The sequence below is a fragment of the Lissotriton helveticus genome, chromosome 11 (assembly GCF_964261635.1).
Source record: "Lissotriton helveticus chromosome 11, aLisHel1.1, whole genome shotgun sequence".
NCBI classification, from domain to species: Eukaryota; Metazoa; Chordata; class Amphibia; order Caudata; family Salamandridae; genus Lissotriton; species Lissotriton helveticus.
In genome coordinates this window covers 418,458,310-418,602,488 of record NC_136072.1, presented here as the reverse complement: position 1 = coordinate 418,602,488, position 144,179 = coordinate 418,458,310, and positions in this window count along the sequence as shown.

Below are 144,179 nucleotides of genomic sequence, written 5' to 3'. Positions count from 1 at the left end.
CTTCCTCCAGTCCAACAAACGTCAAAGAAAGAGCATATATTTAGTGGTTCAGATTTACTATTCTTCCTCAAGTCCAACAAACACTGAGTAAAGTGAATACATTTAGGAGGGAGGAAGTCAGATTTTTTATTCTAACTGAAGTCCAACAAAACACTTGGAACAGTGCAGATATTTCGGGAGTCTGATTTACTAATATTACTCCAGTCCAACAAACACTGGGGAAAGTGCATATATTTTGGGGATGGGGGTCAGATTTACTTTTTTACTCCAGACTAACAAATATCAGAGAAATTACATATGTCTTGGAGATTTACATTTACTTTTCGTACCCTAGACCAACTGGAAAAAGTGCATATATGTTGGGGGTATCATATCCACTATTCTTACTCCAGTCTCACAAACACTGGAGAAAGTGCGTATGTTTAGGGTGGGGTCATATTTACTATTATAAGTCCAATCAAAATAAATATTATGGGAAGCTGGAAACTTTTGAAGGATTTAAATGCAATATTCCTTCCTATCAATCAATGCTTCATTGTATAAGTTAGATTAAAAAGCACACATGAAATCAATAGAGCAGTAATACATTTGAATATGAAATCAATGGGCCTGATTCAGAAAAAATAAACTTACACTTGAAGTCTATGTTTAGATCTGAAGTCTAACTTCACAAAGGTAAACACAGAGATAGGACATGCCTTTCTTTTTATTTACGGAGTTCTGCGCTCCGACTGCGGAGTCTACGCACTCTTAAACTTAGTATTAAAATGCAGTTTTGTGAATTCCAGAACAAACATAAGCTTGCACAAAAGTGTGAGTTTACCTTTGTTAATGAGGCCCTAAGTTCAGACCTGAAGTCTAAGTTTAGACCTGAAGTTCATACTTAGACTTCAAATCTAAACTTAGATTTTAGGTCTAAACGTAGAAAGCAATAACATGTTTAAAATCACAAAGTCTGCATTTTCTATCTACCCATGCATATTTCCATGTGGGTACTAAGGTGCCCATTACGATGTCGGTGGGAACGGCATCGATGTGCAGTCAGTGTCAGTCCCACTGACATCTCTATTCGCGGTCAGACCGCCGCTTTAGGATTCGGTCGGTTGGACTGCATTAACCAAGGGACCGATTGAATGCTTCCGACAGGCTCAAGGAGCCCGTCGGACGGTTGGTCCGATCTTATTCCCCACAATGGAGGCAGTGCCTTTTGAGGCACCGCCATGGGGATTACGATCCACCTTGCTGCCAGTCATTTCACGTCGGTTCTTCCGACGTAAAAAGGCAGTCGGAAAGGCTATTTTGGGGCTCTCTGCTATGAGTCCTGGGGGGCACCTGTGGTGCCCCCTAAATATTCCTGCATCATGTGGGGTGCCTGCCACAGTGTGCAGGGAAAAGAATTGCCTTTTGGCATTGGGGCTTCTGCTGCGGCCCTTTTCTGGGCCACAACATAAGACTCAATGCAAAGAGGCATGTTTCCGTCCACCTCCACAGTGGTCGGATCGTAATTTGACTTGTTGTCCCGCCATCGTAATCGGCCCCAAAGTCTTTTGTTGGAAAATTATCCATTCTAAGAAAAAAATATTGTTGCTTTAAATTAACAGAAAAATAAGCTATTAGATATAATGTTAAACAGGTAAAATGTAAGAGTTTAAGCCAATGTAACTTTTTTTTGGCTAAAACAGCTTTATCACAGAGTTGCCAGGCTAGCTTTATATTCTTATTAACCATGTGTTTAAAAATGGCAAGCAAGACTGGTGCAGACCACAGATCGATCAGACTCAACTTAATTAATGAGGAATCTAAATATTTGAGCCAAGGATTATCCAGTCTGGGATGCACAACTTCCTGCTATATGTGGTTATTCAGTGTACTTTTTGATGCCTCCTTCATCCTTTTACAAAATGTAATGTAAGCACCTCGCCAAGCTAGTTGTGACACTAAGCCAAACTCTGAACGTACTGGGCTGATTAAGTATTCCTTGGTAATCTGAAGAGATGTTTAAACAAAGTCGTTTGTATAGAGTCCAGTAATTTTGCATCTTTCCCTCTACAAATTTCAGATCCATACGTCAGTGATGGAAGGAGCTTACCAATAATAGGTATGAGTGTAGGCTCTAAATAAAGGAAGCTTGAAATATTTGGGGGAATAACAAAAGCAAAAAGGTTTAGACTTCAGCTTTATTCCTTGCAGATGAGACTTAACAGAACCCCGGCTGTCAAACATGACTCCCAAACAGGAATAGTTATCAACTGTTTGTGTTATTTATTTATTTTAATGTACTCAGCGAAGGAGGTTATCATCCTTTCGAGCCCCAATGAAGTCTTGCTTAAAAGAACAATATAGTCGGCATATTGGAGACTTGATATCGGTTGCCAATTTAGGGCCTCATTACAAAGTCGGTCGGAAAGCATTCCGACCCACTTCTTGTCGGAATAGTTTCCGAGCGACTCGAGTTTGGGGAGTCAGATAGACCAATTATGATGGTTCCGTACACCGTTCGGTCAGACTCCCATTGACTTCAATGGGAACCTGTCTTCCGACCGACAATACAGGCTCCCATTGCAAAGAAGGGGTGGTTGCAGAAACCCCTGCACCCTGTGGTGGGCACCCAAAGGTGCCTGTCACACTGTGCATGGTTTGAAAGAGGAGTCCCATGGGTACCTCCGCAGGTCCCAACTGGAGGCATCAGGGTAAAGGGGGGCCTGCTACAGGCCCCCAAAGTTGGTTTTCCGACAGCGATTTTTGTGTCAGACAGACTGAGTCAGAAAGGCTGTCAGAATTGGACATTGTAATCGGTCAGTTGGAAATGCTGTCCGTTGAGCTGTACGAATTGGCTCCGACTGACTTGGAGTCTCTGAATACTGGTCGGCACTGAGTTAGAATGACAAAAAGGTTTCCTTCTATCATAATCGGTCAGTCCGAAACATGGGTTCCGACAGGGGTTAGGAAAATCTAAAATGCCATTCGAAGCCTTTCCGACCAACATCATAATGAGGCCCTTACTTGTGGTGGATTAAAAGAGGATTTGGTGAGCCAATCATTTAAATCAGCTATGTACAAATTAAATAATAAGTGCGCCAAGACACAGCCCTGGTTTAGCTTAATATCAGTCTTCTATGTGACTGTAGAACCATCCCCCAATATCACAACAATCCATGTATCCATGTATAACATCTCAATTGCCCTCAGCAATGAAGTCGGAATGTTCTATTTTTTAAGCTTAGCCCTCAACCTTTGTCTTTGGACTTTATCAAAGGCTGTGTTTAGACCTATAAAACAGGTGTGAAGGGTACATTTATCAGTGTGGAACTTTTGGCCAAAGCAGTTAAGTCACACCCTTTTTGAAAGTCCAACTGTTCCATTGCGAGGAGGTTAAGAGGCTCTACCCATGTCGGTAAGTCCTTCAATAAAAGAGATGTAAACATTTTTGTCTCTTTCTCTATCTGGGTGATTACACTATAAATTGCAGGGTTTACTGAATGCCCAGACTATAAGATTGAATGCAATACTGTTCCTCTTCAGGTGTTTGAGATATCATTAAAGAGTAGGCAATGACTGTATTAAAAGGTCAAAACTGCTGCCCAGAATTTCTCATTTTCCTTGAAGGTAGCTACAGGCAAGTCATTAGGACCAAGGGCAACATCTTTTTTTGACTTCTTGCTCATACAGGCCTGGTTGTCATTAAAGGTTATAAAAGAGTCTTCATTCATCCTGTCACTCTGCACCTGCTCATGCCCTGCTAATCTGTTGTTACCATAGAGTTGTTTAATGTGATTGATCCAGATGTCCTGTTTACATTATTTCTACTATTTCTATTGTAATTCTTTGTATCCCCTGTTCATTTGCATTCCCTGTTCATTTTACCTATCAGATTCTCTTACATCATGATATGTCATCATAGAACCCTTGTATGCTATTCATATGATGTCATGGAATGTTGGGGCATTCTTATGTGTACTCCGGTCTTACTCAGACCTCTTTTCCTTCTACAGCCTGTGAGCCTTTATATGTATTTAATATTCATCATTTCTGTAATGATCCCAGGAGCTCCTCAGAGTCCAGACGATGCACAAATAGGTCCACCTCTTGACATCCTCAACTCTGAAGAATAAACATAGAGTATTGAGGCGATCAAGCAAGGGAAAGGGAATAGGGTAGGAATAGCGTGGGAATGGGATACCTGTAGAGAGAGAGTACACAATTAATATAGTTCCATAAACTAGACTACCCTTGAAGAGTCACACTAACGTGCTTTGTACCTTGAGCCAGGTTAACCCAATTTCAATGTTCCTTTTCAACCAAGAAGAGATACTTCTCTGTCTCTGGAAAACATAACTCCTACAACAACAAAACACGACCATGTTATACCACCATTCATATCAATTGGCTATAAATGCATTCACCAAACATAGATTCTACATACACATTTCTATCATTCCCCCACCTGATAATAGACGGAGAGGTCAGAAAGAACACAACTTGTAATCCCTTTGGCATTTGGTCATAATCCTGTGATACTGGACCGATCCAAGTTAAACAAATATTGCTTCCCCCAAAGCAATTGAGCATTCCTAAAGTCAGAGGGATTGTTCCAGTGTTAATGAGAACAAAGAAAACCAATGTGAAAAGCACTGCTGTTGAAATACATTTTCACTGGGTGCTTAGACAAAGTAAAAGTTAACGTTATATAACCTCCCAGGTTATATATGAACAAAAAAACAAGAATACCAAATACTTATTTGGAAAGTATTTAACAAAAGAGAACCCAAAGTACTGTAGCAGAAAGACAACTTCCTTCCTTGCTCCTTAATAAACTGTTGTCTCAAACCTGGAATATTCCATAATGCCACTCGAGCCCGAGTAGCGTGGTGAAAGGAGAGGCTGCCTTCCGCTCTCCTTGATGAGCCAACAATGACCCGCAGGACTCCCGAAATCCATGTACCTCATGAGCACAGACAGCCGTCTGCCGCAAGGGAAGTCCTTGCAGGATACAGAAGCCCACACCACAGAAAAGAATCCCAGCTGATCACTGAATTCAAAATCCAGCCGGAACCACTAATGATGCCAGAAATCCCATGAAGACAAGACTAGTGCAGCCGCACAGCCTAACGTCGATCTTCAGAAGCACAATTTACTTTCCCTGCTCGGCGTGCGTTGTCAGCCTAAATACACTCCGTCTCTCCTCTTCATCGTGGGCATTCTGGGGCTTGTAGTCCCTCCTCATCCTTCTGATAAGGATGGGTGAAGTAGGTGCCTCCAGTTCTAGCTCCTGACACTTTCCTACTACTTCGGCTACTGTCATAACAATTTGGTGACGATTCAAGTTGGATGGATGGAGGACCCACAGCTAACTCTTCTGGATGAAATTATCTGATTTCTAATCTACGTTGGATTTCTCGAAATTTACTTCAAGCGAGAAAATTCAAGGAATCTTCTACATTCACAAGAAAAACACAAGTACTTTTTGGCACAGCTTCGTACTAATTGCCTAACGCAAGCGCAAAAATTAACTAATTTATACGTTAAATCTTTACCGTTTTGGCAGTTGAGAAGTGCGAGTCAGTTCAACTGTCATTTGCCTCGTGCGCAAGCAGCACTGTGACGTAAACGTGCAAGGCATTGAATATTGAGCCTCAGCCACCACCGTACACGTCACACGCATGCAAGATGCACGCATGCATGTGGCCATTTTGGAAACAGGTAAACCTGAGGAAACAAACGCACACACTTGTATTTCAGTCTACAATACAGCTGTGAATATAAACATTAACAGAAGAAGAAAAGAAGACGGCAGTAAGTCATTTCACTAACAAGCTACCATTCTTTAATAATATTTCAATTCAACATCACTTTTATTACAAATAATATATGTGACTGAGTTCTTCATCCAAAAAAATGGCACAAAGCAATAACATGTGTGTACTGGCACACTTTTTAAGTGAACCAGGAAAGCCTCCCATGCAATCGAAAAGTTGGTTGGGAGCATTTGAAAATTACCTACTTGCTATAGATGGCAAAACTTACAATGCTGAAAGGAAAAAGGCCATCATGTTTGGATTACTAGGAAATGCTGGACAGTAAATATTTGATAGCTTGCCAGAACACCCGGACAATTTATACCACTAGACGAATACCAGGAGGCAGTAAAACGTATGGAAAAACAATTCTCTGAGGAACCCAATATAATGGTTGAGAGACATAAGTTTGCTATGCGTAAACAATCTGAGGGAGAAAACATAGAAGAATATATTGCTGCACTGTGCGTACTTGTGATTAATTGTGGATTCAACAACATGGTTGACACTTATATAAGAGACCAGTTTGTCTTTAACTGTTTTTCAAAAAATAAAACATGAAAGGTTATTAGCGTGCAGGAATCCTTCATTGCAAGAAGTCATAGATATAGCAAAAGGAAAAGAGCGATCATTAGTGTCAACTAAAGAATTGTTAAATGAAAATATGAATACTAATGTTTTTGCTTTACAGGAGAGGAAGACATTTGAATAAAAAACTACAGATAGAATTAAAGGTGGTAGAAGTTTTGAAGGTAACACATGTACATGCAAAAGATGTGTTAAATGTAAAAAAATGGAACATTTTGCTACATCTTGTAGAAACTCAAAAAGTAATGTAAGTAGTAAAGTGAAAGTAAATGCTATTGAGGATTTCAACAAAGAAATGTGCTCAAATATCATTTTGACAGTAGAAGTTCCAGACGGGAAAATAAGGCGACCACTGGGAAATGGGCACATTGGTGAAGTTGAATTACAAGTCATGGCAGATTCAGGATCACCAATAACCTTTATCTCAGACATTACTTACAATGAGTCTTAGAATGATGTAACTAAAGAAAACAGATGTAAATCCAAAGGCATTTGGAGAATTTGAAATCGATATGGTTGGTTATTTTGAAGACACACTCACATTTAAGGGTAGAGAAATTAACACCAAAATATATGTAGCAGAAAGGGGACGCCACTAAGGGGCCTATTACGATTGCGGTTTTTCCGCATCCTCCGGGCCGGCGGAAGCCACCGCCGGCCCAGAGGATGCGGAAAAACCGCAGCGGATCCACCAAAGACCCACCGCCACATTAGGGTGGCTGGTGGGTCCTGGTTTCCGTCCGCAGCTTTTCCGCTGTGGTTGGCTTACAACCGCGTCGGAAAAGCTCTAATATGGTGGTGGTGTCTCTCAGACACCGCCAGCCATATTAGGATGGGCTTTAAAAAATGCTTTCCCGCGGCGGATTTTCCACCGTGGAAAAGTATGTGGAACTTCACTGCGGGGGCCTGTTGCGGGCCCCCTGGGTGAAGGGAGGGTGGGGGGTGCACATGGGGGGTACCTATGGTACCCCCGGCATTTGTATGCAGAAATCGTCAGGCACCGCACGGTGCCTGCCGCTTTCTGCATACAAATGCAATGTATGCATTTTTACCATTGCGGCGGGTGCAGCTTGAACCCGCACCCGCCGCAATCGAAAAAATAGAGGATGTGACCGCCAGGGTGGCGGTCACATCCTAATTGGACAGGAGGGAACTCCGCAGGCCACGCGGAGGTTCCCTCCTCCACTATGGTCGCGGACGGACTCAAGTCCGTCCGCGATCATAATGGGCCCCTTAGTTGGGTGGAAGGATTTAGCCATACTTGGTGTGATTTTAAAACTAGGTGCAGCTGATCCTATTGTTCTGGATGAGAACAATTTAAACTGTGTTAGCATTCCTAAATAACAAATCAATCTGGAAAATGTTTTTTAAAAAAACAAAGATGTTTTGAAAGAAGAAATATGTTGCGTGAAAGGATTTGAGCACAGAATTAAACTTAAAGAAGATGCAATACCTGTAGCACATAAAGTAAGAACAGTACCTCTTTTGGTAAGAAAAGATTTGAAAATACTGTTAGAGAAATTATGTAAGGAAGGAGTATTAGAGCCAACAGACTCATCTAAATGGGTTTCCGCTGTTTTAGTCGTGAAAAAAAAAGGAGATATCAGGCTCTGTGACGATTTGAGATCTCTCAATAAAAACATTATTATTGATTGTGACCCTTACCTAAGGTCCATGAAATTTTGGCATCAACAGCAGGATCTAAATATTTTTCATTGATCGATCTCGGCATACCACCAAATCTGTCTATCAAAAGACTCAAAATACCTTAATACATTTGTGACTCCATTTGGAGCATACAGGTATATCAGGTTACCATTTGGATTAACCTCTGCAGCTTGCATATTCCAAAACTTTATGACATACTATTTAATGACATGTGTGGTGTCGAAACATTTCAGGACAACATTTTGGTACATACAGGCCCTATTCATGGACACAGTGTGATATTAAATTCTGGTTTGAATATTGTAAATGAAAGGGGAATTACAGTCTCTAGAAATAAATGTAAATTTTTACAGGACAGCATTGAGTATTTGGTACATGTATTAACAGCTGATGGTATTAAGCCTAAAAATGATTTAGGTAAAGCAATTAGAGAAGCACCTAAACCTAACGATAAGGAAACACTTAAATCTTTCATGGGATTGAGTGAATACTATGCTCGTTTTATTTCAGGATATGCAAACAAAGTAGAGCCTTTAAGGAAGTTATTGCATAAGGGAGTAAAATTTGGGTGGCGAAAAAACAAGATTTAGCTTTTGAAGAAAAAATCTATTGTTGAAGCACCCGCACTCTACCCATTTAATGCAAATCTAAAGAACATTGTAACAGTAGATGCTAATGCTGTAGGTATTGGAGCTGTGTTTTGTCAAAAGAAAGGCGAGGAAGAATACACCATTGCATTTATATCAAGAAGGCTAAGAAATGCAGAGAAAGATTTTACAGTACCATAGAGCGTGAAACTCTTGCATGTGTGTGGGCTGTAGAAAAATTAAAAACATATCTGTGGGGTAAAGAATTCGAAATAATAACTGATCATAAGACCTTAATATACATTATGGATGGCTGTGGAAGAGGTAATGGGAAAGCTTCATCCAGACTGGTTAGGTTATTATTAATATTGCAGGAGATTAACTTCAAAATAAGACACATACCAGGTGGATTAAATTGCCGAGCAGACTGTTTATCCCGCTTACCTGAATCTGAAAATGAGGAAGAGTGTTTAGAAGACACTGAATGTGTAGTGGCCCATATTGATGCAACCATTATGTGTGAAGGTACAGTTACTGAAAGTGAATGGTTGGACACTCAAGAAAAAGACAATACTTTGAAGCAAGTAATAGAATATCTTACTACTAAGTGGCCCCCAATAAGAAATTTGTGTCAGGATTTGAAAAGTTATCAACAGGTTTAAGATGAGTTAACTGTGGTAAATGGATTTCTTAAAAGACATGATTTATTTGTACCACCATTTCAATTACGAAAGAAATTGATAAGCCTAGCACACAAAGGGCATCTTGGTACTATCGCTACAATTTTGTTTTGTGTAATTACTACTAGTGGGCAGGTATACATGCCGATGTTAATGTACATATCGCCCAGTGTGTTCAGTGTTTAAAAGCAGATAAGCGTTGGAAAATAAAAGAAAATGAAATGCAACTTATAGAAATAACTGATGGACCTTGAGTTACATTTACGATTGATTTTTTCAAGGCCATTCAACTTACTTGATAGTAACTGCAGGTATCTTGTTGTTTTATCTGACTACTACACTAAATGGATACACTATGAATTCATTTGAAATATCACAACAGAAGTTATAAATGAATTCTTTAAAAAAATATCTTTTCTATAGAGGGACAACCAAAACTTATAGTATTAGACAATGGAACACAACTTGTGTCCACCACTATGACAGAATTTGTAAAACATCTTGGTATAAAGCAAGAAGAAACACCTCTTTACAGTCCATCTTCTAATGGACAAGTAGAACGCGTTAACAGGTTCTTAAAGGAAGGTGTTCAATTAGCAATAGCTTCTCACTTACCTGTTAAAGGATCTATCCATGAAAAAGTGAACAGTTACTATAATACTACAAATGACATAACTAAGCATAATCCTTTTTACTTAATGAGAGGAAGATTATATAACACTGTACTTACACCTAAGTTTGATCATTGGTTTAAAAAAAACACAGAATGTAAAGAAATTGAAGACAATGTAACTAAAGTACAAGAGAAAATTGTTGAGAGACAGAAAATAAAAAAAATATTATGATATGAGCAATAAAGCTAAAAACAAAACATTTCAGAAAGGGGATTGGGTCATCATTAAGAAACCCAATAAGGTACTTAAAGGTGAATCTACTTCCACATCACCATTTGTTGTTAGAGAAGCCTCTAAAGGGGCTGTTTTTCTAGGAGAGAAAGGGTGGTGGAAAAAAAAGTGACATTGTCAAGTTAAAACCAGGTCAGGAGAAAATTCTAACAAAAGAAAATGCACTGAGAGAAGACAATTTGGATGAACGTATTTTGGGCTGTGAAGAATATATTTCAAATGATTGTAGTTTCAATACCAATGATGAAACCTTCAATGGATGTGCAGAAGAAAAGACATAACTTAAAACTATCAATTTAAATAATAGCACATGTTCTGATGAAAATGAGCAAGCTTTTGGTAGTTTTTCTTTGCAGGACAACTCCAGGTCAGAGCTTAATACTGAGTCTGAAGACTGTCATTTACATAGCAACAAAAGTGATGTAAATATACTTCAAAATGTTAGTCAGAATTCGTTTGGAAGGATAGTTAGGAAACCAAAGCATTTTGAAAATGTTGTACTGTCCTGATGTGTTGGGAAAAAGGAGATATTGTACATTGATCAGCCTTATTTCTACTATTTCTATTGCAGTTCTTTTTATCCCCTGTTCATTTGCATTTTCTGTACATTTTACCTATCAGATTCTCTTACATCATTATATGTCATCATAGAACCTTTGTATGCTATTTATATGATGTCATGGAATGTTGGGGCATTCTTCTGGGCACTCCAGTCTTACTCAGACCTCCTTTCCTTCTACAGCCTGTGGGCCTTTATATTTATATAATATTTATCTTAATAAATATTCATCATCGGCTACTGTCATAACACATCCTCTGGTATATTTTCATTCTAATTACAAGATTTTGTAAGGTTAATGCTTACAGTACAGACCCTGGAGATTAAGGAGAGATAGATTAGCGGTCTAGTGATTACTACATTGGCATGATTTCAAGTCACTTTGAGTCTTATTTCTGGGTTAGCACTGGTTGACCTGTACAAGAAGGCATGTACCTAATTCACTTAATGCCTAATAATTGTGAGCTTTGGTAAGGATGTCCACTGTCCCTTTTATTTGCCACTCGGCCTTCGGTACTACACATTTGCTCTGTTTCTCCTTACTCAGTCCCTCAGTTACCTTACAACTGTTTAGTCTGACAAGTAGTTATTGCTGTGTGCTGGTTCTTTTTCCTCACTCTGCAGGTACTGATGCTCATTTGAGTGGTTTTTGCTTGGTTGTTGGGAATGTCTCCTGGCCCTCTGCAGCGATCACCACAGCCCGATGACAAAAGTACAGGTAAAAGAATAAATAATTGGGACACTCAATGCCATTGTTATTCCATAGAATGTGGGCATTCATTTTGATTGTCTTACAGTTTACTGTCCAGTATGCAATTAGGTCTTGAATGCCATCAGCCACGATGGTGGTTTCCGATATGGAATCCCCGTTTACCTTCTGAACACTATTTACCCAGTGATAGATATCTCTGTATATCAGTACCCGAAAAGAGGCCAGAGCAGCTGTGCTTCTTTCTCTCCCCTTCTCTATTCTCCCCTTTATAATCCTCTGTGTTTAACCATACAGCGACAAGACTTACAACAGAAATGGGAGAGTGAGGTACATGTCCTATTTAAATCTTCTTGATTTCTGACACAACCCAACAAACATTGAGGAAAGTGTGTATATTTGGCGGGGAGATTAAATGCCATATTTTTACTCCAGTCCAAATACCACTGAGGAAAGTTCATACATTTGGTAGGTGGATGAGTGAAGAGGTAACATTTAGTATTCCAACTCCAGTACATCAAAACTGGGGAAAGTGCATCTGTTTGCAGGGTCAGATTTGCTATTCTAACTGAAATCCAGCAAACATACAAGTGCATAGTTTTTGGGGAGGGGTCCAATTAAATATTCCTTATGCTAATCCACATTCATATAGAAATATATAAATATTTAAAACATTCTAATAAGTTAACAAATTAGATCTATAAATTAAGAATCTGTAATGTAAATTATACATGTGTAATGAAATATTTAATAAATATTCATTTTTATTATTAATTTAAATTTAAATGTTTCAAATATTTAAAGAACTAAACCTTGTATACATTTGAATATCTAATATTAGGAATATAGACTATCAACATGACCAAAAATAGAGATAGTCATTCAAATATTTTTTTTAACTGACAGAAAAACGAAGAACTATTTTTCAATTAAATGCATTACAATTCAAATACACTATTACCTTAATTATATACATTTTAAAAATACATTATAACTGTAAATATAATTCCAAAATACAAAAATAATATTTTTTTTATAACCAAAACCAATTCAAACCATTAAAACATACAAATCAAAATGAAATGAAAACTAATATGAATTATAATTTGGAGATCATTACAAAATCGATAAAATGATGCATTTATTTAATTCTTTAAAAATAATTATAATAAAAATAATATTTATTGTAAATAGAAAAACTACTCGCCCACTTACAATAATTAAACCTTGCTAAAAATTTCCCTTTTGGCAGAATCACCCTGGATTTTTTGCCCTTTTCTGAACCTTGTTTATGTTGGCCATAGATCTCTGCCTACCAGTAGAAAAGTTATTGTGCTCACCTCTTTTTGAATGTTGAACTTGGTATACATCGATTGGCATATTTAACCTACCGATAAGCCCCTAGTATATGGTACAGAGTGTAGAAAGGGCCTGCAAGTTAAATGTCTCTAGTGGGGTGCAGCACCCATTGTGCCACCCACTGCAGTGACCCAGCAAACTTGAGTCCAGGCCTGCCATTGTAGCCTGATTGTGCAATTTAAAAACTGCAAATCTGACCTGTCAATATAACTCCTTTTGAAAAGCCTAAAACTTCCCTTTAAAATGTTACATGTTCCTCCTAAGTAGAACGTATTGCCCATAAGGCAGAGTGCACTATATTTAAAAGTAGGGGATGTACAAGTTTCATGTTAAATATGTCCTGACTAGCACCTCAAAGCTATTTTATGTATAGCAAGGCTGGCTGGTCTAAAGGAAAACAGTAGGATGCAATATTAAATACTAATACTGCATCTCTGGAATGAGGCTAGCTAGAAAATAATTGTTAAATAACTATTTTTAATATCTATTAAAAACACAATTTAATGGGGAAGTCAGATTGTTTGTAAGTGTTACGGAAAGTCACTTTTAGAAAGTTACCTTTGCTCTGCCTGAAGTCCTTAGTAAATTTGCATTTTGTTCTCCTACTTCTGCCAGCCAGTAATTAGTATTGGAATAGGTGTGAATGAGGTGTGAACTTTCTCCATGGAGCAAACAATAGGTTGGCCTGAATGTGCAGAGATGACCCATCTTATCCTGACAGATTATACAGATTGGCTGGGAGATCCTTATTGACATAAAGAAATGAAATTCTGCTTGAGTGCAACATCCTGCTTACAGGCTTGCGCCTCTTTTTGACATTAAAGTGTCAAAACCTGTTTGATTAAAAGAAGTCCGGATGCTAAAACACTTTGTGTGTATTCACTGTCTGGTTGCTGATGAAAGACCGCTGGGCCTTACAATGTAATTTCTTAATCAAGTTTTTTTTTTTTATTCCACATTGGTCATATAGACCTTTGCTAGCTGACATCAAGCATTGAAAGGGAGAAAACATCAACAATGCATTTCTAACTTGTGAAGCCCAAGTGACTCCACAACAAGGACCAGGAATCGCCGAATATGATTAAAGGGTTTTATTTGGATTACCAATCAATCGAATATATTTGCAGATCAAAAATAAGTTCAATAAGTACATCCATACAATGGGTAAACTGAAATGTCTCAGTAAGATAAGGCACATCAGAGGGAGACACTGAATTGTAATAGCCACTACAATACAGAAACAAATTAAAGCAAACAGGTTTTCCATAAAGAAACTTTCCTTCTCTCTTCTAAACATAAGTCAGATGTAGGGTCTTCCAATAAGGGCCTCTAATTCGGGAGCATAGAAGGTGTTAGCATGATCATACTTCAGTGGAAGTCTAAAGAAAAAGGAAATAAGTGTTTAGCATAAACCTTCACACTTGTGAGAATATGGCAAGCAGAAAGGTCTGTACCTCTCTAAGTCTAAAGGGAATCTACATGCCTTCCAACCGTGAGAACACCAATTTAAAAGTAACAGGAGAATCAGAAAGTACTTATCTCCCTTCACACCACCATGGACCATCAGACATGAATGCATCTGCAACATAGCTCCAATTTCCCAAAGCACCGAACTGAGACTGAGGTTCTCAACCTTGAACATCTTGCCATCTTGCACATGATTAGTAGAAAGCCTCTTTCCACCACTGTTTCTCCACAATCACTGCCAAGTTTCTTCTAGGCCTCTCTATTAGCAGTTTAACACAGACAATAAGCCTTTCTCTAACTAACAAAATAATAAACCTGCAAGAAAAGGAAAACATGCTGACAAAGCAAGATGCATTACAACTGAGGCATGTATTCAGACTAACTTTATATAAGAATTTAATGTGAACTTCAAATACATGGTTATACATGCACAAGTGTAACTTGAAAAATAAATGTAAAACATTAGAAAAACAATACGTGTTTGCATATGGAAATATAACTTGAAGTGTGAGTGTAAAACGTGAATAAAGAAAACATGATTGCGTGTTTAAACAGAACATTAGTGCACATATGTAAAAATCTGTAGTCTCTACAGTGAATACATTTCATGAATAAGCTTTAATGCTTCACACAAATTAATAAAGTTAAGGTACACAGTGAATATGTCAAATGCACCTATATAATCGCATTTCTGTGACATGTAAGGGTGGTGTCTAAATTGCGCTGCTCCTTTGAAAAGTCAGCTTATTCTACCAGATGTCTGCCTCTGAGGTTGCTGTGGGTACAGGTTTTGCATAAAATTGGATTGTAGAGTTAGAAGTGGGAGGATACTGGGATTACCTTAGTACTCTCCCCACACATACTCCCTGCCCTTAGTTTAGTGTGTACGAAGAATGTGTCCATCTTGAAAATACCCAAAGTGGGTAGGGTTAGTGTGAGAAGTTGGCCTGGTATATGATGTCCACTAATTAAAGTTGGCACCCTGCACCAGTCTAAATAAACCCTATGGTGATTTAAGAGGTCAAAGATAACCTTAGAAAGCTATCCAAGTGGTAGCTGTGGAGAGTAGCCTTCAGGCTTAGTCTTGAAGGAATGTTAAGCAGCTTGTATTACCAGAATGCAATGTTATTGTATTGGTTAAATAAAAGGTGAACCACACAGTAGTTATAAAAATATGAATTTATTATTTTAACACACCTTAAGTACCTCACAGTATCAGCTACACATAGATAAACACAAATAACACAATACTGTAGCACAGGAACAAACGTAAGTAGCACTAATAAACAGTGGGCTCCAGGGGGAGACCAAACCATATACTACAATAGTGGTATAAGAACCACAAATCTAGTCAAGACAGTGTCTAGAGGTTGTAGAATCGCTGGGACCCCAAGGAACCACCCAAGGTGAGTAAGGAGGGACCCCATGGAGCACTGGTGCAGTGTGAGAACACAACTGTGTGCTACGTACGACTCAATAGGAGAGTCATGTTTTCAGTTTTAGTGTTTAAGGACCCTTCCCAGTGGATTGCGAGGAAACCCTTTGGAACAAAGAAGGTTGGAGAGCCACCCCACTCGTGGATACCGAAGTACCAGAGTGATGGAATAGGACGCAAAGCACTCCTGGATATAGATATGGCGGCCAGAACGAGAGTGAGAGGGGGAGGAGGGATTGGTTAAGTTTGATCTTTTCAGTTATTTGTAGTATGCTTAATAATATGCTTAATAATAGAGCTGTAATGGGTAGGTGTTATTTGACAATATGCTATACTTGCAGGTATAACACATATGTACAAAACCAAATATTGTTACATGAAACATTTATGCACGATTAGCCTGCATTTACCAGCAACTCTGACTATTAATGGAAAATCAATAAAGTCTGTTTTAAAAACCTATCCCAGGGAAGCCAGGTCCATAGGGCTGAAGTGGCTTTAGAAACCGTTGTCGTTCTCAATGGGAGTCTTCACATAAATGCCACTGCTGGAAAGAAGAAAAGTGTCTGGTGGAGGTGGATTCTTGAAGGAAGGAACCTGAAAGCAGGGGAGACGGAGTCTGGGTCACTCAGGAGTGACATGGGGCTCGGTAGACGAATGCCCACTGATGTTGGGTGCTTCAGGTGTGAAGAGGTAGACCTTGACTCTACAGCCACAGGGAACAGGAGATGTTGAGGACAAGAAGGAGTGGGATATGAGCTGTCCCACAAAGGAAGTAGAGTGCTGAGGGGTCGGTGTCCAGCAGGAGCACCAACAAGCCTTGGCAGTGGCAAACCACGAAGAAGGTTGTGGAAGGTCATGGTCAGGCCCAGCAAGGACCAGGAGACTCACCACAGCAAGGGGAGTCAGGGCAGGCCTAGAACAACCAGGGGAGCCCAAGAAAAGAAGTGTTGTCCCTCAAATGGACACACAGGCCAAAGGCACAGAACTTGTAAGGGAACCTCTAGCAGTTTCACAAAACAACAGCTTGCAGGGCACAAAGTAAAAGGAGGCCAAAGTCCTTTGTGCAAAATGTGCGCAGAGATTGGAGCTATCGATAGCCCAATGCACTTAGTTGGGGAATGCCAACAAGCATATGCACTTACAAATGTACCTGGTGCACAGGGTTTCAGGTTATGCAGTCCCCGCGAGGGATACTGGCCTCAAACTCGGTGAAAGGGCAGTTCAACCTCAATGAACATAGAAATGTACCTTCTGTGTTGCTGGAGCCTTTGGAGTCCACAGAAGCTCAGGATCAGCAGACCATTCAGTTGCGTTACTGTGCCTGCGAATGCAGGGGAGTGACTCCTTCACCCCAAGGGCTATACTTCAGTTGTCCTTGATGCTCCACAGGTTCTGCACAGAGCCTGTATGGTGTACGGGCACAGACTATGCTTTGGACGGAGAGGAAGACAGAGTCGGGCCCAGTCGAAGTCCAGTGAAGGTCCATAGTGTCCAGGCGTCCAAAGGTCAGGGGTTTATTGATCTGAATCTGGTCCACGTCAAATCTAGGGTCCTACAGCAAGGTAAGCCCTTTTGTACCCACATGAGAGGGTTGGATAGATTCAGGGGACCCTCCCAGGGGAGGATCAGGACAATGGGGAAGATACTCCCATGTCCTTTGTCCAGTTTTGCGCCAGAGCAGGAGCCAAAGGCTCACAGGACTGGTTTGAACTGGACTCTGCACAGGGACAGCAAGTGTGCCTAGATGCAGACTTTTAGGCACTTTGGAAGTGCACCCACCCAACCCCTATACACTAAATCCTGTCTGGGAGGTGGTCACACCTCCCTGTGACAGGATGCCTATTGTCCTGCCTTCCCCTGCTCGAGCTTGAAATATGTCTCTGGTCGGCAGCAACCATTTTGTGCTGCCCGGGTCACGAAGGCTGGTTCCGGGAAGACCAGTGACCCCACAAAGCTTGCTTCAGAAGGGTGAAATCAGACCTCTCACACCGGTTACCGGTGTGAAGGTAAGATTCCAAGGTGTTTGATACCAAACACGACATGTTTTGTTGCAGCCGTTTTCAAGATAGCGTTTTATTCAAGCATATAATGCACCTAAACCTATAGGTCTGGCTGCGTTACCGACAACCCAGGAGAATGCTTACCGAAGGCTACAGAAGGGCTCTGCTCATGCAGGGGCACCCTCTCACATAAAACCCAGCACCCTGCCTTCAGGATTACCGAGGCCTGCTAGAGGGGTGACTGATAGGTTTCAAGTGTAGTGACCTATAGAAATAGTAAACCTATATCTAAAGTAAGTGGTGCATACACCATCTTACACAGGTTGCAATGGCAGGCCTGTAGTTCCATTTTGCATGGCCTCTCATGGGTGTCATAATACATGCTTCAGCCCATGGGTGACCTTTGGGGTATCTATGCCCTGGGTACATGGCTATCATATACTAGGGACTGACAAGGGTACCCCCGTATCCAGTCTGGAGTGTACCTAAGTACATGCATAACATTTTAAGGAGAAAGCAGATAGACTTGGGTCCTGATAGCAGGATCCCAGTCAGACTAGTCAAACACAGTGTAACATTAAGCAAAAAGTGGGGGTAACCATAAGAAGCAGATCCTACTTTCCTACAGTTAGCCCCAGGAACCTCTACCACTGGCATCCCCAAGGGTCATTCCTATCCATTAATTAGATCGCTCCAGACATACATGTGGCATCTCCAGACACCCACCTCAGAACACTCCTGGACCTATAGAAGATCAGAAGATGGCTGAGCATGCTGTCTGAGACCTGGAAAGTGCCTAGAAGAGTGAACCTGTTCCCCACCTGTACCCATGGAAAGGAAGGGAAACTCCAAGAGTCATAATTCTTAACTCCTGTTAAATCTACAGGGATTCAACAAGCTAAAAGAGACCTTTTCCTGCAACTGCCCAGTTCACAAGTTGCAACTGGACCTGGACTGGACAGTCCTGTTGGCCTCTGTCTGTCACCCTGTGAGTCTATATCTGCCCCTCCTGGGGCCCTGGGGCAGGCTTTAGATGTGTACTCCTTTGGTGGATTGGGACTTAAAGGACCAAAGTCAAACGGTAAAATATTTGACCAGGCAAAACCCAGTTAGTGTATCCAACCCATACTTCATCACAATGAGCATTAAATTGGCCTATGTCTTGTTCCACAGAGACCACTGACTATCATTGGCACTTTGTGCTTCTTGGCACTATTTCTACAAAACTTTAAGAATACATATCTTCTGCTCCGCTTAGTTGATTTTTGTTAATTTGTTGTTATTTTTTTTATAAAGTTTACTATAATTTTCGGATTCATTTTGGGATTTGAATTGTTTTGCATATTTTGCATTATTATTTTGTTAGTACTGCATAAATACTTTACACTCTGCCTGTAAGTTAAGCCTGTCTGCTCTGTGCCATAGCGACCAGTGGGCTTGAGTACAGGATTATTTAGTGGCTTTAGTGGGTCCCCCTGACAAGGACTGGTATTACTACTTTAGTTGAAAACTTACCCCCTCAACGAAGAGCACAATTTATTACAAACACATTAATACATAATTCCCAATTTAAAAAATGACATAATTAATATACTGCAATATAAACTGAAAACAATAGCAATTGTTCATGAATTTTTATTTGCTAGAAAATAATAATTTAGGCATGCTTCAGTTAGCATAACCATATTATACCAGTGCACATTGATAAACATTCATGAACTGCTGCAGAAAAGTGCTTGTTTATTTTTGGTGAACAAGTGTTCGATGTGCATGTGCCTTTATTTTAAAAAATCAATGAAAATACCGTCTCAGCAATGGTCTGTTCTAATACAGGTTTTTTAAAATGTCTTCACTCAAGAGGGAAGGACGTGTTTCTATTACAAGTTTAACCTTACTTAGCCATGCTCTGCTGTAGTTTAACAAGCTATTGTATTTCTGCATTCCATAAAGTATGAGTTCATCTCCTTAATTAAATATGTACCGTTTTAACCAATAAGATTCTTTAAGAAGTGTTACCAGGGATGCTGTTTTAATAGATTATCCTAATTAAACATTTTAATCCAACCCTTCTATATAAATGTGAGTTCCTTCTATCGCCAAACAATATAAAATATATGCTTTGTGTGGAATAGCCAACTCTTTGTTCATTTTATTTTTAGCTGCAGAGCAGTGAATAGTGATCTTTTGGGCTTTCTTTGAAGATGAACTCTATGCCGGTCTACTTTGCAGATTTATGTAGATACTTATATAATTATGCTAATTCTTTTGCTTCATTAATTACTCTTTTTGCTTTCTGTAAAGATACTTTTTTTAATAATAAACCCATGATGATAATAACTTTATATCTTGTCCTGTAGAGGTTTTATCAAGAGCCTTGAACTAAGTATATGAAAGACCCAGATAGTCCCATTTTCTCCTAATTTTAATTTCTTAATTAAAGTGTTAACAGGTCCAATCCCCAAATACACTTAATAGCCCATACAAGATTAAAGTAATAAAAAATGGTTAAGCATGTAAACAAACAATTCAATGGAAATTTACATAATTACTCATTTATAAATAACAGTATATAGTAATTAATTAATATGAATTAATAGATTATTTTGATAGGAATACAGCACACCCAATACACAAATAAACTCACAAACCGAAAATAAAATAAATAAAGATATGAAAAATAAATACATTTATAAACAAATTAATAGTTTCAAAAATTACATTTCTATATACTCTTATTAAACACTGTATAGGCAATCCTCTAATGAACCGAGCAACATACAAACAACACTATTAAAATTGTATTTTAAACAATTAACATAAATATCACAATAGAATAACTAAAGAAAAGATAATTCAGCCTACTGAAATATAAAAAATTCTATCATGGTAAACAATACTTTGAAATTATTGTAACATACACAAAAAGTATGTTTACCTGCAATATTTAGGGCTATGATATTTTGAAGGCACAATATTTGGACCACAATGTTATGGTCACACAATATTTTGCAATCAATATTTTGGTGGAATACCCTTACTGGACAGTCATGTTGTCTGTTTTTATGACACATTTATTCGTTTGAGATGTTTTAGAGCAATGTAAATTAGTCACTGTAGGAATAAATAATAAGATTATATTTGAGTCAATAGCACATTAATACATTTGAGCACAATCAGAAAGTATGCACAGGCAACAATGATTTGGCTGTACGCTATGTAATATGAATGCATATCTGAAACCAGTATCAAAGCAACTCATCATAATGTTTATGTATATCAAATAATTGCCAACAACCATCAGCCAATCATTTCTGAAGTATGTGTTCTATAAACACCACATCTTTTCAAATTAGTATCGACATCCCCACCAAGTGCTTACTCCTTTTTTGTGCCATGTACCAGTCTGATGAGAAGTGGTCAGTTATAAAAGATGTAGCAAAACCGAAGCATAATGAGAAAAACTGTATAGCAGACAGGTCCAACCAGACCTGGCACTTCAAGACAGTAACTGACACCCCCAGAACTCGAAGCTGCCCATATTCTATATTCTTTGAATCACTAATGACATAGCTAATCATAAAGGATAACACAATGAAATATACAACAGATCCCCCTTCCACATAGAAAGAAGGAAACAAAGAGGAAAAAACTCAGGAACATAGAAGAAAAAGAAGAAACAGTGATGCCGAAAACATACCCAAGGGAAAATTGGATGGCACACAGGGGAAAAGCACAGCATGCTAATATTGAACGAACATCACAGCCACTCACCTATTTAGGTAATATCTGCATTTTTGATGTCTAAATGACATTACTATTGTTTCATCAAGACAAGCGACCAACACCACCACAGCTCTTCCTGCCCACTTTGAGCTTAAAATCGTTGCATTTCATATCTTTACTCAAATTTTCCATCCTGCCATTCTTTAAAACCAAAGAATGATTCATCACACATAGCAGGTGCTTAGAAGCAGACCAGATGGCTATGCCTTTCCTGACACCTGTTTCACCATGACAAAATTCCACATTCATATCCTTTGTACATTAAACATTTTGTTGGTACTATGCCTTTGAGCATATCTTGGTTTGCACTCTCTCTATAAGCTGAACAGGATCCACCCTGCACTCTCCTGCCATACATTTCCAATCAGGATATACTTAAGAACACTGCATTATTTTCTAAAGTGAAAGTAAAGGTGATTCCTCTGTAGTTTAATGTGGTATAGAATTCTATAGCTCCACGATGCCTTTTTTACCACCTTTTTCTAAGTCAAGACATTCTGCACTGTCAGTTACACATACTCGCGCAGCACTCTATTGAATTATTTGGCAAACTAATTTGCACGAGGGTGCTTCAAAGCAATCTTTTGATGTTTCACCCGTTGTTGATCAAGGGATTAATTCTTGAAAACCGCTGAACAAAGTGTTGCCGAAAATTTCATTGCAAAGAAACACAACATTTATAGATAACATTTCACCCACAAAGCACAACACAGGCCACTTTAAATGATTGATTAATACCAGATCATATTTCCTTCAAACACCAGTGAGAGAAAACGGACCACATATATTTATGGCCACTTTCTGCAATGTACATTCAGCTAAGGTCACTGGAATCATTGGTGTCTCCTTCCTCCCATGGGAAGTATTGCTACAAGCACACACTACTCATCTCCTCCTATTTTTCCAAATCCTGGTCCATACTCAGTCATCAGAAGTCAGCTCAGTCCTTCATTTTCATGGCGGATATTCCCTCATGAACATGAGCTTGCTCTATAGCACAGATGTAAATGTAAATGTAAATGTAGTTGAGCTTATATAGCGCACAGCTACCCGCAGTGGGTTTCGCGGCGCTTGCTTAGGGAACCCTTCCTGGTATTCCCCTGTGAGATAGCAGGGTATCCACAAGGTGAAAGTCAGGCATCCTGCCGCGAGGGGCCGTTGTGGAGATTAAGCAAGCTATTGCCCAGAGTCGCAGAGTGTGAACCCTTGAGTCGAGGAGGCACCGGGGCGAGAATTATCGAGTCTGTGGAATTTTTAGCCCAAGACCCGCCGAGGCGGGGAATTGAACCCTGGTCCAGGACCGATCTCAGCTTCCGGGTCTGCTGCCTCTAACCCCTGAGCCACACTTCTCCACAGATGGCACCACCAATCGTTCTCCTTTTCTTAAAGTATCTTCCTTGTCGAATAACTCCTTCCACACAAACTTGTGTTTGCCCATTCCTGGGACCTCACTCCAGTTCCTTGTCAATGCACTTCCCAAACATCCTCTCACCTACAAGAAGACTTCATGTTTGGAGAGTTCTGCCAAACACTCCTCGTTCATCACGGCACCCAAACACACTTTGTGAACATCTGCCACCATGCAGTCATCTTTCTCTACTTTATCCTCATCTACCACATGCAAACAAGATAGACATCCCATCTTCACATTCTTCTCCCTTGGAACATACCTGATGTCAAACATATATTCTTGCAACCTGTATAGCTTCTTTGCTATTCTTGGTGCCACCTTTCCAGCACTCCTTGTAAAAAGTTGATCACTCAGCAACCTATTGTTTGTCCTCTGTTTAAAATGCCCAGCCCAGGCACAAAATCTAAAATGCTGCAGGTTCCACCAACAAGCAAGTGCCTCTTTCTCAATGGTGAAATAACTTCCCTTTGTCCCCTTCAGTGTGTGGGGTATAAAAGCCACAATACTCTCCTAATCCTCCTTCGCATTCATCATCATGGCCCGGAATCCATGAAAGCTCATCCATAACAATGATAGTGTGATCCAGCAGATCCAAATATTTGTGTTTACGAAAACTAATAATACCATTTTCGGTGTTATTTTTCAGTGAATTTCTATGGTTTTTTAAATGCTAATTAATAACTATAACATGTCTGAAACCTATTGTTTTTTCAGTGAATTTCAAAGCTTTTTTAAATGCTAGTCTCTAACTATGCCTACAGAGGTAGGACATGTGAAGAAAGAAGAAACAAAACACAGAAAGAAGAAAAATAAATGCATAAAGAAGCAACTGAAGTACTCAAAGACGAAGAAAAGTGCAGGAACAAGGAAGTTGTGCAGAAAGAACAAACAGAGGAGCAGAAAGAAGCTTTTTTGCAAAATCATCCTGTACCCTCAACTTTTTCAGATGGGTACTGGTGGTAACTGACTCTGACTAACCAGTCCTAGAGCCAGTGCTATGCTAAAAGACACTTAGAATACAGTTAAAACACCTACATACACTAGGGCAGTGGTTCCCAAACTTTTGACTCCTGAGGACCCCTATTGAGTCACTACTGGAAGCCGACGACCCCCAAACAATTCATTTCGATTAAAATTTCAAACATTAAAATAGTTGTTTGAAAAAAGAAAAAACACTTGTGTAAACCAAACAAATACTCGAATCTCTAAAGATGTTAATATTGTACATAGGAAGAATTCGCAAAATCGAAAACTTTTAATTGAATGGCTAGTGCTGCATCTCGGCGACTATCTTTTCAATATTTGGTTCTAATTCGCAGAATGAGGCTTCTGCCAGGGCTAGACTGGAAATCCAATGCAGCCCTGGCAAATGTTGTCAGGCCAGTCCCAGTACTATGGGGCCGATTAGGATGGCGGACAGACTTTGCCCACCCGCCATCCCTGTGGAAAACGGGACCGTCCGCCACGTGAGCGGCGGTCCCGTCATGCCAATTATGATGCGCCCGCTACACTGGCGGGCACATCATGCATTTGCATACACAAAGCGGCAGGCACCGCCCGGTGCCTGCCGCTTTGTGTATGCAATTGCAGGGGGGTACCACAGAAAGGCATCTGCGTGAGGCCATCCTAATATCGCTGGCCAGCCATATGAACCCTTTTCCGCCCCAGCCGCAAGACGACCGGGGCGGAAAAGCGGTGGACGCTGTTTCCGTCTGCCGCGGTCCCATCCGCCATTGTAATATGGCGGGGGGGAAATAGGTGGAGGACGGTCACGGATGTCGGGCGGATCGCCACCGCCTGCATGGCTGTGGCGATCCATCCGCCAGCCAAATCGGTCCCTGAGTGCAGTGAGTGAGCCTGGCCACTGCAAAGCAAACTGTGAGGCGCGCCCCCACCAAGAAAATATGGGGGAAAATGGTGCATTCTGCAATACATTTGTCATTATATATTGAATTGTATTTGCTTTTAAAGCATAGTAAATGATAACCTCACTATGCACCAATAGAACAATCTTTTTGGCGCTCTTCTATGAATCCTCACTATCACCCTCGAGTGCCTCTCTTCTCTCAATAGCCCCACTGTCACATGTATTTCATTTGTTTTATAGCATCTCTCATACACGTGTAGGTGTCAGAGCACTTTACATCACACACATACAGTGACAATAAATCGTACGTGTGTAAATCAGTGTATAGAAAATGTTTTGTTACATAATGCAAAGGGGACATTCACATCTCATCCATACAGGTGAGCATATTTTCAGAGTGCTTGGTCTGGAAAAACACAAAATCTTGATTCAGAATGTAACATAGTGGTTAGTTTTTACTTTAATTATAACAATTCAATTCTAACCAAACAAACCTTTTTGGCAATGTGAGAATTGTGAAATGCTGGGGAAAAAAGATACTAACGTGTACCATACAGTTTGCATGCTGCTGTTTGATGGCAGGTTATAGCTGAAGATGCTGGATTATGATTGTAACTGATAGACTGCACAATAACAAAACAAAATCTGTGACAAAGCAGTAACCCATCGAGCTATGCACATAAACAACTGTTTTTTATATGCATGGTACACATTCTTTGCAGCAGGAATACTAACCCTCTGAGCTATCTTAGATGAGTTAAACCTGCTACTGAACAAAACACGCAACTCTCCCCAGCAGGTACATTAATCACTGGATTTATCTTGACACTTTAATTGTTGCAAAAACACAAAGACCTAGACTGTGGAAGCACATGTGAAAAATTCAACCTTCTTTTTGAAATATTTTGTTCGTTGCTATTCTTTAGCAAACATAACTCCCCTTGTTACATCATTAATTGGGGTAGCCAAAATATCTGGGGTTGGTGCTTAATTCAAAAAATTGCCTGATTCTCATATAGCAGTAAAATACAGTTGCGAGACCAATCATACCACACTTACTCTCGTGACAAAAACTAATATAGTGATAAACCGAAAAAAGTGGGTGAAAGCGAGATGGCACCTCACGGGCGCACCACCAAGCGGGGACCTGACTGGTACTCGTCAGGACTGCCCTGTTGTCATCATCGGTACCATCAAGCTTAGAACAGAAAATAGTGTCCAAATGCACAAAAGATTTGTGCAGAAAAAAGTGCAGTGAACAGAAAACAAAAGGACCAAAATAGTGTCAATCAACACCTTAAAACACTCATAACACAACACAGACACACTACTTTTATTCAATTTCTTGTGTTGTGTATGGAATAATAAAAGAAAACAAGTAGAGATGGTTATCACCTATTCAACCATTCATACTTGTACTTGCCGACATGTTTCATTGCCTAGTGAACTTGTAGGCAATTTCATCAGGGCGTCATATATATTAAAGCCACTGCAGGTGGACCCACATGTCTTCGCAACCTCAGCAGGCCATAGGTGCTCCTACCAGCCAGACGGGACGAGGTTGTATTTTTAAAAAAAACGATGATAGAACAAATCGCGACAAGTCGACTGTTCACTTCTCCCTTTGCGAATGCGAGCAGTGAAGAAGCGGCTGCTGTATCTCAGCCCGTGCCCGTGCCGTCTGTTGCCCAAAAACAACAGAATATTCAAGGAACTTTTAAGTGCTTTTAAAACTGCTGCTTGCGGACCCCCTGGGAATGTGTCACGGACCCCTGGGGGTCCGCGGACCACAGTTTGGGAAACACTGCACTAGGGAACACTATGTGTTAGGGTACCCCTGTTATTACCATGACCTCCTCTGTAAGCCCCTAGTATATAATAAGGCAGGGGGATTAAAACTACCTCTTAAAACGTGCCACAGGGCGCGTTTGCACACTGGTGAAGGGAGGGGGGCTGAGCTGATGTGTTCAAACACGCCCTGTGGCAGTTTTAATTTGGGGGATAAAGTCCCCTTGAATCCCGAGTGTCCCTAGGGTACAACTAGCCCACCAGGTATCTCCAGGTAGCACCACAGAGCTGTGTTGCAGATAGGTGTAAAAATGGGCACGGCCTGGACCACTTCTCTGCAACGCAGCACAGCGGCGCCTACTGGAAGCAACTGGTGGACTAGATGGCACCCATGGGCCCTCAGGATTGAAGGGGAATTATTTCCCCAACTTAAAATGCGCCACAGGGCGTGTTTGCACAAGTCACCTCAGGCCCCGTCCCCTCCCGTCACCACTGTGTATACGCGCCCTGAGCCCATTCTAAGTTGAGAGATTAAGTCTCCTTGAATACTAAAGGTCCCTAGGGTCAAACTAGCCCTCTAGGTACCACCAGTAAGCGCCACAGAGCTGAGTTCCAGAGAGGGGTAAAAAAGGGGAGTTGCATCTGAACAGCTGTCTGCAACACAGCTCCCTGGCGCATACTGGAGATACCTGTTGGGCTAGTTGGCCCTAAGGGACCCCCAGTATTAAAAGAGAGTTAATCCCCCAACTTAAAACGCGCCAGGGGCGTGTTTGCACAGTGGTGAAGGAAGGGGGCGTGGCCTGAAGTTACATGTCTGCAAACACACCCTGTGGCACAGTTTAAGTTGGGGAATGAATCCCTCCTCTATCCTGAGTGTCCCTGGGGGCCAACTAGCCCGCCAGGTACCTACAATATGCGCCAGAGAGCTGCGTTGCAGAGAGATGTTCAGAGGCCATGCCCCCTTTTACAACACTCTGCATGGCACTTACTGGAAGTACCTGATGGGCTAGTTGGCCCCCAGGGACCCTCAGAATTGAAGAGGAATTAATTCCCCAACTTAAACTGCGCCATAGGGTGTGTGTGCACACATGTCAACTCAGGCCCCGTCCCCTCCCTTCACCACTGAGCAAACGCAACCCTTGGCGCATTTTAAGTTGGGGTATTAACTCCTCATGAATACTGAGGGTCCTTGGGGTGCAACTAGCCCACCAGCTACCTCCATTAAGCACCACAGAGCTGCGTTTCAGAGAGGTGTAAAAAGGGGCATGGCCTCAGAACACCTCTCTGCAACGCAGCCCCCTGGTGCATACTGGAGTTTCCTGGTGGGCTAGTTGGCCCCCAGGGACCCCCAGTATTCAAGGGGAATTTGTTCTCTGGTGGCGGTCCCCGGGGCGTGTGGGGGGCTTGAGCCCCCCACATAGGGTATTTTTTTTAAAAGCCCCAGGGGTGGCGGTCTCCAGGGCTGCGGGGGGGCCATGATCCCCCTGCCGTTCTTTTCTTAAAGTCCCGGGGGTTGGCAGTCCCCGAAGCTTGGGGGTGCCTTTGAGCCCCCCGCCCATTATTTTTCAAAGCCCCAGTGGGTGGCAGTCCCCGGGGCTGGGGGGGTCTGAGAGCCCCCCGCACTTAATTGAAAGCAGCCCCGGGGTGGTGGTCTCCAGGGCTGGGGCAGGTCTGAGAGCCCCCTGCACTTAATTGAAAAAAGCCCAGGGGGTGGCGGTCACAGGGGCTAGGGGGCCTGAGAGCCCCCTGCACATAATGTAAAGAAGCCCCGGGCGTGGCGGTACCCGGGGTTGGGGGGCCTGAGAGCCCCCTGCACATAATGTAAAGAAGCCCCAGGGGTGGCGGTCCCCAGGGCTGGGGAGGCCTGAGAGCCCCCCCTGCACATAATGTAAAGAAGCCCCGGGGGTGGCGGTCCCCGGGGCTGGGGGGCCACTCTGGGCCTCCCTTTACATAAACAGTATTGCCATCTACCGAGGCACAAGATGGCTGCCAACACTTCCTGGTTTGAAGTGTTGACAGCCAATTAGCATACAGCTTGTCATCGGGAGGGTGCGCGGATCCTGCGCGGCCATAAATATATATATGATTTTACTTTTGATTTTCTCAGGAACTACTGAACGGATTTACACCATTTAACAAAAAGGCACGAGTCTGAACCAAGGACTACCTCTTTGCCAAACTTGGTGTAATTCTGTTCAGTTGTTCGGGCTGTAGCTGCGGCTAAAGGTTCCTATGGGAAATTGCATTGGGAAAACACGTTTTGGGCCCCCCTTTTTCTCTGCCCCTGCTTGATGAATCACCCCCAAACTTTTAGGATAGGAGCGGACCGGAGTACCCCACGAGTTTTGAAAATTTTGCGAAGATTCTTCGTCCGGCGGTAAAGTTATTGCAAATAGAATGTTGCGGATTTCTTATGAAAAATAGGTCCTAACTTTAACTACCTACTGGCGACCGCCAGTAGGTAATATATATATATATATATATTTACATGCAAAAAAGAAGGAGAGAACTCTGGGTAGTTCTCAAGTTTAGGTGGAAAGCAGCTCCTGTTAGAGCACTCTCAACACCAGCGACACTCTAGATCTGCTCACCTCAAATGTCTGTTTTTCTATCAAAGTCTTTAAGCATAGGAGTAGCACAGTGCTATCCATGCCGAGATAGAAAAGGACAAACAGCCTGATTCATCAAGCTAAATTGCACTTGCAAAGGGCAAGATTCTCAGAATCTTGCCTTTTGTGAGTGCAATTTTTGCATTTGGGATTCATCATCCCAAATGCAAAATTCGCTATTAAAGAATTCGCACATTTGCGAAGAATTGCATTTAAGGAATCTCTATTTGAGATTCCTTAAATGCAATTCATGAATCATTTTAAAATTGCGAAATTGCAATTTTGGGCCGCGATTTACCGAGAGGTCAGTCCTCGTGGTAAATAGCAAAAACTTAGAAAAATGCATTTAAATGCATTTTTCTAAGTTGCATGTTACACACACATATGTCCTTTGGACATGTGTGTGCGCAACACCAATGTAGATTACATTTCAGGGGTGCTACAGGGTGTCCTTTGGGCACCCCTGCACCCTTGAAATCGCACCCTTATTTGCGATTAGCTAATTGCTAATCGCAAATAAGGAATAACTCCCCATTCATTTCTATGGGCCTGTAGGCCCATAGGAATGCATGGGGAGTTATTCCTTATTTGCGATTAGCAATTTGCTAATCGCAAATAAGGAACATGTAGGAATCGCAATATTTTTTGCAATTCCTACATGAATCCCGTTTTGCAAGTCCTTAATAGCGATTCCTTATGAATCGCTATGAGGGGCTCGCAAAACGGGAGATTGATGAATCAGGCTGAAAGTCTTTTGCCATTTCTACAGCAAAGTCTTTAAGCATAGGACTAGCACAGTGCTGCCCTTGCCGAGCTGTACAATGACAAAAGCCATTTATCACTCCAGGAACAGTATTACAGCTTTGAATTGGTAAAATACCAACTCAAGCCAACCTGAAATTAGTAAAAGCAACCCCTGACACAGTGTTTCGCTCTAATTAGAGCTCTTCAGAGAGGTATAGCTTTGTCTAGACACAAGGGAGCACCCAGTATAAGTCAAAACAAAACCCTTTTAGGCATAGAGTGACACATAAATTATGCAAAAAAGAAGGAGAGAACTCTGGGTAGTTCTCAAGTTTAGGTGGACAGACAGTTTGCACAGTATAAAAGCATGTGCAAACGATACTGTGAGATCTGTAAATAGTATGCTTTTATACTGTGCAATCTGTCTAAGCTGTGGCTTATTCACATGAAATGTTTCATTGTGGAGTATATGAACGCACTGTGTTAAGATGGCCGACAGTTTACTGTGAAGTTTCTTTGCTGGCAGCAGGGGTGTAGCCCAGGTGACGGCAAAATAGTTTAAATGGCGTCCTCGCAGTAAAGGATATTGACACTGACGAAGGAAATGAAACGCGTCTGTCTAAAACTGCTGCTAGCTGAATAAAATCTGCTACGCTAACCCAGTGGAGTGCTTAACTTCTTTTGGAGAAAAACGGAGTTGTTTGGAGCGCTAATATTGTCGCGGGGCACTGCCACGAAAAGCACCCGCCTAAGAGTGCACTGGTTTGTCGGTGCGAACATAGCTGTGATTCATATCTGGAGCACCGTGCCAGGACTTGTTAGCAGTGGGAACATGTTGGGAGAAGAGTTGCACACCGAAGGAACCGTCCCGGACAGTAAACCTAGGTGACGGGTAAGCGGTGTATCAAAGACTCTATCAAATCCCCTAACCCTGCTAGAATAAATCTCTGGCATAGCGTTTTCTGGGGCATGCGTAGCATGTGAGGAGCGGCTGCACCTCACACTTAGAATCAGCCACCAACATGTTTGATGAAACGGACCGCTGTGAGGCCGCGCGGGACATTTTTAAAAAGCACACATCAGTAGAGGGGTCTAAAGAGACTACGTCCAGAACAAAGACACATAATGTCCTCCGGGCTCTGTTTACAAAATTGGAAAGACTGTACGAGAGGGAAGTAAGGAAGTGGTGGAAGGCCACTTCTTTACAGAATTATATGGATGTGGACAGGGTACCGCTGGGATTAAGAATCTATACAGTTCCTGCTTATGAGAACCCGGACCCACGCCTTCTCAAACAATGGGCACAATACACCGCAGCATCATGCAAAGGAATGCTGGACATCTTAGTGAAATTCGTCTGGAGCGATCGGACCAAGGCTTTGGAGGAGATCGCGAGCCTGGAGGAGGAAATCTTAAAAGATACAGAGAAAAGTAAATTCGAAGAAATGAGAGGACAGATGAAGCAGGGGCTCGCTGAATATGAACTTAAGATACGGCAAAGGAAACAAGAGAAATTTGAAAGAGACGAACGCAACTACAGTCAAGGCAGGATCCTAACGTTCGCAAAGAAATTGTATGGACCCCGTAAAGAACTAACGAGAAAAACTACTGCTGCCCCACAAGAAAGAGTTGCGACCTCTGAATCTGAAGTAACAGAAAGGAGAAAAATCGGGCGATGAGACGTCAATGGGACAAAATAACAAAGTGAAGACTCCTTTTCATTTGGAATTCAACTTGATCCGCCAAACCTGGCTCAGAGGAGGGAAGAGCAGGCCACCCGAAAAAGAAGAAGAACACAACGCGGGGGCTGGAAGGGGAAGGGGATGAACAGCTGCCTCTGGAACACGCAAGAAGAGAGGATCCAGATGGTAGAAACGGCTGACAATTTTTCCATAATCAACCTTACGAAGCAAAACTAACAAATACAGAAGAAGAGACACTTAAATTAGGACTCACATTCTGCCCTAACAACAAACTGCAATTTTCTCAAACAAGGATTGACCTGTTCAAGTTCGTCAGGAAGATCAAATTACACAAATTCTTTAAATTGAAGCCCTCTGTCTTGGAGGCTAGACAGTTGAAAACGAAATCTCAATTAAAGGACACTGATATCCTTCCCGTACAGGACCTGGATATGATGGAAATGTTGGAAGAGCTACGAACTGAACAAGTCCTTGATGACACTGGAAGTACAGACATAGGTCTAAGGACAAGAAGAGTAGGGGTTGAACAAGAGGCACCAATAACTGGTATTAAACCCCTGTCGCAATTCAACCCACAGATGCCCCATGATGCCATTGACTCTTTCTCTGAGGCAGTTTTGCGGGACCTGACAAAATTTTGTCACACTCGTACCAATCAGAAAACCAAACCCAGTAAGAACCTGAATCAGGATCAAGAGACTCCATTATATAATCTCAGCAAAAATGATGGAATCATTTGCAAGCCTTCTGATAAAGGGGGAAACATTGTGCTGCTGACCAGAGAGCAATATTGCATGGAATCCTTGCGTCAGTTGAACGACACAAGATATTACGAGAAGACCACTAAAGAAAGATATCAAGAGAGCATCATGGAATACCATCAACTTATCAGCAAGTGGAGTGATAAACTACTGTTAGATACGAATGAATTCCTCTTCTTGCGTAACAGAGACCCAATTGTACCAACTTTTTACCAACTCCCAAAAATACACAAGGACCTAGAAGATCCACCAGGGAGGCCGATTGTTTCCTCCATAGGAGGATTAACTGAAAATATGTCCATATACATTGATTCCTTTCTCTTTCAGATGGTACTACAATTAGCATCTTATGTTAAAGATACAAAGGACTTCATCATTAAAATAGATGGTATGCAATGGGACTCCACATTTGTATTGATAACTATGGACATCACCAGTCTTTATACATCTATCAACCATAGGCAAGGCATTGGTGCCATGAGTTATTTTTTAAACAAAAGACCCATGAAGTTCCTTGAACACAATACCATCCTGATAGAGTGCACCAAATTGTGCTTGTCTCATAACATCTTTTTGTTTCGGGAACAACTGCATAGACAAGTCTCCAGTACGGTGATGGGCACCAGCTTCGTCCCCAGCTATGCGAACTTGATCGTAGGCTGGTGGGAGGAGCGGGTGGCCTTTGCTGGTAACCGAGCAAATTGGGCAGAATATGTTGTTTCCTGGCATCGGTACATCAATGACCTCTTCCTTATTTGGAGGGGGACAATAGAGCAAGCCAAACAATTCATTCAGGAGCTCAATGAAAATAACCTTAACCTCAGATTCACCTATGAGGCAGTGCTGAGACAGTTAATTACCTCGATTTAAGGGTCTACATCAAAGAAAGGGTGGTACAGACGGAATTATTCAGGATCCCAACTGCCGGCAATTGTATCCTGCATGCAGACAGTAATCACCCCCCCAATTGATCAACAGCATCCCGTACGGAGAACTTCTCCACCTTAAACTTAATTGTTCTGATAAAGAAGACTTTTTAAGGGCTGCAACTAGTTGCCTCTATAGGTTTAAAGCAAGGGGGTACAAGCAAAATCTGCTGGACAATGCATTAAAGCGGGTCCAGAGAATTCCAAGAACAGAACTCCTCAAGGACAAAAAACCTACTATCACTAATAACAAGACATCCGATGATGCCAAAGACCAATTTCGGATGATAACCACCTACTCTGATGATGCCAACAGTCTTAGGAATATGCTAAAGAGAAATTGCCATATACATCAACTATGGCAACTGGTGACATTTAAAAGTGGTGGGCGTAAAATTAATGGTGGAGAACACTGCGGCGAGCGAGTGTAGCCAGCGAGCCTGAACAACCTAAGAAGGATTCCGGGGGATTTTCCCACGAGAAAAATTTGAAAAATGAGTGGGCAAATGGTGCATTTTCAAGCAAATTTGTCTAGACCACCTCTCACCTCCTTTTTGACTGTGAAGTGTAAAGTGCATGTGGTTATGGCTGACGCCATTAGCACAGGTCATCTCAAAAACATTTTAGGCTCTGGAATTAATGTTTCTTGTTTTACAAATTGTACACTAGTGTAACAACCTGGGGTTGCCACAAACATCGGTACGTGATCAAGCTACAAAACCTAGAAAGACAAACTCTATCTCTAACCCATTGTACCCTCTACAGAATTTCGACACGAACATTGACTTTCAAGCAGAACACTGGCCCTTTAATGAGGATTGGGAATCCCAATGGGAGGAGTCACGTCAAGACGCAGAGACGTCTTATACCACGGAATACGAATCAGCTGGGTGCTTGTTCACCCAGGAGGAGGAGACGGAGAAACGGAGCGGACTGGAGGAGAGCGTCAAAGCCGAGCGGAGAGCGGAGCTGCGAGAGGAGACGAGAACAGGAGCTACGGACCGGAGTGAGGAAGAGAAGCCAGGAGGCCACCGACACCACGAGCCGCCCAGCCATACACCCGCGGGAGGTGTATGGCTCAGCCAGGTACGTGACAGACTCCGGGGCTGGGTCAAGGGCAGAACTACGAGTTCGGACGTACCCTGAGGGTCCCCCCTCCCTGTCTAGGTGTAAATCCCTTCCTGAGCACTAATCCCACCTATCACATCGGCGTTTAAAGTTTGCTGTGTTGCACCGGTAGGGTGACCCTCACTCCCTCTCCCTGGTGAGCAGGTATAACGTGTGAATTGAACACTGATACTTGCTATCTTTCTCTCCCTACGCAACCCCAACCGAGCGGCAAGACGGAGGTTGACGAGCCTACCACGCGAAGAAGACTCGACAGGGAACACCGAGCCTCGGCAGCGGAATCCGGGATCAGGAAGGCTGCAAGAAGTCGTTCTCCAAGGGGGAAACTAGCATCCAAGAAGAAAAGCTCAGACTCTCTGTATTATAAAATAAACCCTTCGAAAACCAAGATAAGCGTTTTGCCTATTCCTCCCGCACACGTAACAGTGGTGGAGAATGCGGGCATAGGCACCATCTGTGAAGTGAAGATGGAAACCGTAGTGCAACAGTTAGTAAAAGGTCAAGAGCGGATCGAGTGGGTGATAGAACAGCACCTAGTATCGGCACAGGCGGATAGGGAAGTGATAAAAAAAGCTTTGGAGGAGAAACAGGAACAACCATGGGTCGACACCACTGGACGAGGAGGAACCACGGAGAGAACCATAACCCATGGAACACCATCAGTTTCCCTGCAAAAATATCGGCCAGGGGAAGATCCCGATGCCTTTCTATTAAATTTTGAAAGGGCCGCTAGAGCTTCTGGATGGCCCGTGGCAAAATGGCCGTTTTTTTTGGCGCCGCTATTAGGAGGAGAAGCACAGGCCGCCTACCAAGTTGCAAATCCTAATGGGAATACGCCCTACACAGACATAAAAAGAATAATTCTTGATCATCTGGGGCTAGATCCAGAAGCATATCGAATAAGGTTTCGGAAGGAACGGGGTTCAGTAGGGGAAAACCCCAAAACTTTGTTTGTAAGGCTTAAGATGGCCGCCGATAAATGGCTTACCCCTGCTACCAGTAGCAAAGAAGAAATACTCGACCGCATCTACCTGGAGCAGTTTCTAGAGGCGCTCCCATATGCCACCCAAAAATGGCTAAGACAGCATCATAATTTAACCACTGCTCAAGCAGTCGAAATGGCTGCCTCCTTCTCTCGGGCTCAACCAAAAGGGTTTCCCTTTGAACCAGAGCGGGAACGAAAAATAATGGTAAAACCTGAAAAAATTGTTTCACGAGGCAGAGAAGTTACACGCCCTCGAACATGGAGAACAGACAACACCATCCCTACAGGTCCACAATGCTTTGACTGTGGACAGTGGGGACATATTGCGAGGATGTGTCCTAGAAAAAGAAGTGAAGAGGAGCCGATGGAGGTTGGGTACCTCCCCAAGGCCGTACTGTTTTCAGCGGAAATGGGTGGTTCATTTCGTGTAAGTGTCACTGCCAATGGATACCCCCTGATGGCGTTGTTAGACTCAGGCTGTCGCCAGTCAGTCATAAGAGCAGCTTATATAAATCCCAAACAGTACATCTTAAACGGGGTGGTCAACATAAAGTGCGTCCATGGGGATGTTAAACCATATCCTATTGCCGACATTGTAATAGTATCCGACATAGGGACAACCCCTGAAGTACGAGTGGGGGTTATGGATAGTTTGCCAGAAGATCTTATTATAGGCACTGATAACGCCGGGTTCTTGAATTTGTTCCAAGACAAATTGGTAGCCGAAAAGGGACACCACATGAACGGAAATACTGAAAAAAAGGTACAGCCCCCTGCACAGTACCTCAGTTTTGTAAAAATGTCCAAAAATGCAACTTCTCCCACAAAAGGTTCAGCTTTGGCAGCCGGTTATGACTTATATAGCGCCTACGACTATGTAATACCGAGTGGTGAAAAGGCGCTAATTAAAACGGACTTACAAATTGCGGTCCCTCCAGGGTCATACGGCAGAATCGCCCCCCGGTCAGGTTTAGCCGCTAAACACTTCATTGATGTGGGAGCGGGGGTTATTGATGAAGATTACAGAGGTAACGTGGCTGTCCTCCTCTTCAATTTTGGAACTGAAACCTTTAGGGTCTCCAAAGGGGACCGTGTGGCCCAACTGATTTGCGAGAGCATAGCCCCTACGGAATTGAAGGAGGTGGACAAGTTAATGGACACTGAAAGGGGGTCTGGTTCTTTCGGATCCACCGGGTTACACTGCAAACCTGTCCATGCGATACTCCCTCCTGACCCATGGATGCTAGATAAAAGCTTTAAATTTGCTCAGATCAGTGACCCAACCCTACTGAGTGCGTGGGAACAGGCACACCAGAGGGAAGTCGGTTCTAAAGTTTTTCCTGGCTTCTTCATTCGGGATGACCTGTTGTACAGAGTTGGGAAGGAGGGGGCCTCTGCTCAGCTTCTGGTACCAGTATCGTTCAGGGAGCAGGTTCTTTTTTTTGCACATAGCCACCTGGTGGCCGGACATTCTGGTGCGGAAAAGACGTCACAGAACGTGCTCCGACAATTTTTTTGGCCCGGTATCTATAAAGATATTGAGTCATATTGTCGTTCTTGTGAGATATGCCAGCGGATGAACATGGTTAAGCCTCCTGCCGTGCCCTTACAACCCTTACCAATTATTGGTAAGCCTTTTGAAAGGGTCGGCATGGACCTGATAGGTCCATTGCCCAAAACTAAAAAGGGGTTTCAACATATTTTAGTCGTAATCGACTACGCCACTAGGTTTCCGGAAGCTTTCCCCTTATCTGCTGCCAACTCTAAACAAGTGGGTGATAAAATGGTCGAGCTGTTTAGCAGGGTGGGATTCCCAAAGGAAATCCTGACCGACCAGGGTACTCCATTTGTATCTAAGTTGATGGGGGACATTTGTAGGACGTTGAACATCCACCAGATCCGTACCTCAGTTTACCATCCACAGACGGACGGTCTGGTGGAACGTTACAACCGTACCCTTAAGTCGACTCTCCGAAAAATGATGGAAGTCAGCGGGTCAGACTGGGACAAGATGCTGCCTCTGGCCTTATACGCCATTAGGGCACAGAAACAAAGTAGTATGGGAATGTCGGCTTTTGAGCTTCTCTACGGCCGTCAACCCCGCTCATTGTTGGAAATGACCAGGGATGCTTGGGTCAATGAACAATCTGAAGAGGTCACTACCACACTTGATTATGCCACAGCCTTAAAATCCAAACTGGGTAAATTGAGAATGCTAGCGTTTGATCATCTTGAGGCCAGCCAGACTGCACAGAAACGGGCTTATGACAGGGGAAAAAAGTGGAGACAGCTTAAGGTGGATGACTGGGCCCTGGTTCTGCTGCCTTCCTCCTCCAATAAATTCAAAGCCGAATGGATGGGCCCGTTTAGGGTTGTCGCGGTGATAGGGCGCACTAGCTATAAACTGCAGATAGCTCCAAACAAACAACAAGCCTATCATATTAACCTTTTAAAAAAATGGCTGGGGCCACCACCTGCCACCGTTCACTTAGCTGACAGTGCAGGGTCTGATTGTTCGACCATAGACATGCTGGTACACAATAATGAATTGCAAGGCCAACAACGAGTGGAATTGAAAACTACTCTGAGTACTTTTGAAGACGTTTTTTCAAACCGCCCAGGGCGAACGTCTTTGGCTATACATTGTATTGATACCCCGCCAGGGAAAAAGGTTAGGATTAAACCATACAGAGTCCCCGAAGCTAGAAGAGCGGCCATCAAATCTGAAGTGGAGGAAATGCTTCGGCTAGGAGTTATCAGACCGTCCAAAAGCGATTGGTCCAGCCCCATTGTCATGGTCCCTAAACCGGACGGCAGTCGTAGATTTTGTATGGACTTTCGGGCTTTGAATGAAATCTCGCTGTTTGATGCATACCCCATTCCTCGAGTGGACGAATTAATTGAAAAATTGGGCAACGCTAAGTACATTTCGACACTCGATTTAACTAAAGGGTATTGGCAAGTCCCCCTGCGACAAGAGGATATGAAGAAAACAGCTTTCTCGACTGATGAGGGCCATTTTGAATTCACTGTTTTGCCGTTTGGCCTCCATGGGGCACCGGCCACGTTCCAACGTTTAATGAACAAAGTGCTGGCCGGGTTGCACGGTTTTACGTCTGCCTATTTAGATGACATTGTCATATATAGTCCTAATTGGCAGTCACACCTGGGACATCTGTCCACAGTCTTGAAAACTCTGCGAGCTGCTGGCCTAACGGTGAATGCAAAAAAATGTAAAATAGCCTTCCAGAAGGTCAAATACCTGGGCTATGTATTGGGACACGGTTTGATTGAACCACAAATTGAGAAGGTGAGGGCGATTGCTGACACCCCTTTTCCATCAACCAGGAGGGAAATGAGATCCTTCTTAGGCCTAGTCGGCTACTATCGGAGGTTTATCCCACAGTTTGCTGATATTGCCGCCCCCCTTACAAATGCCTTGAAAGATAAGGGTAAGGCGTCCACGCCGATACATCCAACTGGAGTGATGCAGGAGGCTTTTTGCACTTTGAAGTCCATTATTACGTCCACCCCAGTGTTATCTTCCCCCGATTTTTCTCGCCCTTTTTCGTTGCACACAGATGCATCCGATTACGGGATTGGGGCCGTGCTTTCACAGATAGGGGGTGATGGGCTCGACCATCCGATTTTGTACGTCAGCCGGAAACTTTTCCCCAGGGAATTGAAGTATGCTACAATTGAGAAGGAGTGCCTTGCAATTAAATGGGCCATTGAGAAACTCGCATACTACCTGGAAGGGAGGCATTTTGATCTCTTTACAGATCATGCTCCTCTTCTGTGGATGGCCCGCAATAAATCAAACAACGCAAGGGTCCTTCGATGGTTTTTGTCTCTACAACCTTATTCATTCTCAGTTCACCATCGTAAGGGTAGTGATAATGTGGGAGCAGACTTTTTGTCACGCCATCCACTCACCGATCGTGAGTGTCCGGAGGGGGAGGTATGTAACAACCTGGGGTTGCCACAAACATCGGTACGTGATCAAGCTACAAAACCTAGAAAGACAAACTCTATCTCTAACCCATTGTACCCTCTACAGAATTTCGACACGAACATTGACTTTCAAGCAGAACACTGGCCCTTTAATGAGGATTGGGAATCCCAATGGGAGGAGTCACGTCAAGACGCAGAGACGTCTTATACCACGGAATACGAATCAGCTGGGTGCTTGTTCACCCAGGAGGAGGAGACGGAGAAACGGAGCGGACTGGAGGAGAGCGTCAAAGCCGAGCGGAGAGCGGAGCTGCGAGAGGAGACGAGAACAGGAGCTACGGACCGGAGTGAGGAAGAGAAGCCAGGAGGCCACCGACACCACGAGCCGCCCAGCCATACACCCGCGGGAGGTGTATGGCTCAGCCAGGTACGTGACAGACTCCGGGGCTGGGTCAAGGGCAGAACTACGAGTTCGGACGTACCCTGAGGGTCCCCCCTCCCTGTCTAGGTGTAAATCCCTTCCTGAGCACTAATCCCACCTATCACATCGGCGTTTAAAGTTTGCTGTGTTGCACCGGTAGGGTGACCCTCACTCCCTCTCCCTGGTGAGCAGGTATAACGTGTGAATTGAACACTGATACTTGCTATCTTTCTCTCCCTACGCAACCCCAACCGAGCGGCAAGACGGAGGTTGACGAGCCTACCACGCGAAGAAGACTCGACAGGGAACACCGAGCCTCGGCAGCGGAATCCGGGATCAGGAAGGCTGCAAGAAGTCGTTCTCCAAGGGGGAAACTAGCATCCAAGAAGAAAAGCTCAGACTCTCTGTATTATAAAATAAACCCTTCGAAAACCAAGATAAGCGTTTTGCCTATTCCTCCCGCACACGTAACAACTAGATATATTCTCTTGACTCCAGTAGCGTCCACCCTGGGAAAGACTGCCACATAAAGCTATCTCTCACTTGTATTGGGTAAAGTAATGGACTGAGCATAAGAAAGATGTATTCATTCTGCCAGAGATCTAGAACTAGACATTGTGCAAACTGTGAACTATAAAACCTTCTGAAACAAAAAATAAATCAAAGTCAACAAAATACTGGTCCACAAACATATTTCCATGCACACATTGGCACTTGAATCCCCTTTGACTAACAACAAGTCAGGCTTTAATCGTCGGGAAAGCAATGAAGTGTGCACCCTGTCTCTTGGATGACACTTGAAACTTTTTGGCAATATAAGCCCTCCCTCACCCTTGTTTGCAGAATTTGACACTCTGGAACAAAAGATCCACATGGGCTCTGTGGACATCTTACAATTTCCCTTAACCATCTATGTGGATTGTGGAGTTCTCTCACGGCCAAGAATGTCCAGTGTTGTTTTAAATCATGTTAAGTATTTAAGGGTTAAAATATTGGTCATCTTCGGGCGTGGGGAGGAAGGAGGGAGTCAACAAGTATGCTGATAACACCTAGGAATTAATTAGAGTGTCTACTAACCAGTGACCGGGGCCAACCAGTACCAATGTAGTCATGAACAAAGAAAATACTCCTCTTTCACAAATAGATCAGATCACAGATAGAGCATGCCATTTGCTCTGTAAAAGACTCAGTGGAAAGCATGGAATTCGTCGAGGAAACACCTTGCCCACTTTTTTAAAAATGAATTCACAGATTAACCCAAATAGCATATAGCAGTATTTACAAATACACATGCACTATAGGATGCAAATCCTATGCATAATCACACTCAATAAATCAAAATTTGGAAGATCTAGCTCAATCCAAACACTGCTGGTCTTCCTATAGGCGCATACATTCTCAATAACCACAAACAGCAACAACTACACGTAAGACCAGTCTAATTTGTGCTATACATGACAGGGAACCCAGAATCCAATGCACACTTTAAAGAACATATAGTGATTGTCATAGCCAGCAGGTTTGGCATTTGCTGTTAACCTTTTGGCTTCGCGAATTATTTTTTTGTTTGTGAATGCTTTTGTGTGAAGGCACAATTTGTATGAAAGCAAGCCTTTTCAAAAGCCAAAAGGTATATATTTTTATAGAGGAGCACACTTTGCACCACTAATCCATGCACTACTTATTGCGCAGAAGCACACACTGTGCAAGGGCAGAATGTTGTCAATCACAGTGGCTGAAGTGAGCTGACCCTGTGCCTCACGCTTTAGGCTGGGGGTGAGCAGAAGCACAATGTGAATGACACTACAGCAAACCAATGGATCAAGAGGGCTGACTGTAGTAAATTCTTTATTGCGCGGTTAATTAAAACCATTACAATGATTCAAATTTCTGCAACATTTAAGACGACTTTTAAGGAAGTGGAAGGGATAGTAAGTAGCAAGGGGAGGGGAAGAGAAAGTAAAAACGAAAGTGAAGCTATGTTACAAAGGACTGTCACTTGTTCCAGTGGGCTTTGCTGGAGCACGAAATTGTCATTCAAGATTGTCATTCAAGCAATGTTCTTAGGTCTTGACGAGAGTCGATTCGATGGCTATGGGCCTCGTTTTTTTTTACAAAGCTGTCCAGAAATTTTACTGATCGACAGATCAGTTGAGGGTCCACTGAACATAGGATCTGTATTATCGCTGATCGACAAATGCGGACTCCTTGCTCGTTGAGTTTGTCCTTCAGCCAGTGCCTCCGATCTTGATACATGGCAGGACAGATGCATACTATGTGCATAATGTCTTGTTTACCTGCACCACAGAGGTCGCATTCCGTTGATTCTTGCGGTCTCCATTTAGGTTGGTCTAATTTTGTGGGCAGAGTGCCCATCCGTAAATGGAGAAATTTACGTTTGGTGGCATCGAGAATGCGGTGTCAAGGTAAGCTGCTGGAGTAAGCCTTGTATACGAATTAATGGTCATCCAGGCGTGGGTTCGAGTGCTAAAAGTTATTTTGTCTGTGAGAAACGAGTGTTTCTTAGCGATCCTTTTAACCACCTGGTTGAACGAAGGAACAGACAATTTTGTTTCCCACAAAGTTCCCAGCTCGGTTGCTTCTAATGATAGATTTAGGTACTTTAAGTAGTCGGAGTTCGGACTAGACTGGATTGCTTCCCAAAGTGCGCTGTTCATTATGTTCTCATGGTTCATCCAGACATTATACCAGAATTTAATGGCTTCATATTTTTTCAGCAAAGCTTGAGATTGTAGTCCGAACTCAAGTCTAACTTGAGCTGGAGATGAGCTATTTGCTAGCAAAAAAACCAGTTTGAAGACTTTAGTTTGTATTTTGTCCAGGAGGGTGGCACTTTTTCCATGATGCAAGACGCTGCCATATGCTAATGTGGGCAGTAATTTTGCATTCATTGCGATTAGCAAAGGGGATACGAGAGGGCCCTTTAGCTCAGTTGCCAGTCTGACAAAGGCGTGCAGTAGGGTTACCCCCTTGTTTTCTATGGCTTTAAAGTGCTCTTGAAAGTTTAAGCGCTTGTCTAGGTATACCCCCAGATATTTATAGCTGTTCACGGCTTCCAAGTGATCATTATTTATTCGGAAAATTGGCTGATTTTTACGACGTCGTGTTATGAGCAATGTCTTTGTTTTCCTAATGTTTATTGTAAGTCGATTCCTTTTTGTGTAACTGGACAGGTCGTGTAGCAATCGTTGAAGGTCGATTCTTGTCTGGCTCAACAGTACCACGTCGTCCGCGTAGGATAGGTGCGTTAGATGAAGGGTACCTATCCTAGGTGGATGTGCGTTGACCTTGTCTAAGCATTCTGTCAGATCACTCATGAGTAAGTTGAATAAGTGTGGAGCCAAGACGCAGCCTTGCTTTAGTCCATTATCTGTGTAGATTTTCCTGGTCAGATGGCGCCCATTGTTGATTTTTGCCTGCATCCATGTGCCGGTGTATAGGTTGATAATGGGTAAAAGAATTGAGTCCGGTAGGCCCTGATGTTTTAATTTTGCCCAAAGCAATTGCCTATTGACACGGTCAAAGGCCGCCTTGAAGTCCACGAAGCACGTATAAAGCTCCTGGGAATTCTGTAGACTTTTTTCCGCGATCAGGCATAGGGCCATAGCGTTCGTCATTGTACCCATACCGTGGCGAAAACCGGTCTGGTTTGGTGGTATTTTGCTGTTCGTTTCAGACCATTCAATCAGATCAGCTTGTATTGATGACGCGTAGTATTTTGATTCTGCGTCGAGGAGGGCGATCAGACGATAGTTGTTCGGATCCTTGCGGTCTCCTCCTTTATAGATGGGAGTGATGATCGCCCCCCTCCAGCTCTCGGGGATGCCGCCTGTGTTGGTTACCGATTGAAACAGTAAATTGAGTTTGTTAGCCCAGTACTATGGATCCTCCTTATAAATGGCTTGCGAAACGCCGTTTGGACCTGGGGCGCTATCTTGTCGACTTTTCCTGATTATTTTTGCAATGCTTTGTACGTCAGCTTGCCTGAGGCTTAATGCGGTTGTTCCGGGAGCCTTTGCGCAATTCCCTTGGTGAGCTTGGGAAGTGTATTCCTGCTGACTGATATCCCTGTACTTATGTACAGTATATATGTATTTATTAAAACAAACGGTCACCTAACGCCAGACCTTAAAATACGACCTTGTATTTGGAAGATAATTTGTGGTTTGACTGAAATAATGCTAAAAATTAAAATTGGGCGAAGTATTATTAGCACATCTTTCCTAATGATATGAGGATATATATCTGACACAAGTTTCAAGTGAGAAGGAAACGAAGAGAGCAGCGTGACAAAAAATTGCATGACAAGTCAGCCTTTCAACATGTTTTTGTGCCCGGCCTCATGCGGCCTGTTTTCTAGGTAAAACCTGTGGCAAGGGAGACTCGAGGGAGCAGGGGGCTTGCTCGTTATATTTAGTGTGAGTATGGCTAGAGGAAGTCAAGACATATGCTGGGGTTCACTTGATCTGGGAGTTTTGCAATGATTCCTTTAAGTGCAGGGTTATTAACCACGTAATTGAAATGCAGCAACTTAATGCAGAGCGTCCCTCTTTGTGCATGCATCCAGCTCGGATCGCCAGCAGATGCCTTCGAAATGCTAAAGAAGTCTCTAATGTATGTCAAGATTGGCAACATCGGCCTATTAAACCGAAAATCATATTGCTGCTTTCAGTGTCAGCCTAATGATCTCGTGCGTGGCCCAGAGTTGAGATGTCAGACTGTTTTTAAAACCTGGATATTTTGTACAATGAATGCAGACGGGTCCAAGGGGGAACCATAAGGTGAAACTTAACTCTCGATTCAATATGTTCTTTGTACCACTTGGCATGCAAATGTAATTTCAGAGTTGACAACATCGCTGAAAACCCATGCAAATGTAACTGAGTACATCTCCGTGATGAGCTGTGTATTGTGCTGCCTTAAAACATGCACACTTGAGATGCAGACATGGGTCTCTCTGTACTGCAGGTGAATAGGGAAGCCTGCTGGGTCACGTTACCACCATCAGTATACACTACACATATAGACACATTTAGGAAGAATAAATACTATAAGGAAATAGGGGCGGATATTTCATTCGGCTCTACCGGAATGACTTAGGAAATCAGACCTGCAATTACAGATTCCTCTCTCACTTCTTAATGGGCTCTTCTTATTAGTTTGATTTTCCTTCACCCAGAGTAACCAGTAATCCTCCTGTCGAGAACGCTGGGGTTAAGAAAATACTCGCACATTTAATCACTTTATAGAGTGTGATGAATCAGCTACTTATTTTATTTATAGAATTTCTATTAGCTTACCTCTCCTTCCCCACGCACGTCACTGTCAAAGAAAGTATGACGTAGGCAGGTGCTTTATTGTGCCAGTCTACTTTTTCACTAGTGTTCATTGGCCTCACCCTGCCAAACTCTAGTTTGTCTTTCTCTGAAAGGAGAGTGCTGGGAACAGCTGTTCGACCCTGGAAAAACGCCTTAGGTCGCTATCCCTAAGGTATATGCACTTTGGAGACCCTTACGTTTGTGGAACGCTGTACGAGTACCAAGGCAGCCAGGTTGTTATTTGACTTTCAGTTTTACGGCAGCAGCCGGGTGACCCGACTCAAAGACTGTCAACTTCAAGATTTACTGAATTTCACAATATTGCCAAGCTAGTTCACGCGCACTTTTCCTGCCTGTCCTTGCTGGACTGCTTGATAAACGGTCTGGAGCCATGTGTTTCAGAAGTGTTATTTCACTGTATCTGACGCGTAATAACTTTAAACAAGCATTGGCATTGCCAATAGGTCTCGCTTGTGGGACCTTATAAGTATTTAGTTTTGCAGCACAATATGATGAGTGGCGTTGCGTGTGTGAGTGGCGTTGCGTGTGTGAGTGGCGTTGCGTGTGTGAGTGGTGTTGCGTGTGTGAGTGGCGTTGCGTGTGTGAGTGGCGTTGCGTGTGTGAGTGGCGTTGCGTGTGTGAGTGGCGTTGCGTGGGTGAGTGGGGTTGCGTGGGTGAGTGGCGTTGCGTGGGTGAGTGGCGTTGCGTGTGTGAGTGGCGTTGCGTGTGTGAGTGGCGTTGCGTGTGTGACTGGCGTTGCGTGTGTGAGTGGCGTTGCGTGTGTGACTGGCGTTGCGTGTGTGAGTGGCATTGCGTGTGTGAGTGGCGTTGCGTGTGTGAGTGGCGTTGCGTGTGAGTGGTGTTGCGTGTGTGAGTGGCGTTGCGTGTGTGAGTGGCATTGCGTGTGTGAGTGGCGTTGCGTGTGTGAGTGGCGTTGCGTGTGTGAGTGGCGTTGCGTGTGTGAGTGGCATTGCGTGTGTGAGTGGCGTTGCGTGTGGGAGTGGCGTTGCGTGTGTGAGTGGCGTTGCGTGTATGAGTGGGGTTGTGTGGATGAGTGGCGTTGCGTGAGTGGCGTTGCGTGTGTGAGTGGCGTTGCGTGTGTGAGTGGCGTTGCGTGTGTGAGTGGCATTGCGTGTGTGAGTGGTGTTGCGTGTGTGAGTGGCGTTGCGTGTGTGAGTGGCGTTGCGTGTGTGAGTGGGGTTGCGTGGGTGAGTGGCGTTGCGTGGGTGAGTGGCATTGCGTGGGTGAGTTGCGTTGCGTGGGTGAGTGGCGTTGCGTGTGTGAGTGGCGTTGTGTGTGTGAGTGGCGTTGCGTGTGTGAGTGGCGTGAGTGGCGTTGCGTGTGTGAGTGGCGTTGCATGTGTGAGTGGCGTTGCGTGTGTGAGTGGCGTTGCGTGTGTGAGTGGCGTTGCGTGTGTGAGTGGCGTTGCGTGTGTGAGTGGTGTTGCGTGTGTGAGTGGCGTTGCGTGTGTGAGTGGCGTTGCATGGGTGAGTGGCATTGCGTGGGTGAGTGGCGTTGCGTGGGTGAGTGGCGTTGCGTGGGTGAGTGGCGTTGCGTGGGTGAGTGGCGTTGCGTGGGTGAGTGGTGTTGCGTGTGTGAGTGGCGTTGCGTGTGTGAGTGGCGTTGCGTGTGTGAGTGGCGTTGCGTGTGTGAGTGGCGTTGCGTGTGTGAGTGGCGTTGCGTGTGAGTGGCGTTGCGTGTGTGAGTGGCGTTGCGTGTGTGAGTGGCGTTGCGTGTGTGAGTGGCGTTGCGTGTGTGAGTGGCGTTGCATGTGTGAGTGGCGTTGCATGTGTGAGTGGCGTTGCATGTGTGAGTGGCGTTGCGTGTGTGAGTGGCGTTGCGTGGATGAGTGGGGTTGCGTGGATGAGTGGGGTTGCGTGGATGAGTTGCGTGTGTGAGTGGCGTTGCGTGTGTGAGTGGCGTTGCGTGTGTGAGTGGCGTTGTGTGTGTGAGTGGCGTTGCGTGTGTGAGTGGCGTTGCGTGTGTGAGTGGGGTTGCGTGTGTGAGTGGCGTTGCGTGTGTGAGTGGCGTTGCGTGTGTGAGTGGTGTTGCGTGTGTGAGTGGCGTTGCGTGTGTGAGTGGCGTTGCGTCGATGAGTGGGGTTGCGTGGATGAGTGGGGTTGCGTGGATGAGTTGCGTTGCGTGTGTGAGTGGCGTTGCTGTGTGTGAATTGCTAGTGGGGGGGGTGGGCGGGGGAGCAGCAGGCAGATGCGAGTGGAGCGCGCGCTGGAGAGGGAGGGGGTGGGAGGACTAGGCAGCGGGAGAGAGGGAGAAAGGAGCGCGAGGGAGGCGTTTTTAGATACATGAAGCCAAAATTACAAGTGAGCATGTTACAAAAGCAAACGTTACGTTACATGAGACAATAGTGACAGTTGTGCAAGTATCAAGAGCAACAAAATACAAGAGGTAGCAAACGATATGCAATAGCATATCTGAGGGAACACGGCCTGGGGGAAGCTGGCTGGGGAGGGGGAGGAGAAATGAAAGGAAGGCTGTGTTTGCGGGGAGAGAGAGGGGAGGTGCTGGTGTGGGAGGGGGGAGGTGCTGGTGTGGGAGGAGTGCTGCTACGGCAAGGCTGTGTTTGCGGGGAGAGAGAGGGGAGGTGCTGGTGTGGGAGGGGGGAGTTGCTGGTGTGGGAGGAGTGCTGCTAGGGGAGGAGAAGCCCTGGCCGTGAATGCTCGTGCATGTTCACGTGAACTGCAAGAAAACGCCGGGCTGAAACCCCTTAGTTTGGAGAGGATTTTGCCGACATGAATTCGATCCTATCCATTCCTGCGGAATGGGACAGGCTCGACCTAAAAATGCCCTCCTGGGCCTAACTTGGGCTGCTGGTGAACTGGCGACGGACTCCTGAGGCTTCCTTCCACAAAGTTCCCCCACCACAGAGTGCACTGCAGACACGAGCGGGAAGCAGCGTGAGGTCAAGTTTGCGCAGACTCGAATCCTCTGCTTCCCGCCTGCCACACTCCTTTCCCAACTCGTCACAGGGTGGGTCCCACCACGCCCTGTAATGAGTTGGGAAAGGGTTGGGTGACAGTCTCCACTCCCTGATTGACTTGGAGGGTTAGCGTTACCGGGCTTAGACTTAAAAAAACCCGGGGCTAACTTAACCTCCACGCCATCAGGGGGTGGAGACTCGGCCCTGAAGCTCAGTCTTTGCCGAGCTGGAGGTTCTCAGCCGGCAAACACATAGCAGGCTTCTATGGGCCCGCAAGGGGGAGCTGGGAGCATTCAAGGAGAAGCAGTCTAGTCACATCACATGCCTCCGGCCGCCGCTGCCACAACAAACTGCCACATCATCGGCGGTATGGAGACTATATTAATTTTTATTTATAAGGCATAAAAAACGATTTTTTTTTAAATTAAATTAAATATGAGCATTGAGCACTTTGGGAACGGGGCGGAGCCCCAACGCCCTCGGGGAGAAACCGCCACTGTACTTCAAACGGACTCAGTGATAGGGAAAGACATTCCAAACACACCCCTTATTACCTTCCGTAAGGCAAAGTAAATTAGGGATACCCTTGTTCATAGCCACCTTTCCCCTATCATGCCCTCCAGTGGTACATTGAAAGAGATGAAAGGATTCTTTCCCTGTGGGAAATGTAGAACGTGTACGAGCAGTAAGTGGGTCCTAAATTATAAGATCCCGGGCCTAAAAAAAACGAAAGCAATCAGTACGTTTATTGCCTGTTCAACATCACATGTGGTATATTGTTTAGTATGCCCCTGTGGACTCAGGTACATAGGGAGCACCATCCACAGTGTGAAGGTGCGCATTTTAGAACACCAACGAGCAATAGCCAATAAGGATGTAAATTATCCTGTAGCCAGGCATTTCGCCTGTAAACATTAGAGCAACAGGGACCTGTTGCAATATTTTGGGCTCGACTGTGTACCTATAAACCACAGAGGAGGGGACAGGGTCTCAAGACTACGTGGGCTAGAATCACGCACTATAATAGACCTACAGACTAAGATGCCCAAAGGATTGAACCGAGGGGAAGAGTTGGCTGTACATTTAGGCAGATAATATCTCCCTATATTCCAGTAATTTAGGTAGTTTTCATGCTCAGCACTAATTGGAGATCTGAATCATGTGACACCCTTTTTAATATCCTATGAAATTTAGAATCTACTGACATTATTTCTTCGATATCTCTGTGATAATCATCACTCGTCAAATTACCCCTCACTGTAAATATTGTGCATTAATTATTGAACTTCTATATGTAATCTTTCTTTTTTATTTGTACAGTGTTAGAGTAAGCATCAGAGTTATATTATGAATAAGCCGATCCACGGCATAATCAGCACATACTTGGGGGCGTGCCAGTATCCACCAATAAGCTATGCCGATTAACGGATGCTGAATCACGTGGTACTATACCGTATATACGGCGAAATCCGCAATATTTCAAGCTGGGTTCCAAATATAGGGCAATGTTGCAATATATTCGATACACAATCAAAATATGATTATATCCTCAAAAGCTCGCACTTGCACCCTTTTAACATTTTTTATTAGCCAATATACGGTTGTGAATCTTGTAATGTTTAAACATGTACAAACGATACTGTGAGATCTGTAAATAGTATGCAAACATATGATGCTTTTATACTGTGCAATCTGTCTAAGCTGTGGCTTATTCACATGAAATGTTTCATTATGGAGTATATGAACGCACTGTGTTAAGTTTACAGTGAAGTTCCTTTGCCGTCAGCAGGGGTGTAGCCCATGCGACGGCAAAATAGTTTAAATGGCGTCCTCGCAGTAAATGATATTGACACTGATGAAGGAAACGAAACGCGTCTGTCTAAAACTGCTGCTGGCTGAATAAAATCTGCCACGCTAACCCAGTTCAGTGCTTAACTTCTTTTAAAGGAAAGGGAGTTGTTTGGAGCGCTAATATATATATATATATATATATATATATCCAAACAACAAGTTGCCCCATTGGAATGCCACACACGAAGGGGTATCAAGCACACATGCCACCGGTAACAGCACACCAGCTTGTTGTTGTACTCCACTCCAATCAGGCCATACGCGTTTCGGGCGACCTCCCGCCCTTGTTCACTGGCTGCAATTCGGAAACAGAGGCTGAATATTAGCACGTATTTTATTCAACAATAAAGAGACACGCCCCATTGGGCGGTGATGAAAGAGCATGCTGGTAAATGCAGTTCATTGCCCCACAAGTATCGTGCAAAAAACCCCAGTGGGTGCCTTGATCTGTCCGAAGTGTCACAATGTCTTTACCCAAGTGGGCGGATTGAAGTAACAACAGTGCCACTCTGCTGTCAATATATACCGATGGCTCAGGCCCCCCTCGTTCTTCTCACCGCTCTCAACTCCGAGCAGTGCAGATCCGCTGAAATATGCGGCGGGGCATTCCGCGACCAGGCTAGCCGCTTTTAAATCCAAACAACAAGTTGCCCCATTGGAATGCCACACACGAAGGGGTATCAAGCACACATGCCACCGGTAACAGCACACCAGCTTGTTGTACTCCACACAAGGGAGTTGTTTGGAGCGCTAATATATATATATATATATATATATATATATATATATATATATATATATATATATATATATAAAACATGCTTACATTTTACAAAAACTCACATTCACTGGATGATGTCATCAGTGATGTCATTTGAGATGTCAGTGATGTCACTGACCATTTCATGAATGATGTAATATGTGACGTCATCAGCAGTGCATTGCGGGGGCGCAAGTTATAGTTAGCTGAACTAACTATAACGGCTGACTTTCACTGGTTTCGTATGAGTGAAATGTCTAACTAACTATAACGTCCCTGAAACCTGTTTTTTTCAGTGAATTTCAAAGGTTTTTTAAATACTAATTTCTAACTATAACGTCCCTGAATGCTATGTGTTTTTTCAGTCAATTTCAAAGGTTTTTTAAATGCTAATTTCTAACTATAACGTCTCTGAAACCTGAGTTTTTTAAAGTGAATATATATATATATATATATATATATATATATATATATATATATATGCACACGAGATTTAGCTGGTCCCAAGCCTCTATGTCGGCGGGCTCACGGCAGGGGTAGCCACCCCCTTCAAAATATACACACACAACCGGCGTGTTCTTCCCTGCAGTCGTGGAAAAAGAACAACACAGGAGCCGTGGCCTCTGTTCGTGGTGCAGTTTATTTCAGACACAACGTCCCACGTTGTGTCTGAAATAAACTGCACCACGAACAGAGGCCACGGCTCCTGTGTTGTTCTTTTTCCACGACTGCAGGGAAGAACACGCCGGTTGTGTGTGTGTGTATATATATATATATATATATATATATATATATATATAACTCCAGAAGTATTTCATGTCTAACAAGACAAACCCCAAGCCAAATTTGACATCAACCATAGAGATGACACATGGATTGTGTGCCAATGACTTATATTTGCTTTAAGATCTACAGCAGTTACACAATGAAGTTTCCAGCTCTGGCACCGCGGGAGAACATTAGCTCTTAAAAACCCCTGGCAACACCAAACTCAAACCAAAATCTACTTTTACTCCTTCAATGTTGCACGATAACATGGACATCTTCCATGAACTCTCTATCTCAGTAATTAAAAAACTATATTCTGCGACTTTACGTGAAAAGCACAAGTACACAGCACACAATAACTGCTACACCCAGCTTATTAAGAAACTGCAGGCCAATGACAATGTCATAGTCCACCAATCGGACAAAGGGGGAAACGAAGTATTGTGGCCCGAGCACTCTATTTGGAGGAAGCCTTTAATCAGTTGAATGACCCTCACTGCTACAAACGCTGTGATGTAGTCACTGTGAAAAAAGCACAAACAGAATTCAACTTCCAACTGTTGGCTTGGAGAAGTTCAGGATTACTCAGTCAAGACAAACTTAAATTTCTCAAAAATGAGCATCCAGTAATTCCTGTAATTTACTTAATTCCCAAAGTCCATAAATGTGCTGACAAGCCGCCGGGCAGACCCATCATTTCGTCGCACAATGGCCTATTAGAAAACACGTCTCTGTACATTGACGTTTTTTTTTACAGGAACATGTCAAGGCTTTGCCTTCCTATGTACAAGACACAGGTGACTTTTTGAGGAAACTTGATAGATTGTCATGGGATACTGAGTACTGGTTGATAACATTGGATGTTACATCCCTCTACACCAGTATTCACCACCTTGATGGTTTGAAAGCCTTGCAACATTATCTGGGGAGGAGGCCTATTCAGATGTTCGACCACAACACAATGTTGCTTGCCATGATCTCTATCTGTTTGAATAACAACTTTTTCATGTTGTTTCTTTAATCAGAATTTTCAACAGGTTAGGGGTGTCACTATGGGGGCCTGTTTCTCTCCCAGCTATGCCTGTTTGCATATGGACTGCTGGGAGCAGCAGGCCCTCTATGGCGTACACCACGATACCTTCACTGAACATGTAATTCAATGGTACCGGTATATCGATTATATATTTTTGGTATGGTATGGTACTAGACAACAGGCACTGGATTTCATTGATCTGATCAATGTCAACACACTGAACCTCAAATTCACATCCAATACAAGTCAGGATCATGTTTTCTTCTTGGACGTAGAAGATGTTGTCAGAAACAACAAGCTGGAGACACGGCTTTACAGAAAGCCCACTGCAGGCAATACTGTGCTGCACGCCAAGAGTCATCATCCGGCGTACCTGATGCACAGCATCCCCTATGGGGAAATGCTGTACATCAGGCGCATATGCAGCACAGATTCCGAGTGTTATTTAGCACAGGATGCCAGCAAAGCAAGATTTCAAGCTAGGGGGTATACAACTCCCGTTATTGACAGGGCAATCACTAAGGCAAATCAGATCCCTAGGAATGAGGTCTTACAGCACAAAACATCAAAAGTAGCAACAGAAAAAACTAAACAGCCTGTCAGACTAATTTTGACTAAGAATTGGAGCTTGGTACGCATTGACCCTGTCATTGGGGACCTAATGGCAGCCAGTCCTGAAATCACTTTCAGTTAAGCTCGATCTATGAGCGATGCATTAGTCGAATCCAGTCCAGAAATTGGCACCAGTAAATCATGGCTGCAAGCTAGCAAAGTTTTCAGGGAGTGCTCCAATTGTAAAGCTTGCAGGCAAGGTGTCAGTAAGACCGAGTTCAGAATCCCCTTCTGTGATACCCCACGGCCCATCACTAGACAGCTCACCTGTAAGACCGATTTCGCTGTGTATGTGCTGGAGTGTCCGTGTGGCCTGCAATATATTGGTAGTACCAAGTTACAGGTCCACAAACGGATACTCCAGCACATCAGGGCAATCAACGTCAGTGATGCCTCCTATCCAGTAGCACGCCACTTTAAAGAACGGCATGACAACAAGAACGAGCTCCTTAAGTATTTTGTCATTGACTCGGTTCTCCCCCTCAGAAGAGGAGGAAACCAGGAGGCCCTCTTACGGCCCTGGAAACCAAATACATCGTGGAGCTTGACACTAAGACTCCGCAGGGCTTGAACTCCAGCAGAGATTTCTACACATGCCTATAGGTTGGTCCCCTTATATTTTACCATCATGTATTTTACACACTTACTTTGTTGGCCTAACCTCCTGAATTCATTGTATTTTAATATATTTTTTACACAACCTTTTTTATCACTAATTGCACACTGCATTTGCACTGACTATTCTAGTTGGACACAGACTCATAGATGCCCCTTTGTACTGGATGTTTAATATTGAGTTAGCTGTCTAAGTGAATTATTACCCACTTGGGTTTCATTCTAATATTGCCTACTTTGCACAACTGTGTATATCTAGCACATGCAGAGGATGAATTAAAATGCTTATATTATTTTTAATTCTCCATATTATCTAGCTCATACTTTTATCAAGAATTAGCTACACGTACACTGTGTTTTTATATTCTTAAAGTATTCAAGCTATTTATGATGTTGCCGGTTGTGCTTTGAATTTTATTGCCATGTCGGTTTCAATGAGATTCTTAAACTAACATGTATTTTGTCTATGTCTACAAACCTTGTTGTCATGCAACCAATCGTGTAACAGGTTACTTTGCACCTTGCACTTTAAATGCGGCATTGTTACTTCCAAGGCGTCATGTGATCAAAGCCTCTGGGAGGCTGAAACGCGTCATGTAGGCAGGCATGCTGAAATTTAAATAAAATGTACTCACCTGCACCTTCAACTGGGTCAGCGCTCGTCTGTTCCTGTGTGGTTCTGGATGATTGGGGTATTGCAGGAGCTCCCCAGGCGAAATTCCCGACATATATATATATATTTATATATATATATCCTTGCTCCAACTGCACCTTGGAACAGCGCACTCCTGGACGGGTGCTTTCAACGAGAAGGTGTATTCGCGTTTCCACATACGAGCTCACTCCTACTCCATTTCGGTTTCGGAAAAGCACTCCACGGAGACTACTGCAAATTTTCAGGTTACTTTAATTCATGTCAACCACGGGAAACATGAAAAACATGACACGTTTCAGCGATGCCTTAATCAAATGTTTATATAATACGCGCCAGAAAGCAGCAAACTTTAAATTACGTTACGTGAATCACATGACCAGTTGATACATCAAAATCAACAAAGGACTAGTCAGTAACAGTACCAGGCACCATGTTGGAGTGTTTTTTTCTCCCATCAAAACTTTAAAACTTTATCCAGTCCTCATTCTCTGCGCAAATGTAGATTATATTAATCCACCCCAATGTGTCAACGTTTCACCTCCACCTATAGAGGAAATAAAACAAAATGGGAACATTGAATTGACTTGAATTGAATTGAAAAGGGATTTATCCAGCGCGACATTGCCCGTAGGCGTCAAGGCACTAACGATGGAATAGGCTGTGAGGAAAGGGAAAGGAATTACAGATAGGTCTTCCTGAAGAACCAGGTCTTTAGGGCTTTTCGAAAGAGAGAGTAGGTCGACTGACCTTTAATATCCGACGGAAGGGTATTCCAGATCTTGGGGACAAGGGAGTGGAAAGACCTCCCGCCCCATCTGGCTTTGTAGATTCTGGGGATCACCAGAAGGTTTTTGTTGGTCGATCGAAGGACCCTACCAGGGGTATAAGGTGTTAACAAGGATTTGAGATCTTCCGATCCACCGGCATACAAGGCACGGTGAGTAAGACAGAGAACCTTGAACTCTATCCTGGCCTGCATAGGGAGCCAATGAAGATCCCTCCTAATGGGGGTAGCTGATGAAAGTCTAGGGGCGTCAGCGACAAACCGAGCAGCTGCATTTTGTACCACTTGCAGGCGTTGTACCTGCTGTTTATTGATACCCAAGTACAGTGCGTTGCAATAATCTAACCTAGAGGAGATTAGTGCTACTGTAGCAGTTTTCCGGGCCTCTGGGGAAAGATAGTGCACCAACTTCCTCAGGGGTCTCAGAGCTCCACAGCAGGTGGAGATCGTCCTGCTGACCTGCTTGTCGAAAGAGAGTTTGTTGTCAAAGATGACACCTAGATTTCGAGCGGACTGAGAGGGCTTAGGGCAAACAACAAGGGCAGGAGGCCACCAGTCCATTTACCATATCTCTTCCTTGCCTCCGAAGATCAACACCTCTGTTTTTTCCCCATTTAATTTGAGGAAATTCCTCACCATCCAGCCGGCAACTGCTTCCATGCAGTTTCTGCTGAAATTCCGGGCTGTGATGTCGGCAGAGTGTGAAAGGGAGACCATGATCTGGGTATCATCGGCATAGGATAAGACTTCCAGCCCAAAAGATCTTACAAGTCTGGCAAGCGATGTTACATAAATGTTGAAGAGTGTGGGGCTCAGGGATGACCCCTGAGGAACCCCACACTGCACCAGTTTTACTGGCGAGAGAAAGTCGCCCAGCTTGACCCTTTGTACACGGTCGTCCAGAAAAGATTTCAATAGGCTGAGCGCCGGCCCGTTCACTCCTATCGCCTTGAGACGTTTAACTAAGATGGAGGGAGATAGGGTGTCAAATGCGACTGTAAGGTCGAGCAGGACCAGAAGGGTAGTCTGGCCACTGTCGACCTTAGCACGGATGTTATTGGTGACAACTGTGAGAGCGGACTCGGTGCTATGCGCCCTGCGGAAACCGTGTTGGGAGGGTCAAGAAGGCAGGCGTTCTCCAGGAAGGCACTCAAATGGATGTTAAGATGGGCCTCTAACATTTTTGCAGGGGCAGGAAGCAAGGAGATAGGCCGATAGTTTTTTAAGATACCGGGGTCCAATCAGGCTTTTTTAAGAAGAGGCTTGACTATGGCCATTTTCCAGGACGTGGGAAAGGCACCTTCCAGAATTGAGAGATTGATTATGTAGTAAGTAATAACGATGAATCACGCAGGAACTTCTTAGTAGGAATGAAGTTTATTCGCAGCACAGAATAAACGAGCATATCACCATCTGGCCAAGCACCAACTGACACCATAAGAATTCTACATTGAACCATAACATTAGGAACACACAAAGTTCCAAACAAGAAACATGGAAAACAGACTAAACAGACAAAGCTATTTACAACACATCTCCCTCCTTTAAATCAATAAAACGGAGAAAGAAAACAAAAGAACAATTAATTAATGTCATCATCTAAGTAGACAGGTGGACGGCGAGATCGAGGACTTCTCAAACTGACCCCAGAAGAAACACCATTGTTGGAAACATTATTATGGGTAGAAGCATCACCGGAATAGGTAGATGTAGAAGCATCACCACTACCCACCTCCCCCCTTACAGTAGACTGAGGACAAGAACTCGAATCACACTGGGTAGATAACATATAACCATTGTTGAAAGAATCAGAGATAGGTAATGCACCCTTCACATACACATCAGCGTGTCTCCGATACAGTGCCACCCTTCTGAAATTCCATTTCTCCCCATTATCGAGAAGAACAAAATGAGGGAATACTCGCTTCACACAAAAAGGACCTCTAAATTTCGAAAGTCCTTTAGAGAACCTGCCAGGCTTTACTTTGACAAGATCTCCAACGGAAATCGGTAAAGAAACACTATCAAAAGGAGATTTCATGGGAGAAACTTTATCTTGATTTCTCAACCAAGAAGGTGTTAACTTTGTCACAGGAGAACGACCACGCATCAACTCAAAAGGAGATTTACTCTCATGCTTATGGGGAGTTGAATGGTAGGCCCACACAAGCTCTTGAACCTTATCATTAGAAAAACATCCAAATTCGACAGACATCTGAATAATGATTTTCACCAACCTATTAACCCTCTCACACATATCATTGCTCTGTGGGTTATATAGACTAGTCCGATGATGGTCAATTTCACACTCCTTCCAAAACAAAACTATTTTTCCTGACGTCAATTGTGTACCGTTATCTGTAATCAAAACAGAGGGAAACCCCTCATCAAGAAAAACACTTTTCAAAAAACTGATTGTAGAATCAGTAGTGATTTCCTTAACAAAACGAACAGTGAGCCACTTAGAAAAACAATCAATAATAACAATCGCAAAACGCTGATTAAAAGCCAACTCATTTGTCGGCCCAATGAAGTCCAGACAAATAGTGTGCCAAGGTAGATTCTCAAAAGAAATGCTACCCAACCACCTTCAAACGTTTCTCACCTTCCTTACAAAAACTACAACGCACAACACACTCCACAGCATCAGCATCAATAGATGGCCACCAGAAATTCTCTTTCACTCTACGTTGAGTGAGAGTCTGGCCCAGATGTCCCTCATGGGCTAAATCAAGTATTTTCCCTCTCAGCGAACAAGGAGGAATGAACCTCTCACCCCTCATTAAGACATTGTTGTTAGAAAGAGATAACTCATCCAAAATTCTAATAAAAGGTCTCACAGAGGGCTCAACAGTACTCTCCCTCCTAGACCCCTTAACGATAAGATCTACAACCTGCTTCAAGACAACATCACTCTCCATCCCTTTAGACCACTCATCAAATGAAAACGAACCAGCACAAAGAAACAAAACATCCTCAGTAAAAGCAATCGCACAATCATCTTGAGACTCCACCAATGAATTTCCACAAACCATGGACTGAATGGGAAGATGGGACAGGCAGTCGGCCTGAATATTTTTCCAACCCTGAACAAACTGCACATCAAACTGAAAATCCTGCAGACGCAACGCCAATCTGGCCAATCTGGGTGAACCCTTCCCAGTACCTCCAGGAGCCAAAATATTAACTAAGGGTTTGTGGTCAGAGTGCAACACAAACTTGGTACCCCATAAGTAAGTCCTGAAATAATAGGTACCCCACACAGCAGCAAGAGCTTCTCGCTCAATCACAGAATAATTACATTCTGACACGGTTAAAGGTCTAGAAGCAAAAGCAATGTTTTTTTCTTCGCTTCCATGCCGCTGAAGAAGAACAGCACCCAAGCCGATGCCGCTAGCGTCCACCATTAAAATAGAAGAGCGTTTAATATCAAATGGTGTGAGAACATTAGCAGAAGACAGTTCACTTTTAATCAAATTAAAACAAGATTCTTGCTCACTGGTCCATGAAAATTTCACTCCTTTTTTCAGTAAACCCCTCAAGGGAGAAGTCTTACTAGAAAAATCCCTCACAAATTTGGAGTAGAATTCAATTAAGCCCATAAAGGACCGCAATTGATCCTTATCAACCGGACAAGGAGCCAGCTCAATAGCCTCCAATAAATTTCTTTTAGGTTTAACCCCATCAGCTGAGAGAGAAAAACCCAAATACTCAATCTCATTAACCAAAAATGCACACTTTTCCTTCCGCAAAGTAAGGCCAGCCTCATCAATCCTGCGCAACACACATTGAAGAATATTATTATGTTCTTCCATGGAGTCGCCAAAAATTAATATATCATCTTGAAAATAGATGACCTTCTCTATCCCTTTAAACACCTCCAACACCATCCTCTGAAAAACACTAGCGGCTGAAATCAGCCCGAAGGGTAATCTAGTAAACGGAAATGTCCCTTCACCAGTAATAAAAGCAGTCAGATGTTTAGACCCCTGCTCAAGTCGAATCTGGTGATAGGCATGTTTGAGGTCAAGCTTACTAAAGAACTTAGCCCCCTTTAAAGTAGAGACTAGCTCCCCAATATTTGGTAATGGAAAAACGTCTGCAACCACACACGTATTTAACGACCTGAGGTCCACACAGAATCCGATCTTGTTATCAGGCTTCTGAGAAATGACAACAGGAGAAATCCACGGGGATGCCTCCACAGGCTCAATAATCCCACCCTGAAGCATTTCTTCCAGAACAGCCTTGACTTCACTCCTCACTGCAAATGGTACCCTTCTTACCCTTCTTGCCCTTCTTGCCTTATGCTAAACAGGGATACTATCTTCCTTCAACAAAATTTTATGGGCATAGCCTTGTAATTCTCCTAATTGTTCTCTGAAACCACGTTTGAAATTCAAAAGAATATCATTCAAGGTAAAATCATCCACAACCATAACAGGTTCCTCTGCTCTAGGATTTACAACAATGTGAAGATCATACTGATGGATACGACCTAAAATAGCTGTGCCATTAACAGAAATATAAATTTTTCCCTGAATAGATCTATCGTTAAACAGGATTTCGCTCTCAAAATACCCAAGAAGGTCTATTTTTTCACCCTGATAACCAGAGGGAAAAATATCACAATCCACAAGAGTTTTCTGACCCCACATTAGCTTCATCAAAGACATGGGAATAATGGTCCATTTAGAGCCAGTGACGACCATAAGACTAATAGTCTTGTTATCAATAATAAAATCAGCCTTAGGGATTCTTTCCCTTTTGTCCTGACAAGCACAAACAGAATCCTGTAGCACAAGTAATTTGTTAACATCACGATTCAACTCACAATACTCATTTACAACTGTCACTCTAGAATTCCCTCTGTTTTTACACATTTTAGCAAAGTGACCTTGTTTGCCACATCTTAAGCACTCCTTATTATTAGCAAAACAGAATTTCGCATCCGAAGCATGAGTATTGCTACCACACCTCGAACACACTTTAGATTGTGATTTGCTGTATTGTTGACTCATATTTTTTTTTGCAAAACATACCCTTTCTTCCTAACTAGAGCAACAGCACCATGTTCACTATCACTGTTATCACTAGAGACTACAACCTTATGAGAAATTTCCGCAACTCTAAGTTCTAAACCACTCTTCGCAAGTTCAATTGCAACCTTTAAGGTAGGGTTCTTTGCAGCCCATAGACGTTCCTGTATTTTGCGATTGTTACACTGAACAATCAGTTGATCATGAATAAGTTTATCGGTCATCTGACCAAAATTACATTTTACTGAGAGTTCACGCAAACGTGCAACAAAGTCATCGATGGATTCATCTTCACGCTGCTTGTTTTTATAAAATTTGAATCTTTGTAAAACAAGATTCTCCTCTTTCGCAAATCTAGTCTCAAGTCTAGCGATGGCCTCCTTGAATTCATCAAGAGGAGATTGTGAGCCAGAAGGTAGAACCTGAGGTAAGTATTTAAAACACGCTGTCCCTCTTTCCCTAAAGTTGTCATCAAGAGTGCTTTTTTCCTTTTTGGAGAAAAATCCTCCCCATCTAATGCCTCAATATAATTGTAGAACATAACAATCCAATCTTCCCAGTCAGTAGAGGGATTTCCAGGTTCACAGAGGAACTGAGGTGGGAGTGCCACGTTAACTTGTTGTGACATTATGGAACTTAAAAATTAAGACTAAAAGATTACAAAACAAAAGAACAATTAATGAATGTAATCATCTAAGTAGACAGGTGGACGGCGAGATCGAGGACTTCTCAAACTGACCCCAGAAGAAACACCATTGTTGGAAACATTATTATGGGTAGAAGCATCACCGGAATAGGTAGATGTAGAAGCATCACCACTACCCACGTCAAGTACGTAGTTGTAGACGCGCTCGAAAACAAATAGCGCGAGACGCTAGCCACGTTGTTATGACAACAGTTCACGATGCTGGTTACGTAGGAAGACAGTAACTAAACGGTAACCAAGCAACAAGAGTGACATGTTTAATTCAGAGCACCCAAATCGTGCCGAAATATCCAAACGCTCACCTTGCCAGAAGTTCATACACGACGTTAAACCTTCTAATGAATGAAGTAGAAACGTCTAACTGCACGCAGAGTTCTTCATGTAGCGATTGCTCCGTCTATTCCGTAAACACTTCAAAACGTTTGCCGCTGCACCGCTGATCATCAAGATATTGGCCAGATACACACTTAAGTCCTTGTCGCCAAAATGCAGTAAGTAATAACGATGAATCACGCAGGAACTTCTTTGTAGTTATGAAGTTTATTCGCAGCACAGAATAAACGAGCAGATCACCATCTGGCCAAGCACCAACTGACACCATAAGAATTCTACATCGAACCATAACATTAGGAACACACAAAGTTCCAAACAAGAAACATGGAAAACAGACTACACAGACAAAGCTATTTACAACAGATTACTTCAAGGAAAGCAGGAAGAAGAACATCTCTGCATTCCTTAAAAATCTTAAGGGGGCAAGGGTCCAGGGGAGAGCCTGACTTCAGCTTATCTACGTGCAGATTAAGTTGTTCTAGTGTAAGCTGAGGGAAGTTGTTGAGGGTGTCATAAGAAACTTTGGCGGGATCTACTTCCGCGAGAAGTGGAACAGAGGTAGCCGGGGATTCTGACTCCTGATTAAGAGCTTCTAAACTAGAATAGATATCGGTTATCTTTACATGAAAGAAAGTGGATATCTGGTTGCAGAGCTCCTGAGATGCCACAGTAAGGTCTGGAGATTGCAGGAATGACAGGGAGTCAATGATTTTAAACAACTCCCTGGTGGAGCTCAGGGAAGTGGTCATCTTAGAGAAGTGTTGTTTCTTTTCCACAAGCACCGCAGATTTGTATTCTTTAAGTAGGATCTTATGTTTTTGATTTTCTTCAGGATCTAAATGAAGTCTCCAAGCTCTCTCCTGTCTTCTACATCCCTGCCTAAGGGACCTGAGGGTGTCAGAGAACCAGGGCGCCGAAGGGCGTTTTCTGGCAGAGTAGTGTGGCTTGATGGGGGCCAGTTTATCTACTGCCTTCAAGCTAGAGTTGTGCAAGTCAAGCGCAGCACTATGTGTGTTCCTTATAGGTGGCGGGCCGTGGTTGGACAGCAGAGGGGCTAGTGTATCACAGTTTATTCCTTTAAAATTTCTTTTAAGTTCCCAGTTACTGGGTTTTGCAGGGGCTAGGATGAAATTAGAATATATAAAATCAAAGGGAATGGCCATATGATCTGACCAGGAGAGCGGGAGGGGAGTCCCTGTCTGCACCGTAGGGTCGTTGGTATAGACCCCGTCCAGGGTGTGTCCGGCTGTGTGGGTGCAGCCATCCACTTTCTGGCTCAGGCCGTATGAGGCTATTAGGTCCAGCAGGAGGGCAGTGTCAGTATAATTGTCCTTCTCGAGATGGAAATTAAAATCCCCCAAGATGGTAAAGTTAGGTTTGTCTAGGTAGGGCTCCAGAACCTTAATAAGGTTTTGACAGAATTCTGACCTGGGACCGGGAGGCCTGTAGATCAGGATCACGGCAAAGGGAATAGAGGGGGAGGGGTTCAGGGCGAAAAAAAGGGCCTGATAGGGATCACTGGGGGAGGATAAGTGCTCAGTTTTGCATCTGACTGCGGTTCTGTGTAAAATTCCAATTCCACCCCCCCCTTCGCCTCTCTCTGTCCATTCTGGACAAAGAGTAGCCCTCCGGAATGGCATTCAAAAGGTCTGGTCAGGAATAGTCGGTAGCCCAGGTCTCCGTAATGAACACACAAAGAGGTTTTCTCTCGGAGACAAAATCCCTAAAGGCGAAGTTGTTTTTGATGAGCGATCTAACATTAATCAAAAACCTGTTCTCTATAGTCGACCGAGAGGGTATGCGATTGACAGGCCTAGAGGGTTTATTGCGAGGGGCCAGATTTCCAATGCACTGACACGCAAAGGCTTCCAGAACCCGCTCAGGGGTGAGAGTATGATGACAAGGCATGGGCGGGGGTTTAGCAGATATCAATGACTGTACGGAGTATGGAAAACTACCTACCCGATGGCTAGAGACTTGATCAGCCTGCCCAGGCGCCGGCGCCTCCTTGGTGCTGACGGGCGCAGACGGGCGCAGACGGGCAGGACTCTGGCATGACTCCGGCGTGAGTCCGGTGTGTCCGCTGGTCGTGTCCGCTGCACGGAGGGAGGCCGTCCCCTTTTATAGGCAGCTAGAGCGCGGCAGAGCACTTAAACACCCCAATATGGCCGCTGTAAAAACTTCGGCTCACCGGGACAGAGCTCTCAGCGTCGATGCTCAGCTGAGAGTGGCCCAGGCAGCGGTAAGATGTGAAAAGTTAACTGTCAAGGTGGAACGCTTTGTAAATCAAGCTGAGGTGCCAGACACAGAATAAAAATACAATAAAATGCTTTTTAGATCAAGCAAGGTTGCGAGTGGCAAATAGTTTAAAGCACTCAGGAGAAAAGCAGTAAAGGAGGACCTCCCGGCTTCCGCCTCAAGAGGGTGAAATCGCACAGCTAAGTCAAATGCCGGGAACAAGAATGCCCCTTTTATAGGCAGCTAGAGCGCGTCAGAGCGCTTAAACACCCCCAATATGGCCGCTGTAAAAACTTCGGCTCCCCAGGACCGAGCTCTCAGCATCGATGCTCAGCTGAGAGTGGCCCAGGCAGCTGTAAGATGTGAAAAGTAAACTGTCAAGGTGGAACGCTTTGTAAATCAAGCTGAGGTGCCAGACACAGAATAAAAATACAAAAAAATGCTTTTTTGATCAAGCAAGGTTACGAGTGGCAAATAGTTTAAAACACTCAGGAGAAAAGCAGTAAAGGAGGACCTCCCGGCTTCCGCCTCAAGAGGGTGAAATCGCACAGCTAAGTCATTGCAAAACATTGCGCCGTATATCGGCGTTTCCTGGTGCCTCATCTCAAGACCTCTTATACGGCTGAATCAAGTAAGGGCATGCTATTTATATTTGTAAAGTTCGCCTGGAGTGACAGTGACAAAGCCCTTCTTGAAATTGAATAAATGGATGCCGAAATCGATAAAGAAGAGGACAAAAAGAAAATAGAAGAATTAAAGGAACAGATGAAAAAAAAGACTTGTAAAATATGAAGCCAAAATAAAACAAAGGAAACAAGAACATTTCGAATGCGATGAATGCGATTATGCCCTAGGCAGGGTCTTGACGTTTGCAAAGAAATTTGAAGGTTCACGAAAAGAATTGAAAGCAAAAGAAAACAAACCGGATACAATTGGAATTGAAACCTCAGAATCGGAGGTTACAGGCAGCGAATTCTCGGATGATGGAGTGGGTCACTCAAGATCAATGAAGACTCCTTTTCAGGAGGAAGTTCGCATAATGAGGCAAACGTGGCTGAGAGGAGGCAAAAGCAGACCGCCCGAGGAAGAAAATGAAAAACAAGGAGGGGCGGCTAGAGCCGAAGGGTCAAAAGCTCCAAGCAGAGAGATTCCTAATCAATGGTGAACTCCCCTCCTCCTCCGTGGTCACGGTGGGAGTCCCTCAAGGATCAACGTTGTCCCCCACCCTTTTTAATCTCTATTTAGAACCCCTTGCCGAAATCCTTCGCACTGCAAATATCTCCTTCCATATATACGCTGATGATACTCAGATCTACATAAAAATATCATCTCTTGCGGAGATCCTCACCCTGAATGAAGCCCTGAAGCTGCCCGTCCGATGGCTCACTTCAAACCAACTCAAACTCAATGCTAATAAAACTGAGTTCCTTCTAATCTCCCCGCCAAAGAGCAACTCTGAGATACAGACTTGGATCAAAGCTATCACAGCCTTAAACTGTCTCCCGACCATTGTGGACTCTGCCAAATCACTGGGTATGACCTTGGATTACAACTTAAACATGCGAAACCACATCAACTCAATGGCCAAATCTGCCAGATTCCACCTGAGCTACCTATGGAAACTGAAACCCTTTCTAGCTACTCCCGACCTAAAACTAGCAGTCCAATCATTAGTTATCTCTCAGCTGGAATATGTTTGCTCCACCCTTTCTGGTTTACCCAAGGTCACTCTGGCACCCTTAAAAGCCTTCCTCAACGCAGCCGCCAGACTACTTACTGGCTCGAGAAAATTCGATCACATCACCCCTCACCTGAAAACGTTGAACTGGCTTCCCCTCGAGGCGAGGATTCACCTCAAGATGGCATGCATCATGCACAAGGCCTTACACTCCAACTCCTCGGCGTATCTAGCACAAAACCTTGCGATATCCGGAGGAAGCAGAAACTCACGATCGGCAAATACCTTCCTACTCCGGCCTGCACGTTTTAAGAAAAAAAAACTACAATTGGGCTTTCACCGGGACCGCTCCAAGAATATGGAACTCCTTCCCGCCTGACATCAGAAGTATCCACTCCCTGGCACGCTTCAAAAAAGAGGCTAAATCCTTCCTCATGAGTACATTCCTTGGCTAACCGGCTCCACAGCCACCGAGAGACTTAGGGGCAGATTTATGAGGCACTTGCGCCACGTTTACGCCGCTGTTGCGTCACGCAAGGCGGCGTAAACGTGGCGCATCCCTACGAACGATTTACAACGTGACGCATCTAGGCAGATGCGTCACGTTGTAAAGCCCTGCGCCGCTTGTGGGCGTTCCGGCGCAGGGTGGGCGTTCCGGGGCAGGTGCGCCTCGCAAAAGTGGCTGAGTGAAATCTATAAGATTTCACTCAGTCACTTTCAGGCCAATGCTGCGTCAAAAGCCTGCGCCTGCTTGAAGCAGGCGTAGGTCTTGACGCAGCATTGTTAAGATGGGGCACCCCCGAGCCTTGCTGGAGCTGCGTCGCGCTTGCGACGCAACTCCAGCAATGCGTCACCTTTACGGCACAGATGCGTCACGCATCTGTGCCGTTTTTGCCCCATGGTGCGCCGCATTATAAATGCGGCGCACCATGGGTGGCGGAGCTGTGGCGCACTGTGGCGCACATTAACTGGCGCATCCCTGGGGATGCGCCAGTTAACATAAATCTGCCCCTTAGTACTCTTGTGATATCCCGTCTATTGTATGATCCTTGACTCTGTAAAGTACACTGTGGTATAGTTTTCTTTTCTTTTTCAGTCCCTTAACGTAAAGCACCCCTGCAACATCCTCCCTAAGGTATGACCTTCTATTCTGTAAAATGTTCCTATGTATAGCTTTTACCTCCTTTGCACATTCCCCTTTGACTCCCTGTCTATCATATGACCCTTGATTCTGTATAGCCCTCTGATGTATTGTTCCCATGTGATAACCGTCTTTTCTGTATTACTCTATGTACCTGTAAAGCGCTCTGATACTCTCACGGGTCAAGTTCGCGCTCTATAAAACATTAAAATAAATAAATAAATAAATAGATGATCTGACCATTTTGAACCTAACACTTAAGGTTCTCACACAAGTGTTGAGACTTGGTTTGACCTTCTGTCCATCGAGTAAAATAGAATATACACAAACCCGCATCGGTCTTTTCAAATTGATTCGAAAACTTAAGCTCCACAAGTACTTTAAAATGAAACCTAACTTCCTGAAACATGAGACATCTGAATAAACCTAGAGTTACTGATAACTCTGACAGGCACAGTGGATGCACAGATACCCAGTGTCGCCGGCCTGGATCTCGTTTCAAGGAATCGTTGCTACTGTCCAGATGGAGGCAAATAGCTACAGTTGAAACTTTTTTGGTGAGTAATATTGGATACTTCACTTTGGAGATTTGAAAATTAAAAAGTTACTATATCCAGGCCTGAATAGGATAAGAAGTTGTTATTTTGAGAACTATCACCAGAGCAGGGAGAACTCAATATACAGAATCCCAGTACTTAACAGAGGTCACCACAATTTTGGTTGAATATAGTTACTTCGAGCCCTGAGGATGTCCATTCCGGACGAAACGCTTTGGCTGTTTTGAGTTTTCTACACTGCATTAATTTGGACTGAGTTGGATTCTTGTGTTGTTGGAATTTTACCTCTGTTGCTGATATTGGATGAACTTTGCAAAAATAAAACTTTGGAACTCACGCTTTTGAACCTACGACCCTTGTTTTTTTAATACAACGCTCCTTCCTTGAAATTTTTATATGTTTGGATCATTTGGGGTCTAAATGGTAGACCCCAGGATGAAGAGCGTACAAACTTTCTATACTTTATTTTTACTTAACATTCTGATTTCCACCCTGTGCTTGTCTAGTCACCTTTACCGTTATACATATAACTCTGACAGGGGAAGACCTGGCTGCCCTAGAAGTTATGGAATCACTCCGGCTGGATAACCAGGTTGAGGATCAGGATGAAAATATCCAAGGATGTGATCAAGTCAAAAGAACTATGCAATTGGGGTTTGAGCTAGAGAAGGAAGAGAGTCAGTTTAAACCGACTTTGCAGTTCCTACCACAGTTACCCCCTGACGCAATTGATGTGTTAGCGGAGGCTGTAAACAAGGACCTCCTAATTATGAGAGAAAGACTAACACATTCAAAGACAAGACAAAACATTACTAAAGAACAACGAGAGGCCATTGAAAATCTAGGGAAGGATGACACGTTATTTTGCAAACCATCTGACAAAGGTGGTAACATGGTCCTACAAACCAGGGAGAATTACAGGGCGGAAGCCCTTAGACAACTGTCAGATGAGAATAGCTATCGGAAAATCTCTCAGGATGTTTTCTTGGACAGCATAAAAAGATATCATGACATGATTATATCTTGGCTTGATAAATCAATGTTGGATATGGAAGAGTATTTATTGCTTCAATGTCTTAATCCAGTGGTACCCACTTTTTATCAAATCCCGAAGATCAATAAAAACAGGGATAACCCACCGGGGAAGCCGATTGTTTAGAAGGGTACAGCATTTAATGCATTTGCATTTTACATTCATTTATTTAGTGTTCTCTATACCGTAAACGTGACCCAAAAGGGTGTCAGAGTTCTAACAGAGATATAGGGATTCAGATTGTGACAGTAGCAAGCATCAAGAAACGTATGAATGAAGAACAATATAAAACAATGTACACAAACAGTGGCAGTAAGAGATCTCTGTGCTTACAAGACCGTCTGATAATGTAAAAAATATAAATTTCCTTTTTAACCATCGAAGGACTCATAGTTCAAAGTTTAGCTGAGTGCTTGCCTCAGTGGCATACCGAGCAGAGGAACCTGGAAAAGACTGTTCAGATCCTCAGAGTGCTTCATTCTGGAAGTCATAGAGGGCTCTTCTGAGTTGTAAAACCGATGGGGACGTATGAAGAGTCAGAGGACAGACGCAAGGCAAATGATAGTGTACAGTTAAGGAAGGAATTTACCCATTAGGAAGATCTTCGCCTCCTTCATGAATTTTGAATGGGATGGTATTCTTCTAATGTATGGCGTTAGCGAGTTCTAGATTCTGGGTGCCACGCCTGAGAAAGCTCTGTTGTAAGTTTTTTCTTTTGGAAGAATGGACGTTTTAGCATACGATCTTTTGCGCCCCGGGACTTCCGGCCTCCAACAGATATCATAATTTTCTGAGCTAGATACGCCGGTATTTTAGAGTGAAACGCCTTATGAGTGATGCAGACCAGTTTGAGTTGTACTCTGGCTTCGTATGGAAGCCAGTTCAGAGCTTTTAATTGAGGAGAGATGTAATCAAACTTTCTGGATCCAGATATGAGTCTCGCAGCTGCGTTGAGACAGGCTTTTAGCGGAGCTGTTGAGATCTTGGGCAGGCCAGATAGAGTTTAACATTCGTATTCGATACTCGCGATGACCAACGCCTGAACTGCCATTTTGAGGTCTGACGTTTCTGGGAATGGTTTCAGTTTTCTAAGACAACTAAGGTGGTACCATGCATTTTTACACAAAAAACGAACGTTGGGGGAGGGTCCAAGGGCTAGATTAACGACCCATACAGACACGCGCCCAAATATTACTTAATGATAACAACAAAGAATGTATGTTGGTCGAACAACAAAAGAAGGGTTCAACTGTGATTACTGGAGTGTAGCCTAACTAGAAACGAATGACTAAGCAAATAGTGCAAAAAGTGTAACCAACAACACACAATTCCTAAATTAGGAAAAAGTGCCCATCAGTTCTCACACGGTACCGCCCTATTCATCATTTGGGCTCTCCTTTATCCAGGAGAAAGTATGGTCTATCACTAGTTGTTATTGTGACAGACAGTCAACCCAATGTGGATAACAAGGTATGTGAAGGGTAGGACCGAAAATATTTAATATATCAGGGTAACTGAATTGCAGTGCAAAAAAGCGTGTGGTGAAAAAAAAAGTATATAAAATTGGGTAGAGATTGAGTAGAAAAGTACAATTTTAATAGTTTCTCTCAACTCTCCCAACATTTAAAACCAAGAGAATGAACTAGCAGATTTAACAAAATATCTGCAAGCTAGTAGGGTCAACATGTTTCAGCATGCGTGGCTATGGGTACGCCACTGCTTTCTTCAGGACCTAGATATAAATAGCTACTGCAAAAAATTAAAATAATATCACCTGTATAGTTTCAGGTTGTGCTCAGTCTCCTCCAACATACTAGAAAGAAAAGGCACACAAACAGAAAACACAGAGAAATACTCAAAGATTAGCAATTTGTGCATAAATCATTATGTCTAGCCAAATGATGTCAATGAATACAACACTTGTAGAGAATATGGTGATTAATTCCATTATCAGCCGCGGCCCGTGGAGGGAGTTGCGGTGGGGCAGGCAGGCGGGGCGGGGGAGGGGCAGGTTGGGGTGTGATAAACACCGGAATCTGGATGATTGCAGGTACGTAAATAATTAAAATAATAAAACGAATTTCGTTCCGTGCCCTGCATCGCATTTTGCGATGCAGGGCGCGCTACGAAATTCGTTTTATTAATTTAAATGTTTACTTACCTACTATCATCCAGATTCCGGTGTTTATCACCCCCCACCCTGCTCCTCCCCCGCACCGCCTGCCTGCCCCACCGCAACTCCCTCCACGGGCCGCGGCTGTCCATTATCCTCATCATTTGTCGCTTACCTATTTAGTAGAAGGGAATAGCATCACCCCACCTGGCTGCAGCTCAGGTGTGTGGAGCACCGCTCTGGTGAAACATCAAGACAAAACACAGGACTCACAGTTACTTATCACAAAAAGAAAGATCATGATGTTTGTAAATGGTCTTGTTAGCTCTGTTATAGCATCTGTTATATGCATCTGTTATCGTTATAGCTCCTGTATTGTAATAGCAACCATTCTCTGGATCTATACTATAGAATTCAAACCAACTAATCAGGTTGAAAATGGGAATAGGATTCGAAAAGAAATTGGTTACAGAAAACGCGCGTGTTTTTTACAAAACGAGCGTTTGCAAACTGTTCCCTCACTAACCTCTCCGTCGGTACACCGGTCGTCCCTCTGAGCAATCTGGGGGGGCGCCGGTGTACAATCACTGTCCGTTTTTGTTGCTGTCGAAGAAAGCCTAGAAAATCACGTGACTCGTGAGGTCACGTGATACAGAACTACAGTTGGCCCGGATGGTCACGGGAACTGTAGTTCAAAAAAGGCGTTCGGGATCCATTTGTAAGTGGAGTTTCTCAAATAATTAAAATTGTAAACAATCAATATCTCGGGTCGCCTCTGTTATTTTTTAAGAGATCTGCTTAAGTATAAAGTATTGACCTCTTGTCGAAAGCACGCGCATTTCAGGAAAAGCGGGCATTTGTTTGGAATGTCTACATAATATTGAAAAGAATCACAGACCTTGCACACAATACCTATTGTGTCACTCTCAGCGATCTGGAGGGCACCAATGTGCATACAATCGCCATGTGTGCTTCCATCCTAGAGCACCTAAACCGTCAAACGACTAGCGAGGTCACGTGGTTAAGGACTACAGAAAACTCAAAAAGGATCTTGGGAATTGTAGTTTGCACGATTATTCATGGACCATTTACTTTCGACTCGCTTTGTAGTCGTTTATAATATGATCTAGTTATCAGTGACTGATGGCCAAACGCTATCTTTCTGTCAGCGTTTTTGTGTACTAATTACCAAACTATATTAAAGTTAACCAAGTCATTTACGAAAACTCTATCCTTTTTGAGACCCCTTATGTGAAATAAATTTGTCACGAAATCACAAAGCTGTTGAGCATTCTATAGGTAGGGACAGGTCAGCAATGAGATTCCTAATTCCTGTCAAATTGCACATGATGATATAACCAAGATATACTCGTAGGTCAATGTACTCTTGCAAGCAACATGTTATCATCGAGTTACATGTATTCTATTGTTTGTGAAGATCTATGTATCGGCAAAAATGCTCTGAGAATCCGGGTTACATAATAGAACTAAGCATACCTGGAATATAGTCATAATGACCCTCAAAAGGAACTCATATCTGGATCCAGAAAGTTTGATTACATCTCTCCTCAATTAAAAGCTCTGAACTGGCTTCCATACGAAGCCAGAGTACAACTCAAACTGGCCTGCATCACTCATAAGGCGTTTCACTCTAAAATACCGACGTATCTAGCTCAGAAAATTATGATATCTGTTGGAGGCCGGAACTCCCGGGGCGCAAAAGATTGTATGCTGAAACCTCCATTCTTCCAAAAGAAAAAACTTTCTCCTGGATAAAGGAGAGCCCAAATGATGAATAGGGCGGTACCGTGTGGGAACTGATGGGCACTTTTTCTTAATTTAGGAATTGTGTGTTGTTGGTTACACTTTTTGCACTATTTGCTTAGTCATTCGTTTCTGGTTAGGCTACACTCCAGTAATCACAGTTGAACCCTTCTTTTGTTGTTCGACCAACAGACATTCTTTGTTGTTATCACCATGCATTTTTAGCCAACAAGTTGATGTGGGTTTGCATGTTCAGATTCCTGTCGAGCGTGATTCCTAGTGATTTGGCTGAGTCCACTAGGATCGGGGTGCAGTTAAGCGCGGTGATCAGTTTGGTCCATGCCTTTATTTCTGAAGAGATGGGGGGGGGGAATTAGTAGGAATTCTGTTTTTTACGTTTTCAGTTTAAGCTGATTACTTCTTAGCCAATGCATGGTCATCTTTAGAGCTTCAATCATTGACTCGATCTCCTCCAGCGGCAAGACTTTAATATAGATCTGTGTGTCTACTGCATATATATGAAATTAAATGTTGGCGTTTTGCAGTTTTTCAGCCAGAGGTTCCATGTAGAGGTTAAAGAAAGTTGAGGAAGAGTTGATCCTTGTGGTACGCCAATTGCAATAGGGGACGGAGATGATAACTTTTGATTTACTGGAAATCTTTGTGATCTGTTCTCCAGGAAAGATTTGAACCATTTCAGGACGGTTCCGGACAGTCCCATCCTGCTTCTGAATAGATCTAGCAGTTTATCATGGTTTACTGTGTCGCATGCAGGCAAAAGGTCCAGAAGAATTAAGAGACAAGATGTGTCTTGGTCAATAGCTTGCAAGGCAACATCCACTATATGAAGTATTGTGGTTTCCGTACTATGGTCTGGTCTGAAACCAGATTGGTAGCCATCGAGAAGATTACATTTAGAGATGTGGTGGGTAAGTTGGTGATGTCCACATTTTTCTAGCACTTTGGCTAATAGGGGAACATTGGATACTGGCCTGAAATGATTTGGGTCAGCAGCGTTCACAGTAATGTCTTTTAAGATGGGGATGACTTGCCCAGTTGTTAGGCAGGCTGGAAACTAGCCTTGAGACATAGATGCATGGATTATCTCTGTCCAGATGGGTGCGACAAATTGTGTGGCTGTCATCGAGAGTTTCAAAGAGGGGATCATTAAAGTGTTTATTGGGCTTTGTAGATGAAAGAATTTTGGAGATGTCGATATCGTCATATAACTTGAAAGAGGACCATTGCACTTCCTTTTTGGGCACTACTTGAGAGGAGTGTGCAGGTTCGTCGATTTTCGAAGCCGATAGGAAAGGTAGGTTGGTAGCGGCTGCATTAAGCTCACTTCTCATTGAGTTAACTTTGTCTGTAAAGAAAGACAAGAATTCCTCACAATTTATTAGGGGTTTTGTCGCTTCTTTAGAGGATTTGGCCAATTTATTTGTCTGTAGTTTTACCATTTCAAAGAGTTTCATGGTCTATTTTGAACGCTCTCCAGTTCCAATCTAAGAATTCTTTTTTTGATTTGAGAATGCTTTTGTTGTATGCGTTTCTGGTCTTTCTTAGAATTTGTAGTTTAGGGGATGATGGGTGTTGTCTCCATATCCGTTGATTTAGTCCTTTCCTTGTTCAGGGCGGCACCAAGGGTTTTTATCTCTATCCGTGATTCTTTTCAGTTTTAGAGGAGCCACTGAATTGATTATTTCTGACATCGTGGCATTGTAGTGGTCTGTGAGTTCGCTGACATTTGTTATGCTGGAGGTTGGGGGAAGATCATTCTCACAGCACCTCAGTTAGTTTCTCATAGTCCAGGTCTTTTGTATCTCTAATCCATCTCTTAGGTTTGACAAATTGTGTAGATCTTTCCTTTATAACTCCTGGAATTTGGAAGGTAATAGAATGGTGGTCTGACCAATCGCATGGAGATATCGCGATTATGTTGACTGCCTTTTCCTTTTCCTTAGAGATGATCCCCCGTCTATTGTAGATCCTTTGCTGTGGGTTGGGAGAGTGCAGGCTTGGGTGAGAGTTTGGTCAGATAGGAAGTCTTTAAATATATTAACCTGGTTATTGTTAGGATCTTCCCAGTGCAGATTAAAATCCCCCAGGAATAAATCATTGGATTGGGGGAGGAGTTTGCAGTGATGATTTCCATCAGGTGGTCTCTGAAGGTGTCATTCTTACCTGGAGGATTGTAAAAAGTGTGTAAAATGCATGGATGATTTGCATTGTTTCTAATGGAAAGAGCGAGATATTTGCAGGAGGCAAGAGGATCGGAGTTTAATTGCGTAACTGCGAGGTCAGAGTAGTGGATGCAGGCGATACCTCCCCCTTTTTTTATTTGTCTGTCGAGTCTCACAATGCTGTAGTTTGGGGGAACTAGTAGATCCAAGCATGGCGATGACGTTTCGGTGAGCCAAGATTCACTGCATGCTTCACTGGTGATCGACAGTTGAGTAGAAGACCTAAGAAAGAGTGGTTTCAAGGAGTTCCCGGTATTTGAGTCATGACCGGGGGTGGATAGTGGAACTCTCTTCAGGTTATTGAAGTTTAACTTTACCGCTTGGGTGGACGACAATGTACAATGGGCGTCCCGTATCCGAGACTCTTTGAGCTGGAGAGCTCGACACCCTCGTGAGTGGAGCTAGCTTTAAACTTACCAGTAGGTATTTCTCAATTCAACTGAGTGATCGAATGAATGATTCTAATGGGGGACGAGGCCATGGCGCTGACAAAACCTGGGGAAGATAGTACCTTTCCTATGTTTATGTAAAATTAAACATATGACTTGTTCAAATAGCCAATCATGGATGCGTTGTGACCAAGGTGCATGAGCACCGAAACGTGTTGATGTTTCTTGCACATTGAGGATTAAAAATATTTGAAATTGCAACCCAGCCTTGGAGTGCCACGGGTTTCTTTGAGACACAAAAAGAAACTGCCATTTGGTTTTCCTATATATAGTTTCTTGTTTCCCTTTCATTCAAGTGCAAAGCATTACAGTATTTGTGGTGTTTTGCCAAATGAGTGAGTTATAATAATTATTTTTGTCAATGACATGCCCTTATGGCACAATTCACTTATTATAACTGATGACAAAATATTTTGTGAGTGACCAAAGACATCTAAACTTTGAACCAAACCTACCATAGATCCTAAGCCTCATGGCAATTACTCGGTTCATATTTTTTTTACACAAAAACGGGCTTCAAAGATATCAAACTCTATGTGTAATTATTTCTGATATAATTTCTGAAGGCGACAACCCACTTTGCTAACTGATTTCTAAAAAGCAATGTAAAATAACGATACGGCAATCAAAAGATGGTGGCCCACTCAGCACTGAAACATGACGAAAGAGCATCAGCCAATGTAGCAGAAGTACTTCTGTCACAGAGCTTAGATAGGGCTCTCTAAAGGGCAGATTACGAGTATGGAGGTCTGAGGACCGTCAGGTTTGCGGAGTTGGTCCAGCCACCGCTGCATCGGTGGTCTGACAACCCCTTTACGACTTGGGCAGTTGAACCGCAATGGAATCACTGATGCTGCCAGGGAACTGCCATTCCCTGGACGTGCAGAGGTGGTCAGAGGCTCCAATATGCTTAGCGGGAAAGCCGCAGTTCCACTGCGGTGCCATGGATATTCCTCCTTCATGTGCAACATGGGAGAGAGAAAACAAATGGGGCCCTATAGGGCCCCCTGTACCTCCGCTACATGTGGTAGCACAGAGGGGGGCAGAACATGTGCCTTCCTCTGTGCATGCACACCAGTACCTTCAAGGCATGGACTATCAAGGCACCGCTGCCTTTGAAAGTGGCACCGCCGTGGGACTGCCATGCCGCCCGCCCGCCCACCAGACTACTTTAAAGCTGTAATCTGGGGAGCAGGTGGCGGTGAGTCCCGGCAGTGCGGGGGTTGCACAAGTGGTGTACCACCCGCTCACACGGAAACTCGTCATTGACCCCTAAATGTAGTGGCCAGTCCTCTGCCAGCAGGGCTTAGATGATGGTCTCCACAAATCAAGCTGGCTGCCGGCTAGGAAATGGGAGGTTTTTGTATATTTGAGTCTTATTATAGATAAATAAATTATGGGGTCCTTCTCTAAGGTCTTCTCGCACAGGGGAGATGCTTTCAGATCGTTATGCTCCCACAAATGCAACTGCATAATTTGTATGTTAGTCATTTCTACAAAAGCAATAGTATGCTTTGGTGTCAAACTGGTTAATTGATTTAAGTCATCAAGTTACCATGGAAAAATCTCAGCATGGTTTAACAACACTTTAAATAACGTTGAAGTTATCTGCAATACACTTATAACTAATATGGATCAATTATATAATAGTTGCTCTTATATATGTTTATACGTTACATGCTTTTTGTGTAGGAGGTTTTCCATGGGAAAAGGGTAATCTGACGCTGATTTAAGCCAATTTAGTTCAAAAACAAATATATCCTCCTTGCTCCTCTGTTGCCACCATGTAAAGCTGCAATTTCAGTACGTTCTACATTTTTTTTGCAAGCATAGCTAGAACTTAGTATCCCTGCGGTCACGCACACTACCTTTTATTCCAGTGCCCAAAAGGGTGTTCTTGCTGTATTCAAGGAAATACATGTATTTAAACTAGTGTGCAGCTGCCTCATTACAACAATATTTAAAAAGTTAGATATGCTCCACTCACGTGAAATTAATTCAGTAGGAAAATGTATTCCCAAACTCTTGGGAGGCTTCCAAGTGAAAGTTTTGTGGTAAACCACTAAGTGGGAAGCTGACAGTGCCAACCATAACAGAGGAGCATCTCCATGCACAGTGCATATACACAGATATGGAAGCTCTGAACAGAGAACACTCAACTCTCAGCACATGTATCAACATTTCTCAGCAGCTGACTCTTGAAAGCACCTTCGAGGTACACAATATATCTGTGCCCATTGTCTACAATTCGATCATATTAAATTAAGAGGTGGTCAACTAAACCTCAGAGCTTTCAAGACACCCTTGAGGTTCTATCTTCCTGCCATAATGCAGAGTGCAAGTCCTGAGTTCCCAAGTTTTTTAAAGCAAACAATGTATTTAAGTTACCTTTCTTCTGCTTATAAACTCCTCTATTTCAGGGAAAGTCAACGGGGAAATTGCATTATACCTGTTATTTTCTAAATATCTCCCTTAACTTTTCCTACATATTACCATGTAATATTATTGGTTGCAGCCCCGTTCCCCCTTTCTCCATTGCCCCTTTCTGACAGGAAGAGATAGAGAAGTATGCACTGAGTTGACATCATCTGTTCAGCCCTTAGAAGCTCACTGGCAGCGGAAGGACTCCGGTGCTCCTTGCCTTAACGACACGGCCCCGAAAAAGATCTGTCTCCTGGCAACTCACAGGCTGCTTCCGGGTACTAGCTTCACCTCTTGCCTGCTCTTCTGACCGTAACTGCTGGTGCCAATTTGTTTTGTGCCCCAACTTCAGCCTGCCCACGAATCAATGACCTGCTCTCTAATCAGACTGGTGCCCGCTGGATTCTCTCCTGGTTCCTGGCCTACCCTCAACCAGCATAAAATGACACACTCCCCAACAGAGTCATTTCCCTGTGTCCTCCCTGTGCTTAGTTTGACAGCTGCTCTTCCTATCTCCAACAAGTGGAGCTCTTGCTGCTGATGCCAGATTTGGGACCTCCCTTGGATTGGTCTATAGGAGCTCTCCCCAAGCCACAACTGCCAGTGCAGACATTGCCATCCAAACACCATACAAACATACTCAAAGTACACTCGTAGTTGGACAATCACTTCAGGAGTGAAGGGAATACCTCTTACAGCGAAGCAGGCAGCGCTCTTCCAGAGAGGCATGGTGGTGCTTTCCAGGGCTGGTGGCTGTCTTCTCTGGGTGGGTCATTCTGAGTAGCAAATCCTAACGGTTCATAGGCAGTACAGCGCACAAGCACATCTTAGTATTTGAACCAGCTTTCTGATTGCCTCTTCCTGCCTTCATTTACAGGATTGGGATTGGGCCGTTCTGGTATTGGTATCTGTTACAGTCAAAATCAAAACAGGCAATTGAATTTTGGGAGTTTCTTACGGGTGGCACGAGGTAAGCCTGACCACATTCAGGAGGGCTTACCTGTATGCAGGACTGGTGACCGTCTTCTCCGGGATGGATCATTTTGAATAACCAATTCTAAAGGTTCGTGAGGCAGAACTGCCTGCAAGCCCATTTTAGTATTATAAACCAGCTTTCCGATTGCCTCTTCCTGCCTTCATTTACAGGATTGGGATTGGGCCGTTCTGGTATTGGTATCTGTTACAGTCAAAATCAAAACAGGCAATTGAATTTTGGGAGTTTCTTACGGGTGGCACGAGGTAAGCCTGACCACATTCAGGAGGGCTTACCTGTATGCAGGACTGGTGACCGTCTTCTCGGGATGGATCATTTTGAATAACCAATTCTAAAGGTTCGTGAGGCAGAACTGCCTGCAAGCCCATTTTAGTATTATAAACCAGCTTTCCGATTGCCTCTTCCTGCCTTCATTTACAGGATTGGGATTGGGCCGTTCTGGTATTGGTATCTGTAACAGTCAAAATCAAAACAGGCACTTGAATTTTGGGAGTTTCTTACGGGTGGCACGAGGTAAGGCTGACCACTTCAAGAGGGATTGCATGTATGCATGGCAGGAAGTTCTTGCATGTGAATGTTGCCTATTACAGGAAGAAGCCTGGCACAGCAGGGAGCGATGGATGGAGCGTTGGAGCAAATCAAACACTCACTCCCAGTCAACTGATCTGGGTTTGATCTATCATCATTCTTTTGCTCACTCCACCACCCCTGTTCAGACATGGCCATATGCAAATCAGTCTGACCCTGTGCCTCATGGGTACAGTCCAGCCCGAACTGCCCAGCCATTTCTTCCCTGGACAGGAAGGGTGCATGCAGCCAGGCATGGCGTCAAATACTGGACCACTATTGGAGAGTCTGTCCAAAGGTCACATTTATGGACACAAATTCTGGGCTTATGGTCAAAATTATGCAACAAAATTCTGGACAAAAAGTCTAAGAAACATTCATCTAAGCAAAAGTTGACATCAGAAACGTTAGTAAATAATGGATAGTGTGGTCACAGGACTCTGCCAATCTTAATGATACGGGGACTAGTGCTACGTTTTTGAAGATGGACTATGAACGGGTAGACTTGGAAAGATTTGTCGGCAAAGGTCAGTGACCAACATTCAGGATATAAAGGCTGAGCTACAGTTTATACTTAATATAAATGACTGGCTTGTGTCTTAAACATTAACTAAAAGCTGAACAAACTCTCAAACCAGGACTCTGCGGAGGGTGACGTCAGTTGTTATTGGTAGTCTGGATGACACTTTTGCAGCATACCTCTCAAACCGAGTCTCCAAAGACGATGAAGAAAGGTGATGGGAGCAGGTTATGCCATTGAAGTCAGTCATTGTAGCTTCAAATTATTTTGGAGGCTGACAAAGTTATACCCTGAGTGTGATGTCCCAACCCCATCTCCCATTCACCAACGACTGAAGCCTATGGGAAGCCATTGGCTTTCCAGGAATGTGAACAAAATAGGTTCAGGGCAGGAGACGCTCCCCCAAAAAAGGTTGCTGTGAATTTGTATGCTTTTGATTTAGTTTCAGTTTTTATGCAAGAAGTTAATTCAAGTGGACATTAGTGCAATTTGACATGTGAAATGATAACTGGTCAAGTGGCTCCCTTGTGTTTGTCTAATGGCCTGATTATAGCTTTGGTGGTGTAGCACCGGGTGTGCCCCGCCACCCTACCGCCAAAGGCGTGGTCAGACTACCCACCAGATTAGAAGTTTCCTCCTGTCTGGCGGGCTGGTTTTTGGCGTTCCCACAGCAGTGGCTCAGATGTTGTGCCCCCCCCTTGTGCATCCACACGCAGAGGAGGCACAGGTCACTCTGCAGGGCCCCCTTTGTTACCTCTTTGCCACGGTGTTCAGGAAGTAAGAACCTCCATGACACCGCGGGCGGAAAGGAAACTCGTAATATGCTTGGCGGGATTGGGGCAGTCCCGCCAAGCATATTGCAGGCTCCTGACCGCCTCAACACCGCCAAGGAATGGTGGTCCCTTGGCAGCTGTGGAAAGGCGGGATTTTACCTCTAGAGTCTGCTTGTCATTCTCCAGAATCCCGTCACAGGTCGACTAGACCTTTTTACCTGCCATAGAGTGAATTAGGCAATCTGTCATAAGAGAATAAACAATTTAGACATCCCAATTGTTTCCCCCAAGAACCACAGACCAAACTAAGTTTGAAAGGTTTATTACATAACCAAAAATAACTGCAGGTACAAACACCTCAGCAAGAGGTTCAAAAGGTAAACAGGCACTAATACAAACATAATCCTACGGAAAAGTCTCAGGCGACTGATGAACAACACCAGGATCAATTCCAGGACCATCAGACTGAACAAAATAGCTATAACCTGGGTTCTGGTACTCATCGGAATAAAGGACATAAATCCAGGTTAATCTGTCCCTACACTACTCTAAGGGACATCCCTACTCAACAATAGCCCAACCTAACCAAAGGTGTCAGCAGTGGTGACTTCAAAGAAGTTCACTCACTTCTCTCCAAGACTAGAGAATTCTCAGTCATAGCTAAGCTATTTACCAAGACCAACCATCTCTCTGACTCCTCAGCCCATCTGCACTGCCTCCTCCCTCGGGGTGCTGTCCCTAATACGAAACCCCAAAATGTAAATGACATGCCTTCAGGTACGCCCTCTCCAAGGTGTCGATTACATGAAGTTTTCCCTTTTGGCCTTCTTCCATCCTTGTCCGTTAAACGTCCTTGGGTCTCAGACTCTCTGTCGCTTCCAGTTGTATCTTCAAATTCCTGGTTTACTCCTCCATGTCTGAGTCTAGCATTTCTAACTTTCATACACAATGGGCCCTTCTACTTTACAATCTACTGGGTGATGCACCTGCAAAGGAATATACGCAAATAGGCTCACAGTCTAATAATGTTGCAACATTTTCTAAAGCCTCTTTCATAATCATTTCTACCGTTTATATGGAAAGCAAATATTTTCATTCAGGCCTGCGCCATTTCCATGAACTAGGCCTCTGCTAGAGTTTTAGGCCTCATGTTTACATGAACAATTCTCTAGGTTCACTAGGCCTCCAACCTTAACGACAAATGCATTTTTCTCTATATTCGACTAATTATTAAGTACATAAAGCATGATCACATTTCAGTTAATCAATCTGAAGGCACATTAACGAATCAATTAAACATTCTTATTAATAGTGAAAGATTTCCTTTCAAAGCATCTCTCTTATTGCCACAAATATGAATTTACACCTTGTAACGTTGGCTCTGCACATTCTTTGATACCAATTTACATTAGTACTTTGTCATATATTGCATCTAAACATGATTAAAAGTCCTCTATATATACGGGTGCTGATTACTTGTACATATGCAGCACCCCTATAAATTTCACTGTAAATGGCGCTCTCTCAGTTCCCCCCTTTGATGACCCGTGTCATCACCACCCACACATCTTCCTTAGGGTAAGAACCAACTAAACTGAGCTTGTGGCTATTTTCCCTCGCTTGAACGATTCCAACGCTCTCAGGCTGCGGTATTGACTATCCTGCAGCCTTTCCATTCGCATCTCTTGCGCTCTCATTGATCTCGCCAACCTATTGGACCTGTACCACTTGTACAATCTTACCAAACCCCACAATCCGATCACACATGCCATTGCTATGATAAGGGGCTTCAGTACTGTCATATAGCTCCTGTATATCCTTATATCGTGTTAAGTTAGCATAGATGCATTTAAGGTTTAAACGCCATTTTTCTTTCTTGCAACTTCTGCACACAACACTTAATTGTTGACTTAGCTTTCAACCTAGTAGTTTGCCGTGGTTTATGTGAGAATAATATGTTATTGCTCTGATATCAGCTTTGCTTAATAAACTATGTCTGCACGAAGAGTGCTGAAGTTTCAGGAACAACACGATATGGAATTGTTATGAGGTCTGATCTCCACGCCTTCATAGTCATAACACAAGTGCAGCCTTTGCCAACTCTGGCTTCAGGCGGGATTGATATTGCTTTGCACGAGGCACATAGAACACACTTGATGCGGTGCACATGCAGAGAGAGCTGGTGTATGCTGATGTGATTCCTTCATGCTAGGACACTAAGGTATGGGCCCGCCCTAAAACAACCCAAAGAGACCTTCTTAACTAATAATATAATATATGTGTTAGGGAGGGTGAGATATAAGTGTTGTTAACTCTTATTCATTACAGCATGTTAACATGCTGTCACCATTCGCTTTTTATGTCTTAGTAACTATGCTGATAATTTTGCTACTGATAACAAGTATACTTGTATTATCTAAGATACTGCGCCTGAGAAGACGGCATTAGTAAATAAACATTTCAAATGCACATGTGTCTTCTTTACTCCATGTTCTGGTTTGTAATGATAATATAACGAAAGAGTGTTCATGAGTCCCACGTACCCTGAGGTACTATAAGTTCATGTTCTGGTTTGTCTAAACATTGGGAGTTTGAGACGCCCAATGAGACACTGTAGCTAGCTCGGTAAGGGGTGAGGTGGTTGCTAAGGTGAGTTTTGGGACACCCTAATTCGCCGAGGTTCCACTCCTCTGTGCACAGTTCTGTGTGAGAACAGAAACCCTGCGACATGGCGCCCAACGGTTTCGGTGGTCTTATATCATGACACTCGAGTAGTATATCGTTCATACCTTAACCCCTTCACCTCCGTTTCCGGAAAGCGGGGTGTCGGTGAAACCTACCTATTTTGTGAGATAGGTCTTTTTTCAAGCTTGAATCTTTCTTAAACGGTTTCTTTGAATTACTACCCAGTTGTGCTACAAAGTATTCTTTGTGTTTTCTAGTTTCCAGTGTTGTCATGGCGGCGGTGGCCATTGCGCAGCATAGTCGCGTGGCGGTGCGCAACCATCTTCAGACGTACCAAGTACCGGTGGATGGGATGGCTGTGATTTTCGTGGTGTGTGCAGATCCGGCGTTCCCTTACGAGTTGTTTTACTCTTGGGTTACGTTTCCGGCTGTGGACGCTAATTCTGGTTTGTTCCACTCCTACACCGCCTCGGCTGTCCCGGCTGAGTATACACCGTACAGGGCATTGGAAATACCTATTGATCATTGGCAGCATCGAGTTTGGTTTGATGGCGCCCTCCCCCACTCTTTGTCCGCTGCGAGGTTAGGTCCACTCTCAATTCCAGGTACAAATTGGCCTGCGTTGGGTGGCTTTACCCCGCACCCGAATCACGGCGCTTGTACCCTGCAGGAAATTCGTAGGCTGCATGTTGTTTCCATTTCCGTGATTCGTGCATTAGTGCAATACATCGGTCGCCACCTCCCTGGTGGTCCCCAGGGGGGTGCGGCCGTTCCCATGGATCGAGGCGGAATGCGTCTCAATCCAGTGATGGTTAATTCGGTTTTTGGTGCTCGTCCAGTTGACAACGATGACTTCCCATTCTGGCTAGCAGAGAAGTTTGATCAACTGGAGGCGGTTTTTCCGAATTCTACTCCTGCTGATAAGCATAGAATGTTGACGATTACTCTACCGAAGGATTTAACTCCTGAACTTGTTGACTGTGAAAGCTGGGGAAAAACATTTGCGGCAGTTTATACAAGGTGCTTCGGCACCCCGTCTATGACTGCCCTGCCTGACATCATTAGACGTGTTCAGAATGATCACGGTCCGGAGGCAGCGGTTGAATTGGGTATGCGCCTGTGTGGTTCTTTTGAGATTGTATGTGATCTCATTCTCTCCAATGTTAAAGGAGATGCAGTTAACTTTCAGGTGTCGAATGCTTTGGCTGCTCTGCCCGATGCCGACAAACCCCGCCAGTTAGCAAAGATTGTGGTGGCCGCTTATAAGACAATTGGCCGCACAAGTAGAGGTCTGAAATATTTTCCAGTAAAGGAGAAAAAACAACCTCAGGGACAATCTGCAGTGACAGATGTCCAGCCCAAGTCCAAAAAACAAAATTGGCCTAAGAAACAGACACAGGGGAAGCAGAATAAACAGACTCAGGATTCTTTTCCTGTAGTACAAGCGCCTGCGCCAACAGAAAAAGTTTATGATTTGCGCGATCGCGCGATGATTAAATCACCTGATCGATTTCGGGGTTCTGATCAACGCTCTCCTCGTTCCTTTCAGGAAACATCGGTCCCGAAGACCTCTGGAGGAGGGGGTGGACGTGGACGTGGTGGCCAACAAGGACGTGGTCAGTCCCGCCAGACGGACGGCGCAGTGAAGCAGGAGGATTCTACGCCTAAGCGTCCGCAGTTTGCGAAAAAGAAAGTCGCAGCCTTAACAGCGCATAGATATGCCACAGATAGTGAGAACGCGGCTTCGGAATCTGACGTGGGCTCTGACCTTGCTGGACAGCGCGGCGGAGATTACCATAGTCAGAGAGGCGCTCCGTCCACTACTGAGGGTGACAGCGACTGAAGTGTTTGTTGTAATAGAAACAGCCGATACGAGATTAGCTCCCCCTGAAAGACTTTTTGAAATTGTCCTGTTAATTGAAGGTGACATACAGCGTACTGTCAGAGGGGTATTTTGGGAGCACCTTTCGTCTACGTACGACATTTTGCTTTCCGAGGCTGACTGGCCCCCACCTTTTGTGCTCGCAGCGCCGCGAGGGGAGAAGGTAATCCTTCCCAGTTTCGCGCACACTGTCTCGACTGAGCATGCGCAGCATTTTGCAGAAGAGTGGGCTCGGGCTCTTGCACCGGCTCTCTACCGCAACCAATGTGGTTGGGACAAATTGTCCCCTTGCCACGAAATTCCTTTGCGGTCTGAGCCGCAGCCTCAGCCTCAATATCCCATACGGCGTGAAGCTAAAGCTGCCGTCGCAGATATCCTTGAACAATTGGAATATCAGGGAGTTATTGAAACGTGTGTGTCACCAATGAATAATCCCCTTTTTACTGTGACCAAACCTGACGGATCATATCGTTTGGTATTGGATTACCGGCATTTGAACTCGCATTGCCGTAACTGTGCAGTACAGAATACTCACGGCTCTGCGCTAGTGGATAGTCTAGTGCGTAAGCGTTTCAAGACAACGCTTGACATTTCCAACGGTTTTTATGCCCACAGACTGGATGGCTTTAGCTCCCAATGGACAAGTTTTACGTCCGCTGGTGTGCAAAAATGCTTCCGGCGACTCCCAATGGGCTACAAAAATAGTCCTGGTGTCTTCACCTCAAGAATAGTCACTCTATTGGAGAATATCGATCCAGATGCATGTTCTTATGTGGATGACATTTATCTCACAGACGACGAAATTTGGATGCATCTGTGTCGAGTGAATTCAATAATTTGTAACTTTGCGGATATGGGTTACAAGTTTAATTTTGCAAAATCGCACATTGCAGAACACACAGTGTTGTTCCTCGGCTATGAGCTGAACAATGAAGGTCGAGGATTGGCTCCTCACTTCCTGGAGAAATGCGCACAGTTGCGCGCTCCTACAACACTGAAAAAATTACAGTCTTTACTGGGCTTCTTGAATTTCGGCAGAACTTATGTTCCGGAATATGCCCAGCGTATCAAGCCTTTGTATGCTTTGATACAACCAACTTTTTCAAAATCATGCTGGCTGCCTGAGCATTCGGCCATTTTGCAATCTTTGCAGGCTGATCTGCTCGCTTCTAAATACTTACTGACTCGTGATAACCACACCAACCTGGTGATAAGAATAATTCCAGGGGCGGTGGGTTTCACGTACCTGACTTTTAATGAAGGTGACACAGTACCTATTGCTTACAAGTCACACTTGTACACTTCGGCTGAATTGCGGTTTCCCACTGTGGAGAAAGTTTTGACAGCTGTGCAGATGGCGATTCTTAAAGAACGAGCACTGTCGCAGGGGAAACGCATGTTGGTGGTAACACCCTGTCCTCATTTGGAGGCAGTCACGAAAGCCAGTGTACCAAATTCAAAAGCTTTGCACCCTCGGTGGATTCAGTGGGCTGCGTCATTGACATCCACGGATGTCACGTTTATTTTTGACGCCTCCTTACGGTCGCAAGAGTACTTGCAGTATGAATTCGTTCATCCTGCTCCTCTGGCTATGCGACCTTTGGAGGACTTCCATTGCATCATTTACACTGATGGGTCGGCGCAGGTTGCGCATGGCTCTAAACATGCCTACGTTTCCGCATGTGCCATTGTGGTCGGTGCTATGTTGAATGATGAGTTCATTTCCAGGGAAGTGCACACGTTGCCCCTGGGTGACTGCACCGCGCAATTAGCAGAGCTTCGTGCACTCTTACTAGCGTTAGAGTACGCGGATCCAAGTGTTACTACTCTGATTGTGAGTGATTCTTACTACTGTGTCCAGTCTTACAATGAAAAGTTGTTCTTTTGGATTCAAAATGATTTTCATGATTCCAAGGGTAGCACAATAAAACACAAAATGATCTGGGTTCGAGTGGCAGAGCTTAAGGCTCTGTTGCCTCTCGTTTATGTGATTCATACTCTCGGTCATCAACGTGTGGGAGTTCACGCTGTTGGCAACTCGCTTGCTGATGAAGCAGCGAAATCAGCAGTATCTACATACTTAGTTGCAGCGGTTACTAGGTCAAAAACCAAGATTGATAGCGACATCTTGGCAGCGATTGCTGCCTCTGAGAAGGGAAGTAAACATCCTGCGGGATTCCCTTCGAAGTACAAATACCACTTAAGTCCCGAAAAGGTTCCTTTTGTGACAATTCCTGATGTTGGGGAACGGCTGATCCCCAACTCGGATCGCAGAGCAGACTTGATTACAGCGGCACATGAAGGTGTGGCGTCTGCGCATGCGGGCGTCTCAGCCACGGTAACTCAATTACAACAACGTTTCTGGTGGCGGGGACTGTACAAACAGACGCGTAATTATGTCCTGCTTTGTGACATATGCCAGCAGATTAAACCTTCGACTGCTGCGCGTCCGCCACAGACTCAGTTGTACATTTCTAATAAACCGCTAGGTTGTGTTTATTTAGATCACTGCGGTCCTTTTTCATCTGATACTGCGTATAAGTACATCTTAGTAGCAGTTGACTCATGCACACGCTTTGTGTGGGTTTGGCCACATCGCAGCGCTGATTCACGGACTGTCATTAGAGATTTGCGTGTCTTTATAGGGATTTTTGCCTGTGGTACCTTCCATTCGGATCAGGGTCCGGCTTTCGCCTCTAAGGCGTATAAGGATGCCATGACTTCGGTGGGGGTCCAAGTCAAGTTTTCGTCACCCTACAGACCTGAGGGTAATAGTGTAGTTGAACGAATGAACCGTGATTTAAAGCAATCTTTGACAGCCCGAGTTATAGGCACTGGCAGAAACTGGCTGGCTCACCTCTATGGCGTGCAGCGTGCTCTTAATAATCTCCCTAGAAGGTCTCTGGGTGGGCGGACCCCATACGAAATGCTCTTTGGAATCAAGATGTACGTCCCTGACCTTGACGGTCTAGACTATGTGGTTCGCGCCACTTCCTTTGACGCAGATGAACATTGCAATGTTTTACAGAATCTACAAAAGACCAGAGACAGTCTTGCAAAGGAACATTTGCCCTCCACGTCGGATGATGCGTTGCAGATCCCGGTAGTTGGCTGGCTACCCCAAGTTGGAGAACTGGTTCGGGAGAAGATCGATAACAAGAAAGAATTTGGTCCTTCCTATCGAGCTCCGGTTCCCGTCGTTGGAGTGAAGGGCACAAGAACAGTCATTTTACCACCTCTTCCTGGTCGTAAGGAAAACAGGTTTATTTCAATTGACAATGTCAAGATACACAGAGTGGCCGATTCTTTTTAGCATGACACCGGCTGTTTCCTGTCCTTCCATTGTGAGAAATTCAGTTATGCCTACTGCTTCTAATAATGAACCTGAAGTGGCCATCGAGTTACCTGCTCTTTCCAGTCCTTTATTAAATAATTTACCTGGAACTAACATTGATGAGACAGACTATGCTTATCCCAGTGATTTGTCCATACCTGACCTGCAAGCACGTTTAGCCACAGACTCCAGATTTTCTTTTGACTCTGTTTCTCTTGCCTCAAAGGAACCCTCTCGTGTTGCAGTTTATGCAAGCCTGTTTAAAAAACATTTTTTGATACCGCCTTGGACTTACATTTGGCTAGTCCTTGTTTCGATTTACCTTTTTATGTCGATTGGTTTTGTGTTTATTTTTTTCGAATCATCAATGGACATTATGTCGAGGAAAGAACATGCATTACTCATTTAAATGGAACTTTGGCCCCACTCTCCTCTTCACATTCTACACACAGATTAAAAAGAGACTTGACTTTGGTTAACATCACAGCATGGCCTGTCCTTGATGGAATCGTGTGGGATGCAGTTCGGTTTCAGATTCATGGCCCCACGGAAGTCGTTAATGTTCCTAATGTACTTAGAGTGAATATGGGGGATGTGGTGAAACAAAACATTCGTTCTGATGACTGGGATGTTAATGCTGTGGAAAGTTTGTTTTCTGATTTAAAATACTATGCTGCCTTTGATGCTGAGGATTTATATTTAGAATCTGCTAATTATGGTGAATTGTTCTGTTACCAACATTATGGCAATCACTTTTTACACAAAACATCATCCCGTAGGGATGCTGTTAATTTTACTCAATGGGAACATTGCCCAGCACCTACACAGGGGAGTTCAGAAACGTTTCTTAAAAAGTATACTTATTTCACTGACTTTAACCAGTCCAATCCCGAGTACTTTTATTTTAAATTTCACAAACAGCCACTGTCCAAGGTTAGACTTACCGATACACAATTGTTGTATTCGAAGGCTTTCCTAGATCAGTTAGTTACTGGAGGCTATGAGCTATGGAAGGAAACAATTGACCTTAAATCGGTTTGGGGTTCAAGGGCCTGGCAGGTACAAGGCACTGAGGCTTTGCACCGTGCAAGTCTCATCCCGAATCATATGTTGTTTTTAAATGAAACAATTTCCCAGACCACATGCTTTGGATTGGCTACATCTAAAAGGTTAAACACTCCGTCTTTCCCGGAGTTGGAGGAATATGATGGGTGGAGTAATTTTACTCAATTATCAATTAGAGAATTACAGACTCTGCTTCTCAATTCCTCCTTTAACATTTCCAGTATGAATCCTAAGGGTTGGCTGCTTTGGCACCGTAGTGCAGATTCTTGTCAAAGTAGATTTTTAAATTTTTCTGACGGTTTTAAGACTGTTAGATCTGATCCCCGGTTTGACTTAGGTCATACTGTCACCTCGTATTCCGTAGGCAAGTTGTGTCAAAATTGGCTGAAGCATTCAACTTTACCTGCGGTTAAGAATCACCTTTCAAAATTGAATGCAGAAGTGGATTTGAATGATTTCATTAAAGGCCCGGCTAGTGGCAGGTCGAAAAGGTGGTTATATGGGGTTTACAATGAAATTTGGAAGCTAACACAGATTGAGGCTGCTACACGCCTTAGGGCTATTGATCAGGCTAATCTTGAGAAAGTGCTTGCAGTTGTTGACAATAGCATTAATGTGCTTTCCTCTAGAATTTACACATTGGATAATATTGTGTCGTCAGTTGTCGATATTGTGCATGATGAAATATCTGTGTTGTACCATGGTCAGAATCAATTACGATCAATCATGCAGTTTGCGTGGACCCTTCAAACTCTGAAAATGGGTAAAGTACCCTGGGGTTACATGAACGTTTCTTCTTTATTTGCCCCTTTTAATTTGACTGAGAAACAACGCTTGCTTTCAATGCGGGATGCTTCATTTTCTATGTTACATATTGAGAGGTTGGAATCTTTGCCTTTTTCCGTGGCAGAAGCCTCTGCTGCAACGTGGCTTATCCACGGTTTAATAACACTGCCTTTTGCTTTATATAAATTTTCAAATTGTATGAAATATGTGCCAATAGGTCGTTATGAACCTTTGGGTAGCGGTTTCCTTCATGAAGTCTGGTCACTCCCATACACGTACAGATGTTTTAAGGATGAACAGGAGGTTTATCTGAATGGGGAGGAGTGTACTGAGACGCCAGATCATTCTTTAATGTGTCGACACATACAGTTACACGGTTCATGCAACAAGGACAGGCCGAATATGGCTTGCGTTTTACAAGGCACGCCTGTTCCTGCTATCATCCCCACGTTTAAATTATTAGGGAATGGAAGTTATTTAATGCTCAATAATGAAGACTGTTGTGGGTTAATTAAAGGTATCCCTTTCATAGTTACAGTAAGTGAGCGGGTTATTTGCTGTAGAAATGTGCTTTACCCTCCCACACATGAACATAGAGATTCTTCCATCTGGCCAAGAATACCAACCTTGGGAGCAGAATTCAGCGGCATGGCAAGAATAAGAGCTCTTTTGTCCCAAAAAGAGGTGGCCTTGAGCTCGGCCCGTGAAACTTTCGTGCTTCACATTGCTAACACACGTACAGAAGTTCAGGCTCTATTAAATACTGATTTGCCTTTGCATTTCGGAGCAATGGTTCGTACTATCTTTAACGCATCCTCCACAAAGGGCCTATCACATTTTTTTAAAGTTGTTAGCAGTGGTCTCGTGACTTCCTTTGAGAAAATTTTTGGAGTCATCCCTGCTTTCTTCCATTCAATCCTTTCATCCTTGTTTGGAGGGTTCCCGTTTTTACTTGCACTAGCGGCTGGCGCTCTGGTGGTTTTCTGTCTTTTTAAATATGGATGCCCATCCTGTGCAAGACCACGCGCAACTGCTGCTGACGCGGTTCCGCAATCGCATGCTTGAATATTATGGCACACTGCCGTTGGCGACTTTGAGCACGGCATTTGGATTATCTTTTCGATTCTCCTATTTCACCTGTGTCCAACCTGTTTTTCACTGCCTAACCTGTGATTTCCAGTGGGCCATTGATTTGTGTCTCTGCGGACCGGTTTCTCCTGACGTCGATTTTAATCAACTGATGAGTCCTATCATTGCTCACGAGTTGGTTTGTTCTGACGAGAGGATTATGGCCTTAGCAGTGGCGCATGGACTAATTGGTCCCTGGGATGTGTTGTCGGCAGCACGGAATTTGTTGGAACTGAGTTTTCTTGAAAACCCACCGAGCTGTCCTCTGATGGTTATAGAGGATCCGGTGCTGGAAGAACACGTATGTTCCTTTCATCTTTTAAATTGGATGGCTGAACTGTTTTCGGATGAGGACAGTGACTTCCTATTGGAGGCTGTTGCTACTTACTTTTCATATACAGTTTTGTCATAGACACTGCTTCGGATTGACGTGCTGATTAATAGCATTTCATTGATTTTATTGACTTATTTGTCAAGAACTTTTTGTTTTCGTCAGCCTATTGGCTTGAGCCACGTTATATTTTTGGGCTATTTTTTGGCATTACTTTTTAAAGTTTGGTTTCGACTCATGCTCGTTTACTGTTGAGTTCTGCTCTCATGTGATGGCACTTCTGTTATCATATTTAGTCCGTTCTCGGATCATGGGGGGGTGTCATATAGCTCCTGTATATCCTTATATCGTGTTAAGTTAGCATAGATGCATTTAAGGTTTAAACGCCATTTTTCTTTCTTGCAACTTCTGCACACGACACTTAATTGTTGACTTAGCTTTCAACCTAGTAGTTTGCCGTGGTTTATGTGAGAATAATATGTTATTGCTCTGATATCAGCTTTGCTTAATAAACTATGTCTGCACGAAGAGTGCTGAAGTTTCAGGAACAACACGATATGGAATTGTTATGAGGTCTGATCTCCACGCCTTCATAGTCATAACACAAGTGCAGCCTTTGCCAACTCTGGCTTCAGGCGGGATTGATATTGCTTTGCACGAGGCACATAGAACACACTTGATGCGGTGCACATGCAGAGAGAGCTGGTGTATGCTGATGTGATTCCTTCATGCTAGGACACTAAGGTATGGGCCCGCCCTAAAACAACCCAAAGAGACCTTCTTAACTAATAATATAATATATGTGTTAGGGAGGGTGAGATATAAGTGTTGTTAACTCTTATTCATTACAGCATGTTAACATGCTGTCACCATTCGCTTTTTATGTCTTAGCATCTATGCTGATAATTTTGCTACTGATAACAAGTATACTTGTATTATCTAAGATACTGCGCCTGAGAAGACGGCATTAGTAAATAAACATTTCAAATGCACATGTGTCTTCTTTACTCCATGTTCTGGTTTGTAATGATAATATAACGAAAGAGTGTTCATGAGTCCCACGTACCCTGAGGTACTATAAGTTCATGTTCTGGTTTGTCTAAACATTGGGAGTTTGAGACGCCCAATGAGACACTATAGCTAGCTCGGTAAGGGGTGAGGTGGTTGCTAAGGTGAGTTTTGGGACACCCTAATTCGCCGAGGTTCCACTCCTCTGTGCACAGTTCTGTGTGAGAACAGAAACCCTGCGACAGTACAAATCCAAGAAAACTCTTTCCTAAGTTGGCAAACCAGCTTCCAACCTTCCCAAATCCCTTACCAACCGTCTCCCACGCATTCTCTTGCGTCAAGTCCTCTATTTCATAATGGATTGCAGTAATGTTGCTTATATATTTCTCCAGATCCTTAGAGTTGTCTGGTATATAAGTGCAACATTCTTGGACCTTCAAACGTTTACAGACCCCGCCCTCTTTTGCTAGAATGACGTCAAGAGCAAGACGGTTCTGTAGAACCATTGTCCTGATCGACAACATCTCACCCTCAACCAACACCAATGACTTGGCAGTATTCATTGACAATTCATCCACAACAGTTGCCAGCCGGCGTATCTTTATGTCATTCAAAATGACACCCAACATAGGTATCGCTGCTCCAAACACATCTCCCACAATTGCTCCAGCACTCTTCCCTCGCTTTCCCCTCCTTTGAGACCCTCCCTCTAAGAGTTCGAAATCCTCCGTATGATAATTCTTGGGGAAAATAATTGCTAGATAGCAAGTTCCATACCACTTTTCTGGCAATCTCACATACGCATTCTTTCCGCAGACAAAATACACAGTAGGAATCACCTGAACCACGCTCTTCAAGAATTCCTTCGTATAGTATTCTAATGTGAAGGTGTGGTCACACGTAGTCTGACCCACATACACATTTTCATAATACGTCTGTGGTCTGTGCAGACACAACTTCTCTTTCTGTACTTCATCTAGAGCTATTGGTCCATAACTCCCTCTTGACTTATGCTGCTTCTCTTCTTCGGTCCAATCTACCTTTCCTTGCCGTGAATCTCGCAACTTTTTCTGTTTCGTGTACCTATCTTCTACTTGTTCAATGAATTTCTTCTCTATATCTGACAACAAACACGTCAAGTTGTGTCGATGTGCATACGGGGTGTCTAGCTCTTGAGTGGGAATGAAAAAATACCCAAGTCTGTCCTCTGACTTATAATAGTTCCACTTGTTCAAATGCTTGTAATTCGGGACTTCTGGCAACACAGCATCATAATTCGAAAAGAAATATTCAAAGTGATTTCGTCCATATAGGATACTGATCAGCAAACTACAGGATATTCCATATGTCAATGGAAGGTGATGGTATCTAATACCCTCCTCTACTGAAGCCGGTAATTGCATGCACACATAACAGTCCTTCGCATCCATCGCCTCAATGTATTCATACAACAGCTTTGCATAAGCATTCTGCCCAAAATTTCCTTTAGACAGATTAGTGTGTAGCCTACGGCTTTCTGCAGCCAGTATGGCTTTCTCTCTTCGCTCTCTCTCTTCTTTCTGGCTAGGAGTGGTAGGTGTCGATGTCCCCACAGCCTTCTCTACCTGTTCGTGTGGTGCAAAATAAGAAACTAAAACTACTATAGCTATAAGGAGTATCACTCCTCCTAAAAGAGTACCTATTATGCATTTGGCCCTACGATTCGGGTTTCCAGACGCCATGGTCTCAGTACAAAGTAGTTCGTTCTCGGAAAGCACCCAAAAGTCTCTTTCTGTGCTATTTGAGTCTCTCGAACCACCTTGAAAAGCGGAAAGTCCCGTTTCAGTTCTTCTTTTGTTCAGCGAAAGACAACCTTAACCCTTCTCCGTCCTCTGTGGAAAGTCCCTAAATTTGTTCTTCTTCCACTCGGCTCTAGGTTAAATTCAACAGTTATTCACAAAGTCTTTTCAAAAGTTTTTCAAAGCAAATTCAAGGTTCAAAGTTCTCAATAGTCTATGATTATACTTGATCCGATTGCTTGCAACACATAATCTAAAAGTTCCATGCGGAGCACAACTTCATCATATACTGGCATGTTGGGAACAAACGTAGGAAAAATCAGTCTATCCAGGAGTAAATCACGTATCTTGCTCAGGAGAGGGGGATTGGGAATGGTGAGTGTCAGTTTACCTTCGATTTCAAGTCCAGGAACCAACAGTATCACTTCCAGCTTAACATTTGGGATCGCACTGGTCACTGCTACTGACCTCACCCTCCCGGACCTCAATACTCCTGGCATTTGTAAAAGGGTAGGTCCACTCTGGAGTGGCGTATCTTTGGCAAGGCACTCTCACCCTCCTTGACCTTCTCGGACCTCCTTGCTCAGCTCCTCGTTCACCCTCTTCCGGATCTGATTCTTCGGACACAGGGGCAAGATCTGTTTCGGAAGCCAATCTCACATTCATTCGCCTCCGTCTCTCGGGCCAATGATCCCCTGCACTTCTTGCCTTTCTGCTTCTCGTTCGCACACCCTGTTCGTCTCCACTGTCGACCTCTTCTGCGCTCAGATCGCCTTCTCCGCCACTTCCTCCCTCTGAGGCGGATTCCGTGTCACTTTCGTCTTGGCCGTTTCCTGCTTGATCAGGGGAGTCCCCAAGTTCTACAGGCACCCCCACAGCTTGAATTGCTCCCTCTGATGAATCTTCTTCTTCGTTATTATTTTCATCTACGAGAGGAGCTGTTCTCTCCTTGGGTGCTGGGACTCGTCGGGTGTGAGAAGCATGGACCCAATTTGGCAATCCACCGCACTTCACAGCAGTAGTAGTGACTAGGATCACTTGGAAAGGTCCTCTCCAACGTACGTCCAGGCAGCTCTTCCTGACGTGCTTCCGCACCAGGACCCAGTCACCAGGGCACAGGTCGTGACAAAGGTCGCTAGAAGCCGGAATTTCAGCAGCCTGCACCTGAAGAGACACAGAACGCATGACATCAGAAAGTCCTCTGCAATAGTCAAGAATCACATCATCTGTGATATTCATCAAGGCAGTTGTAGGAATAGATGGCAGTCTCATAGCCCTCCCCATCAGCACTTCGTGAGGCGAGAGCCCTGTCCTTCTGTCTGGGGTACTACGCATGCTCATCAGTACCAATGGCAAGGCATCGGGCCACTTCAGGGACGTGGATGAGCACACTTTTGCCATTCGAGCTTTCAAGGTCCCATTGATTTGCTCCACTATGCCAGAAGCCTCTGGTCTATAGCTACAATGCAGTCTCTGGTCAATGTTCAGGGCAGAGCAAAGCATCTTCACAACTTTGCTATTAAAGTGTTTTCCTCTGTCCGAATCCAAAGAGGTCGGAACCCCGAATCGTGGCACTAGCTCCCTCAACAACAGTTTTGCTACTGTGAGTGTATCGCACCTACGAGTGGGATATGCCTCAACCCATCTAGAAAACACACACACAATCACCAAGACGTACCTGAGGCGATTGCACCTCGGCATCTCGATGAAATCTATCTGCATTCTATAGAAAGGTCCGCCAGACCTCCCAATGTGACTCAATGTAACAGGTGTTCTTTTCCCAACATTCAGCTGTTGACAGGTTACACATCTCTGACATACTGTTTCAGCGGCCTGTTTAAATTTTGGGTTGTACCACGTTTGCCTGAATACACGCACCATCGCATCCCTTCCCAGATGCACAGGACCATGTATCTGTCGTGCCATTGCACTCACCAACTCATTCGGTAACACAGCTCTTCCATCAGCTGAAACCCACATGTCTAAATCTCCCTTGACACAGCCAGCCGATTCCCAAACCCTTTTTTCATAATCAGATGTCTGTCCTTGCATGTCTCTCAGCTCTTCCCATGTGTCTGCCACCTCAAGCATTATGCTTAGTTCGGTTCTTTCCCTTGGTCCCTCAATTGTTTGTTCCGTAAAGGAGAATCCCTGCTCTGCACAATAGCGTGCAACTTCATCAGCATAACGGTTCCCTTGTGTCACAAAATCCATTCCCTTTGTGTGTGCTGTGCATTTTACCACAGCTATTTCTGCAGGTCTCTGCAAGGCCTCCAGCAATAACCTGATAAATTCACCATTTCTGATTGGGGAGCCCGATGATGTCATGTAACCCCTCTGGGACCACAACTGGCCAAAGTCATGAACCACCCCAAATCCGTACTGGCTGTCCGTGAATATGGTGATCTTAATGCCGTTGGCTGCTAAACAGGCGCGTGTTAATGCAATTATCTCAGCCACCTGTGCAGAGTGTACTCCTTCCAGGCAGGCTGCTTCAATTATTCCAGAAATAGTGCAGACAGCAAAGGCTGCTCTCAACTGACCCGTATTGTCTCTTACACATGAGCCATCCACAAAATAAATTTCATCAGGGTCTGTTAATGGCACATCAACAATATCCGGTCTAGGTTTGGTGCATAGTTCAGTTACATCAAGACAATCATGGTCTTCCCAATCATCTTCTATATCATTTGGTAATGGCAACAAGGTAGCAGGATTCAAGACAGAGCACCTCCTGAGAGTCACATTCTCTGCAGCAAGTATAACCTGCTCGTAGCGTGTGAGCCTGTTGTTTGTCAAGTGCTGGGTCTTGGTCCTGGTCATCAACAATTCCACAGAATGAGGTACATGCACTGTCAGTGGATATCCCATCACGATACTTTCACACCTTTCAATGCTGACACCTGTTGCAGCAACGGATTTGAGACATCCGGGCAACGCTGCGGCTACTGGATCTAAGGTAGCCGAGAAGTATGCAACTGGTCTACGGACTCCTCCATGATCCTGCACTAAGACTGCCAATGCACACCCCTCCCTCTCGCAGCAGAACAATGCAAATGATTTGGTGTAATCGGGCATTCCCAGAGCTGGAGCGCGACACAGGTCCTCTCTCAGCTCTAAATAGGCCATCATACAATCTGTGTCCCATGGTACCGGATCACTCACGTCCTTGTGCATCAGTTTCTGCAGTGGTTTCGCCTTCAGAGAAAAGTTAGCAATCCACTGTCGGCAGTAGCCAACCATGCCTAAGAACATCCTGACCTCTCTTTGAGTCGAGGGCACACTCATTCTCATGATAGTCTCAATCCTGTCAGGTGACACCTTTCTCTTCCCCTTCTCTATTCTGTGACCCAGATACTGCACTTCTTGCAGGCAGTACTGTAATTTACTGGGAGATACCTTGTGTCCATTCTTCCCCAGATGGTTCAACAAGGCAATGGTATCAATCCTACAAGCATCTTCGGTGTCTGACGCAACAAGGAGGTCGTCTATGTACTGCACAAGAATGGAGTTCTGCGGTAGTACTAGACTCTCAAGATTCCTTTTCAGCAATTGATTAAAGATCGATGGGCTCTCTGTATACCCTTGGGGGATACGACACCATGTTAAAACGCGACTCTCTATTTTAAATGCGAAAAGAAATTGGCTCTCCTCGTGCAATGGGATAGAAAAGAAAGCCTGACACAAATCAATCACAGAAAACCATTCCGCTTGGAACGGTATCTGAAACAATATCACTGATGGATTCGGTACCACTGGACAGCATGGAACAACTATGTTGTTAATTTTTCGTAAGTCCTGCACAATCCTGAACTTCCCACTTGGTTTCTGCAATCCCATTATCGGAGAGTTACAGGGACTTCCCATCACCTCCTTCAGAATTCCCTGTCTAACCATGGACTCAACCACAGGTTTTATACCTTCAAGTGTTTCTGGGGTCAGCTTGTACTGGGGAGTTCGAGGAAATTCAACATTCTGTCTCACCTGAATTCTGACTGGCTCTACCCCCTTAATCAATCCAATCTCCTCTCCTGTGAAGTCCCAGACTTCTGGGGAGACAGAGTCTCTCAAGTCCCAAGGGAGTTCCTCCACAGTTATAGCAGGGTACAACTCAATGCACGTATGCGTATTTGCAACCTTAAAATCAGCATCATCATCGTTAGTCTGTAATTCCACTCCCTTTGGGGTACAATAGATGGTGCAATCAAGTTTGCACAAAAGATCTCTTCCTAACAGGCACACAGGACTGGAATCACACACCACGAACTGGTGTTGGTCACTAAAACTTCCAATCTTTACAGGGACTGGCTCAGTCAGGGGGTTTGTCATTCTTCTGTTTGCAACTCCTACAACTTGGATGGTCTGTCCTGAAAGGGGTAAGTTGGGGACTACCGCAGACCGCACAGTGGAGCGAGAGGCACCATTGTCAACCAGAAATGTGGTGGGATGACCATCTACATCTGCCTCTACAAAAGGTCCTCTCTGATCTACCTCCAGTACAGCTCCTAGAGTACAGCCCTCCTCCCCATCCATGTACCGTCCTGTCACTGGATCAAATTGGTAACACTCGTCCCCTTCCACTATGAAAGGCATTTGCTTATATACCTTGCTCCCCCTTGAAATCTTCGGTGCCTGGGGAACTGGAGCCCTAGGGGCTGACGTCCCCCCTTTCGTCGTCTGGGATTTGGTCACTGTCACCTTCCGTACCGGAGGGGCTTGTACTTCTTCCTCCTCCTCCTCCTCCTGTACCTGATTGTCAGGGTTATGGGGACACTCGCGTCTCCAATGCCCCACCTCATGACATTGATGGCACTTGGTCGTCTTTTTCAGGGCCTCTATATCTATCCTAGGTCTCGGACCTTCCTCTCCGTCCCTCTTCTGCCCCCCTGATCTCCTTCCCATGGTGCCATTGCCTGACTGACCCTGTCCTCCCGCTTGCATCTGTACTAACATCAGTTTGTCCTTAAGCTTCTTTGTCTTCGAGTCTATCTCGTCACTGCAATACCTCGCATACCTCAAAATCTCATCTAGGGGTTTATTTTGCCAACAGATCAGATGTTGCTGTATCATAAGGCAAATATCAGGCCTTAGTCCTAGGACAAATTTGGATATGAACTGTCCCATATCCTTTGGGTCTATCACATCTAATCCACTGTACTGCTTAAAGATCAGCAATAACCTCTCGTAGTATTCATGCACTGTCTCTTTTGGTTCCTGTCTAGTCCGATCTATTTTCACCCAGTCTATGTCCTGTGGTGGTACCTTAGTCTTCAGCCACGTGATCGCCTGCTCATACTTTGCCATTACCCTGGGTGACGGCCCATTCGTGGCAGAATCTCGTTCTGGCTCCGCGGTGGGCCATTCAACACTAACCTTGCACGCTATCCACAAGTCACTTGGGACCACAATGTCAAACAGTGTGTTCAAATCAATCCACAGCACCTTTGAGATTTTCACAAACCTCTCCACCTGTTTGTACCATTCCACTGGACTCTCTCTCAACTTTGGGAATGTGTTCGTAAAGGCAGCCAGATCTCCCCTACTCCAGGGTACGTGTACATAGCCTCCATGAGCCACCTCCCGCAAGGGGTATGCCTCTGCATGCATCAACCCTCCTCCCGGAGATGTCTCCAGAACGCTCCTTCTCACACTCTTTCTCTTTGACCACCTTTCCTCCCATTTCTCCAGAGGGGACCACGTTCGTATTCCCACAATCAGCTCCCTGATGTGTGTTTTTAATCCGATCACCCTCTTTTCTTCTAGATCCTGATCTGAATACTGTAACCGGTGGCCACTCTGCAAAGCTTTTGTTTTTGTCAAATCTACGCTGTATTTATTTGCCAATTCCGAGAGTTTCTCATGAGCAGCCCTAGCCCTCCGTGTAATATCCTTCGCTACAAACAGTAGCTCATCTGGTTCGTATAGTTCAATTCTCTCTAGTGGCAATGTACCTTCCACTATTTCCTCCACTTCTGTTTTCAGCCTCAGCACATCTATTCTTCTTGCCTTTATCGCAGCCCTCAATGTACCTTGGCTAGTAGTTTCATTAGAGCCTCTCCCGCCACTGTCCTGAATTTCTCGTCTGTTTTCCTCAGGTGTGTTAGGGGGAACCCTTCTGTTCTCCCAGCCTTCTCGAACCCACTCCTGTCTACCATCGCTAGAGGTGTGATGGGACGCCCCCCTATTCCCCACCCCTTCTCGTTCCCACTCCTGCCTGCTTTCACTAGGCGCACAGTGGGACACCATCCTATCTTCCTGGTTATCAGACCCAAAGACATTCCTGGATCTATCACTCTGAGTGTCCACAACCGTTTCCCACGTTCTCAAGTCTGGCCTTAATTCTCTCATCGACCTCGGCCTTGGTCCCCTCAGATCCATCGATCCCCTCCAACCCATCTGTCCTTCCGAGGAGTCTGCCGATGCCACCAAAGGAGTACTTCTGTCTACTGGCGTTGGCAACTGCCTCCACCCTTCTTCTGTCCCGTTACTCCTGGCTTCACTGGTGCATCTCTCACTCCCCCTTTGCAACGGATTCTCGACTTGTTTCTGCTCTGGGTTGTACACTGATACTATGGGACCTATGGTAACAGGTACCGTAAGCGCATCTGGCAATTTCTGTGAGTGGACACCCTCTTCCACCCGAACCTTCTGCACTGTAAATCGCCCCACTACTCTCGTCACTGGGGAGGGTGGAGGTGCTTTTTCTCCCTTCACTGGATAAAATATATCCTCTGAGGTGCTCTTATCACTCACCATTTTGGCCCCACCATCCCCATCAGAATGTTCCCCGCACTTGGCTGACATTGGCGTGCCCCCCAACTCGGAATTGTATGGAGGTGGTCTCTCTGCCAACATCCTCTCTATCAGGCCATCATCTGTCTCGCTGTCCTCATCCTCGTCTTCTGTATTTCGCCTCTGTGCATCTAGTAACGGGTACAATCTATCCCCTTCTATAGTTTGTACCCTCCATCTCTTCTCCATGGCATCCCATCTCGCATCTTGGACCGCCTTAACTGATCGTTTCACTCTTTCTTGTCGCCTATCTCTGCCCCTGTCATGGGCTGCCCTGATCCATGCATTTAGCGCTTCAAATTGTGTTGGTCTGGGCAAATGTCGCAACGCAGCCATAATCGCTTTCAGCTGATACAACACTTCTAGTCTAAACGTCCCGTATTTAGGGAAGGTCAATTCTTCATTTCCATCTGTCATCTTACACCAGGTATCAAGCCACAATATGGTATGCAACCCAACATTCGTAGCCATGTAATGAGCTGGAGTATCCTCGGGTGGAGCCTCCTCCCCACCCCGAGGTTCGATCTTGTTTTCGCCTTTGAAACATTTCCGCAACACCTTAAAACATTTCATGATGAAAACCCAAAACGTTTCCTTGTTCCACAGCGCTTGTTTACTTCCTGATGACAATCCACCAATCTCAGCGCGGCTTCTCACTAACCGCCCTATCTCAGCGCGGCTCCACGCCAGCCGACAAATCTCAGCGCGGCTCTTTCTGACGTCACTCGCCTCCGTTTCGCAGCAGTTCCCCTCCTTTCTCCGTACTTCTCGCGGTCTCGCATGCGTCCCAATCATACACTGAAAATGATTACTTCCGACCAAGCAACCACTTCCCTGACTGTACGGCCACAGTCTAACTGTAATTGTCACCCGAACTGGCAAATGTCTGTCCGCGAACGACTGGACAATCGCCTCACTGATAGGTTACAAACTCACTGCAACTTCCGACTAGCGTCCGTTACCCACGCACTCACACATTCATCCCCCCTATCTCGGTCCTGCGGGCGATTAATGGTACCTCATAACCCCCTTAACAATGGTCGACAATTACTATGGGTGTTCGATACACCCGGACCACTTGGACTCTCCCTGAGCCCAAGATTTTCACTGGTTGCGCGCGCTCACAACCTGTTCCTCTTTCACACTACAAGCATTCAACTCCGCAAGACAATACAACACACAATACAACATAACACCGCAATCTAGCAACGCATGACCCTTTTCATACTCACTCTCCTTCGACCTGCTGCTTTCTGCCGCACTGTCACTCTCCGTCAGTTTTCGTGGAACGCCGTCCTCCATCCGCGATTCTCTGGACACTCATCCTTTGTTCTATGGGCCTCGGGGTAATCTCAACCTACTTCTGGATTACCCTCACTCTAGAAGGTAAACCATCCTACTCTGCTACCAACTGGAAAGGCGGGATTTTACCTCTAGAGTCTGCTTGTCATTCTCCAGAATCCCGTCACAGGTCGACTAGACCTTTTTACCTGCCATAGAGTGAATTAGGCAATCTGTCATAAGAGAATAAACAATTTAGAGATCCCAATTGTTTCCCCCAAGAACCACAGACCAAACTAAGTTTGAAAGGTTTATTACATAACCAAAAATAACTGCAGGTACAAACACCTCAGCAAGAGGTTCAAAAGGTAAACAGGCACTAATACAAACATAATCCTACGGAAAAGTCTCAGGCGACTGATGAACAACACCAGGATCAATTCCAGGACCATCAGACTGAACAAAATAGCTATAACCTGGGTTCTGGTACTCATCGGAATAAAGGACATAAATCCAGGTTAATCTGTCCCTACACTACTCTAAGTGACATCCCTACTCAACAATAGCCCAACCTAGCCAAAGGTGTCAGCAGTGGTGACTTCAAAGAAGTTCACTCACTTCTCTCCAAGACTAGAGAATTCTCAGTCATAGCTAAGCTATTTACCAAGACCAACCACTCTCTCTGACTCCTCAGCCCATCTGCACTGCCTCCTCCCTCGGGGTGCTGTCCCTAATACGAAACCCCAAAATGTAAATGACACGCCTTCAGGTACGCCCTCTCCAAGGTGTCGATTACATGAAGTTTTCCCTTTTGGCCTTCTTCCATCCTTGTCCGTTAAACGTCCTTGGGTCTCAGACTCTCTGTCGCTTCCAGTTGTATCTTCAAATTCCTGGTTTACTCCTCCATGTCTGAGTCTAGCATTTCTAACTTTCATACACAATGGGCCCTTCTACTCTACAATCTACTGGGTGATGCACCTGCAAAGGAATATACGCAAATAGGCTCACAGTCTAATAATGTTGCAACATTTTCTAAAGCCTCTTTCATAAGCATTTCTACCGTTTATATGGAAAGCAAATATTTTCATTCAGGCCTGCGCCATTTCCATGAACTAGGCCTCTGCTAGAGTTTTAGGCCTCATGTTTACATGAACAATTCTCTAGGTTCACTAGGCCTCCAACCTTAACGACAAATGCATTTTTCTCTATATTCGACTAATTATTAAGTACATAAAGCATGATCACATTTCAGTTAATCAATCTGAAGGCACATTAACGAATCAATTAAACATTCTTATTAATAGTGAAAGATTTCCTTTCAAAGCATCTCTCTTATTGCCACAAATGTGAATTTGCACCTTGTAACGTTGGTTCTGCACATTCTTTGATACCAATTTACATTAGTACTTTGTCATATATTGCATCTAAACATGATTAAAAGTCCTCTATATATACGGGTGCTGACTACTTGTACATATGCTGCACCCCTACAAATTTCACTGTAAATGGCGCTCTCTCAGCTGCGGCGGGGCTGTGGCGGTCTGACCGCTCAAATCACAATAGGGCAATCGGGAGTCTGCCACCATCGTGCCCGCACGAGTCTGGCAGTCCATGGACCGCGAGAGTCATAATATGGCCCCAAGTGAGATAATTTAATTACATTGCCCGGAGTACTATTTTTTATATGTACTTTCTTTGGTATATTTCAGCATTTTTTTCCCAAAGGAAAATAATAGGATTGCAAGCCTAACTGTCACACTAATTTAGATCTGCAGCTCAGCCTTAATGAGGGCATCATCACATCTCTCTGTTTCATTTGAGAAAATGTGCTCAGTTGCTGCATTATTACCTGACCTGGAGCACAAGTAGCATGTTTTTGATCTCAGGACTTCAGATGGCAACGTTGAAAAAACAAGTGACCATTTCTGTGCGCATGGTAAATCAGTGCCTGCATTTAAACTGTATTAATTGAAGACATTTTTGAGTTTCAGATGATTGGAAAGGATTACAGAATCAGTGGCTTTGTACATTTGCTGAAAGGTTATCAGCTCCCTCAAACTGTAAGGTTCCTTCGCAGTTATAGGTTAAAGATCAATTAAACCAGGTAGGCTATAGAGTGTCCAAATAAACTTTACTCTGCATGAGGTACAGCAGACAGAAGGGAATTAATTAAACTGTGTACTAGAAAGCCAAATAACTGCCCTTTCATGTGGTTCTTCAAATTGTTCCACAATGTTCTTTAAATGGCTGGAAATGCAGGAATAGCACCATTAAAAATAATGTATTATCTTGAGAACAAAGAAAAGGTACACTTCCTCCTGTAACACAGTGACCTCTCCACTTTAAAATCCTAGAAAGCCCCATTCAGCTGCTGGTGTTGTGTCTTGTCCTAGGCTCAGAAAATTAAGAGAAATTGCTGTATGGGACTACAGTGTTCTATCCATGGCTGAAAATAAAGTTCAGCAACGTGCTGACACATGCTGGAACAAAGGATGACATTTCACGTCCACAAGAGAAACAACTCCAAATTTGAGTATGAAGAGAAGTGATTATAGACTTTCAAAATAAATGCTTCAACATTAACAGAAATACCATCAGTGGTTTGCTTAGCATAATTATGCATGTCAGGGGCAGGGGAGTTTGCTGGGAAAACACTTTCATTGACATTTCAGTAGCTGAAAACAACATAGAATGTTGTTATCCATAATTCACATTAGTGTTGTCACCACAGTACAGGCTATAGTCTTGAATTTCAAGTAAGTTCTAATCTGCTCTACAATTGTAGAAGCAGTCTTTGCATCATCATCGCAGAACTCTTTCGAAGAGTAGGTGGCACAAGAAATTAAACTGAAATTTCTCAGCAAAAGTGAATATAATGTAATGATTCCCTTAATAGAAGCATCGCCACTAACTGAGAAATACCCATCAGTTCAATTTGTATCTGCTCGATACTGTGAGAAGGAAATGCAACTCAATTTTTTTTATGATAAACAATGCTTTATTAGACCGCAGATGGCCTTCATTGCAATCAAAATGTCTAAATTTATGACTTTAATTAGTATGAACCCATAGACTAAATTGTGATAGGAAATGTGAAATGTGACAGCATTTTTCCACTGATGTTGTGACCTAGGTTGAAAAGGAATGTAAAAATATTAAGCACTAACAGCCTCCTATTTTAAGAAAATACTTAGTGCAGGAGAATCAAACGGGGATGACTGATTGTTTGCCCAGTCTAAGCTATACAGACCAAAATAATTAGCAAATGATGCCAATACAATAATTATCAGACTCTAAATGGGATGAGGTGAGTTGCACAGTAAGAGAGTTCGGTCTTAGTAACAGTGCTTTAAACTTTAAATATTGCAAGAAGGTACTCAGTAGATTAGAACAGTCAAGGAGGCCACACTGCACATATCTACGTTGGCAGGAGCCGCCCTGAGGCATGGTGAGAACTGGGTGCATGGGCCAAAGGGGCGAACTATCAACCGTGAATTACTAAGTAGAAGGTTAGCAAGATTTGAATACCTGGATATTTTGAATGCCCTAAAGTGGACCGCTCAGAAGGCACATATAGACAGAGCTCAAATGCAGTGAGCATCCCTGTATTCAATAGTGAGTGCTCCCGAGGCAAATGGTGGCCAATTGCTGAACTCCAGCGAAAGAGGGAGATTGGAAGATGATCTGGCAAAGTTAGGACTACTGTATTACTGCATTGGTGACAGAGATATCTGGCAGTGTACGGTCAATGTGAAAGCCTGAAAGTTGAGTACCACTAATAAATGATGAGAGTCTGTAGATTACATGTAAATGACAATAAACAAGATGTAACTGTTGCAATACATCAAAAGGAAAAGCCTTAGCCTGACTCTGGCTAAGACATTTTATTTTAAGGTAGGTACCCTACCTTATGAACAACAGCTACTTGGCATTTTGTTCAATATGGTATTTGATTGATGTCTGCAATAGATCTAACCAACCAACATATGTGACGTTCCTGGCTAGCAATCGTCTCAGGTTTTGTACTAGATTCTATTAGCAGTAATTTCTACTGTGGTCATCATCCCGTGTATACATTAGGAATGTCCTCATTCCGGAACGTGAACCCTCATCCACCGAGGTGGCTTACTTCCTAAGTGGTTTCTACGCAACGCTAGGAGGGTGTTGCCAAGTGGACCCCAAATGAGGGGCTCCTTTTGTGATCTTGTGAATGCCCGTAGTATGAGGCTCTCCATCAGTATTGATAGTCGATAAAATGAAAGAGAATAAAATTAACTGTATTTCCCCCCAAAAAAATTAATACAATGATATAGGAATCTCAGACATGATTAAAAATTGGAAATTGAGAGTCATGTTTCCAAATGTTTCCAAATATGCTCTCTTATATTGTATATGCACTATATGATACGGTACTATGTATCTTGTGAAACCAAATATGACCTATTATAAAATAAAAAAGAATTGCTAACTGATGTCCAATTGAACTGTAGTCGTTTGGTGGTCCCTCCATTTTGGATCTACATGTTTCATGTCAATTTGGCACAGATTTTCGATTGCCATTTCATGAGGACCTTACTTATTTACACACTAATTTCAGGACAATGCCTTAATATGATTTAACATATTAATCCCTCTTACTCTGTACTGTGTTTGTGCAGAGATGTGTGGGTGACTCCAGTTTAGATAACTCTGGTTCTGTTTGGGGCAGTGACGACTTGTGGAAGGGCGAGGTGAGAGGGTCGTCATCGCCAGCTTTATTGCAGCCTCGGGAGGTATAGGGCTTATACACTGTACCCGCCCGAGGCAGCCTGGAAGTATGACGCTGCCTATTAAACTTAATGTGACACATGTGCAAAGTGCCTGTGTCACAACTTTGCTAGAAACCTGCCTGCCTGATGCAGTGACGCCCTTGTCTGACATGAGGCGTCACAGGCAGTCAGGCAGCAGGACTAGGGCAGGCTTAAGCATTTGTTTTAAAATGGTATGTAACATTGCTACTGGTGTAACTTATCATTTTAAAAGAAATGCGCAGTGCAGATGCCCCCCCCCCCCCCACCCTTTAAAGGAAACTGCCGCTGGCTGCGCATAAGAGTTAATAATATTCTAAATCATATTTAAATGTAAAAACCTTCTTACTGAATAGCTTTGGGACACAGTGAAATGTCCAAATATTATTCAACATCATTTATGAACAGGCTGAATAACAGTGGAGCTACGATACAGCCTTGTCTTTCACCGGTGGAAATATAAAAGCCATCGCTTAATTCGTCGTGTAAGCCGTAACGGATTTGTGCACTAGTTTTGTGGCAATTCTTTCACTGCCTGCAACAGTGCTTTGTCCAATCCAAGCCGGGTTAGAGATTGCAAGAATGTGTATCTTTTGACCAAGTCAAAAGCGAACTTCAAGTCTATGTGAAGTAGAGTGGGCTTTCTTTAGTTAAGCATATTTTAGTAAATTTACACAGGTCATGAATAGCTGAACAGCCTGGTCCGTTGTCCCTTTTCCCTTGCAAAAGCCAGCTTGCTCAACATTCAGAGTGGCGTGTGGTTCAACCTGGCCTTGCACCTGATTGAGCAAACTTTAACCAAAGATGATGTCCATCCATCCAAGATGGAAATTGTTCTATAATTGGCTAGGTCATTTTAACAACCTTTTTTGGATGCCAAGGAAGCTGTATTTTATTAGCTACCAGGAGAAATCTACAGAAGGCTGAGATACTGCGGAATATTACACACTCCATGTAGTAATTCCATTTATATTTCAGTTCATTGTTGGGAATTGGGGGGACCACTTTGGCTTAAACTATAAAATGTCCTAAATTATTAATTCCTTTTGTTTTCTGACTCTCATTTCTTGTTGTCTTTTCCATTCCTTACTCTCTTTCTTCTTTGAGCCTGTATGCACCTATTTGGAACAATAACCCTCTTTTCGTTTCAAAGATGGTGAGAAATATAAAATATAGCAATGGTGTGTGATATGTGTCTATATACAGTTATGCTGTTTCAACTGTGAAATATACATGTATTAGTAATGTGACGCCTTATATTACCACTTTTACTATTTGGTCTTCTGTTTACTAAAATAAAGAACCTGAAATCTAAATTATTTTTTTATTTATTATTTTAGCCTATTAATTTAGATTGTTCTAATTTATTGTGTCGAAATAGCAGCAGCAAACCTATTGCAACCAACGGTGTTTTTGTGGTGTATCACTGTTACCTTGGAAACTTCTTTGACCCTGTATGCACCTATTTGGAACAATAACCCTCTTTTCGTTTCAAAGATGGTGAGAAATATAAAATATAGCAATGGTGTGTGATATGTGTCTATATACAGTTATGCTGTTTAACCTGTGAAATAGACATGTATTAGTAATGTGACGCCTTATATTACCACTTTTACTATTTGCTCTTCTGTTTACTAAAATAAAGAACCTGAAATCTAAATAATTTTTTTAATTTATTATTTTAGCCTATTAATTTAGATTGTTCTAATTTATTGTGTCGAAATAGCAGCAGCAAACCTATTGCAACCAACGGTGTTTTTGTGGTGTATCACTGTTACCTTGGAAACAATGAAAGAAGATGTTTAACATCTAGTTAAAAGCCATTGATCGAGAAAAATTCTCACCTTTAAGAAAACACATATTCCTCCTACACAGTTTAAGAGGTAGAGGGACTTACAATCTATAAAAATTATCCTGCAGATATTATAGAAAGTGATGATCTAGAACTATGAAATGTTTACAAAATAATAGTTTGGATTTTTTTATCCATTACTTATAATTTTAAAACAGGACCTTCAATGAAAGTAAATACTATGCATAGTAAAGAAACCATCAACCACATGTTTACAATTTAGGTACACATTAGCTATGTGGGGCACAGGTGTAGCATGGGGGAAAAGGAGATACAAAAAACATCACAATCTGAAGTAAATTGGTAAGGTGCAATTGTCATACATAATTATTTGTCAGGATTACGTGTTATCGAATATTGTCTGAGTGGGAACCAAATGTGTTTAGGTCTGGCAGTGTATGAGAGGAGAGTGGCATTTGTGTTTCATGCATCACAACAGAATATCACAGACCAGGCCCCTACCCAAAGCATTGCAGCTCTCTGAATGGCCAATAGGAGAACCAAGACAGTAAACCATCATGCTGGTGCCGGGATCTCCTTCACAAATCCAATTAAACTCAGTTAAGTGTGTGGGGGTCAGTATTACATTGAAATACACATACTGTATATTTGTGCAACAATAGGACTACTGTTCATCTGTGAGCATCTTACTCAATTCAAAGATTCTTTATTCGATGATTAAAAATCACCATAAAAGCACATACATATATACATGAGTAAAAAAACATTAAATCATTTCCAGAATCTCATTTATAGTAATTAATGTTACCATCATACTAAAAAGGGGAAAGGGATCATGACACATTAAAAGATTAATAACAGTTTTTAAACATCATTCTTCTCCCCTGGTTACCCTTAAACGGACCGCCACTTTAATAAAGTTCATTATACAGCACAATATTAGTGGGTCAGATGCTTTTTGTAGATAGGTTAGTGCTTCTTTAGCATGTTCCAGATTGGCGTGTTTTAAAATTTCCTCTAGGAATCTGCGCCTAGGCATAGTAAAAAAAGGGCAGAGTAATACAAAGTGAAGGGAATCCTGCGGAGACCTATTGTCGCAGCCGCAGGATCCCTTCTGCTCAATTGTTGTTGTAAACCCTGCTGGTGATGCCAGTAAATATGGAAGTAAATTAAGTCTAAAGCGGCACATCAAGAATCTATCCTGGGCATTATGCATGAGATACAAATATGGCTCCATTCCCTCCACGCTCTTGACCAGGTTATGAGCCCTCACTGTCCTTTTAAGCCCTTCAGCCTCAGCTCTCTGTTGAGTTTTCTGCTCTAAAAAGGCTTTCTTTACTAACAACTTGTGCTGGGCTTCAATTGTTACAGGGTTAGTAAAGAGGTTCCCATAGCCTAGTTCCTCTAGGGTACTCTTCACATACTTAAGCCATGGTATTCTCATACATTTGTCCCTTTCTAACCCATCACTTAAAATTTCTCTGGTTAGAGACGCATCAGGGTTGGCCCAAATTTTTAACTAGGCCACAATTGGCCTTAGTTTTACCAGATCTTCTAGGTAGGGCCTCCCTAGTTCCCTATGTGCTATAAAACTCGCAGTACTTGGGGGTACCCTCAGGACGGTTCTTAGGTATTTATTTTCCTCCCGTTGAATTTTTGCGATGTTAGCAAAGCCCCATACCTCTGCCCCATAAATCACTTTGGAGCAGCATATGGAACTATACAGGTTCATTACCTGTTCGGGGCTCCATCTACCTAACCTCCTGCCGTAGCTTGCTATTGCCCCATTAGTGGCGATCATTTTACTGCAGCGCTCCTCGACCAGGGAGTTAAATTGTAAACCGCCGTCAAAGATTACACCTAGGTAGGGAAATGTTTTAACCTCTTCTATTATGTGGTTTCCTATCGTGTACGTAAATTTAGTACAGGGTTTATTACCCGCCAGGAGCACATATGATTTACCCAAGTTAACAAAAAGGTCTAGAGAGCCCATGAATTTGACAAAACCGTCTATCAGAGTCTGTAAGCTCCTAGGTGTGCGTGCGAGCAGGACCGCGTCATCTGCGTAAAGCAGAACAGGAATATGACGCGGCCCCGCCTTTGGGGAATCTGTCTTTAAATTTAGCAAAAACTGCTCCAAATTATTTATGTAAAGGGAGAACAAAAAATGGGCGAGAATACAACCTTGCCAAACTCCACTCTTACAGGAAAAAGAGTCGGTCAACCCCCCTTCTCTGTTAAAACGAACCTTAGCCGAAGTGTCACTGTGCAGTTCCCTTAGGATGTTAATTAGGCCACCCTCTATCCCCATAAGAGACATCATGACCCAGAGTTTTTCCCTATTAACATGATCGAATGCCGCTGCCAAGTCCATGAACCCCATATAAATGGATGCATCGCTGGCCAAGGTGTATTTGGCTGTCAGCATGTAGAGGTTCAGGCATTGATCACTGGTGGACCTCCCCGTCCTGAATCCATATTGAGTGTCCGAGAAGGTATTGTTTTCTTCGGTCCACTCAGTCAGTCTATTAAGGATCGCCCGTCCCAGGAGTTTGGCAGATACATCAATCAGGGAAATAGGACGATAGCACTTAGGGTCGTCCCTATTGCCCTTCTTGAAAATCGGGACAATTATGGCCTTGGACCAGGACGGTGGCAGACCACAAGAGATGGCAGTATTTATGACCCTGGTCATTATGGGGGCCCAAAGTTCTACGCAGCTCAGGAACAGATCCGGGGGATTCCGTCAGGGCCGGGGGCTTTGTTTTTAGTCAATCCCTCTATTCCAGCCGTGATCTCTTTGATGGAAAATACTACTGTAGAGACCTGATGTGAGAACTCAGGTTGCTCTTCAGTGGTTCCGGGCTCATAGTTGTACAGGCCCCCATAATGAGAGACCCACTGTTCTGGGAGGATATTAGACCCTATCTCCGGGATATTGTTTTCCTGGAAAGTAGGTTGATTAATAATTCTCCAGAACCCGGACATATCCCTTTTTTCCCCTGCTTCTCTTAAGTCTGCCCACGATTCTCCCTGTAAAGCAAATTTCCTCCTCTTAATCTCCCTCTTGTAATTCTTCCTACACATCGTGATTTGTTGGATGTCCCTGGGTTTGTTTTTAAGGCTGCTTTTAAGCTCTCTCAAGGCCTTTGAACAATCACTATCAAACCATCGTGGGTTAGAATGGTTCCTTGTGGGCCCGCTAGTATTTAATAGGCCATCTATAAGGTCAGCAATCTGACCGAATGCTTCAAGTAACCTCGGGCCTTGAACATCCATGTCTAAACAGTCATTAATGGCGGGTTTGCCAGAGTCCATCAGAGACTTATAAAAACTTTCCCCGTTTATTTTAGACCACTTTAATCTTCTACCCTGGTCTGTTACCTTCTCCATGGATATACCTTGGTGTATGCTTCTTGAGCCAACCCGATACATCAACCCCAAGAGAAGGGGGTTATGATCGCTAAAACTACTCCATTCAATCCCTGCGCTAATAATTCTATTTAAAAGGGATCTAGAAACCAAAATATAATCGATAATAGATGAGCATCCTCTGCCCTTGAATGTGGGTGGGAGGGTGCCATCCCTCTGCACTCCCATCATATTGATGGTGTGCTCTAGGTCGTAATTATGCCGAAGCTTGCTAAAAGGTAACCCTTCCGTCGTGTGGGAGAAATGCGGCCCATTCTCAACAGGACAGTGAGACCATTCTGCATCTATCGGGGCCAATGCCGGGCATAGATGGCAGTTAAAGTCTCCCATGACCAGCAGAGCCTGTACCTGCCCCTTTTTATGAGCTGTGATTTCCTGACCCAATCTGTCTTCCAACTCTCCTACAAATGAGGTATGGTCTCCCCCAACCCCATTGTTGTAAATATTGAAAACAGTGAGTCTTAGCCCTTTCCCAATAAGCCGTACTGCTTGTATGGCGTGGGAGTTCCAGTCTGGGGTAGACCAGCTGCCCGGGAGATCTAGATCTACATAAATGGATAGTCCTCCCATGCCTCTCCCTGATCTTGTTTTTTTGCGCCGGGACAAAAAAACATTTGTACCCCTGCATATGGAAGTTACTGTTGTCAAGGGCCCATGTCTCCTGTAGACTGATTACATGGAATTTACTAATATAATCGCGCCACTCTTTGTTATTAAATTTGGCTGCCAAACCTGCTATATTCCAGGAAATGATTCTCAATGCCTCATTAACCTGCTCAATTCCCCCGTGATGCTCAATATGCGCCACAGTCTCCACCTGTTCCGTTTCCAACCCATTCCTTCCCCCTGTAAGTTCGATGTCTGTGATCATGGGCTCATCTGCCACGGACCTCCTAACCCTACTGGGTGAGATTTGTTGCACATAGGGGTTTAACTGCTCCACCTCCCGAGTTAAGTCTCCAGTTTTCCCATCACCTAAAGATACAGTTCCCATTGTGTCAGTAAGTCTGCCCGTGTGTCAATCAACCCCCTCAAGTCCATTCAGGCAGCTAAATCGATTAAAGCTGTGAAAGGGTGCATCCGGGCGATGAAATGGTGGCAGAGTGTTAAAATCATAGTGTTTTCCCCTCCGTCCGACCCTCGTCCAGTTGTCATAGGTTTGAATAGGGTACATTGGGATAGGGGGGAAAAAGAAAGACACATGGAGGGTTTGGATAGTTGATTCTAGTGATCTATTCTTCCCTCGACATATATGTATAACCGTCCCAACATCTCTAAAGCTCACAAGTATACAATCCCCTATGATAGATTTGTATGTTTTGCCCACCCAGGGCACCCTTCTCACCATTATGATTTCATTATTGAGGTGTACCGGGAGTGGTCTATTCGCATTCAACCACTTGATTACCTTACTTTTCAATGAGCAAAAGTTCTCAACTTCGCCATTTTCAAGCGGGGGAACACCAGCCATGACTACCACATAATCATTTGCCTCTGGGGGAAGATTGGGCCTACGTGGCCTAGAGGGGGGCTTCATTAGCGGTGGGAGAGCAGTGCTATCACTGGTTTGTGTAGAGGGAGCTGGACCTACAATAGAAGGTGACCTATTAGAATTCAGTGGGTGGGCCGGGACCAAGTTAGTTTTAGGGGGTTGGGGAGGGGCAGCAACAGTGGCGTCCTGGGGGGGGCTAAACTAACTACCCTATTGGGGGGCTTCTGAGGGGCCGAGGAAGTGGGGATAGTCTCTGGGATTCTACCCCGGAAGCCAGACGAGGTTTTCAAGCTATTTAGTGTAGCTTCCAAAATGGTGAGTCTGATCTCAACCTTTTTGATACTTTCGCCAATTGGCAATAATAGGGACCTGAGCAGAAATTCCAAATTTCCTAGCGGGACAACAGAGGGGGGGACATTGGTAACATCATTTTCCGTGTCATTTGTCAAGACAGTAGCTATGGCAGCCTGTTCAATGGGTGTTGAGTGGACCTCTTCCACTAACCTATGAGTCAGTGGAGGGGGTTTTGTTGTCCTCCCAAACTCAGAGTGGGCGATTTTTGTTTTACTTTTGCCTTGACCGCCCCTCGACTTCCTCCTCCGTTTATTCGGTGGAGGCCCGTGAACCCCTTGCGCCGTGGCCAACTTGGGTTTAGCTTTCCTAGCTTTAGTAGCCGGTGGAGGCTGAGAGATTAGGTCAATGGTCACAGTACTTGGGCTGTTAGCGGGAGTTAAACTAGTAGGTGGGTCCGATAGGTTATTAATGCAGTCCCTCAGCAGAAGAGGAACATCGTCCGTTGAGGTTGGCTCCTCACTCAATGAGGTCGGGTTTCCACCGAGGGGCCTATGTTTCAAATTTTCTATCGAGTGTCTGCGCTCCGCCCTGAGCTTCATAAGGGTGCTTTCCTTATCCCCTTCTCCCGCCGCCCGAGGGAAGTAATTATCCAAGGTCCCATTTTTTGGCCCCCCTAGCTTCATAGGAATACCCTCCCTAGCCGGAGAAGGCATACTAAACGTGATAGGTGCAGTTCTAGGGAACAATGTAACAATAAAAAGAAACAAAAGAGTGAAACACAAACTAAAGAGGGTAGGCCCAGCCCGGCATAATCCGGCCTCTGACGGCCTTAGACGGTCCCGCCCTTGTCCCGGGCTTCTCCCGGCGCCCTCCCGCGCGCTCCCGCGCAGCGGTGGGGTGGTCCACTTAAGCGGTAATTTGGACAAATTGGATTAGTTCTTTTAATCACCCGGTGCTCATGGGGGCGGGGCTAGCAGGGAGAGCGGCCAGGTGTGCTCAATCGGCCGGCAGGGACTCCTGGAACATTGAGTCCCTGCACTTCCTCGCAGCCCTGCTTTGCCCTTTCTGCACCCTGAGTGGTCCTTAGCGCTTCCTTGATCCTGACAGCGAAGCGGGTCCCGCGGAGCGGGAACCGCGAGGTGTTGAGGCAAAAATCCGGGGTTTGGTGAGCTGGACACAGGGAGCAGACCAGCGGCAGCAAACAACACGAAAGGCAGAGGGTCCCGCTGATAGAAGGAAGAGGTGGGTCTTTTGATCACCCGGTGCTCATGGGGGCGGGGCTAGCAGGGAGAGCGGCCAGGTGTGCTCAATCGGCCGGCAGGGACTCCTGGAACATTGAGTCCGTGCACTTCCTCGCAGCCCTGCTTTGCCCTTTCTGCACCCTGAGTGGTCCTTAGCGCTTCCTTGATCCTGACAGCGAAGCGGGTCCCGCGGAGCGGGAACCGCGAGGTGTTGAGGCAAAAATCCGGGGTTTGGTGAGCTGGACACAGGGAGCAGACCAGCGGCAGCAAACAACACGAAAGGCAGAGGGTCCCGCTGATAGAAGGAAGAGGTGGGTCTTTTGATCACCCGGTGCTCATGGGGGCGGGGCTAGCAGGGAGAGCGGCCAGGTGTTCTCAATCGGCCGGCTGGGACTCCTGGAACATTGAGTCCCTGCACTTCCTCGCAGCCCTGCTTTGCCCTTTCTGCACCCTGAGTGGTCCTTAGCGCTTCCTTGATCCTGACAGCGAAGCGGGTCCCGCCGAGCGGGAACCGCGAGGTGTTGAGGCAAAAATCCGGGGTTTGGTGAGCTGGACACAGGGAGCAGACCAGGGGCAGCAAACAACACGAAAGGCAGAGGGTCCCGCTGATAGAAGGAAGAGGTGGGTCTTTTGATCACCCGGTGCTCATGGGGGCGGGGCTAGCAGGGAGAGCGGCCAGGTGTTCTCAATCGGCCGGCAAGGACTCCTGGAACATTGAGTCCCTGCACTTCCTCGCAGCCCTGCTTTGCCCTTTCTGCACCCTGAGTGGTCCTTAGCGCTTCCTTGATCCTGACAGCGAAGCGGGTCCCGCGGAGCGGGAACCGCGAGGTGTTGAGGCAAAAATCCGGGGTTTGGTGAGCTGGACACAGGGAGCAGACCAGCGGCAGCAAACAACACGAAAGGCAGAGGGTCCCGCTGATAGAAGGAAGAGGTGGATCTTTTGATCACCCGGTGCTCATGGGGGAGGGGCTAGCAGGGAGAGCGGCCAGGTGTTCTCAATCGGCCGGCAGGGACTCCTGGAACATTGAGTCCCTGCACTTCCTCGCAGCCCTGCTTTGCCCTTTCTGCACCCTGAGTGGTCCTTAGCGCTTCCTTGATCCTGACAGCGAAGCGGGTCCCGCGGAGCGGGAACCGCGAGGTGTTGAGGCAAAAATCCAGGGTTTGGTGAGCTGGACACAGGGAGCAGACCAGCGGCAGCAAACAACACGAAAGGCAGAGGGTCCCGCTGATAGAAGGAAGAGGTGGGTCTTTTGATCACCCGGTGCTCATGGGGGCGGGGCTAGCAGGGAGAGCGGCCAGGTGTGCTCAATCGGCCGGCAGGGACTCCTGGAACATTGAGTCCCTGCACTTCCTCGCAGCCCTGCTTTGCCCTTTCTGCACCCTGAGTGGTCCTTAGCGCTTCCTTGATCCTGACAGCGAAGCGGGTCCCGCGGAGCGGGAACCGCGAGGTGTTGAGGCAAAAATCCGGGGTTTGGTGAGCTGGACACAGGGAGAAGACCAGCGGCAGCAAACAACACGAAAGGCATCTTACTCATATCTGTCTCCCAAGGATGCCTAGTAGCCTGTAGGGCAGGTGCAAGTGCATCAAGGACTTTCCAATATGTTCAAGAAAGAGTATGTTTCAAATTCTGCCTGTCAATCATTAACAATCGCAGAAAAATAAGCTCTTCCTGGCAGAATTGGAGCAGAGTCTTTAGGGTACTACGAATCCTGTGATAGAGATGCATGTCTAGGGGTCTCAACGCAACCCATCCCCCTACTCTTTGGATATACCCTCCGAAAAGACATCTTCTAGGCAGGAAACGTCAATTCTAGTCAATTGTTACAACTCTACACCTTCAAAAGCAATTGAAAGCCAGGGATAGCTTACATTCGATTTTCCATAAAATAAGGAGGCTGAATTCCTTGTCAATAGGCAAGTCACCTCCAGGAGTATGTGGTACACACACTATGTCCTTTCTGGGGCAGCAGAGCCATATTCAGATGGTAGTGCGAAATTGCCTTCCATTTAGAGGCAAAGTAAGCCCCCAAGTACGAGTACGCCCCTCAATATCTGGCGGCTATTGGGCATACTGGAAGCCAGCGACTATGATGGAGTGAATGCAGCAGTGTTTGCTGTAGATATCGGAAAGGGTTTGACAGCTTGAAGTGGCAATTCTTGCATGAGGTGATGTCACACATGGGGCTGGGTAGGAACTTCCTGAAATGGACGAGGCTGCTCTATACGGACTGGTTGCTAGGGCAGGATTGTGTCTGTGGGTTGCCTAGTGGGTCACAGAACGAGGCAGGGCTGCTCTTTGTCTCCCCTGATTTTTGCTTTGGCTATGGAGCCTTTGGCCAGCTTTCCAAGAACTGGGAACAGCTACCGGGGGCTGCAGGGTGGAGGCTGCTATAGCCACATAGCGTTATAGGCAGATGATCTACTGATCTTCCTACGTAATACAGTGGAGGATTTAGAAAGGGCCAGGGCCTTGCAGGAACATTTTGGATCTCTGCCTGGCTTGAAAGTGAACTGGCAGAAATCAAGGCTAGTCCCTTCAACACCAAATAGGGATCTGCCCAAGGAACTAGCACAATTGCTATGGGAGCTCTACTGCCTGGCCTACCTATGGGTTGAAGTCTATCATGACCATGCCAAGCTTTTGGATGCAATGTCTGGCTGGCCATCAGGACTCTCCGCTCTCACACAGACTTCTGGAAAACATTACGCACTTGGTTGCGGGCCGCAGAGCACTCCTGAAGATGGTGGCACTTCCATATACTTCTTTCAGACACTCCAGATTTGGGTCCCCCGGTCAATGTTTCGGTAACTTGCCTCCTTACTCATTGCTTTTATATGGGGTGTGGGCCGCAGAAGAGTGGTGCTGGCTGCACTGCAGCACTCGATGATGAATGGGGGACTGGCAGTCCCTGACTTCGAGGTGTATTATCTTGCCGCCCAGCTCCACTGGTTTGTCCAGTGACTAGTGGGCAGAAGAGAACCGAATAGAATCGTGAGTCCTTTAAAACCTGGACTATCGACCTCACTAAGGTGCTCTGAGAGTGAGGCGTTCCTCTGCTGTAAATAACCAGGAATTCCAGGTGATAGCTAAGTGATGGTATAGAGATGCTTGCGAAAAACACACGTCAAAATGCCATACTCTCCAGACCAATCTATCACTATGCTGAGTGAACTGCCACATGGTGAACATTGGCGAGTGCTCGAAAATTGGATTGTGGCGGGGGCGAAGACAGTGGGGGACTGATTTAGACATTCAGAGCTGCTCCGATTTGAAGAGCCGCAGGGCCACTTCCTATTACATAGAGCATTCACACAGGCATTCCCGAAACACTGGGGCACTGGCTCTTCCAAACTGCTGACACTCAGGAGCTGCCACTATGTGGCACTATCCACTGGCACTTTCAAGGCAGTTTCATGCCTGTATAGAGCGGATTGGGAGGATCTTCAACGACCGTTAGGGCACCTGCGGGAACAGTGGGAAGGGGATCTGGCCAGCCCTATCACTGACAAGGTGTGGGATGATATCCTGGATAGGCCACCGAAGATATCCAGAAACGCCCACTTTAAATTGATCAATTACTATGTCCCCCACAGAGCACACCTCACTCAAGAGAGTATTAGTAGATATTTCAATGTGGTTGATGCAGCCTGCCCCTGCTGTGTGGAAGTGGGAACCCACATCTATGCAGTTTCTGGGAGAAGGTTACAAATATGATTGCGCTGTTATCAAAAGGGAGGACCCTTGCTCCCCTGGTCACCGTCTCCTAGGGTGATGCTACAATCCAAGGTTACTCTAATCCAAGCCAAAAACCCAGCCCTGGCTCTGCCTGCCGGAAATTAAACAGCAGGAACAGAGTAGGGGTGGTACCCATCTAGGCAATGGTTTTCTACCGTCCATATTTCCTGGAAAAATATGGCCTCATACTTCTGAATAAAGTTAACCCACCGCTTACAGCCCATTTTGCTTACGAGCCCAGCAATGTTCCAAAAAAGGGCCTTGAGCACATTGAGGGGTAAAACTGATGCCACAAGATTCCCCTTATGTCTTATCAACAAAATTTGAGTGGAGATGTTGTATGAGAGCCTCCCAGTCCCCAACAGCTTTGGCAGAGAGCACGTTTTAGGGAGTAATTTTCTTTCATTCTCAGCTCCTCCGCAGGTAACCCCTTGATCATTTTAAGTTCCTCAGCATTCCCTTTCTTAGCCTGCCTCACAATGGGTGCCCAGTCAGTTTTTTTCAGATAGTTCCTCTAGTAGAGAAAAGCGATTTTGGACCTGTAGATTGAATAAAGGGGGCTGGGTAGATTTAAAGGGAAGGAACCTCCCCCCCTGTTATAGGGCAGCAACAGAGCTCTATAGAAATAGCCCAAAGGGATTACGTTGACTCCACTAGAGTTGACATACCCTTGTCTGAAGGCCCATAGAGGATCACAAGCAACCCTGGGATTTCTAAAAGTAACAATAATGCAGTTTGCATCAAATTTCTTGCTCATCTTACCCACCCATCCTACTCACCAAGCCACAAGGATCTCTGAAGAAATGTTAGCTCTGCAACTAATGTTCCCTTGGACCCAATGTGTTGCCTTATTAATTAAGTCAATTACAGACTCATTGACTTCAGGGTGCAAAACCGGGACATCAGTCAGAATTATAACATATGGACATGCTGCAGGCGGTAAGTTACAACGGGAAACATCTTTATGGGTACAAGCAGCCTTGGTGTGGGGATGAGAGGGAATGCTCTCAGAGCTGTGAGATCCCGTATGATGGCTCTCTTCCTGTGCAAGTGGGGGTTCAGGCACAGATGTACATTCCTTAGCATCTGCATGTAGGGCAAATGTCCCAGTGGTAACACAGTTATGAACACTCACCCATCCTTCGCCCTCCCCATCTGATGGTCCCTCTGTTGAGTTATGGGCAACAGGGGGGTGCAGTCAAACAGCTTAGTTTGGCCTTGAATAGGGTCAAGCTTACTTATGATGGATCCTTGAGATCCTAATAGAGGGCATTTATTTTCCCAAGGATAGTGCCTCTTGGAAGGCTTAGGGGTGAGATTAGATACACACAGTCTCTTCGTTTTGGAGCAAACGGGTGTTCTTTTCCTTTTGCCAGCCTGGCCCCTGGTAGCTCTGTCGCTGTTATAAGTTATAGACTTGTCCCATGGAGGCAGAACAATCGGGGGAGAACATGCATAAATGCAGACAATTTTGCATCAGGACAAAGGTCCACATCTAAAATAGTATTTTTGCAACTAGCAGAGCAATTATCGGAAACCATCTGTGTTGGCACGGGGCTTAACGCAATAGTGGGTGGTGAGGAAAGCTACAGTCGGCGCTCTGCAAGTTCTATCTCCTAAGAGACGTTATCCACCGGCTTTAGTAACCCATATAGAGTTGTACAAGGTGCCACAGGGGGGCACTGTATTCTTGCACTGTCCCATGTTAGGCAGAAAGTCACCCTAGGATAAAAATAAAGGGTTAGAGTGACAGTACCTGATTGCAGGGAGAAACCGCAAAGAATCGGAGCACTTCAATTTCTGAAAGTTAAGGTTACAATACATTTTGGAATCGTGCACTGGCACCACCGGAACGCCAAAAACAACAGAGATTCCAATAAGTCTCCTGATGAAGGGTAAGGCCCGAAATGCATTGGGCTCAAATTGATGTATAAAAAGGATGTTACTGAAGAAAGTAAAAATCCAATGAATTCAAGAATAGAACAATGATAAAGAAAAGATAAAGAATTCTTCAAAACAAGAAGTAACAAACAATTAGTTTGAATTTATTGAACACTACACAACAGAGTGCGACTGGGAGAGGCCTCCCCGCTCAGGCACAGCGCATGTTTTCATAGTACCTGATTTATAGCAGTCGCTGACAAGCTCTGACAGGATCTGCCTGGGCGCATCCTGCCTGCGTCCCGAGCTGCGGGATGGAGATGGCACTGATATGGCACAGTGGGAGGCCCCTGCCCATCGCCCACAGGTGCAGTGCCCACTGACGCGCTGGATTCTGGGGCTTACAGTCCCCAACAAAGCAACAGGCGTCTCCTACAAATCTAGTTAAAAACAAAGCAATGACAGACTTATGAAATGAATAGACTCAGCGAATTAAAAGCAGGAAGGACCTTGAACAGTCACATTTTGAAGGAAGGTTAGAGTTCACCAAGAACACATTATAATAAAGCATTTAATTTGTGCCAACTTAGCTGCATGTAGTGAGAGAAGAAATGCAACATTCCTAAGGTTAGAATTCAACATGGAGTTAAGCCTAGTTTAGGCCTTATTTGTCTCTGTAAAATGCAGGATATTCGTTTTAAGTGCAAAACATTCTTGACACTGAGCAGACACTATTTATTAGTCAGAATTATCTCTTAAAAATCATATCCTGAGATTATTATTTTTCACACAGTGCTCACACAGTTGGAAGGTGAAAGCCAGTAGTGGCTCCTGGAGGGAGTGCTGAGGGGCTGTGTGGCGGGGAGGAGCATGGTGGGGGGTAGTAAACTCCAGCATACGGCCGATCTGAGTTACGTAAATAAATAAATAAAACAAATTAAATTGTGCAAGCTGCAACGCATTTGCCATTGGGCCAGCCCGGTATGTTACCTTTACAACGAATCATTTAAACAGACTTACATTTACAAGAATTTTTTATATTGCATGCCATTTACATAGACTTTACATTTACAACACATTTTTTGCATTGCGTTGTAAATCTGATTGTAGGTAGTTACATGTTTACGTTCATTATATGTGTGGGTTCAGTATATTAAAAAGGGTCAAAGAGTGGGAACTGGGAAGTAACAATCTAAAAAATAATACCTTGATAAAAAAGGTCTTTACCTTTTTTTAATTACATTTTAGTTAAGAATGGGGTTTTTAAGTGATATAATAGGAGATAGGTAATTAAATTCATATTTATTTGAATTCCGAGCACTTTATGAATGGGTAATTACATTGAAATGGGGCAAAGGGTATGCAGTAATTTAATTAGAAAACATTAAGTGATATAAAAATCAAATAACAACATTTGGACTCATTAATTTAACATGTTACATATATTTTAACAAATTACATTCTAATTATGAACGGGTTGATTAAGTGACATAGGTGCAAAGGGTGGTTAGTGATTTGAACGGAATACATTAATTATATAGTATTTTATCAATTTAATTATTTTTAACAACTTACTCTAAATTAAATAATGTTATTTATATCGTTTTTTAATAAATCATTATCTTTTTAATACTTAATAATAAGGATATAGGAGCAAAGTTGGGCAATAAAAGGAATTAGAAAACATTATATACATTTTAATTATTAACAATTCTTTAATCAAATTATCGTTATAAAGACTATTGTTCAGTTTCAGATTGGGATAAGTAAGATATTCCATTTGATTAATAAAATAGCTACAGTTTAACATTGCATTTACAGTAAAAAAACAAACAGATGGCAGAGTTGCATCTTTAAAACGTCTGCACAATGTACTCCTACATCAAATGCAATGTAAGTGTTTGAGATGTAAATGTAATTTCTATAGAGGTATATTGCAATGAAATGTAAATGTTATCGCTGTAATTGATGCACTGTAATGAACCCCAATGTAAATGTTTTCGTTGAAACGTCTGATATTCCCCAACCCCTACAGACACAATAGTCTTTGTGACACATAGGTCAACACCAAATGGGCCCTCCCCAGGGAGAACAGAAAGTACCCTAGATACCAGAGGTTATATTTAGAAAACAATTATTGGTGGGGGTGTCCATCCTGGCTCAACCTGTGTCCTCACCAGTAAAGCCCCCAACAATATTATGGCTACTTTTTTGGTTCCCTCAAGGAGAATCCAGAAGCATCAGGTGCCTTTAGAATCCCCACAATGTGGGGAAAAGGGGGCAAATGTGGTGTGGATACCTTTTGCGGAGAAAAAATAAAGCTAAAGCATTGACTGCCGCAACAGCACAGTAGGAAGAGGAAGCCTCTGCACTTATTGGTTGACTGTCTATAAAATGAGAGTTTTAAGAAAAGTGAAGATCAGAAAAAGAGAGCCAAATGTAAGGAGGCTGATAATTCAGCACACAGAGACAGAAAATGGAAATGCAAAGCTGAGTGTCACAGCAGAATCTAGCAGTGAAAACGAAATATCAGCTGCAGCACACAGGGGCAAAAGTCATCCATATCCAGCAAATGCTCACACTGGATTAGAAATAAAAGGAGCAAATCACTGGGGATTAGAAAGGCAGCCAAACTGAGAAATAAAAACAAACCCCACCCAGGTGTTTGAGCAACACTATATACAATAACAGCAAAATTAAGCAGGAAAGCACAGAAAGCATCTAAAAAAATGCCCAATCCCGTAGCACTAGCTCTCACAAGCTTATAGTTTAGGGAGAGAGACAGGGAATGATTTCAACAGCTGCAATGTGCCTACTGCTCTGAAGTGGCAAGTGTGTGCTTCTTCAAGCACGGATAGTGTCAGACCCTCCTTGCTCTGTTCCTCCATCAGGGAGGTTACCATGGAGCTCCCAGGACTAAGACACAGGATGTGTAAGCCAGGTGACCTGTAACTGACATAGAAGGGGCTCAGTTTTCCTCCATGATGGAGATTGGCGTTTACTGACTCTTACTAAGACAATACCTCATTGAATTGCACACCTCATAGCTAATACCCTGTAAAATAGGTGAGAACCATGGCCTGTTCTTGCCCAGTTTGAATACCCTACATTGTGTTACTGTAATTTTGGTTCTGTTTGTATGTTCTTAGGATCAAGTTTCAAATTATTAAAAATTGTTTTAAAGCTCAACTGAGATCATACATTAAAATAAAATACATTTACAACCGTTTCCATATTTTCCCAACCACATCAAAATATCTTCAATAAATACATAAAAATGTATATAGCTTAAAACAAACATATTCAGACAGTGGAAACAATTTAAAGCTTATGAATTGATCGTTATCACTGAATCTATATTATCAATACTGTCATATAGCTACTATATATCTTTATAATGCGTTAAGTTAGCATAGGCACATTACATGTTTAAACGCCATTTTTCGTTTTGCTGCTTCTGCACTCGACACTTAATTGTTGATTTAGCTTTCAACCTAGTAGTTCGTTGTGATTTACATGAGAATAATATGTTATTACTCTGATATCAGCTTTGCTCAATAAACTATGTCTGTACAGAGAGTGCTGAAGCTTCAGGAACAACAAGATACTGAATTGTTATGAGGTCTGATCTTCGCGCCTTCATAGACATAACATAAGTGCAGCTTCTGCCAACTTTGGCTTTAAGGCGGGTTTTATATTGCTTTGCTTGAGACACATAACACACTTGATGCTGTTCGCATGCAGAGAGAGCTGGTGTATGCTGATGTGATCCCTTCATTCTAGGATCCTGAGGTATGGGCCCGCCCTAATTCAACCCAAAGAGACCTTCTTAGCTATTAATATAATATGTGTGTTAGGGAGGGTGAGAAATAAGTGTTGTTAACTCTTATTCATTACAGCATGTTAACATGCTGTCACCATTTGCTTTCTATGGACTAGTAACTATGCTGATAACTTTGCTTTTGATAATATGTTTCCTTGTATTATCTAGGATACTGCGCCTGAGAAGACGGCATTAGTAAATAAATATTTCAAATGTTCACGTGTTCTTCTTGACTCCACGTTCTGGTTTGAAATGATTGCATAACGAAAGAGTGCTCATGTGTTCCACGTAACCTGAGGTATTGTAAGCTCATGTTCTGGTTTGTCTAAACATTGGGAGTTTGTTATGACCAATGAGACACTGTAGCTAGCTCGGTAAGGGGTTTGTTGGGTACTAAGGTGAGTTTTGGGTCACCCTAATTCGCTGAGGTTCCAATCCTCTGTGCACAGTTCTGTGGGAGAACAGAAACCCTGCTACATGGCGCCCGTACGTTGGTGGTCTTATATCATGACACTCGAGTAGTATATCATTCAAACCTTAACCCCTTCACTATCGTTTCCGGAATACGGTGGTGTCGGTGAAACCTACCTATTTTTAGAAATAGGTCTTTTCAAGCTTGAATCTATCTAAAACGGTTTCCTTGACTTACTACCCACTTGTGCTACAAAGTTTTCTTTGTTATTCAGTAGTTCCGGTGATATCATGGATGTGGCCATTGCGCAGCATAGTCGCATTGCGGTGCGCAACCATTTACAAACTTACCAAGTCCCTTTGGAAGGCATGGCTGTGATATTGGTGGTGTGTGCCGATCCGGCGTACTCTTTCGAGCTGTTTTACTCGTGGGTCACATTTCCGGAGGTGGACGCGTATTCTCAAGTGTTCCTCCACTACACACCCTCCCCTGTACCGGCTGAATATACACCGTACAGGGCACTGGAAATACCTATTGATCATTGGTAGCATCGCGTTTGGTTTGATGGCGCCCTCCCCCACTCTTTGTCAGCTGCGAGGTTAGGTCCACTTTCCATTCCAGGTACAAATTGGCCTGCTTTGGGTGGATTTACCCCGCACCCGAATCACGGCGCTTGTCCCCTTGCTGATATTCGCAGACTACACGTTGTCTCGATTGCTGTGATTCGTGCATTAGTGCAATACATAGGTTGTCATCTCCCGGGTGGTCCCCCCGGGGGTGCGGCCATTCAAACGGAACGTGGCGGTTTACGCCTAAATCCGGTTATGGTAAATTCGGTTTTTGGTCAGCGTCCCGTTGATAACGATGACTTCCCTTTCTGGCTTGCCGAGAAGTTTGACCAACTGGAGGCTGTGTTTCCGAATTCTACTCCTGCTGATAAACATAGAATGTTGACGATTACTTTACCAAAGGATTTAACTCCTGAGCTCGTTGACTGTGAAAGCTGGGGAAAAACTTTTGCGGCCGTTTATACGCGGTGTTTCGGCACCCCGTCTATGACCGCACTGCCTGAGATCGTTAAACGTGTTCAGGATGATCACGGACCTGAGGCAGCGGTTGAATTGGGTATGCGCCTGTGTGGTTCGTTTGAGATAGTAAGCGATCTCATACTCTCCAATATTAAAGGAGATGCGGTGAACTTTCAGGTGTCGAATGCTTTGGCTGCTCTGCCCGATGCCGATAAACCCCGACAGTTAGCGAAGATAGTTGTGGCCGCCTATGAGACGATTGGCCGCACAAGTAGAGGTCTGAAATATTTTCCTGTCAAGGAGAAAAAACAACCACAAGGACAGTCTGCTGCGGCAGATGTCCAGCCCAAGTCCAAAAAACAAAATTGGCCTAAAAAACAGACACAGGGGAAGCAACAAAAGCAGACTCAGGATTCTTATCCTGCAACACAAGTTCCTGCGCCGACTGAAAAAGTTTATGATTTGCGAGATCGCGCGATGATTAAATCGCCTGATCGATTTCAGGTTTCTGATCAACGCTCTCCTCGTTCCTTTCAGGACTCATCGGCCCCGGAAACCGGTGGAGGAGGAGGCGGTAGGGGACGTGGTGGCCAACAGGGACGTGGCCAGCCCCGCCAGATTGAAGGCGCAGCGAAGCAGGAGGATTCTACGCCAAAAAGACCGCAGTTTGCGAAAAAGAAAGTCGCAGCCTTAACAGCGCATCGATATGCCACAGATAGTGAGAACGCGGCTTCGGAATCTGACGTGGGCTCTGACCTTGCTGGACAGCGCGGCGGAGATTACCATAGTCAGAGAGGCGCTGCGTCCACTACTGAGGGTGACAGCGACTGATGTCTACGTTGTGATTGAAACAGCCGATACGAGATTTGCTCTCCCTGAACGACTTTATGAAATTGTCCTGTTAATTGAAGGTGACATACAGCGTACCGTAAAGGGGTGTTTTGGGAAAATCTGTCTTCTACGTATGATATTTTGCTTTCGGAGGCTGACTGGCCCCCACCTTTTGTGCTCGCGGCGCCGCGAGGGGAGCAGGTAATCCTCCCCAGTTTCGCGAACACTGTCTCGAAAGAGCATGCGCAGCATTTTGCAGAAGAGTGGGCTCGGGCTCTCGCACCGGCTCTGTACCGTAACCAATGTGGTTGGGACAGATTATCCCCTTGCCACAAAATTCCGTTGCGGTCTCAGCCGCAGCCTCAACCTCAATATCCCATTCGATACAGAAAAGGGGGTGGTGATGAACAGAGTGTCTGAATTAAGCAGACCACTCTTACCCAGTCCAAAGATCAGGGCTTGATCCATCACCGTTATTTATCTCACTGCCCCATCCCAGCTCAGAACCTGGCTATATGCAAATTAGTCTGTCCCTGGCCCAGTGCATCATGGGAACAGGGCAGACCAAACTACAAAGCCAATTCTTCACCAGAAAGGAGACAAGCTACCGGGGACCGGTTTCTGGCATTTCAGCCTCTTCGGCCCGGCTTGCTTGAATCCTGATGGAGCAGTGAGAAAGGGACTCATGTCTGAGTATACCCTGCCACACCTATAGTGGCCAAAAACGATACAGAAAAGGGGGTGGTGATGAACAGAGTGTCTGAATTAAGCAGACCACTCTTACCCAGTCCAAAGATCAGGGCTTGATCCATCACCGTTATTTATCTCACTGCCCCATCCCAGCTCAGAACCTGGCTATATGCAAATTAGTCTGTCCCTGGCCCAGTGCATCATGGGAACAGGGCAGACCAAACTACAAAGCCAATTCTTCACCAGAAAGGAGACAAGCTACCGGGGACCGGTTTCTGGCATTTCAGCCTCTTCGGCCCGGCTTGCTTGAATCCTGATGGAGCAGTGAGAAAGGGACTCATGTCTGAGTATACCCTGCCACACCTATAGTGGCCAAAAACGATACAGAAAAGGGGGTGGTGATGAACAGAGTGTCTGAATTAAGCAGACCACTCTTACCCAGTCCAAAGATCAGGGCTTGATCCATCACCGTTATTTATCTCACTGCCCCATCCCAGCTCAGAACCTAGCCCTGATCTCTTGACTGGGTGAGAGTACTCTGCTTAATTCAGAGACTCTGTCCATCACCACCCCTTGTTGTAAATAATTTTGTCCACCCTAAGCGTGGAAGGGTATACTCAGATGTGAGTCCCTTGCTCATTGCACCATCAGGATTCAAGCAAGCCGGGCCGAAGACGGCTGTAATGCCAGAAACCGGTCCCCGGTAGCTTGTCTCCTTTCTGGTGAAGAATTGGCTTTGTAGTTTGGTCTGCCCTGTTCCCATGATGCACTGGGCCAGGGACAGACTAATTTGCATATAGCCAGGTTCTGAGCTGGGATGGGGCAGTGAGATAAATAACGGTGATGGATCAAGCCCTGATCTTTGGACTGGGTAAGAGTGGTCTGCTTAATTCAGAGACTCTGTCCATCACCACCCCTTGTTGTAAATAATATTTATTATTATTATTATATCAATATCCCATTCGGCGTGAAGCCAAAGCTTCCGTCGCGGAAATCCTTGAACAATTAGAATATCAGGGAGTTATTGAAACGTGTGTGTCACCGATGAATAATCCTCTTTTTACTGTGACCAAGCCTGACGGATCATATCGTCTGGTATTGGATTACCGGCATTTGAACTCGCATTGCCGTAACTGTGCAGTACAGAATACTCACGGCTCTGCCCTAGTGGATAGTCTCGTGTGTAAGCGTTTTAAGACAACGCTTGACATATCCAACGGTTTCTATGCCCACAGATTGGACAGCTTTAGCTCCCAATGGACCAGTTTTACATGCGCTGGGGTCCAAAAACAATTCCGGCGTCTCCCAATGGGCTATAAGAATAGTCCTGGTATATTTACCAATGTCCCGGATCACACAACGGTTGCCAATTTAGATAATGTGCAGCGAGGTCGTTAATTCAAGGGGCTCCTCTCTCCCTTATTCAGTTACCACTTACCTGATCAGGGTTAGCATCTGTTCACATAGCAGCATCTGACTAGAAGAATAGGTTACCCTCTCATACAAGAACACACGGCACATGTCGGTTCACTAAGAACTGGGGTACTTTATTTCCCATTATGCAAAACAAACATATAACACCATACTACAACACATAGCCTGCAAAGAAAAGTAAAAGATTAGGTTGTACGCTCTACTAAGAAAGGGTCGACATCACCTTATTAATATGCTTTGATACAACCAAATTTTTCTAAATCATGCTGGCTGCCTGAGCATTCAGCCATTTTGCAATCCTTGCAGGCTGATCTGCTCGCTTCTAAGTTCTTACTGACTCGTGACAACCATACCAACCTGGTGATAAGAATAATACCAGGGACGGTGGGTTTCACGTACCTCACTTTTAATGAAGGAGACACTGTTCCTATTGCTTACAAGTCACACTTGTACACTTCGGCTGAGATGCGGTTTCCCACTGTGGAAAAGGTTTTAACAGCTGTGCAGATGGCTATTCTTAAAGAACGGGCTCTGTCACAGGGAAAACGCATGTTGGTTGTAACACCCTGTCCTCATTTGGAGGCAGTCACGAAAGCCAGTGTACCAAATTCAAAAGCTTTGCACCCTCGGTGGATTCAGTGGGCTGCGTCCTTGACGTCCACGGACGTCACGTTTATTTTTGACGCCTCGTTGCGGTCGCAAGAGTACTTGCAGTATGAGTTTGTTCATCCTGCTCCTCTAGCTATGCGACCTTTGGAGGACTTCCATTGCATCATTTACACTGATGGTTCGGCGCAGGTTGCGCATGGCTCTAAACATGCCTACGTTTCCGCATGCGCCATTGTGGTCGGTGCTATGTTGAATGATGAGTTCATATCCAGGGAAGTGCACACGTTGCCACTGGGAGATTGCACCGCACAATTGGCAGAGCTTCGTGCTCTCTTACTAGCGTTGGAGTACGCAGATCCTAGTGTTACTACTCTTATTGTAAGTGATTCTTTCTACTGTGTCCAGTCTTACAATGAAAACTTGTTCTTTTGGATTCAGAATGACTTCCGTGATTCCAAGGGTAGCACAATAAAACATAAAATGATCTGGGTTCGAGTGGCTGAGCTTAAAGCTTCGTTGCCACTCGTTTTTGTAATTCATACTCTTGGCCACCAGCGTGTGGGAGTCCACGCTGTCGGTAACTCGCTTGCTGATGAAGCAGCGAAGTCAGCAGTGTCTACATACTTAGTTGCAGCAGTTACACGGTCCAAAAGTAAGATTGATAGTGACATCTTGGCAGCTGTTGCTGCCACTGAGAAGGGAGGTAAACATCCTTCGGGGTTCCCTTCGAAGTACACATACCACTCAAGTCCCGAAAAGGTTCCTTTTGTGAAAATTCCTGTTGTTGGTGAACGTTTGATTCCCAACTCGGATCGCAGGGCAGACTTGATTACAGCAGCTCATGAAGGTGTGGCGTCTGCGCATGCGGGCGTCTCAGCCACTGTAACTCAATTACAACGACGTTTCTGGTGGCGGGGACTGTACAAACAGACGCGTGATTATGTCCTTCTTTGTGACATATGTCAGCAGATTAAACCTTCGACTGCTGCGCGTCCGCCTCAGACTCAGTTGTACATTTCTAATAAACCACTAGGTTGTGTTTATTTGGATCACTGCGGTCCTTTTTCATCTGATACTGCGTATAAGTACATCTTAGTTGCAGTTGATTCATGCACACGCTTTGTGTGGGTCTGGCCCCATCGCAGCGCTGATTCACGGACTGTCATTAGAGATTTGCGCATCTGTTCTGCTTGGGTTCTCAGATTAGATAGAACCAGCTCATCAGAGCCTTACTAACCCAGCCAGAACGTTACCCTCTGCCCCTCCCTAGGACCTATTCACAACAGGTATCTACCCCCTAAGGACAGGGAATTCCTAAGATGCATACCATGTACCTCCTATAATATTAGCAATCAGTGGCCTCGCGGTCCCATTCGAACCCAGACCTCTCTACCCAGACGGCAGTATCAGAATCGGCGATCTCGCGGTCCCATACGAACCCAGATCTCTCTACCCAGACGGCAGTATCAGAATCGGCGGCCTCGCGGTCCCATTCGAACCCAGACCTCTCTACCCAGACGGCAGTATCAGAATCGGCGATCTCGCGGTCCCATACGAACCCAGATCTCTCTACCCAGACGGCAGTATCAGAATCGGCGATCTCGCGGTCCCACACGAACCCAGATCTCTCTACCCAGACGGCAGTATCAGAATCGGCGATCTCGCGGTCCCATACGAACCCAGATCTCTCTACCCAGACGGCAGTATCAGAATCGGCGATCTCGCGGTCCCACACGAACCCAGATCTCTCTACCCAGACGGCAGTATCAGAATCGGCGATCTCGCGGTCCCACACGAACCCAGATCTCTCTACCCAGACGGCAGTATCAGAATCAGCGATCTCGCGGTCCCACACGAACCCAGATCTCTTTACCCAGACGGCAGTATCCGAATCGGCGATCTCGCGGTCTCATACAGACCCAGACAACCTACCCAGACGGCAGCTTATCCTATGATTACCATTATATAGAGGGATCGATCTCACTATTCATCAGGGTTATAGAACTACAATGTCCCGGATCACACAACGGTTGCCAATTTAGATAATGTGCAGCGGGGTCGTTAATTCAAGGGGCTCCTCTCTCCCTTATTCAGTTACCACTTACCTGATCAGGGTTAGCATCTGTTCACATAGCAGCATCTGACTAGAAGAATAGGTTACCCTCTCATACAAGAACACACGGCACATGTCGGTTCACTAAGAACTGGGGTACTTTATTTCCCATTATGCAAAACAAACATATAACACCATACTACAACACATAGCCTGCAAAGAAAAGTAAAAGATTAGGTTGTACGCTCTACTAAGAAAGGGTCGACATCACCTTATTAATATGCAGTCCACACTCAGCAGTCATCTAGGTTCCCCTCTCGTCTGGGCCTTGGCTCGTCTTGAAGTCACACCTCCGCAATCACGGGTACACGGCTGCACCGCTATGCGCTGTTCCCTTCACCCTTCTCCAAGCCCCTGGGACCTTCCTCTCATCGGCTACTCTCCTTCCCTGGCTGTTCTGCTAGGAGAGTATCTGTCTCTCGATTCTTCTCCGCTTTTAGAATGGTGTCTGTCTTCCCTGGAATAAGTAATAGGTTTGCTACTAACGGCTAGATGCCGCCTACGAACTGACTGCACAACTATCTCGGGCTTTCACTAATATAGAAGCGTGTTTCTTCATGGAAAATTCCAGCCAGTAACCTGCCGCCCACCAAATTCTTGTACCTCCCCGTACCAAGGACACGTTCCCAGCCGGCCGGCCTGATATTGTGTCTTCGGCATGAAGAAAAATACAATCCTTCGACAAGGGCCGGCCTAAACCGGTTCTCTCCAAGCGAACAACACCTCGTAACTAAAACATTACACTTGACCTAGAAGCATCCCAAGCTGCCGGGGCAGAAAGAAAGATGGAGTCTCTCCCGTTTGAGGCCTACCAGGCCCGAATTCAGCATAACTCCATGGAAAGTATAATAATACCCTAACTAAAGGACGGATTATCCCTGATACTAGCGAATCTATCCCCTAGCCTATAGGTATAAGCTCTAATCTAGGGAGGAGAATGCAGAATTATATCAAAGTGCCTCGTAAATAGGCTCTATCCACTACTCTAACCCTTGCACTGGAATGATAAGAGACTGAAGTCACCATCAATCACCTTTCCTCAAAAGAGGGCCGGGAAAATCGAGCAGAACAGCATCTTTGTAGGGATTTTTGCCTGTGGTACCTTCCATTCGGATCAGGGTCCGGCTTTCGCCTCTAAGGCGTATAAGGATGCCATGAGTTCGATGGGGGTCCAAGTCAAGTTTTCGTCTCCCTACAGACCTGAGGGTAACAGTGTAGTGGAGCGAATGAACCGTGATTTAAAGCAATCTTTGACAGCTCGAGTTATAGGCACTGGCAGAAACTGGCTGGCCCACCTCTATGGCGTGCAGCGTGCTCTTAATAATCTCCCTAGAAGGTCTCTGGATGGGCGGACCCCATACGAAATGCTCTTTGGCATCAAGATGTTCGTCCCTGACCTTGACGGTCTAGACTGCGTGGCTCGCGCCACGACCTTTGACGTAGATGAACATTGTACTGTTTTACAGAATCTACAAAAGACCAGAGACAGTCTTGCACATGAACATTTTCCCTCCACGTCGGATGTTGCGTTGCAGATCCCGGTAGTCGGCTGGCTACCCCAAGTTGGAGAACTGGTTCGAGAGAAGATCGACAACAAGAAAGAATTTGGTCCTTCCTATCGAGCTCCGGTTCCAGTGCTTGGAGTGAAGGGCACAAGAACAGTCATTTTACCACCACTTCCTGGTCGTAAGGAAAACAGGTTTATCTCAATTGACAATGTCAAGATACACAGAGTGGCCGATTCTTCTTAGTATGACACCGGCTGTTTCCTGTCCGTCCATTGTGAGAAATTCAGTTTTGCCCACTGCTTCTAGTCATGAAACTGAAGTGGCAATCGAGTTACCTGCTATTTCCAGTCCTTTGTTAAGTACTTTGCCCGGTACAGACCTTGCTGAAATAGACTATACTTACCCCACTGACTTGTCCATGCCTGACCTGAAAGCCCGTTTGGCCACAGAATCCAGATTTTCATTTGACTCTGTTTCCCTTGCCTCGACGAAACCCTCACGTTTTGCAGTTTATGCAAGCTTGTTTAAAAAACATTTTTTGATTCCGCCTTGGACATATATTTGGCTGGTGCTTGTTTCGATTTACCTTTTTATGTCAGTTGGGTTTATTTTTTATTTTTTCCGACTTATGAATGGACACTATGTCGAAGAAAGAACATGCATTCGACATCTAAATGGAACTTTGGCCCCCCTTTCTTCATCGCATTCTGCACACAGATTGAAAAGAGACTTGAAATTTGTTAACATCACTGCTTGGCCTGTCCTTGATGGGATAGTGTGGGATGCCGTTAGGTTTCAAATTCATGGCCCTACCGATGTTGTTAATGTCCCCAATGTGCTTAGAGTTAACATGGGGGATGTGGTGAAACAAAACATACGTTCTGATGATTGGCATGTTCAGGCCGTAGAGTCTTTGTTTTCTGATTTGAAATACTATGCTGCCTTTGATGCGGAAGATTTGTACTTAGAATCTGCTAATTATGGTGATTTGTTTTGCTTTCAACATTTTGGCAATCACTTCTTACATAAAACAGCTTCCAGAAGGAATACTGTAAATTTTACACAATGGGAGCATTGCCCAGCTCCTAAACAAGGCAGTTCGAGTACTTTTTTGAAAAAGTACACTTATTTTACTGACTTCAATCAGTCTAATCCCGAGTCCTTTTATTTTAAAATGACACAGAAGCCTATGTCCAAGGTTAGACTTACCGATACCAAATTATTGTATTCGAAGTCCTTTCTTGATCGGCTGGCTGTTGGCGGCTATGAATTGTGGAAGGATACTATTGACCTAAAATCAGTTTGGGGTACTAAAAACTGGCAGGTACAAGGCACTGAGGCTTTGCAACCGTGCTTGTCTCATCCCGAATCAGATGTTGTTTTTGAACTCTTCTATTTCACAGACAACTTGCTTTGGTTTGGCTACATCTAAAAAATTAAATTCTCTGTCCATCCCAGAGTTAGAAGAATATTCTGGCTGGAGTAATTATACTCAGTTTTCGATTAGGGACCTATTGCTGAATTCATCATTTAACATATCCAGTATGGATCCTAATGGTTGGCTGGTGTGGCACAGAAGTGCAGATTTATGCCAGCACCGTTTTCTGGGTTTATCTGATGGCTTTACACAGGTGAGACCTGATCCACGTTTTGAAACTGAGCATTCTGTCACAACTTAGTCTGTGGGCAAATTGTGTCAGAATTGGCTGAAACATTCAACATTGTCCGCAGTTAAATTACATCTTGCAAAGCTGAATGATGATATAGATTTAAATGATTTCATAAAAGGCCCGGCTAGTGGTAGATCAAAAAGATGGATATATGCTGTTTACAATGAAATCTGGAAGACATCACAGATTGAGGCTGCGACACGCCTTAGAGCTATAGATCAGGCAAATTTAGAAAAGGTGCTTGCTGTGATAGATAATAGTATTAACATGCTTTCTTCCCGCATTTACACTTTGGATAATATTGTGTCTTCTGTAGTGGATATTGTGCATGATGAAGTGTCTGTGTTGTACCATGGTCAGAATCAATTACGTTCTGTCATGCAATTTGCATGGACCCTTCAAACGTTGAAGGCTGGCAAGGTGCCATGGACCTACATGAATGTTTCTTCTCTCTTTGCACCCTTTAATTTGACTGACAAGCAGCGCTTGCTTTCCATGCGAGATGCTTCATTTTCTATGTTACATATTGAGAAATTGGAGTCCTTGCCTTTCTCTGTGGCAGAGGCCAACGATGCAACGTGGCTTATCCACGGTTTAATAACTTTGCCTTTTGCACTGTATAAATTTACAAATTGTATGCGATATGTTGACATAGGTCGCTATGAGCCCTTAGGTAGTGCATTTCTCCTTGAAGTCTGGTCCCTTCCTTTCACTTATAGATGTTTGAAAGACGGACAAGAAGTTTATCTGAATGGGGAGGAGTGTACAGAAACACCTGATCATTCGCTAATGTGTAGGCATATACAATTGCACGGTTCCTGTAACCAAGACCGGCCGAACTTGGCCTGTGTTTTAAAAGGGACTCCAGTTCCTGCTATCTCCCCGACTTTTACCTTACTAGGGAACGGTAGTTATTTACTTTTAAATAATGAAGATTGTTGCGGGTTAATTAAAGGTGTAGCTTATGTGGTAACTGTAACTGAACGTGTCGTTTGCTGCAGGAATGTCCTGTACCCACCCACACATGAGAATAGGGAGGTTTCCATTTGGCCACGCATCCCAACCTTGAGAGCAGACTTCAGCGGCATGAGCAGAATAAGGGCGCTATTGTCCCAGAAAGAAGTGGCCTTGAGTTCGGCTAGGGAGACTTTCGTTCTTCACATTGCTAACACCCGGACTGAGGTTCAGGCCCTTTTAAATACTGATTTACCATTGCATTTCAGCGAAATGGTACATTCTATTTTTAACGCGTCCTCCACAAGTGGACTGGCTCATTTTTTAAAATCTGTTAGCAGTGGTCTTGTAACTTCATTTGAAAAAATCTTTGGAGTCATCCCTGCTTTCTTCCATTCCATTTTTTCGAGTTTGTTTGGTGGATTCCCGGTTATCCTGGCACTAGCGGCAGCCGTTCTAGTGGTTGTTTGCTTCCTTAAATATGGATGCCCCACGTGTGGAAGGAGCCGCCCAGCCCCTCCTAGCGCTGTTTCGTGATCGAATGCTTGAATATTATGGCACGCTGCCGCTTGCGATTTTAAGCACGGCATATGGATTATCGTTTCGATTTTCCTACTTCACCTGTGCCCAGCCTGTTTTTCACTGCCTAAGCTGTGACTTCGATTGGGCCATTGATTTGTGTCTCTGCGGACCGGTTTCTCCTGAAGTCGACTTTAATCAGCTGATGAGTCCCATCGTTATTCATGAGTTGGTTTGCACTGGCGACAGGATTATGGCCTTAGCAACGATGCATGGACTAATGGGTCCTTGGATCGTTCTTACAGCAGCGCAGGATTTCTTGGCAATGAGCTTTCTTGAAAACCCTCCGAGTTGTCCTCTGATGGTAATAGAGGCTCCAGTGTTGGGAGAACACGTTTGCTCTTTTCCACTTTTGAATTGGATGGCTGAACTGTTTTCGGATGAAGACGGTGATTTCCTGTTGGAGGCTGTAGCTGCATATTTTGCATATTCGGTCCTGCCTTGAAAAGACTTCCTGGTTTTTGAAGATGCCCAATGTTTTTGCATTTTTTCACCTCCCAGTCCTATTGGCTTGAGTGCTTGTGACTTTTTTAAATTTTGATTTGGTTACTGCAGTTTTTTATACTTATACGGTTGTTCATGGTTGTTGAACTCTGCTTTCATGAAGTTGCCCTTATCTTATCTTATCTTATCCGTCCTCGGATCATGGGGGGGTGTCATATAGCTACTATATATCTTTATAATGCGTTAAGTTAGCATAGGCACATTACATGTTTAAACGCCATTTTTCGTTTTGCTGCTTCTGCACTCGACACTTAATTGTTGATTTAGCTTTCAACCTAGTAGTTCGTTGTGATTTACATGAGAATAATATGTTATTACTCTGATATCAGCTTTGCTCAATAAACTATGTCTGTACAGAGAGTGCTGAAGCTTCAGGAACAACAAGATACTGAATTGTTATGAGGTCTGATCTTCGCGCCTTCATAGACATAACATAAGTGCAGCTTCTGCCAACTTTGGCTTTAAGGCGGGTTTTATATTGCTTTGCTTGAGACACACATAACACACTTGATGCTGTTCGCATGCAGAGAGAGCTGGTGTATGCTGATGTGATCTCTTCATTCTAGGATCCTGAGGTATGGGCCCGCCCTAATTCAACCCAAAGAGACCTTCTTAGCTATTAATATAATATGTGTGTTAGGGAGGGTAAGAAATAAGTGTTGTTAACTCTTATTCATTACAGCATGTTAACATGCTGTCACCATTTGCTTTCTATGGACTAGTAACTATGCTGATAACTTTGCTTTTGATAATATGTTTCCTTGTATTATCTAAGATACTGCGCCTGAGAAGACGGCATTAGTAAATAAATATTTCAAATGTTCACGTGTTCTTCTTGACTCCACGTTCTGGTTTGAAATGATTGCATAACGAAAGAGTGCTCATGTGTTCCACGTAACCTGAGGTATTGTAAGCTCATGTTCTGGTTTGTCTAAACATTGGGAGTTTGTTATGACCAATGAGACACTGTAGCTAGATCGGTAAGGGGTTTGTTGGGTACTAAGGTGAGTTTTGGGTCACCCTAATTCGCTGAGGTTCCAATCCTCTGTGCACAGTTCTGTGGGAGAACAGAACCCCTGCTACAATACAGTGGGTTTTAAAAACGATTCCGTGGCTCTATCATCGCTGGACAGTTGGAAATTACATGAAACAAATGTTGCTTTATTTCCCAATATAAAGAGCACTGGGTGGAGTCATGTCACTGACCTACCCATCTGCCTGTGTAGGCCGCCATGGGGAGAATACCAAATCTTAACTGTAGTATGAATCTTCATAAACTATATGTTCCAAAGCCATTGTCTGATAGGTTTGAGGCTGCTTAAATTCAGGAAAGGTCTCATACATTTTTAAGCTAGTGCAGTGCTGGCTATCTAGAGTGTACCTTAATCTCGGAATGAGGAATTAGCAATGAGACCAGAGAAGCATAAACGTTAGGATTATCCAAATACCAAAGTAAAACAAAGACCCAACATAAGCAAAAAACTGCAGCTCCATTTCATTGCTATACAACAAATTTATATTTACTATACCCTTATATTTATTTATTTATAATCGACCCCGGAAGGGGTATCTCTGCGCTTCGGACAGGCTTCAAAAAAATAAAACTAATGAACGGGATCAGAGTCAGAATCAAAATAGGATGGTCTTAAGGTGCTTTCTGAATTGGAGATGGTCAGGGCATTGTCTCAAGTGAAAAGGGAGCTGATTCCAGTAGAGAGGGCCAAGGTGGGAGAATGCCTTCCCATCCAGCCTGGCTTTCCTGACTTGGGGGACCACAAGAAGAGTTTGGGTCCTGACCGTAGGGTCCTGGAGGGAGCATATGGCGTGAGTTTCTCGGCAAGATAAGAGGGTAGAGGTTGTATAAGGCTTAATGAACGGTACAGCAGACTTTAAACTTAACCCGCTCACGTTCATGTACTGGGAGCCAATGGAGTTGACGGAGGAGTAGGGGGGAGGCTGTCTTGAGGGGGGCGTTCAGTACCAGTGCGCCGCGGTATTCTGGACCACCTGTAATCTACAGAGCGAAGACTCATTGGCAGAGACCAAGAGGCCATTGCTGTAGTCCAGATGACTCAATATGAGTGCCTGCCTCAAGGTTTTCCGAGTTGAATCAGGAAACAGGGGAAAAACTCAGCGTAATAGGCCCAGGGTATAAAAACAGGAGCCCACTGTCTGAGCAGCGTGCTCCTTCAAGGTGAGAGCCTGGTCCAGGCGGTTGTCTAGGTTCTTAACAAGGGACTTGAGGGCGGGGGAGCAAGGTCCATCGGCCAACATTGCGGAGTCCACAGCATGGGGGCCTCTCCGAAAAGCATAATCTCTGTCTTCCCAACATTAAATTGGAGAAAATTACATCTCATCCAATTGGAAATAGCCCTCATACCAGAAATATGGTTGCTGGATATTTGACATTGACATTGACTGATGGATGTACATATGAACACGTAAAGCTGTCTGAATCAGCTTGGGCTGAGGCACAGGCAAAATGTGCAATAGGGGAGGCCATAAAAAATGGGGGGAGATCCTGTAGCAGTGGCGACTTGCGAAAATCAAAGTGATCAAGGGCAATGGCAGACCATAGAGCTACGAGGAAAGTTGGGTTGTATGGCTGGTGATGAACAAAAGCCATTGCCTATGGGACATAGACATAACAAAACAGAACAGTGGCTATGGGGGCAAGTGAGGAAAGGCAGCCGGTCAGTTCAAGGGGTGATAGCACATATGTGAGGTAAGAGTGGCGACAGCGCACTGAAGAAGAAGAATATGTATCTGACAGCTTGGAAAGCCACATCAAGTCGCAGAATTGAGGCAACAGACAAGTCATGGTTGTGGCATGAGTTCTTGAACAGCCATAGTTGGAAAAGGGTTGGTGCCAGGCCAGTGGGTTACTGGGCTGGCGGGATGAGGGTGAAAGGACAAGACCAGGGAAGAAGTGACAAGCCTTGGACTAGAGTAATAATAAAGAATGTGGAGCGGATGGTGGAAGGGCAGTTAACAAGCCGGTCTGCTGTCAAATGACTGAAGCAATATTACGCCTCGGGACACAGAGAAAGGTACTTTCACCCAGTGCACTCCAGCTGTCTAGTTGTCTGCGACTCCGGCAATGCCTTTCTACCAGAACCAAAAACACATGGCGGCAGAAGCAGCGGACACGCCCATGCAGCACTAGAAGCGCGCATTGAGGAGGAGAGCTTCCAGCACAGATACACCCGAGCCGAGCCCCACATAGGGAACCTGTGAAAAAAAGCGGGGTCTGTAGGCAATAAAAGAAGAACTGAAACTGCTCATCGTGGTTCTGCAACACTGTTCAAGCAACAGCACCATCTTGGAATGGTCAAAAGTTCTTAGTGGTGTTCAGACACATTCAATAAATAAAATGGTAGGGTATCCTATGATATGGCATTTTTAAGGACACAAGTACGTTTAGGCACGAATGCTATTGTTGAAGTTGAAGACCAGAGTGCCGTGCTGCTGAAATTAAAACATATTATGCGCAGCTGAAAAAAATAAAAAAAATAAAGCATGGCGTGCAGCACTGCTTTTTTTTAAAAAGTGTGGCGTGCCACGCAGCTTTAAAAAAAAAATATTTTGGTGTGCGTAGTTTCAACATCAAGTTACACGAGCCGCACTTAAGAAGAGAAAGGCGGGTTACCATCTTGCTGCCCATTCTGGATTTACGTCTAGTTCTAGAGGGGTGGGTGTATTGCTTAAGACTTCACTCCCCCTCGAGGTTGATGATGTGGTTCTCGACACCAGGGGTCGATATGTAGCACTTGTGGGGAGGTGGGAAGGAAGAACAGTTTCGTTGGTGTCGGTCTATATCACTAAGATGATGAGTAGGGAACAGCAGGGACGGTTGTATGATGTGGGCGACAAAGCAGGAAAATTGATTGCCTGGCTGGATAGAAAGGAGAGAGCGAGTCGTGTGGTTCCTGTGATTGAGAAATTGGATGGTATGCGTGTGACAGACCCTGTTGCGATTGTTGAATGCTTTGCTGATTATTTCCGAGAGGTGTATACCTCGGTGTCCGACAGGCCCAAGGAGGATTCTCAGTCGTTACTTAAAAATATCGCACTTCCTTGTTTGTCAGAATCGGATCGGAACTGTTTGGATGCCGCGCCCTCGGTGGATGAGGTAGCTCTTGCGATGCGCTCTATTCGCTCCGGCAAAGCTTTGGGTCCCAATGGCCTCCCTATCGAATTGTATAAGCTACGACCTGATACGCTGGCACCTTATCTTCGAGATATGTTTTTGGCTGCGCGAGAAAATGGCTCCCTCCCTCGAGATCAGCGTCTTGCGACCATTGTGGTAATCCACAAGGAGGGCAAGCCATGGGATCGTTGCGCGTCTTACAGTCCTATTTCGCTCTTAAATGCGGAGCCTAAGATTCTTGCCAAGTTACTCGCTAATCGTCTGATTACGGTGATCAGCGACCTGATTCATCCGGATCAGTCGGGCTTTATCCCTCATCGTAACACGGCATTGAATTTGCAGCGTTTGTATGGTGTTCTCGCGAGGGCCCAGACGTTGCGCGAACCGGCCATCTTGGCGTCCCTGGATGCCACGATGGCATTTGACACAATTGAATGGTCGTATCTTTGGGCCGCACTCGCCAAGTTTGGTTTTGGCGCTGGCTTTATTAGTTGGGTCAAACTCCTGTATGAAACGCCACTGGCGCAGGTAGTGGTCAATGGTCGGGTCTCCATGCCTTTTGCTCTTGGGAGGGGCACACAGCAGGGTTGTCCGTTATCCCCGCTTCTGTTTGCTCTTGCGTTGGAGCCACTTGCTGCTTGGCTACGGTGGGAGCCCTCAATGAATGGTATACGTTGGACTCCGGACTTTGAAGATCGTATCTCCTTGTACGCGGACGATATTTTATTGTACCTCACATCGCCTCAAAAATCGCTTAACGTGTTGTTCGACGTGCTTAACTCCTTCGGGAAGAACTCTGGCCTGGTTATTAACTGGTCAAAATCCTATATTTATGTGCTCGCGGGTGGTGTCCCTCGTTTACCGCGGGGCTGCCCCATCCAGGTGTCGCAGTCTGGTTTTAAATACTTGGGTGTGTTTATCTCGCTGGACCCGGCGGTTCGCTATGAACGCAATCTACTCCCACCACTCCAATGGTTGCGCTCGGATGTAGTGCGCTGGCATAAATTACCGTTGTCTCCTTTAGGGCGAGCGGCCCTTTTTAAAATGATGTCCTTACCGCGATTCCTATATGCGCTTCAGAACAGTTTTGATGTGATCCCGTCGAAATATTTTCGGGAGATAGAATCCTTGCAGAGGCAGTTGATATGGGACGGACGTTCACGCATCGCTCTTTCGAAATTAACACTTCCCTGGTATGATGGCGGCATAGCGCTTCCGGATATTCGAAGGTATTATTGGGCTTCCCAACTCGCTGCCATCAACCATGGGATGTATGGTCCGGCACTGAATCCAGCATTTGAAATGGATAGGTGGCTGCTCCCGGGTGGTGATTACAACAGGGCACTCTACTCGGGATCTTCCCGTTCACGACTTTCGGGACCTACCGCTATAGCCGTGCGTGTATGGCATAGCGCGACTGCAGCTATGGGTTGGAGCAATAGACTAACCAGCGCTACTCCGCATTATGCCTCCGCAAAATTGGGTTGTCTATGGAAGACGAAGGGGTTTGATAAATGGGACACGATTGGTATTAGTAAAGTGCGTGATCTTTGGGTTAAAGGTGGGGTGAAGACCTTTTCGGACTTAAAAGTGGAATATCAGCTGAGTGACAGGGAATTTTTTCGTTATGTTCAAATACGCCATGCCTTGAATTCTGTGTTTCCTGTGGGTAGTGACATTCCGGAATCCTCCCCCCTCGAAGACCGTATATTGGATGGTCATGTGCCGGATAGTACCATCTCATTGTTTTATAAAAAGATGATTAATGACCGATCGAGTTTGCTTGATCGCCTGCGGGACACCTGGATTGCTGATGGTATTGAACTTGATGATGAGGACTGGCAATCCGCGATCTCCTCTCCCAGGGAGGTTGCCATTCCGGCCCGTCTCCGCCTGGTCCAACTCAAGATCCTCCATCGAATCTATGTCACCGGCCCCCGTCTGATCCATATGGGCTATTCTGCTGATGGCTTATGTAGGCGTGGTTGTGGTCTCCTTGGCACCTATCTTCATATAATCTGGGAATGCCTTGAGGTGATGCGTTTTTGGAATCGTATACATGAAGTGATGAATGAAGTAACGGGTGTTGTGATGATACCAGAAGCCCGGCAATGTCTGTTGAACGTGTGGGGCCCAAATGATTATGATGTGTCGCAGCTTCGATGGGTGACTCTTGCTAATATGATAGCCAAAGGAGATATTGCACAATTATGGGGGTCCCAGAGGCCACCTACAGTGACTGCCTGGAAAGAGAGTATGGACTGGTGCATGTTCAGAGAGAAACAGTGTATATAACAAGAGGTAGACCCAGAAAATGGGGAAAGATTTGGAACCAGTGGAACTCATACCGGGGAGATATATGTACGCCCCCAGAAGCAGAGATTCCTAGTCCTTCTCAATCGCCCTGACCTGCATTCCGGCAATGCTGTGGTATATTGTACTGTTTATATGCACTTTCGCCTTCGGCCCACCTCCTCATCTGGATTCGACAAATTTTTTCTCCTGTTGTCATGTATCTCCCATCCTCCTTGAGCACATGCCTAATGGTTGTAGTTCTGTCATATTGCCTTGTTTGTTTGTTGATGTGTTTTTGTGGTTTTATGTAATAAAAAGTTAAAACAAAAAAAAAAAAAAAGAAAGGCACAGTCGCCATTATTGCAGGTGAAGTACAAAAACATAAGATCCAAAAAAAAGTGGTTGCTGGAGAGTGTGTCCTGCCTGCAACAGCAGGCAGGAGAAAGTAATTTAAGAAAATAGTGCTCACAGACTGTAATTAAAACATACTGAGTAACAACACATGTAACAGGGCAATGTTCATTGAAGGTTACAACAGGAGAAAAGCAGGTACTAAGGAGGGACTACTAAGCCTATTAACGAATCAAAAGCAACCATTTACAAAGGATAGTAACAGGAGTGAATAGAAAAAGTGGGTTGAAAATGGTAGGTGCTTAAAGTCCATACCCGAATACAGCATGTCTCGAAGAGTCAGTGCAGGCGCTACCTAGGCGAAACCTAAAAAAGGATACGTAAGCCTATTGAGTTAGTGTTTGGGAGAAAAACTATGGCAAGGCAGGAAAGTGAGAGAGTGGAGCTGCACAGCTGGGTGAGACAATAAGTATGTGGAAAGATAGCGGAGACTACAAAAGGAGTCTGCAATGTTGATATTTTTGATCTGAAACTCATTCTTACATATTTTGTCAAATTCAATTGCTATTAGAAGTAATGGGGACAAGGTGTGTTGATTCAAAAAGTCATAAATGGTTTGGACAACCAAAGAGGCAGGCCAATATGCCTGAATAATCATACAGTTTCGCTTCACCCAGACTGTTTTAACTTGAAGTTCTGAAGATTGGAGAACTCCACTGTTT